Genomic DNA, 121896 nt, shown 5'->3' with positions numbered 1-121896 from the left:
ATGAATCTCAGGTCGAGCCGGGTTTGAAGGGGCCTGACCCGACCCAAGTTACATAAGTATGTACATTTTTTTCTATTGTTAGTTAAAAGTTAAAAGTGAAAACCCACGCACCACTGTTATTGTATGTGAGTGTAATTTCTGCTTCTATGAGTTGATTCAGGTGTTTGATTCAGCATTGTTTGATTGTAATTACAACATTGTTTGATTATAGCATTGTTTGATTCAAGTATAATGTGAGTATAATTACATCATTCTTTGATTCAAGTGTAATGTGAGTGTAATTTCTGCTTCTATGAGTTGAGTTGCCTTCCAAACAAGAATTTTCCTTAAAAAATTGCGTCAACGTGAAAAAACCCGACCCGAGATATTTCTCGGGTAGGGTTGGGTTCGTAGGGTTGGGTTCTCCAAAACTCGACCCGCCCGACCGGAGTTGCAGCCCTACTACAATCTAGTAACGAGGGTATTTTGATCACAAATTGATGGCTTGACCAGATTTGCAAAATTCACTCAAATGTGATAAATCTTACATCATTCTTCAACATAACAGTGGTAATTTTACTAATCATTTCATACATAACTTTGCTTTTGTTTGCTGGAAGCAAGCCTAGTGTAGAGTGAAGAATATTGGAATAATTAACCTCCCAAATAGCTCTCTGATCAGCTCAATCCTGACCGTTCACTTGAAAGACTTCGACGGCTAGGATCAATCAATCGTTGTTAGTGGGACATCACCCCTTGGTTTTGTAAGGGGTGATCATGGCCCACCCAAAATAAACCATCATAGCCGTCCAATTACCAACTCATAATCGATTACCCACAATTGCACCAAACCAACTTCTAGGATTATCCAATCACCACGATAATTTTCTTCATTTGTTACTATTGAAATAGTATTAACATGCATAGAGAAGTAGAACATGCTTAAATCTACAAGGGCTACTATTTAGTACTTACACACACCAATATCTTCAGAGAAGCTTATAGTTCATGATCCCAAGGAAAGCAACCCAAGCCAAGCAAGGCTTGACAAGATCTCCGGCGATCGGATTAGCCCGCCGGAAAGTCCGAGAACAACCAAAAAGAACGGTGAAGAGGGCCATACATATGGTAAGACCCAATCGCTTTAACCCAAGTCGAAACACGATGGGCGGCCACGATAGGCTTAGAGCGAATTGGACTAAGTATAGAAGTAGAGCTACCGGATTCCGGCGGAACCCGCCTTCGGCCCATACGAGCCAGGTGGCGAAGCTCATGAGAGAGGTGGTGGAGAGTGAGGCTAAGTATATTGCCCATGTAGGCGTGTACCATAGGGGCTTGACAAAAGTGGCTTGGTCGGAAGTGGGACCTGAGATGTAGAGGGTCAAGATGGTTAGAGTTAGTGGTACCATAAGTGCCACTGATAAGGATTTGAGACCCCTTTTTGCCATTACAAGTCTCTTAGCCTTTTTATTGTTGTTGTTTGTGGTGGTTGTCGTGGTGGTGGTGGTGGGTTCATCTTTATGACGTTGTGTAAGGTTTTGGGACTCCATGTAAGGGGGTGTTTTGGAGAATTTGGGGGTAGTGTTTTATGGAAGAAATTTTTGTTTTGGATAACTTGGAGGTGGTAGTTATGGAAGAAAAGGGTGTTTTAGGAGAATTTTTTTAATATTTTAAGGTGGGTTTTTAGAGAGGAGATTGTTTCTATTTCCTTCTGTCTGTATCTATCTCGTTTGAGACGTGGAACGAGGGTCTGATGAGAAGTGGAGGATGGTTGGATTTCTTGTCTAATTGGCCTACACGTGGAATGGGATGTTGCCAGCAATGCAAAATGAACTTGTGAAAAAAATTCCACAGAAAAAATGATGGGTCAAGTAAGTTTGCGATTTTCCATGAAAATATGGGAAATTTTCGGTTTTGGAAAAGCTTTTCCATGAAAGATAAGTTTACCAAACGCTGGAAATCATTTTCCATGGAAATAATTTTCTTGAAATTTTTTTCCTATACATCCAAACAGGATAATTTTATGTGGGCGTAACATAAATGACCTTAGCATATACTTGTGAAGAGGCACTGGTAGGCCTTTAGGACACATTAGGGCCCTGTTTGTTGTAGATTATAACAATCAATTGTCGAGTACAAAACTGATTATTGGACAGAAAATTGCACTAAATTTGAGTCCAATAATCGGTTGGGGACTCCCCAATCGGTTTTCATAATCTAAAACAACCAGGCCCTACTACATGCTTAATCTACTGTTTACCTTATACATAAATAAACCAAAAAAATAACAAAGAAGATAGTGTAGAATAACCCTTTTCAAAAGCAACCCTGCTCTTGACAAATGGAGTACATAGGCAACATAGTATTAGCAGGTGAGGTAGAGTTTTAGCTCCCAAATCCGAATGTTGGATAAAATTTGGATTCCAATTTTAACCAACCTAGAGGGTTCAAATTCAAATTTTAGAATCAATCAACTTGGGAGGTTCAAATCTGGATTATAATTTCAATCAGCTTGGAGGGTCAAATCCATATTTCAGTTTAAATCAACCCATAGGCTTCAAATTCAATTTCCAGCTCTTTAACAAAAGGTTAACCCAATGTCAAAGGTTCAGTTTCGATGAAAGGTAAACTCAATGCTAGATTTTAGTTTCACTTTCAGCCTTTGAAGGGTTCAAATCCGGATTAGATATTCAATCAAATTAGGGGATTCAAATCTGATTTCCAATACTTTGACAAATGGCAGAACGAGATGGCAAAACTTCTGTTTCGACAATGGGTCAACTTGACTCCGTGTAAATAGTTTCACTTTCAATTTGAGACAGGTGTAACACACTCCTCATGAAGATTTTCTCTTCTTGTTTAAGTATGACTAAGGAAAGAGAGAGCCTGAGTAGGTAAGCTTTTCTAGTTAGTATAGGGCTAGGTCTAGGGTAAATATCCTAGGTATTTCGACTTTAACCAAGAGACGTGAGAACAGAACAGAACACACGCAACAAAGAAAGTGGGTGACAGAGAGCACTAAAGTATGTGGGTGGGGAGAGAATTGAGAGAGTTTTCTTCTTAGGAAATTCTATGTAGTGAGAAATTGAGATGGGGTTTTATTTGTTATGTGAATGGCAAGGGTTCAGGTCTCTCTCTCTCTCTCTCTCTCTAAGCGAGGCCCTATACGGGTTGATTTAAGATATATGGGAGTCGATTTATCACTGCCCTTAAAAAACACTTGAATCTATTTTTCACTCTTTACATTACATATCAAGCAAAAGGGTTATGAATACCCCTTTTTCTTGCCCTAAGGAGTGATTATTTTAGAGAAATGTTAGCGCCAAGGTGTTTTGATAAACATGCGCTCCACTTGTCTCTCGTGTAGTATTTAAAGAGATGTCAGAGGATATTACTGTTCTCAAAAGCTCTTTAAATACTACACAAGTGGAGCGCACGTTTATCAAAACACTCTGGCGCATGTATCATTTCCCTTATTTTATTGTACCCACTCTTCTTTTCTTTTTCTTTCTTTATCCTCCTCCTTCACCCTTTACTTGGAAAGTACTCATACAATTGATGCCATCCAATTACAAATGAGTTCACATACTACTGTGTCATTATCAAAACAAGGGTTTCGGATATCATTCAAAAAAAGTAATAACTTTTTAGGTTATGAATACCCACGCTTGTGAATTCCCTCTTTTTCTTGCCTTAAAGAGGAATTATTTTATTGCACCTACCTTTCCCCCTTGTTTTCTTTTCATTCTTTCTTTATCATTCTTCTTCAACTTTTACTTGGAAAGAGGGCATCCATTTGAATTTGAATCAAACAAGCAAGAGATTCAAAATGAAAAACCATGGATTAATCAAAAGAATCACTAAAATATACCAAATACCCTTCTTATTTTTTAGACTAATCAAAATTTTCTTCACCAGCAAACTCATATAAAAAGGAAAATTTTAAGAGGAAACATCCCCACTCATTACCAAATCAATGGCTTAGACATCAACAAAAATCAAAAGAAAGCTCAAATATAGCTGAAAATTGATATTACAGTGCAACACAGATTCATGTTGATTACCAAATAACAACTCCACTTAATCAAAATTTTATCCACCATGAAACTCATATCCCAGATCCAGAAGGAAATTTTTCATAGGAACATCACCACCCATTACCAAAAACAATGGTTTGGACATCATCTATGACAAAATTTCCAAGAAACCCATCAACATAAATCAAAAGGAAAATTTTTCAGAGGAAAACATCACGACCCATTATCAAAACAATGGTTTAGACATCATCCACAACATAAAACCCATCAACAAGTATCAAATGAAAGGTCAAATATGGCTGAAAATTAATAGCTTACAGTGAAACACAGAGATTCATGTTGATTACCAAATACAACTCCAACACTCCCAAAATGAAAGAAAAAGGCAAAAACCCACCATCTAATTGAAGGTTCTAAGAGGAAAAATAAATAAAAAAAATGAATGTTTTACACAATACAACTCCAATCTATCATTCAAGGGAAAAAAAATATAACTCCAATCTCCAATAATAATTAAATTATAACTAACCCATCATCTAATTCAAGGTCCCAAGAGTAAAAAAATCAAATCTAGTCATAATAACCCATCATCTAATTCAAGGTTCCAACAGGAAAAAAAATAAAGTCTAGTCATAAAAAATGAATGTTTTACACAATACAACTCCAATCCCCAATAACAATTACCTTACATAACCAAACATCCGCATCCAAGATTTCATCAAAACAACAAAAACACCCAATCTCCTCCCATTTATAAACATCACGAACATGTAAAACAAAAACATAAATAAAAACCCATAAAAATCAGAAAAAATAGAGAGAGAGAGAGAGAGAGAGAGAGAGAGAGAGAGAGAGAGAGAGAGAGAGCTAGTTGTAAAAATGAATGTTTTACACAATACCACTCCAATCTATAATTCAAAAAACAAATACAACTCCAATCTCCAACAACAATTAAATTATAACCCATCATCTAATTCAAGTTTCCAAGAAAGAAAGAAAAAAATCACATCTAGTCATAAAAAATGAATGTTTTACACAATACAACTCCAATCTCCAATAACAATTAATTTATATTACCACACATCCATCAAAACAAGAAAAACACCCAATCTCCTCCATTTATACCAATCACCCACATGTAAAACAAAAACAGAAACACAAAATAAAAACCCATAAAAATCACAAATATATATATAGAGAGAGAGAGAACTAATTACTCCGGCATTGTGTGATGGCACTACAACCACGGCTGTACGGATTGGCCTGAGCTCCGGCCCGGCAATTGTAGTAAGAGGCGCCACGGCGAGTGCAGGGAACACTGTTTGCTCTTAGGGCTTGGTAACTTATGTATTGGGTTGTGGCCAGAATTCTACGGTTGAGTTCAGAATCCATGGCGAATTCTTCTCCGGAAAGGCAATCGGCGATCGACCCAGTACAGGTTTGAAGGGTGGGGATAAAACCCAGATGGTGGTTTCCGGCATAGACTCTGCCGGAGAAAGAGATGATGAGGAAGATGAGGATGAAAGGGAGAAACCCTAATTGAGTCGCCATGGGTTTTGTGGGGTTTTTTTTTCTTTCTTTTTTGTTGGTCTTGTGTTGTGTTTCAGAGTACAGGTGGTTGAGGGATGGAATGGGAGGTGTGAAGGATTATTTATTATAAGGTAAGCTTGGTGGGTGTGTGAAAATGGATTTTTGAGTTTTAAAAAATTACTAGAATGCCACTTGACCTTGATTTTTTTTTTTTTTTTTTAAGGACTTTGGGGCTGTCTGATTAAGATGAGTGACTTAAAAATGCTTGTGTTAACTAGTGAATAAGATAAAGAAATAGGAGAAACAAGGACATGATAGAAATGTTCAACCCCAAAATACAAACTACAGAAGAGAAACAGGAATGGTTGCATCAGTGTCAGGTTCAATCCCAGCTTACCTAAAAAAAAAGGGTGTCCATGGAACCAGATGGTCAAGATGGACAATCTGAATCTGAATCTGAACTTAAATGTACAGGATCTAGACACATTACTAGATCCATGGATACATCTTGGATCCTTACCATAGGATTCGAAATTATTTTTAATCAGATCCGGACATCTATTTGAAGCTCTAGTTTGAATTTATTATATTATTTTACGAAAATGTGCTCCAAATTTTTGTAACTTCAAGTATTATTTCATGGGTATTTAGGCAAAAATAAGCCATGTGCAATTTTTCTTTTTTTTGAACGATTCCTACTTTCAATATTTTGTCATTCATCTCCCTCAAGTGTCAAGTCACCATCTTCTTCTCCTTCTATAACCATTGATCATAAATCCCTAACCCATTGCAACACCATTGCTGTCGGCTCATCCTCAGCCTCATCTCATTCTCTTCAGAGAGTTTTAATTGTGTACAATGTAAGTAGGACATACTAGGACACTCCGATAGAATGCCTGATGGACCGTGACCTGGTCTAAATCCGATCGGACCGATAAGGGATTTGAATAGATTGTGACTTGGACACAGGCAGGTCTGATTTGAAGTGTTACACTTCAGTTGACCCTCCTAGTTTTATAAAGGGGACTGCCATTTCCACCCTCTTTCTGTGTGTTTTATATTTTGCAAAGTAAGAGTATATTTCTATCCTCTCATGCATTGAATGGGTCCTCAAACTTAATCAGGATTAGTGAATCAAAAGTCAATATTTTGTGATAGTTGTAGATGACGATGGAGATAGGATTTGTTGTCTGTTTCAAGAGGGGGCAAATTCGTGATATAGAATGAAATAGTGGGTGAGTTTGTTGGCGGCTTTATCAAGTATTTAGTTCAAAAATCAAAATGGGTGATTAATTTTTGGGAATAAAAAAATAAATAAATAAAAGAGGGCATCTTCCGTCGCCGTTATCTCACCCGACCGTTGATGAGCAGCTCAGGTGTGCCTTCAAAATCTAACTCTTTAAAATGGGATAAAATTGGGCTACTGATGTTGGGCACTAGGGTGTTTTAATAATTGCACAAACTCAGCTTGTCTTTTCTTTACTAATTGGCTTTTGGGAACTGTGATGAATTTTCACAGCTGTTTAAATAATAACAGACAGGACTGATTTAGTGAAGTTATCAAAATATGGTGGTGCTAATATTGGTAGTAGCCGAAAATAAAGGGCTTCTTGGATATATGCTTCTGGGCATTAAAAAAATTAGTGTCCATAATAAATTGTAAAAATTGCCCTCATTTTCCTAAGTATGCCCTACCCATAAATTTTTTAATGCCCACAATGCAAAAAAACAAAAAAAAAAAAAAATCATCAAATATTTTTAGGGAAATGTTATGAGCACAACCATATTTTGATATTTGCACAAACCCAGATGTCTTTTCTTATTTAATTGGCTCTTAAAGTTTTTTAGGAAATGTTATTTTTGACACGATGGTTTGTCGAAATATCAAAATATGGTTGTGCTGATATCATTTCACCATTTTTAATGGAAATCTAATTTTCCAGAATTTAGTAGCATTTTGGAAAAATTATTTTCCATGGCTTTTTTAAATAGAAGAAAGTATCACATTTTCAAGGAAAATTGCAAACCTAGTAAATCCTGAATTTTTTTTTCCGTTGAATATTTTTTCCTTGGAAAAATACTATGGATGTCACATGCATATATTTCCTTGGAAACTATGAGCAGCTACAATCATGGTTTTAAATTTCGACCGAAATCGGACCGAAACTGAAATTTTCCGAAATTCAATTTTTCGCCATTTACCAAATTTCGGACCAAAATTTCGGATTTCGGTCCGGAATTTGGAACCAAATTACCAAATTTTGACCGAAATTTAGGTTTTCCAAAAGTCCGAAACCGGAACCGAAATCAAAATTTTAAACCTTGGCTACAAGTACATGTGCAGCTCACTTGTTCAATGATTTTGTATTCAAGCTATTTAACACTAATGCTTGCTATAGATGGGCCATGGAACAAAATCCACTCTCTTTATATGATTCTAACCTTATAATTTAGGGCAAGAAAATAGACAGGAAGGGAACAAAAAAGCAATAGTCTGTATTCATAATTAGATGCTTAGAATCGTCCAATGAGAATCGATTTTGATGCAAGGCCTAATGATTTAGATCATTGAACAAATAGGCTTCACATGTATGTCTAGCTGCTAATATTATATTTGAAAAAAAGGTGGTTAGCTAAGCCGAACGAGGGAAGAAGGGAGAAGATGAGCCACGCCGGGAATTCGTAGTTAACGGCGTTAGCAAGGTCAGCAAGAGACGGACGTGACGTGCACGTCGGCTCAGTGGCGCCCACATCTCCCACACGACAAAAAATATTAAAGCCGGTGCTTACGCGTCATTTCAACAAACCTTCGTCAACCCAGCTGTCAAGCCTTTAATCCTTCCCTCTCAGTCAACACCGAAACCGAAAAGTTCCGAAACCGAAATTCCCTCCTTCTAGTTGTTGGAATTTTTTTTGGTTCCTCGGGTTTTTGTGGAACTAAAAACTTCCTGGGAGGTGGGAAAAAAAACTCCCCGGAAGAATCCCGATAAAATAAAAATTCCAAGTTTGGTTGACCCTTTGTTTAGTTGCTTGAACTGTTGGGAAGAAAAAAGTTCTTCTGGAAGGTTATTTTTGGTTCTTGGGATTATTTTGGTTCCTGGGATTATTTTTTTTCTTCCTGGGGTTTCGTGCGGGATTATTTTGGTTCCTGTGATTATTTTGGGCCCACCAACCAAACGTGGGTTTCCTGCGGAAATTCCACAAAAGTCCCAAGAACCAAGAAAATTCCGGCAACCATACCAAATTTTGGTAGAAATTGCAATTTAATGATAATCTCAGTCAACACCGAAACCAAAATTCCCTAAACATACCAAATTTCGGTCAAAATTTCAATTTAATGATAATATTTTATTCCTTTACTGAATTTCAGCCTAAAATACTGAAATTTCGGCCGAAATTTCTAGAGGAAAATCCAGGATTTTGTTGACTTGTACCAAATTTCAACCAAAATTTCAGGATTTCGGCTGAAATTTCGGTTTCGGGGAATTCCGAAATTACAGCCAAAACCGAAATTTAAAACCTTGCCTCTCAGTAGGGGTGGCAAAATTGGCCGAATCGAACCAAAACCGAACCGAAAATTCGATTTCGAAATTTCTGTCCGGTTTCGGTTCGGTAGAACCAAACCGATTCAAATTTCGGTTCGGTTCGGTTTGGGGTCAAACTAAACCAAACCAAACGGTTGCCCCCGATTTCCAATGAATATGAGTAAGGGGTGGCGAAATTGGCTGAAACCGATCCGATCCGAAAATTTGGTTTCGGTTTGGTTCTGGGGTCAAACCGAACCATTGCCACCCCTACTCTCACATATTCTCTCCCTCAAAGTAAAGAAAACATTCTCTCTCAAGGGACGAAAATGGAGAGACGAAAATGCCCCCTTCTAACTAAAAAATTCCCTAGAGAGACGAAAATGCCCCTGTTAAATTAAAAATGTCCTACCACTTCCTAGAGCGAGAGTGGGGTAAAGGCATGGTATAGATACACACCCAAAAGGCTTATCTAGGATGTGGACAACTCTTAGCCATGTGTTGGCAACCATGAAAAGTTATGGAGAGAGGGAGAGAATTGAACGGGCAAAAGTGGGGTGAGCATAAAAATCCCTAAAATTTAAACTTTTGTCATTTAAACATTACAGTGAGGGTAGAGTTGGAAAGTTTGGCTTTGAACGCAACTTTTCCTCCGTATTTTATGTGAAAGTTTTGGAGTATTAAACGGCAAACCAATAAAACCCATATAAAATGGAGTTGGAATGTGTTTTCATGGTCGGCAAACATAGCCATTGTTAGTAGGATGGAATATTCTTAATATATTTTTTATAGTACATAAATATTCTTTATATTTTTTTCTTAGGGAGAACTACTAGAAACCCCCCTGAATAAAATCGTATCTACAAGAATCACCCCAAAATTTTCTTAATTACTAATAGGGCCATAAATAGCTTTTAATTTTGTCTTTTACCCATTTCGCCGTTTCTTATATTATCCTTACAAATCTCTAGATCTATGAAGTAGCATTAAGCTCTCTCTCTCTCTCCATTACTAAAGCAACGTTAATCGTTTGAACCTATTCACTACTCATCCATAGTTGTCCTCCTTTGTCTTCATCTGTTGCTATGTGATTGTGTTCACCGAAGGGTTATGAGACTTGGGAGCTTTTATATCCTCCACCAGATAAGCAAATTATTGGGAGTCTGCTGTTGGGTATTGATCCAGATTTCTCAGCAGGGCGTCTGAGGTTCCTCGGGTGAGGAACCGAACGTAACGACTCGAATCACCTCTGAAAACATGTAGCTTTTGACAAACTTTTAATTGCGTAAAAGAGTAGAAGGATGCAGAAAAAACGAAAAATAAATTCTCGAATGATGAACAAATACGATTTGTAGCAAATGTCAAGAGAGAATGCGAGGAACAAAATCACATGGTGCAAGAAGACAAGATTTACGTGGTTCACCGGTGTGCTTGCGTCCACGGAGAAGAGTTTCGCTATTTCGGTTTAGGGTTACAGATCTCTCCTTCTCAGCCAAGAAATCATAATGAAATCAAAATAAACCAGCTTCTAGAGAGAAGGATAGCCTCTAGAAAAGCAAAACAAATAAACAATCAAACCATAATGCATTTATATGTTATATTTCCCTACAGAAGCCCATTTTTAATTAGGGGTGCAACTCGGGCCAGGTGGGTGGGGTTTTCCAAAATCCTAACCTACCCGAGAATTATCTCAGGTTGGGTCTAATTTTTTACAGGAAAATCCAAGATTCATAAAACACGACCCTACCCAAGATAGTTTGTCGGGTCAGGTCGGTTTTCATTTTTTAGCGTAAGATCGTGACTAATTTTAAATATTGTAGGAAAAAAAAACAAATCTTCCCACCAAAAAACTCTAAATTTATGTCATGTCATGAGTGTATAAATTTAAAGACACTATTTTCACATAACATACATGACCACCTCAATGAAAACAATTGTATCAGTATATTGGAAAATAATTTGCTATGTTTTTTCAAGAGATATTTAAGTCACAGTACCCCCATATGAGTCGGGTCGGGTTTTGGTGTTTTTTTTTTTTTCCAAACCTTGCCTACCCAAGATTGAGTCAGGTTTTCCAATTTAAAATCCGACCCTACGCAAGACCCACAATTTCCAAACCCGACCCAAGGTTATTTTTGCATCGGGTCGATGCGGGTTGGGTAAAACCTGACCCAAGTTGCAGCCCTACTTTTAATCATGTTTACCATTTCAAAATAGCTCCAAGTACTCTTAAAGAAACATCCCCAATTCCCTTCATCATTTCAAACCTACCTATTTCAAATGCTTAGATTTTGGGACTATGATATGCATTTATTGGGTTCATAAATCTATGCTATTATAGAAGACATGTTGCCCCAAGGTTATTTAAGACTTTATAATTATAAAGTTCCTTTTAGTTATTAAATACCTCAGGGAAACCAAGAGTAGGACCTAAAAGGGGACCGAACAAATTGTTTCATGCCACCACATCACTAATGACGTGAGCAATCGCCTTAACACGTGGCATATTCTCATTGTAGGTCCCATTTTAGGTGGTATTCTAGGTCTCCATATCATTTTCCATTTCTTTATGGTCATTGAGCACTTATAAGCTTGGCTCTATTTCTACTTCACAAAAATTTAACGATAAAAGCAAATATTTTTCAAATGAATGATGATCGCTTGGAGTGTGTGCTGCTTTCGTATTGGACTATAAGTTGCACTTTAATTAAAATCCCGGGAGACCGTAAAAATCAGGGTTTCAACGTATGGTGGGTGCTTAAAGCATGATGAGCAATTGTCTAAATTCGATGGGCAAAAGGTCCCTATTGGGAGATCCTAATCATCAAAATGTTGATGGACGGTTAGAACAAAATCTCCACTGCATCATATTCAATAGGCAAAAGAATGTCCCAATTCTTTTTCCATGCTATTCCACATTGCTGGGTATGTTTGGATGCTAATCATCAAAATGTTGATGGACGGTTAGAACAAAATCTCCACTGCATCATATTCAATAGGCAAAAGAATGTCCCGATTCTTTTTCCATGCTATTCCACATTGCTGGGTATGTTTGGATGCACAACATGGACTCATAGAGTAGTAGAGTGAGTCAACAAGGAGGAGACAAGCATTGGATTTGTCTGAATTACCTAGGAGAATAGTGGCAAATAGTGCACCATAAACTCGAAGAGTAGGGGAATATGTAGGGTTGCCATTACCAATAGAGAGTGGAGAGAGAGAGAGAGAGAGAGAGAGAGAGAGAGAGAGAGAGTCGTTGGGTGTTTAATGCAATATTGGCAACCAAATGAGGAATAACATCTGGAATTCCTTCAAAATTCCAACGGCTGCCGCGAGTCTGTACAACCAAACATTGTCTAAAGGGAGATTGTGGGGCAAACTGTTAACTAGGGCATGTGGTATATTTATCAATAACCACTAGGCTATTAGGAGACTTCTAACCCCAATACTCTACCCATTGACTACTTACCCACTACTCTACTTGGGACATTTTGGTGCACCCAAACATACCTAGTGGCATTCAGCCCCAACTTAAATATGATGTGCCCATAAAGTCATCCTCATTGAATGATCTTAACCCTCTATCTCTTGAGGGATGTCACATTATAGAAGAAAGCATCTTCATATTGGAGGGTTAAGTTTTCCTATGGAGATGATTTATTGAGATCAGCCTGTTTAAGCAAGAGCCCAACAAATGAATGGTTTGGGTGATCCAGACTTGTAGGCCCAATGCACTTTGGGCCTGTTCAGTTGCGCCCTTGAAACGGAAAAGGGAGGCCTTTTCCGTGGAAACGAGCTTAAATGGTCATTTTGTTGGCGAGAGACGGAAAGCGCTAGGATTTTGCACGTCTCACGTGGAATCCCACTTATCTCGCGTGACAAGGCCATTTCCACCGTTTCAAATCCGTGAAATTTAGTCAGATTTCATTTTCCTTTCCGAGACTTCCGTCGAAATTGCGCCCAAATCTAACGAAGTTGTGACTAGATAAGTCCAAGGCTTGTGCAAGTGTAGCTGCTTAGCTTAGCTTAGATAAGTCCAAAGCTGTGAGTATAGATAAGTCCAAAGTGCGTAGCTTTCATGGCCATTAAATGAATGTTGCCATCTATTTTTGTCTTTTCTGATCCCATCCCTCATCTCCAAACAGTTTCTGTGAGTAGATAAGTCCACGGCTTGTGCATGTGTAACTTGGGGATTTGGTTAGCAACCTGGCAATTGCATGTCTCCGATGGCTGCCACTTGTATAATTGTATAAAGTTGAATCGAATGCAATAAAGAGCCTCAAGTGTCTCTTTTATTGTTAACAAATTAAATGAGTTCCACTAATATCTTGAATAACAAGAACCGACTCCAAATAGATAGATGCTCAGAGATGAACATTAGAGTGGAAATCAGGATTGTGCTCAAACGACCAACATAGCCTCTTTAATTGCATTAGCATGGTTTGTTAAACAATTTGGATACAAGGTTCACAACTCCATGGCTATAGTATTTGGAATCCACAGTTCTACATACCTGCTATAGAGAATAATTTCGAGTACTCCAAGCACAGGCAAACGTTTGGATTTGGGAATTATTTTTACCAAGCCATGTGTTGAAGACCAGCCGCCACTTACATTTTGTTGAAGACCAGTTGTCACTTGTGAAGCTTGTGAACATATTCCCATAACAAGCTCCTTTTGCATACTGTTGAGGTTAGAAATTCTTCAAGGAGGTAGAGGAAATCCATAACAAGATTGACTTCTTAAAAGAGGTAGAGGAAATCTGCTTCTTTAGTTTTTTTGAGTATTTATTTCTGTTAGTGGACTATTTGGTAGGACTTAGGGGGCGTAACTTGCTTTATATCTGGTAAAGAACATATTCTGTGCTATTTCTTTTCCGTTTCCTGGCAACTAAATGCACATTCCTGCTGTTTCTTTTCCGTTTCTGTTCCGTTTCCTGGCAACTGAATGCACACTCATACTGCTTCATTAGCAGTTTCTTTTCCTTTCCATTTCTTTCTGCCACGTCATTTCCTTTTCTTTTCCATTTCCTTCACGCAACTGAACATGCCCTTTGTGAAAAATACACGCAAAGTACGAGTGGTGCAGACTTGCTTGGGCCACCCCTTCTAGTGTATTTATGACTACTCTTTTTACACTACAAGGTAGGGGTGCAACTCGGGTAGGACAGGTCGGGTTTTTCAAAACCCTACCCTACCCGAGAATTATCTCGGGTTGGGCCAGGTATAATAATTTACCGGAAAACCCGAGATTTGTAAACCCGACCCTACCCAAGATAGTTTCTCGGGTTGGGTTGGGCCGGGTTTCATTTTTGCGTGCGATAGTGATGCAGGTGCATCTCGCACGATGACGAAGATCAACGGTCAAGATAATCGACCTTAATCAGATCACTCGAGGCCTTCAGATTGGGTGATTTTGGACGGCATCTAGATCAACGGCTCACGCTAATTACAACACTTTAAGAAATTAAAGAGTTTTATTTTTATTATGATTTTTTTGAGAATTTTAGGGGACGTAGAATGAAGGAATTTTTCAATCTTTTATAGATTTAGTTTAGAGAAAATTTAGGAGTTTTACTTTTGATAGGATTTTCTTTGAGTAAAATTAGGAAGTAGTAGAGAAACTTTAGGATTTTAAAATTTGGATTTCATTGTTCAACGTCCAAGTAGAGAAGATATTCTAGGGATTTGTTTTTTTCTTAATTATAGTTGGATTATCATAGAAGTTAGAGTTTATTTAGGATTCTTCTTTATTTTGGCCATACAAAACCTATAAAAGGCCATCGTTTGACAAGCTTTTGATGAATAAAGATTTATTTTGTTGCCTCGGATTTGTCCCGTTGCCAGAAAAGTCAAGCCATCTGCTGGTTGCTCGTTGCTGCTGTCTACGAAAGCCACTTGTTGCTTGCCATCGTCGCCAAAATCCCTATTCAAAGCCACTTTGAATATCAGCCCTTAAATCCCCTAAAACCGCTATCCGCCCATTCGTTATTTGGTATCAGAGCAATCCGCTGAATTCGCCCCTGCGTTATTGGTATCAGAGCATCAATCCATTGAGTCGCCCTGCGTGAGATAGTGACTAATTTTAAAGATTTTAGAGAAAAAAATCAAATCTTCACACCAAAAATCTCTAAGGGCCCGTTTGGATACCTCATGCATTTGTATTTTGATTTGGATGCAAACTCCATCAATCATCTTCATGTTTTAAGAGAGAGAGAGAGAGGGAGGGATGTATCACTGCTGCCGGAGCAACATTGAAGAGCAGCGATAGTGAAGGAAGTTGCCACAAATATTGATTTCCAAATAATGTCTCGCAAAACATATTTAAAAATCTGAATTTTTGCACTGTCATAGCTGATTTGGAAATCTCAAGGATCTAATCCAGTTCAAAATATGAACTAAATCCAAATCTTAATCTTGTGGGTATCCAAACGTGGCCTAAATTTATGTCATCAAGTGTATAAATATAAGCAGGACACTATATTTTCACATAACAGACATGATCACTCAATGAAAACAATTGTATCAATATATTGGAAAATAATTTTCCACGTTATCCAAGAGATATTTAAGAAAGTCACAGTACACATATATGAGTCGGGTCGGATTTTGGGTTTTTGTTCTTTAAACCGGGCCTATCCAAGATTGAGTCGGTTTTTCCAATTTAAAACCCAAGCCTACCCAAGACTCGTGATTTCTAAACCCGACCCATGTTATTTTCAGGTCGGGTCAGGTAAAACCCGCCCAAGTTAGGGTTTAGAAAATGGGGGGATTAGAAAATTCCCTATCTTAACTTATACCGTAATCCTGCATGTGTAAGGAAGCCCACACGAGTTTAGGGTTTCGACTTATAAAAGCTTCTTATGTGGTTTCGTTCGCAACCTATTGCGGGCTTCTCTTGACCAGATTGTCTTCCTCCTCCTCCTCTCTGGTACTCTCCTTTTCTCAGTGTATTTTGGTTTATTTATTTATTTATATTATTTTGCTCTATTCTGTGGACTGTTGAGAAATTAGGGTTTCTTTGTCACTCTAAAAAACTCTACGGTAAGAAATTAGGGTTTTAGAATAACTAGTTCCTCGGTTAGGGTTTTATGTTTTCCGCTCTGCGAGTATTTCAATCTTGGATTCAGTGATTGCCTCTGGACTGTTTAGAAATTAGGGTTTCTTTATCACTCTCAAAAACCCTACGGTAAGAAATTAGGGTTTTAGAATAACTAGTTCCTCGGTTAGGGTTTTATGTTTTCCGCTCTGCGAGTATTTCAATCTTGGATTCAGTGATTGCCTCTGGACTGTTGAGAAATTGGGGTTTCTTTATCACTCTGAAAAACCCTACGGTAAGAAATTAGGGTTTTAGAATAACTAGTTCCTCGGTTAGAGTTTTGTGTTTTCCGCTCTGCGAGTATTTCAATCTTGGATTTAGTGATTGCCTCTGGGCTGTTGAGAAATTAGGGTTTTCTTGCCTCCACCTGATAAAAGAATTCATTCCTCGGCCTAGGGTTTCGTGTTTTCCGCCCTGTGAGTATTTCAATCTTGGATTCAGTGATTGCCTCTGGCCTGTTGAGAAAGTAGGGTTTTTTTTATCACTCTCAAAAACCCTACGGTAAGAAATTAGGGTTTTCTTGCCTCCACTTGATGGAAGAATTCGTTCCTCGGTTATGCTATGTTTGGTTGCCGGGTTTTTTTTGTTCCCGGGAGTTATGTGGGAGAAAAAAATACCCTGGGAGATAGGTGGGAAAAAAAGAGTCCTGGAAGTATCCTGGTAAAATAAAAATCCCATGTTTGGTTATGTGGGAGAAAAAAATACCCTGGGAGATATGGTGGGAGAAAAAAAAACCTTTGTTTGGTTGCTTGTTTTGTGTTTTCCTCTAATGGATTATTTTGATCTTGAATTTAGTGATTGCCTCTACCAAAATTTTTGTTATTCTCATTGAATCGCTTCTGTTGTTTAATTGTAAGAGGCACCTTTCTTCTTCTTCTTATTCTGATACTGTTTGTTTTTGCTCCTTTTGATGAGAAATGTTCATATTTTTTCAGGTAGTTTGATTTTCTTCGGTCTAAGCTTGTCTTCTAAGTGCTTGCCAAAATGCAGAACGAGGAGGGGCAGAACATGGACCTTTACATTCCCAGGAAATGGTATTATTTAGTTTTTTTTTCCTATGTTGCATTCTTTTGATTAATGCTGATGTGAGTGATGTGAGACAACCAAGTACTCCAGAAGCGTAAGTTGTTAGAGCTGATGTTTTTTAGTCATTTATACTTCAACACTGCCCTTGGCATGTGAGACCCCTCTTTTTTTGGGTTGGCTCTACACGTTGATTTTTAATATCAAGGAGTTGTTGGTTTTTTACTTTTTTTTTTTTTTTTTTGTAATTCATTCAAAAAAGGGGCAAGGCTAAGAAAGTCACCCTACAGTCCCACACAGATTCAAAGGAACAAAAACAAGATAAGAAAAAGGAAAAAAAAATACAATCACAGGGGGAGAAAGTCAAACATCTCCAAACCCGGCCTTTCCACCCCGCTACGAGCTAAACCATTTGCCACGCAATTTGCCTATTGCCTTTATGGTTGAAGGTGATTGATGATTCGCCAATTCGATCCTAGATCTCATCAAAGAAATGGGCAAATCTCCGTGGTGGAACTGTCGACCCCCTAATCCTTTGAATAACATTCATGGAGTCTCCATCCACGATCGTTGAATCCATTGATTATTTATGCATTTTAGTCCATGGGGAATGGCCCTAACTTCCTCTTCATTACCATCTGCCATCCCAATCGGTTCTGAAAAGGCCCGAATAACCTCACCCAAAGAGTCCCTCAGTACTCCTCCAATACCTACCGGTCCCGGGTTTCCAAAACTAGAACTGTCAAAGTTTAGCTGAAGAAGACCAGACGGAGGGGCTTCCCAACTTTGAGCAGGAGTGGCTCTTCTTTCATTACTAGAGCAAACCACCGACCACCTCACCCAGGACGGCCTGCTGTGAGACAATAGCTCTGATGCCATGTGAAACAACCAATTACTCCAAAAGCTTAAGCTATTAGAGTTGGTGCTTTTAAATCATTTATACTTAGCAAGCGATGTTTTTTTTGTTCCCATATTATTATTATTATTATTATTTTTTTAATTTTTTTTTTGGAAAATGAAAGTTATGGTTATATTAGGGGTCCCAGTCTTGGTTGGATTAGAGATAGAGTTTGAACAGGAGTAGTAGTTTGAGTAGAAGGATTTTATTTTTATAAATATAGACGTTTGCAGAGAATATCGGATCTTTCATTGAATAATAAAACATGTTTCGATTTTTCTCTTATTTTCCTTGTGGATTCAAGTTTTTTTATCCTTGTTTCATCATCATCATCAATTCATCATCATCATTATTATTATTATGATTTTTGCAGTTCGGCAACGAACAGGCTCATTACTTCGAAAGATCATGCATCTGTTCAGATAAATGTCGGGCATTTGGATGAGAGTGGCATGTATACTGGCCAGTTCACGACGTTTGCCCTCTGTGGCTTCGTTCGAGCTCAGGTACTTGTGCTGTTGCTCTTCTTGGTTTTATCTATTGATTAATGGATTGTTTGGTAATGCTATTCTGTCTATTACTTGTGCTTTGGGATGCATTTGAATCTTAGTTGTTTTACTATATCTGCCTGTACTATTGTTGGTGCAAAATTACTACACTCAATTGAAGATTTTCGGATGCCTTTCCAATTACCAGAGATGTAACTAAAATTTGTGAACTACAATCAAACGACTGTCTATTTGATTGTTTTCGACTGTCGGTTCGATTGTCTTATGACCAAGGACTTAACATTGTTTAATGTAAAGAGAAAGGAAATTCTCCAATGAACAAGACCAAAGAATACCTTGTTCGAGACTTTGTCCATTGATGTCTTCACTTTTCACAATCGAATTGCAGAAAGAAGAAATAAAGGGAAGAAGGGATCTAGGTTACTAACTGCTCCTAGATAAAAGAAAAAGATAAAAGTTGTATGTTGATGTTCGGAGGGAGCCGTTCTGAGAACATGGAATTTAGTTTTTCCGAGCTCAACATCATATGCTACTTCACTTGATAAGCTGATTGTGGCAATTAAGTGCTTTTTTAAAGAGACCAAGGGTTTGAGAAAATTGGGTTGCTTTAGCATCCTTGTGTCTCTAGAAAGTCTGGTTCCTTTCATTTATCCCAAAATCGAGATTTGGACTGTCCATGCATAGATTTTCCATTGTTCCAATACCATCTCGGCGATCCCAATTATTTCACTAATCTTGTGAATTCTTTGATTTCTTTCCTTTGAGGGTGCCATTATGTTTATTTAGTGGGCAGTTTGTTGGCATCCTGTAATATCCCAATTGCTGATGTCAAGTACTTGGCGATTGGGAAGCTACAAAAAAAGATGGAAAGGGCTTTCAAGGGGAATCACTGAATTGATTTGTACACTTTAGAAGTAAACACATATATCTCGTATTTCTCTTAATTGCTGGCCACAATGCCAAAATGTTGTGATTAATGTGAAACCATTATGTGATGACTGATGAGGAAAAATCACTCTCAGACTCCTTTATAGGTGATAGAATCTATGTTATCCATTTGTAGGTACAAGACACTTCAAGTTTGGTTGTTCTCAGACATTCTAATAAAGGATCCAAAAGGATTACTTTTATGTGATTATTCTTATTTGATTCTCAGATAGTCCAGTGTTTTGAAGGATATGAGTATTATTAGATGTGACCATTTAGTCAAAGGTATTATATGACGCCTAGGTAGTTGACGTCCATGCATATTTGGATGCCTGGGGGGTTGCCTAGTAGCAATATCTATGAGCACACAGCCATATAGGTGCAAACCTAGGGTTCATAGATTACTTTCTTGGGAACTTTGGAGCATAAATGGGATTTAGTTCAATAAATAGAATGACATACTTTCTCAAATCAGATTAAACAATACATAATAATCAAACTCAGCTAGGGTTTTAAGCTTTAGAAAATAGAAATCATATCATCCAGACAAGTTCCATACAATAAGTTATGAAAAACAATTAACTAATGGGAATATAATGAGATCTCAATCAACTCTGTCATAGAAATCAAACCTATAAAAATATGCTTAACTATGTCCCAAATAATATCCAGTGGAGGTAGGAGGGTGACGGTGGCTGATGTAATCAGCGTGGGGTAATAAGGGTATGAAGGTTTAATGGGAAAGGTTTCAAAGGGGAAAGGGTCTCATTTCCTTGCTTCTTTTTTTTCATCGTCATCATTAGACTTTGATTCAGAATCCATGAAGTATAATTGTGCTGATCAAACATTGATCTTTTGGTTTTTTTCAGGGAGATGCTGATGGTGCTATTGATAGACTCTGGCAGAAGAAGAGAGCCGAAGTTCGTCAGTAGTATAGCTTACCACCGCTTTGCTTTGGTTTCTGCTTTGGTGATGGATCTATCTACTTTAGTTTTTTCTAAACATCTTCATGATGTTAACATGTTGCTTCAATGATTTTATGCCTGTTGTGTGGACAGAAGTTTTTGAAATTTAAAGACCCATCTTTTTTTAGCTCTTTTGAAACCTATGAAAAAGTGTTGAAGGGAGCATTTTATCTAGCAATCTTTTGATGATGGCTCTATCTGCTTTAGTTTTCTAAATATGTTCATAATTGTAACATGTTACTTCAATGATCTTATGCCTGTTGTGTGGACGGAGGTTTTGGAAATTTATAGACCCATCTTTTTTAGCTCTTTTGAACCTTATGAAGAAGCGGTGAAGAGGCGTATTATCTACCAGTCTTTTGATTGTTACTAAGTTGATCCTTCCAACTTGGAGGTTGACCCTTTCAACTTTGAAAGTCTAGGGAATGCCATCTTGGAAATAAACAGTCCAAATTTGAAATTTAGATAGGTGGGTGGAGTTTGGTATAAATGCTAAAAGGTTTATACTAAATTACAAGTTTGAGTTGTGGATGGTAGACCTAAGGCCAATCTGAGGTTCAATTATCTAATTTATCTTGACTTAACCCTGGCTATTTGGTTTGGGTTCCAACCATACTCAAAATTGCACCGCTGCTGTAGGGTCTTGTAGATGTGGTTTTGAACCTCAAGTAGTGGAAAGGATTTGTCCAGTTTGAAGGAAATATTTGTTTTACACTGTCAGTAAGCTCTTAAAAGTGGTGTTACAATCAGAATAGTCGCTGACAATACAAGAGGTTATTTAATAAATCATGTCATCAACCTTAGTAAATACTAATATTCTAATGAAATACAGTTTAAGGCTATCAGTGCCACCTTTGTTTGTGGATTTACCAAAATTAATAAAATCATGTCATCAACTTTACTAATATTCTAAGCAAGGTTGTTTCTCTAAACAAGAAGTTTTGATGAAGATATAGAAGTTCAGTGTAAATATACATTGGGAGATGATAAATTCACACCCCCCAAGGAAAATTCGCACCAATTTTAAACGACAAAAGGTGTTAAAGTTTGCGACAATTCACGTTAAAAGGGGTGCGAATTATCCTACCCGGGGTGTGAATTTATCATCACCCTATATATTTTGTTGTGGAATGCATCAGCAAGTAAAGCCCATGTTTGGCAACCATGAATTTTTTTTCATGATAAATTAATTTCTCAAGTGGCGAGTGAGGTGTAAGGAGGAGTTGGGAGAAAGACTTGAGGGCCAAGAATGAGTAGTGTAAGAAGCAGCTAAGAAAACAAGGGAAAAAAACAATCATATTTTGGGTGAAGTATTTTGTTTACCTGTTTTTCAGGCATTTCCAACCCACTCCTCACTTAGTCCCTCTCGTGAGCTAACTTCAGGGAAAAAATTCATGGCAGCCAAACATGCCCTAACTCACACGCGTAAGGAGCTGTGTACTGAACTTGTCTTATGCATGGTTTCAAATTTCAGTTTTGGAATGCATTTCGGTCCGCACTGAATCTGAAATTTTGGATTTCGAACGAAATCTATCAAAATCAAATAAAGCAATATTTTATCTCATACAAAACTTCGGCCGAAATTCCTTCGGGAATTTTGGGAAAATATTTAAAGACGAATAAAATCCAGATTTTGGTGATCTACCTTAAATTTCGGAAATTTTTTAACATTTCGGGTTTACCCAATTTCGGTTTCGGAACCAAATTTCAGATTTCGGTTGAAATTTAAAACCATGGTCTTATGACAACCCCTCAAATGCTTAACCACATTTTGTTATTCAACTTTTACTTTCAAAAGAGACTTCAATGATCCATGTTCAATTCAATCTACTTCTATAGTTCTATTCCCATGAAATACTTCAATGGGATTTGCTAGGGACAATCGCATAAGGCATTCCATGGAATGGCTGTTGCATTGCATGGGAGGTGCAGCCAACTCAGATGAATCAAATGAAGACAAAATCATAGCCTATGTGGCTGTCCTTTCATGCAACAGCTGATCCACAAAACGCCTGCAGTGATTGTCCCTAGCAAAAACTTCATATTCTATTAACAGTTCATAGTCCCAGACAGGGGCTTCTGTTCAGAGAGCGACGGTATAGCTTTTATCAAAAGGAAAAAAACGTGTAATGGCAAAGGTACAGCTTCAAATTAATGCCCCAGAGCACGAGCTACAAAGAAAGTATCCAATCTTCTATAAAATCATTATATCCTAAAGGGGTTTGCTAGGGAATTTTGCGGAAAGGCATTTCGCGGCGGATTTTTGCATGAGAACAACCATCTCAGATGAATTAAATGAATAAGACAATCTGTTGAAAAGTGAGCCTGTGTGGCTGTTATCTCATGCAAAAGTCAGCAGCAAATTTCTGTGAAATTCCCTAGCAAATCCCTATTCTAAATTGAATACAGAATGTTGGTTTACCGTTCAATCTTACACTTAGCACCATCCAAGGTATTCTTGAGCAGCATTGCAACAGTGAGAGGACCAACACCTCCTGGAACTGGGGTCAGCCATCCAGCAACCTTCTTTGCTTCTTCAAAGTCTACATCACCCACTAGTCTATAACCTGATTTTCTAGTTGGGTCATCGACCGCATTTGTCCCCACATCAATAACAGCGGCACCTGGTTTAATCCAGTCCCCCTTAATCTGAAAAGTAATGAAGAACAACAGTTTAAGCTCCACATTGTAATCATAGTAATAACATGGAAACTGGAGAAAATATGGCAAAGATCTTTGTTAGGTGGGATAATATGGTATAGGATATTAGAGTAAAGATGCAACCAGTTGAGCTGCTCAAAACATTGCAATCTTTGTCCATTCGTTTAACAACAATGTTTTAGACTAAATGCACATTTGAGACAAAAAATAGGGAAAATAGTTAAAAATAAGTTTCAGAGCATTTAGAGTACAGTTTAACGAAGTTGAAGAAATGTGCCCCATCGAAATTCATAGTTTGTCAGTTTGGTTGCAAGTAGTTACAGCGGTGAGTGGTGAATTAAAACTTAAAGTCAACAGGGAGGAGACAAGCCAATGTCTCCTCGCAGTTACAACACACAATAGTGGTAAGTGGCGTTTGGTTGTCAACCTCGTAGAGTAGTAGCGTGTGTGTGTGTGTGTGTGTGTGTGTGTGTGTGTGAGAGAGAGAGAGAGAGAGAGAGAGAGAGAGAGAGAGAGAGAGAGATTCTATTAGGTTGACACGTGGGCAAACAAAGAGGAGACGAGGAGATTCTCCTAGGTTGACACGTGGGCAAACAAAGAGGAGACGAGGAGATTCTCCTAGGTTGACACGAGGGCAAACAAAGAGGAGACAAGATTTACCATTACTCTACGAGGATTTTACTAACAGTCTCCTTGCACTCTGAGAATTTCTTGCTTGGATTTTGCTAGTAGTTTGCCGGTATACCACGCGGGCAGACAAGAAGGAGACAAGTCAAGTGGTCCCATGGTACTTTGAACATACACATGAAAATCAATTAATAATTCCTAGTTACCATCAACGGCTGTCCAGCAGCAGCAATAACGATGTCTGCTTCCCGGATGATCTTTTCAGAATCAGGAGTATGCGAATGAACAATGGTTACAGTTGCATCTGCCTTCAAAAGTAGGAGTGATACTGGCAATCCAACTATATTGCTGCGACCCACAACGACCGCCCTTTTGCCTTTTATGCTCACACCACTCCTTGATAAAAGTTCAAGACACCCCTGTAGAGAAAATGGTATCTTTCAACAATCAAAAATAGCATACCGTCTTTAAATACTGCAGTACAAACTAGGCAAATATAAAGTTTCTGGTATAAAAGGTCAATGGTTCATCCTCTAGAGATTAACACTCTTTTAAGTTTTTAAGATTACTAATATAGTAATATGCCTGTGGAGTTCTATAACTTACTTTTGGAGTGCAAGGAAGAAACAGTGGTTCTCTGCCTTTCATTGCAAGCTTGCCAATATTCAGAGGATGAAATCCATCAACGTCTTTTTCAACACTGATTTCAGTTAAGACTTTCTCTTCATTTATATGCTTTGGCAAGGGAAGTTGAACCAATATTCCTGTCAATAGATTGAACCAAAGCTTCTATCACAACATGTTGATATCTAATATGGCAGGAATATAAAGCTGACAACAGGCACTAAAAGACATTTCTCAACTAGTTTATCAAATTGAAATATAAGTGCACTAGTATACTAAGAGATAAAGGGTTAATTTTCCATGTTAAGGAGGATAAGGAACTTCTGGCCTTCAAAAGCACTATGCCAGTACTAAGAAAGAATATGATCCAAATGAGACATAAGGCAACGGAAGAGCCATCCACATAAAGTTTTGCACTAGTCCTTTGCGACATCTACACTCATAAGCTAACTACCCTCCACACCAAGAAAGATGAATAACTTTAGCCCCAAAAGATCGTAGGGCTTTGTCCTCTCTTGCTTGTATAATTACGTTCACCCTTACATCATGCAATAAAGATGTACTTTAGACAGTTACTTTTTTTTTATTCCTTAAAAACGATAATTTGCATTAAACAAATACAAAAAAAAGGACTAGATGTCCTTACCAATCAGAACGAGAAATGCAACTGAAGAGATACCAGTTACTGTTGAATTAACTAAATAAAAAATCATACCATAATACAATAGAACTATAAAATGCATGGTTCAGAAGTGTATCATCCCCAAGATTGAACATAAAATATGCTCTTAGCTATTTTCTATAATTAGGCCTCAAAAAACATATGAAAATCTTGGTGATACCAATTTGATTTAACTTTTTCAAGTGATGAATATATCGTGTTGCATGCATAAACTGGATAGTCAAATGACATATTTGAGTCTGTTAGGTTCATCATCACCGGGAAGGATATTATTACACAGAAAGGTGGAAATGATAAAAAAATGGGATAACTTTATGTAGCAGTACTAGACGATGGCAATGACCTTAATAACTGTACTGAACCACTAAAATTAAGTTCTTAGAAGTATGAGGAGCAAGGGCTCTAACCATGGACATCAGGATTATTATTTAACTCATGAACCCTTTTTATGACCTCCCCTTCAGATACTTCCTCCGGTAGGTCCACATCAAAGGACCTAATGCCAACTTCAGCACATGCCTTTCTCTTCATATTGACATAACTTTGAGAATCTTTCCTGCTGCCTACAATGACAACAGCCAATCCAGGGACCTGAGCAGATCAATAGTGAAAAAAATATTAGAACTCTTGTTTAATTATCAGTAGACATTAGAAATTTATGAGACCCGAGCATAGCATAAATTACCACACTTTGTTTATTTTATGCAAATATAGAGGGCCAAACAAATAAAAGATGCTTGAGATAATTAGATAACCAATCATTTAAGCCTGTTAATAATCCCCATTTGATGAAAGGTATATGCAGATTTATGTTTTGTTAGAAAATATGCTTCTTAGCCTGCAGCTGTGTGAGCAGGGGAATGAAAATAAAAATTATAGCATGAAACTATATAAACATGGATTGCGTAGAATTAAGAAACCAGCATTCACCATACATGCCTAGGCCCTGTTTGTTTTAGATTATGACAACTGATTGTGGAGTCCCCAGCCGATAATTAGACCGAAAACTGCACTAAATTTGAGTCCAATGATCGGTTGGGGACTCCACAACCGGTTGTCATAATCTAAAACAAACAGGCACTTAGGAATTTAGAATCGAGCAAACTCGATTATATGATTATTGCTGGTGAAAGATAAAGGACTTCTTCCATTAAAAAAGAAACGATAGAGGACTGCTACTTGATATGAGTGAAAGCAGCTATGTACTGACAATATTCAAGAAAAAGGACTCGTAGGAAGACAATCATGCATCATGATGATCTCTTAATTTGGGCAAATGAAAGATCTTAGTTTCAAACTTCAAACAAATGCAATGTGTGACTAAGTCGAAGACCTAATACATAATTAGTGGTAACACTCATCAGCATTCTAATGGGCGGTGCATGACCAGGCTTGGCACATCTAGTATCATGAGCATAGTTTTGCTATTTCCTCTGAGATGGTAAAAAAGAAGATTCTTGGAAAGGAAGATAGGGAAAATCGATTACATATGGGGGGGAGATTGCCCACATACAACGAATTTCTATGCCCCACAAATTTAGCTAGGAAGTTGGCAATCTCATTTGCACATATAGAAATAGAAGGAAAATCATATACTATACAAATCTCTATAATTTCGTCGGAGATGCCTACTAATCTCCACAAACCCAGAGCATCATTCGTAACCCAGTAGATGACATTTGACAATTCCCCTTGGTAGTTCAAAGCACCATTGCAATTTATGTTTAAATCTGATTCCTATGTGACCTTCACTGAATTTTGCTGAAATGAAATTAATTAGTTCTAAGACATGATTCTCTTGTTTTGCTTCTTAGCAATGGGCAAGACCCTGATGGTCCCCCTTGAGGACTAATAAACTCTCAACAAAAATCCAACTAAAATCCATCAATATAAGCATATTATGTCATTTCACTTGACACAGTGCTAGTCAGTTTTCTTGAAAGCTCAAGAAGAATCAAGTGATGGGTCTTCTCTGTAAGAACTATGAAAACAGACCAACCATAGTTCTTTCTATTTACGCAATCAGATCCCACTTCTGCTTCCACTTCCAAGATCTAGTAACAGAACAGCCCATAAGCATGGTTTTAAATTTCATGTTTCAGCATAAATATTTTGATTTCAGCTGCAACCGAAACCAAATACAAGTGGATTTGGAAAGATATCAGATTTCGCCTGAAATTTCAGTTGAAATATGCGAAGCATGCAACTTTTCAGATTAAAAACAAAGTTTATGTCAAAATGTCGACAGAAACCCTAACAGAAGTCAACTCCACCTGCAGAAAATAAAAGAACAACGACATTCCTTCAAGATATTTCTAAAAAAAATTGACAAAAAAAAAGAAAAAAGAAAAACAATCTTAGTTGGATTTGGGCCGTGATTTCGTATCGATATGTTTATGTGATTTTACAAGATTTCTGCCTAAATTTAAAACCTTTGCGCATAAGTACAAACTCTATTCAACTTTGTGCCTACCATAATCCTCCATGTGATCAGTGAAATCATGAAATTAGAGTCAATCCACCGAACTCAAACTGAAACACAAAAATCAGGTTCTAAATCTAAATGGGTACCCAAAAAATAGCAAGAATTCAACATAGATTCCACTTCAGAACCAACCCCATTATCCCAAACTAGAATAAAAATAAACCCAAACGTCCCCAGTCTTTTCTCTACAGTGTGAAGCAAAAACAATCAGATTCATATCAAATTGAACACTCATTCCATAGATTTAAGCAGAAAGCTAACAAACAAAAAATTCCCAACAAAAAATCAACCCAACCGATTGAAAATGCAACCAAAAAGGAGAAAAAAAAAAGCAAAGAGAAAAATGGGTTATTACTTGGGCGTATTTGTGGGAGAGCTGAAGAACTTCGGCTGCGATTTCATTTCGGATGGTTTGGGCGATCGCCTTGCCGTCGATGATTGTAGCCATTGAATGGAAGTTGGAGGGGGTGGCACCAGGAAGAAGAGGGGGTAAAAATATATCACTTCCAAATTTGTGTAAACAAGAAATACATTGGGTAGGATTGCAGGAACACTCTAATAGTTGGAAATTGAGAACGACTATGCGGAAAGTCACTTTTATGATGAATGGTAAAAGGCAAAATTTGGGTCCCACAAAGGGACAGACTTAGGGGGGGCATATGTGAAATGGAGACCGTTGATTTTGTAGATGATCATGGGATGACTATGTGGCTTTGATCCCTTTTGAATGGCAGTTTAGCTCGTAAAAGGGACCCACACCCCCAAATCCTATTATGATCAGCTGTCCCCGCGGGGCCGACTGAACTCAAAATTTATTGTCCAATTCAAAATCAATCGAGAATGTTTGGTTGCACAGAAACCGGGATGGCTCAGGAGTTTCGATTGGCAATTGAGTGCAAAACCCCTTGTTTGGTTGCCAATACAGCATTAACATCCTATGGATGTCTCTTGGATAATAATTGTATGTCTGGTAATGTTTTACCCTGGTCCCCTCTTTTTATGATATCCAAGCCAAAATCCACTAAACAAAAGGAAAAAAAATTGCTTGGATTTCTTTGGAGGGATGTTATTTCTCCCCTTCACTCTTCTGTCTCTACATTGGTAATGACACCGCCTACCACTACTCTACAAGGTTGACAACCAAACATTAGTGCCACTATTCTCTGAAGTAATTTCCTGGCAAATCTAATGCTTGTCTCCTCCATGTTGACTACTTATTCCACTACTCCCACGATCTATGCTGTGAAACCAAACATATAGTTAGGGTTGCGACTCAGGTCAGGTGGGTCGGGTTTTCTAGAACCCTACCCTACTCAAAAAATTATCTCGGGTCGGATCGGGTTTAGTTTTCTTTGAGAAAGCCCTAGAATCATAAACCCAACCCTACCCAAGATAGTTTCTCCCGTTGGTTCAGTCAGGTTAGGGGTTTTTATTATTTGATGTAGTATAATGTATAATTTCAAAGATCGTAGAAAACAACAAATTTTCACGCCAAAACTGTCTAAATTTATATCATCAAGTGCATAAATTTAAGATGGAAACTAGGGGTGCAAGTTTGGCCCTGTCACCCCTGACCCGCCCTGAGCCCGAACAGGGTCAGGGCTGGATTTTCCAACCCTGAGGGCGGGGGTTCATATTTTTAGACCCTGACTCAGGTCAGGTCTGGTTCTAGGTTAATGCCTCGGGTACCTCGACCCGGCCCGACCTTAAGTTTTCTATTATAGAATTGAACCATCTGTGCATGTTTCTTTTGCTAATGTTTTCTATTATCTTGGATTGATGTTTTTTTAGATTATTATTATTAATTGTCTCTGTTGCCTGTCATGTTGTTGAATTCATATTGTCTTATTTTGTTCTCTTTCTCTGTTTATTGATCATTTTGTTCTATATGATAAGTGGTTGCTTTATTTTTGGCACTCTTAACAGGTATTTGCACTAGGGTCAATTAGGGCCGGCCTAATCAAGGCCAATCAGGGCGGGCCAGGGCCAGCACTGAGCCCTATAGGGCGGGCAATGGGTTGAGGTTTTTCGGCCCTGACTCAAGGTCAGGGCCGAGATAATGGGTTCTAGGGTTGGGTTAGGGTTTTGAAAAATCCGACCCAACCTGACCCTGTTGTGGCCCTAATGGAAACCATTTTTTCACATCACAAACATGATAAGCCCAATGAGAACAATTATATCAATATATTAGAAAAGAGTAATGCTAGGGAAACCAAGAGGATCACCTAAAAGGGGACCTAACCAATTAATTTTTGCCTCAACATGGCAAGTGATGCAAGCAGGCCCTTAGATTTAAGAAAATCAACAAAAAGTAATTTTTTCTGCTATCCATGGCTTATTCTCATTGCACGTCCGATGCTCGGTGGCACTCTGTCTCAATATCAATTTCCATTAGAAAATAATTTACTATGTTATTCAAGAGATATTTAAGAATGTCACATACATCTTTAACAGACGGGTCGGGTTTTAGGTTTTTTTTTTCTTTAAACCCGACCCGACCCGACCCAACCCGACCTAAGCTTGGATTGGGTTTTAAAAACTACAAGTCTACAACCCTATCCAATCCAAGACCCGATGACCCATCATGATTATTGATTTCTAAACCCAACCCGCGTTATTTTGGGGTCGGAACCTAAGAGTGGGCTGGACGGGAAGAAAAGGGGGCGAATATATCACTTCCCATGAATCAAACCCGGTGTGTATCTAGAACATCCACCCTTTGTTAGAAAAACCAATCCCAAAAGTTTCCACCCTTGATCAAATCGAGATTGTACGATGATGAAAAGTGGGCTCCACAAACTCTGACTTGGGTAGCGCCCACTTTCTTAGAATAGAACTATTGAAGGCTGGCTGGTAACGACCAACAACTAGACTGGGTGGGTATTTTCGTAATTTTGCAGCACCCTATTTAAACACCCTCCTGAAAAACGCCTTAAACTAACTGAAACTCTCCCCAAAATCATGGGAGGATTTAAACGTGACAAAGCTCTCTTACTTCGATGACATGTGGAAGCTCCAATCAACGGCCAAGATCATCTCTTACATCCAGGTAAGCTCCTTTTCTTCTTCTTCTTCTTCTTCTTCAAAACCCTAATTTCAAATGCAAAAACATTCTAGGGTTTCCGAAAACCTTCTAGTATTTTGACAATTTTGTAAAACCCTAATTTGAATCATAGACTGAGGACAATCGACATGCTCTGATCTTGGATTCCACCATCTTTCACCCGCAAGGCGGTGGGCAGCCATCTGACACGGGTTTTATCTCAAACCCTAATTTCAAGTTCCTTGTTGTAGACGTGAGATCAAAAGATGGAATTGTAAGTATTTTTACGCATTTTCAGCTTTGGAACTAATCTTTATTGTCTTATTTTTGTGCATTTCAATCTATTGAATGCTCTGTTAGTTCTTTGTACTAATTTTGGTAATTGGGTTTGTTCTATATTGTTGTTTAGCTCAAGTTTTGGAAATCTAGAGGAGTTCCTCATTTCTTTCTATATTAATACACTAGAAGGGGCCTTGCCTATGTTACATGCTTATATGGGTCCAGTTGGGCTAGAATAAATTAGTTTAGATTTTAGAGATTTGCTTTCTTTGTTTTTCTGTTATGGGTAGAATTATTAGAGATAAGGGTTATCTAGATTAGCTAGGGGTTTTAGACGAAATGGTAAGTCGCTGGGATTTTTCTATTTAACATGTAAAGTCATTTTTCAAGGAAATGAACAAAATTGTTTCAGAAAGTGTCTTTGTGCACAAGGGAGGATTGATCCTTCCCTCGAAGTGGATCAGGAGGCTGATCTTCCCACTATGAAGATCTAATCCATTACTAACAGATTCGGGTTCGTAACAGCCTACCCCAGCTTACCTACCAAAAAAAATATAGAGGAGTCATTGAAACCAGAAATGTTGAAGTATAAATGATTGAGTAACACCAACTCTAACAGCTTAAGCTTTTGGAGTAATTGGTTGTTTCACATGGTACCGGAGCTATTGCCTCGTGATAGGTCTTGGAATCAAAACCCAACAACTCCTTGATATTAATAATCTATGTGTACAGCCAACTCAAATAAGAGGGGGCCACATGTAAGGGGTAGGGTTATCAGCTGAAATGCCCACCTGTTGAAGTATAAGTGATTAAATAACACCAACACTAACAGCTTAAGCTATTGGAGTAATTGGTTGTTTCACATGGTATCAGAGTTATTGCCTCAGGCAGGTCCTGGGTTCAAAACTGAAAAACTCCTTCATATTAAAAACCCATGTTTACTGCAAACTCAAAAAAGAGAGGGGACACACGTGAGGGGTGTGTGGAAATATAAATGATTAAATAACACCAATTCTAACATCTTTAGCTTTTGAAGTAATTACTTGTTTCACAAACAAGGTGTCTGGTCCATATGTAAATCTTTGTAGAAAATTCAAATTAGTTGAATCATTTAAAGGCTGTAGAAAATGGTAAGTCATGCTTTAATTATTGATTTAAAAGCTATTTTTAGGGAAGAACAGGTCATGAACGTACTTCGAAAAATGTATCGTGTTATAATACTGCGAATAGATCGTGTTATAATACTGCGAATAGCAGTTTTGATTTTGATAATTTATTAGTAGTGGCATTTTTGTTGTTCATAGTGTTATTTATTGGCACACATAGGTAATTTTCGCTAATTGTTGCTAATTGTCATATTTTCTTTCAGTGAAAAGTATACTCCTTTATCTCTTGAATACTGTGGGTTTATCTTTTATGCAAATGACTATGATTGGGAGGAAGGTCTTCCGCCACATTTTTACTGATAAACTGTGATGGATTTTAAGTACAGTGAGTAAAATGAAGTCTGATAAAGGGGATTGAAAGAAGTTCACTGTGATGGCTAAATATTTGACTTCGTGAATCACTAAGGGCATAGTTTCCATCTGTTCACTAAAGAAGGCACTCATGCTATAATTGGAAAGTAAAGTTTTCATGCAGGCTTAGGGAAACCTTAATATTTAGATTTGAAAGTTGAAATTGCTCTTAGAAAAGCAAAGAGCAATAATAATGCTGATGGATGTATGTATGTAGGCAAATGGACTTCTTGGTTTGACTAAATTGCTTCTAATTCATGTTTTAAAGGAAAGTAATATTCCATATTCTTATTTTCTTTCTTTGAAAAACAAAAAATTGAATAAGGGCACATGTATCTTGTGGTTTTGCTGACAATTTGATAGAACTTCCTTTGCTCAATAGAATGTTGTCTTATTACTATTGGAATTGCCAGAGTTTGTTCTTCTTTTTTTCCTATTTGCCTCCTACCCCAAGACCAACCACATACGATCTTGCTTACTATATGTAAATGGCTATTTGCTAATAATTGTGGAAATCTCCATTATAATTTTAAATGGTCCCCTGATGCGGTTTTCATGAAACCCTTTCCCTGTTTTCCTTTGTTGGATCATGCCTTCGGTAAGAAGAAACTCTGAAATGTAAAAATTGTGCTCTAATATGAGAGTGTCGTATCTTTAGTAATATTTCCATCTGTATTCTTTTTTTAACGGTTTTTCCATCTGTATTCTTGTTAATTGTTATCTCTTGTACCTTTCTAGAATATCTTATAAATTTATCTGCAATGTATAAACTTTATATCATAACTATGATTTTATTGGTCACATGAGGTGAATCTGTTGTTAGTTGTAGCTTCTTTTGTATAACTCATATTAGAGTTTGATAAGGAGAGGTGAATTCTTGACTTTGAGAACCTCAAAACTAGCTACTACATGGCCTTAGTTTGGATACAGATGAACTATTTTCAAAGTCTGATAATGTGTTCAGGAACAACTTCCCCATTTTGGTTGCATACAAGGTTTTAAATTCCAGTTTCGGTTTTGGTTTCAGCCACCACCTAAATCGAAATATTTCAGTTTCGATGAAATTTCATCTGAAATTTTGTAAAATCTGGTATCTCTAAAATTTCAGTGGTGATCTTTAAAATTTCGGTGGAAATCTTGAAATATGCGTGAAAATGAAATTTCAAGAAATTTTGACGAAATTTGGTAAAAAAAAACAATTCATTGTCAATTTTGTTTCGGTCCTGGCCGAAACCAAAATATTTCATCCGAAATGACATGTTTCGGACAAATTTTACACCATGCTTGGAAATCTGGTGGATCCTTGGGATTGTATATTTTTGGGTTTTGCAAAGCTTATTTTGGGTTAGTTTGATTAATAACTCAGATCGAACTTACCCTTGGTGCCTGATTACATTTTGGAATTGAGTTGTAAAGGATGTAGAAAACCCATGCAAAATCAGGATGTCGATATAGGGTTCTTTATGTCTTCCCCTTTTACATTGTTTCTAATGTTTGATTAAATATGAAACCTGAAACAAGTTGTGGTTAATTTCTTAGTTTTAACAAAAATAGAGAAAATTGGGTGATTTCCTTTTTTTTTTCCTCCTCTAAAAGAAAATGGCAAGTTAAATGAAGTGGCTATTTCAGTTGAAAACTGGCCGCTCTTGCTGTTTCAGCTCCCAAGTAGTAATAAAACTGGTTTTGGTGCTAGATCAAATCATCAAGCCCCTCACTTCTTATCATTCTTATCATACTTGATCGAACCAATTCAAACTGGCCTGGTTTTTAAACCCTTTGAGAGAATTTATTTCCATGTGATTGGCTGTGCCCTTTCAGTGATCGGCTACATGGGTTTCTTCTGTTAATGATTGCTTTCAATACTTTGACAGGTTTTCCATTACGGTTTTTTTGAAACTTCTCAAGCAGCAAGTGCTTCTGAACTTGAGAATGGGCAGGAAGTTTGCTTGTATGTGGATGGAGAACGACGCAACCTCAATTCCAGGTATATATTCATCTAATATGAAAATCATGAAAATTGTCGTTTCTTTGCCCAAGTTCTATAATTTCTAATGTGATCGTCAAATATAATCACTTAATCGTAAAGTGTACCAAATTTTCACATATTGATATTGTGAGACCTATTGGAATTGTATCCTTACACTAACCTTCAAATTTGACTGGAGTGTGAAGAGTGGGGATTTCCATTATGAACAACTGTAGATCTCCAGTCATGTTGTTGCAGACAGAACATGTTCAGTTGTTCTACCAACCTCCTGATGTTTACAAGAGACAACTAGTACTTAAATTGAGTCTTTTCCTGATAATAGAGCAATTTAACTTGATGTGTTTGATGTTAGAGATGCTAAATATGAGGAGGGTATTACTATTTATTTTAATTTTATGAAATGAGCTTAAAAGGCTCCATTTATTTATTGGAAAATGATACCAAGGCATGCTTGTGTCACGGTTGCCCACTTGTCCCAAAATTTCACCCCATAATTACCGGATTCGCCATCCGTCCTCCGATCCGCGATCCAAGATCGCACGATCCCAAACGTGGTTCGCTAGCGACCCGGATCACCAAAAATGATGAACCGCGGCGACCCGCAGGAGAGAAAGAGAGAGATGCATATAGATTAAGAGAGAGATGGAGAGAGAGCTACAAATTTCTATATTTTGGGTTGAATTGAAACTAGAGCTTTATTTTTGAAAAGTATATGTAGGGCATACATGAGGGTTTTTTTTATTAAATGGATGTAGTATGGACTATGGAAGGATATTCATATATTCCAACTGGAACTTTCTTTTTGGAAAAATATGTATGACATACATGAGGTTTTTATATTTTGTGTATTAAATGTATGTAGTGCGTACTATGGAATGACATTCTTGTAATATATATATATATATATATATATATATATAGAGAGAGAGAGAGAGAGAGAGAGAGAGAGAGAGAGAGAAAACGGTTCCTACACATATGTGTAGAGAGTTCTCTACACACTAGCTTAAAATACAGTGGAGGCCCACATTGTTTGGGTGATCCAAGCCATCCATTTTAAATGCCCTCACATAGATAGGGTGTCTACAAAAAATCAGATCCATAGGATCATCCCAACCCTACGATTTGTGGAGGTAAAAGGATGTCTTTAAACCTTCGCAAATTAGTCCATTTTTTGCCTCCACAGTTCGAATGGTTAGGATGATCCTATGAATCTGATTTTTTGTGGACACCCAATCTATGTGAGGGCCTTAAAAATGAATGGTTTGGATCACCCAAATAATGTGGCCCCCACTGTATTTTAAGCTAGTGTGTAGATAACTTATCTACACATATGTGTAGGAACCGTTTTCTCATATATATATATATATATATATATATATATATATATATATATATATATATATATATATGTATGTATACCCTCATCGTACCGCGTACCGGGCTACCATCGTACCCCGTACCCGTTCCCGTACCACGTACCGAAACAAACCGCATTCCAGGTAATTCACCCTAATCTTGCCATGTGTGCTAAAGGGGTACTTTTATCATTTTATAAAAAAATGTACGGTTATTTTTGTCATCAGAAGGTGGTTATCAATGTAGTGTTGGGTACATGGTGAAATAGAGACGGCTGTTATGAATCTATCTGAGAAGGGTGTCTTCCTAGAAGCTCTCTTATATAATTATTGGGACAAAATTATTCTTGAAAAGTAGTTATGGTTTCACACATTAACTGAATGCATTCTAACAAAGGAAATTGCACTAATTTTTAGAATTGTAGAAATCAAGAGTGACACAAGGAATCACTCTATCCCCATGAACTACTCATTTCCATAAAGGGAGTGTTGAAAATCTTTTGGGTGGAAACTTCTTAGTCTGATTTCTTTTATGGGAAACAATATGAAGACATGCTTGTTTTATGAACCTCCTAATATTTCCACTTGTAACAAAGTAGGGAATGGCTCTTATTTTTCAACAAGGAAAGGATATCATTAATGTGATGTTGCAAGTGTGGCACAATATGACTGTTAGCGATCTCCCTGACACAGGTGTGTCTTCTTAGAAGGTCTCTTCTTTTACTTTGAACTGCATCCCTAGATGATAGCCACACAATTACTCAAACCTTTCCTTCGCATGAAGATAGTCCCCGTCATATTTTCTGTTGTTTCTATCTAGTATTAGTTCATTAATTGTCGGATGGAAGAAAATTCTTATTGAATATCCTGAAGAACATTTGCCTACCTACATCTCCTATATACTAAATTTGCTTCAGCATAAGTGATGGTTGAATAATGTTGTCCATTGAAATAATGCTGGTAGAAGCCAGCTTCTCTCAGGTTAACGATGGATCCTTGTGGTCATGAAACAATACATGTTTCAAAGAGCTGTGTTAATGCGGTGAAATCAAATCCTACAAGTCCCTAAATGTTAGGAAATGTGATTCAGAATTAAGTTCAACAAAGGAGACCAAAAGTAACATATCATTGATTTTTTCTTTCTTTCATCGTAGTCAAGTTGATTTATTCTTTCCAAGGATTCCTCTGTTTTATGGTTTTTTCGTTGTAGGGATATGAATGCTATGATGATGGGATTCATTATTCTGTTCTTGTAATTCCTTTGTTTTCCTTTGTTTTTCTTATATTGGCATTTTTGGAATGCTTTCTAACACTGCTACTTCTCGAGAGTTGATAAATCATAATATATTCTTCATTAATTTGTTTATCCTGCCAACTATTCTATATATTCTTTATTAATTTGTTTATCCTCCCAACTATTCCTTGGTTATTATGCTGACACAAACTTGAATTTCATAGCTTATATTGAACTTCTGTGACTTTTCTTGTAGGCTGCATTCAGCAGGGCATTTGTTGGATACATGCATGCGGAATGTAGGTTTGGCTTATTTAGAGCCAGGAAAAGGATACCATTTTCCTGATGGGTATGATTTCAGAGCATTTTCAAACCTTTGTTTACACTCCAACAGCTTTGTCTTTTCAAACCTAATGAATATGATTATGGATAAGCGTTATAATTCAAAGTTCATATTATTCCGCTGTTTCTAGATGGCATGTATTCCCACAGTTTAACTGGACAAATGATTCACGCTTTGGAAGGATCTGAGCTCTCATTAAATTTTATTTGAAGAAAATATACCTTTTAAGGTTATTAATTTGTGGTGAACCAGAGCATTTAGAGGGAAAAGGATTTGGTTGCCACTTCCATGATCATAAAATTTTGCTTCTATTTATCCTTAATGCTAGCAACAAGGTCAGGACAAACCGTAGTACCGTTAAACTCTAAAAAAAGTTTATTTTTGTTCTTGTAACCTCTGAGATTTGGAGTAAAGTTACAGTACAAGAATAGGTGAGAGAATAACATTATCAATCTAATTATTTTAAAAGTCCAAAAGATTGTCAGCTAAAAGAATCTTGAACAAATGCACATCAAAGAAGGTATAATGGTTTTGCTTCAAGCCCTCTTCAACAAGAAAAGGTGAAGTTCCTGATATTGTAATAGATTTTTAGCAAATTTGTAATAGATTTTTAGCAAATTTGTTAATTTCTTGAATTTCATTATATTGTTTTCTTACTTACTGGAAAATTATCCTTCTATTCATACATTGCGCTTTATTAGAATATGGCAGATACACAACTATATTTTTGGTTTGTTGATCTTCCTGTTTGGATTTGAAATTTACCAATGTCACTTCTACAGGCCATTTGTTGAGTATAAAGGCACAATCCCACAGAATGAATTAGAGAGTAAACGAAAGGAGTTGGAAGTGGAAGCAAATGTATTAATTTCTAACGGAGGGAAGGTAGGCATCAAAGCCTGTGGTGGATCAAATATTTTTTGTCACATGTTCTTTTTGCTGTTTGAATTGGAACCAGTATTGCACCATAAATAATGGACCCATTTTCAGGTGTCTGCTGCTGTGTTACCATATGAGGAAGCTTCTGAAAAGTGTGGCGGATCCCTTCCCGCTTATATTTCTAAGGTCAGTACTGGAAAATTGCAAGCCTTTTCTGTTCCAAGTTTCAAAAAGATTATTTTCCTAAGCAAAGTATCCTGATATTATAAAAACTAGGGCATTTAGATATTTTATTATCTCAATTTTGCGCATCAAGAACAACTACCGAATTATTTTCCTACATCGGTATTTTTTGGAGCAAACAATTAATTTTTGGCAGAAAACATGCTCGACTTTTTCCCCAGCAAATATCATTATATTAACATGAACATCATAGAAAGACTTTGAGGATATTTATTACCTCATGTCTAGTCTTACATGTGGCGTGTCCATATGTATTCCGTTGCTTTGCAAATCTTCACTATACTTGTGTTCCAGCATTTCATTGCTTTTGGTGTTCATGCTATCTACTGAAATATTGTTTTATTTATTTACTGTTCTAACCTCAATTTTTTTTAAAAATGGAATTATTCTTTTGGAAAACCACTAGTACTTATATTTTATGAGAAATCATGCAGAGCAGCCATCCTCGGATTGTGCAATTAGGAAATAATCCTGGATGCCCTTGCGGAGGGACTCATGTTGCTGATATTGCAGAGATCGGGATGTTGAAGGTACTGATAACTTGATCTCAAGCCTTTAACTTTCCCATGATATGAATGAATTTTATTCTAATGAGGATAACCGTAGATCTTCCATATAGTCCAGTTCCATGTCATTATATTGCATGCGAAGAGGTAGCTCACGATTCACTATAAAAGAAAAAATGAGCAATAAGGATGGTTTTTTTTATCTAATATGCCATATTATCTAGTGTAAGAGAGGCAAAGAGGTGGTAACCTTAGGTAAGCAAATGTTCCGTGAATTCTTTTTCATGGTTGCCAAACAAGTCTCAAATCTTGTTCTCTTTTAGTAACAGCCACGAAATGATCTTTTCGTTAAACGAACACTGTAATCTCACTCTATGTTATGTATTTCTTTCTCAATCAACTTCTAATTCTAAAACGTTAGCTTGTATTTTTTTCCATCTGTTTTCTACATGGTTTTGATTTTCTCTTACCCTTGTTGTTCAGGTTCCTCAGATTCGGACAAAGAAGGGACTCACAAAAGTTTTCTACACTATCGATTCTTGATCATCGGCTGTCCGGCTTCTTCAGCATGAGATTTTCCTCCCAAGTGTAAAACAATGTAGTGCCATTTTCAAAATATGATGGTGCGGATATCAGTCCCATTGCCCATAATCCTACAACCATCCTTCTTTGGAGGTTATTATAACGTTGCAAGTAGATTATGATTTTATTCTTTTTCATCTTTATTGGATCCACAAAAGGTGTTTGAAATCAGGAATTCATATGAGAATCTCTTATCTTACATAGGCTTTGGGAATAAAGCTCATTTTCCATAACAGAAACTCTGAGGCTTCCTACATTTGATGAATTGGCATGTCCAGTTGTTCAATGAGCTGGAAGCAGTAACAACCCTTCACTGGATATTCAACAGCTTTAATGAAGTGTGTGAATCTGTATCACAAATATATCTAGTAGTTAAAGCCATTCCTTCATTATTCGAACATTTTGCATCATCTCTTGCTGAATTTTTCATCCCTTGAAATGAGAAGGCATTGAGGATGAGGTTGAGCCTCATGTCTTGGTTCACACATAGGGCTTGTAATGTTAGTCCACAATTTTGTCAGTGTTGAAGTTTAAACACTAGTACCAACCTGACAAAAACTCGTAAAACTGAGTCGATTCAGGCGAGTTAATAAATTGATGCTGTGAGTTATTTATTGATTCGGGCAAGCAAAAGGAGTCTGTTTATGAATGAATGGGTTGTCAAAACCGAGTCAACTCGTCTATAATTGACTCGGGGAGTTCTTAAACAGTGGTTTTTACTTTTGATATGGCAAGATATTGCAATCTGGAAATTGACCTCAATAGCCCTTTGACTCAGGGAATTCACTTCACCCCTCTAGATCAATTGGTTAAAGCTTTGTTCTTCAACTTTGAGGTCTGAGGTTCGATCCCAGCTTACCCACCAAAAAAAAAAGTTTCTCTACCACTTCAATTGATGTTCACCGATTAGATTTGAGTATATTAGGTATCATGTTGTCATCCTTATTTTCACTATCCTCTCTACATAGGAATTGTGGCTGTGTTCATTGTTGAAATAGTCACCACTACCACCATTGCCATAACCATCATAACAGTTAAACAGAGACTTTAGCAGGAAATGTTAGAATTGCCTTTTCAAATGACTGGAATGCCATGAATATTTGGTTATATTGCCTGCATTCAAGACTGATAAATCATTTTCTTTTGTGGGTAAATCCCAGTTTGTTGATCATTACGTCCTAATCACTAGGACTCCGCCACTTGGCCGTCAAAGTATCTCGGCTTGCCTAGAAAGATAGATGCATGAAAAAAGAATCTGGTTCAAAGAAATAAGAAAAAAAAAGAAAAGAGGATTCCCACAACAATAATAAACATGTACAGCAAATGGAGATATTATTTCAATACATAAAGGATCATTCAAGGTAGATGCCTTCCAATTAAGATTCTCATCAATCATTCTCTCCCTATGACCCAATGGCTTCATACCAAATCACCCTGTCTTTTCAACTGAGATAGGTCCCCCTCCCCCAACACACACACACACACACACACACTCACTTATGCCCAACAATTCATTCTTTGTAACTGGGCAGTTAATGCTGTTGATTTCTTGCTTAATTTATGGTGATACTTGTGGTAGTGGCTCCAAGAAAACAAATCTCAAGATGGATTTAATCAATTTATACTACTTAATTATGCCCCACAATTCAGTCTTTTGTAATTGGGCACATGATGCTGTTGATTTCTTGCTTAATGTCTGGTAAGGTTTGTGGTAGTGGCTCCAAGAAGCAAAACTCAAGAAGGGTATTTCTATATTTAATCAATTTCTATTACTGATTTATGCCCCACATTTAATTTTTTGTAATTGGGTAGTTATGCTTTTGATTTCTTACATTCTGGTGAGATATGTGGTAGTGGTTCTAACAAACCAAATCTCAAGATGGGTCTCTCTCCATTTGAATCAATTTCTGGTACTGACTTATGCCCCATTATTAATTATGCCCCATTATTAAGTATAACTTTCTCTAACTTTGAAAAATTAATCTTCCAAAAATATAATGTATGCCCCACAATTCATTCTTTGTAATTGGGTAGTTGATGCTGTTGATTTCTTGTTTAATTTCTGGTGGGTTTGTGGTATTGGTTCCAAGAAACGAAATATTAAGATGGGTATCTCTCCATTTAAGCAATTTTTAGTACTGAGTTATAGGGGCCATTGCTTTTAAAAGGTGTTTCCCTTCACAGAACTTTGATGTTTGAGGGCATTAGTGACATTGGTCCCTCTGGTAAATGAAGTAGAAAGGTGGGTCTTTATAAACTTGTTCAAGAAAAGATAAACAAAAGAAAACAAGTGGGCCTTGAGGGATTCTGTCATGATACCCACACCACAAAGGTGCCAATGAGATAAAATCATTCTAAGATCCCTCCTTCCAATATAGATGTAACTTGTCAAGGGAACCACTTTATCATTTCACAATTTAATGAGATTCCTTTTGACCTTAAACTAAAAAAAATGTCAAACAGGGTCTCAGTGATCCTATCTATAATTACGAGAAATTATATGGTGTAAGGGCTTACAACAACAAGGCCTTCGTTGCGTGGTTTCCAGGTGATTGCACGCATCCGTAGGGAAATAGTCCTTCCCCCGAAAGGGGTGGGGACACCCTTAGTTACCAAAAACAAAAAAACAAAACCAATAAGGCCTTTGTAAGGTGGAAGTACCACCCTTGACATTTGATCCAACATCAGCTCCTCAAAAAAGCTCAAAAACTGAGCTGCTGTTGGATCAAATATCAAGGGTGGTACGCCTACCGTATTGTCGTAACACCATATAAAATCTCATATAAGGGAAAGGTGTGCGTACTCGGTCGAGTAGATAAGCTTATCTACTCGGTCGGGTTAAAAACAGTGGGGGCCCACATTTTTGGGGTGATCCAAACCATTCATTTGAAAGGCCCTTACCTAGATATGGTGTCCACAAAAAATCAGCCCCATAGGATCATCCTAACCCATCCAACAGTGGAGGGAAAAATGGGCAGATTTGTGGACAAGCTGTGTTTGTCCATTTTTCCCCATTTTTCCCTCCACTGTTGCATGGGTTAGGATGATCCTATGGGGCTGATTTTTTGTGGACATCCTATCTAGGTAAGGGCCTTTCAAATGAATGGTTTGGATCACCCCAAAAATGTGGGCCCCCACTGTTTTTAACCCGACCGAGTAACCGAGTAGATAAGCTTATCTACTCGACCGAGTACGCACACCTTTCCCCTCCTATAATTACTATTCTACTTTAATGCATAGAATGAAGAACAAGTACATTCTAGAATGAAAGAAGGTTTTGGTGAGTGGTTAGTTGGAGACTCGGAGCATGCATATTGATTCGGTCAATATATGGATTAGATATGTTAAATGTTCTCATTCTCTTTATAATCGTCAATCGAGAATGTTCTTTGTATTTGGGCTATACAGTGGAACTCCACAAATTGGAGGGTTTGGATAATCCTATGGAGAATATTTTTGGGGCACGGCCTATCTACGTCCGGGCCCAGCAAATGAATGGTTTAGATCATCCAATTATGTGGGCTCCACTATATTTGTTTACGAGATAAATAGTTTGGATCAGTAAAGGATGGATTTTGGTTTTCTTAACAGAGTAATTTGCATGAGTTTGCATAAAAATTCATTGATCATACTGGTCAAAGTTTGTTCAAAGTGGTCAAAATCAGTCAAGTGAGAGAGGGTGCCAATATCACTTTATACACTGATTCTGGGTGTATATGCCTACACACCTCGGGCCATCTACTTGCTGGAGTTCGAATAAAAAAAAAACTTTACGTAAGTTCCACGCGGAAAAAAGTAGACTTTCGCCGTGTCCAAGGATACACAGAAACAATGGTGTTAAAGAGACACTTAATACCCTAAAAAGTAAAAACCCTAGTGATTATCTGTCTTAGTTTTTATAATGGTGTGTGGCCGTACAGGCCAATATTTTTCAAAATGAACGGTACGGCCCACTCTACAGGATGATCTAAACCGTTCGTTTGTTGGGCCATAATGTAAATAGGTTGTGCCCCAAAAATCATTTCCATAGGATGATCCTAACCATCCCATCAATAGTGGTTTTATAATGTACATCCCTTTGTGGATCGGAGGGTTATGATCATCCAATGAAAACAATTTTTTGGGGCACAACCTATTTAGGTTATACCCAACCAAATGGACGGTTTAGATCATCATTGGAGGCTGTACAGTAGTTTCTTTTGAAAAATATTGGACTATAAGTGCACACACCATATAAGATCTCTATGTAAGGCATGCTTTTAAATTTCAACCGAAATCTGAAATTTCGGGCTATGGTCGAGACCAAAATCGAAATCTTTTTGTTGATTCTACTTATTCATATGTTGAATTTGAAAAAAAAGAGGGAAAACTACTAAAAACCCCATAAATAAGAACTTATCTACACAAATCACCCCAAAATTTTCTTAATTACCAATAGGGCCCTAAATAGTAGGGGTGCAACTCGGGTCGGGCGGGTCGGATTTTCCAAAACCCTACCCTGCCCGAGAATTATCTAGGGTCGGGTCGGGTTTAATTTTTTACAGGAAAACCCGAGATTCCTAAACCCGACCCTACCCAAGATAGTTTCTCGGGTTAGGTCGGTTCGGGTTGGGTTTTCATTTTTTAGCGTAGGATAGTGACTAATTTTAAAGATTGTAGGAAAAAAACATATCTTCACACCAAAAATTTCTAAATTTATGTCATCAAGTGTATAACTTTAAGAAGGACACTATATTTTCACATAACAGACATGATCACCTCAATCAAAATAATTGTATCAATATATTGGAAAATAATTTTCTATGTTATTCAAGAGATATTTAAGAAAATCACAGTGCACCCATATGAGTCGGGTCGGGTTTCCGGTTTTTTATCTTTAAACCCGGCCCTACCCAAGATTGAGTCGGGTTTTCCAATTTAAAACCCAACCCTACCCAAGACCCATGATTTCTAAATCCGACCCATGTTATTTTCGGGTCGGGTCGACGCGGGTTGGGTAAAACCGGACCTGAGTTGCAACCCTGCTAAATAGATTTTAATTTTTCCTTTTACCCATTTTACCCTTTTATCACCCTTACAAATGCCTAAAATCTCTCCATCCATTAATCATTTGAACTCTCTCTCTCTCTCTCTCTCTCTCTCTCTCTCTCTCTCTCTCTCTCTCTCTCTCTCTCTCAATTAGAGAGATTATATGGGACGGGCGGGCATGCACGTGCAGACCAAAAATACAGTGGGCCCACATTATTTTGGTGATCCAAGCTATTCATTTGTTGGTCCTGACGTGGATAGGATGTGCCTAGAAAATGACCTCCATAGGATGATCCTAACCCTCCGATCCCCATTTTAAACCTAAACAAATCGGAGGGTTAGGATCATCCCACGGAGGAGATATTCTGGGCACTTCCTATCCACGTTAGGGAACAACAAATGAATGGCTTAGATCACTAAAATAATGTGGGCCCACTGTATTTACTAGGGGCAGACATGGTTCAGTTCGGTTCGGTTTTGGGGTATACCCAGAACCGAACCATATATAATCGGTTCCCTGAAATTGGAGCCAGAACCGAACCATATATGTTTGGAACCGGACCGAACCGAACCAGAACCATATATAATCGGTTCGGTTCGGTTCTTGGTTTACCCAACCTTCACCAAATGTAGATATTTTGCCTAATCGTATTTATAATCGGTTCGGTCCTGTTTATATATGAACTACAAACACTAACATGCACGAATTGGAAATAACCAGGCACAAATTTGCACAAATTTGAGCAATGCAAAAATTATATATGACCTACAAAACATGCACAAATTTGGAATAATCAAGCACAAATTTGGGGGGTGAATTAAAATTTTAAAGGCAAAGCGATGAGGCATTGGGTTTTAAGGTGAGGGTTGGTTCTCGGTTCGTCTTCGGTTCCGGGATCCCAAACCCAGAACCGAACCGAATTTTCATCGGTTCCAGGATATCTGAACCGGAACCGAACCATATAAATATGGAACCGAACCGAACCGAACCGAACTGGTTCGGTTCGGTTCCTCGGTTCGAACCGGAACCATGTCCACCCTTAGTATTTACAACAATGAATGGCTTGGATCACCAAAAGAATGTGGGCCCACTGTATTTTCTTTTGCTGCACCACATGAACGGCTAAAATTTCTCAATTAAGAGAGTGAGAGAGTTCAAACGATACTTATTGAGAGAGAGAGAGAGAGAGAGAGAGAGAGATTTTAGGGATTTGCAAGGTGACATAAGAAAGGGTAAAATGGGTTGTAGGCAAAATTAAAAGCTATTTATGGGGTGATTGGTAATTAAGAAATTTTTGAGGGGATTTGTGTAGATATGTTTTTATTTATCCAGGGGGTTTCTAGTAGTTTTTCCTTGAAAAAATTCATGAATTCATTCCCGGATCTTAGGATTCTATGCTTCTAAGAAATCAGCTTTAGCCCTTTCCTCTATTCTATGATGCTTCGGCGGATGAAACATCTTCCGATTTGGCAGATTATTTCTATCCGTAATACCCGAAACGTGATATTATTTGAAACAAAATTTTGAAATTTCGGTCGAAATTTTGTCCGAAATTTAAGGAAATTCAACAAAAATTACAATTTTTTTCCATTTTTAATATTTTCCCAAAGGGCAATGGTTTTTCACCTCCTGTAGGTTTATACGCCCCCCTTTTCACGTGATTTGACATGAAAAAGCGTTAAAGTCTGCCTCCAATTCACATGACTAGGGCGGGCACATAATCCTACAGGGGGTGAAAAAAACATCTCCCTTTCCCACAATTTCGGTAATTTCGGCTGAAATTTAGTATGAGATAAAATATCATTTTTAATTGTTTCGCAGGATTTCGGCTGACATTTCGGTTTCGGTCCTAAACCGAATTTGAAACCATGGTCTAAAGCCTAATCAAATAATCAAATCCCACAAGACATTGAAATTTAAATGAAATGTTGGCCCCATGAAGAAGAGAAAATACACTAAGAAAGTTCAAAAAAAGAAGAAGAGATAATAAATACATAGAAAGCCCCAAACAAAATATATTATTTCCACTAATCTCTTACTAATCCTCTATTTGCCTTTCAATACTATCTTTACACACCTTACAAAAATAAAAACACATTAGATTCGTGTGACGTCACATCACGGAGCACCCGTTCGGGTTCTCGTCGCTAAAAACGTGGTACGAGTCCGGAGATGTGGAAGAGTAGGACTCCGAAGTGTACGCATCCGGCGCAGTATAGTAGGAGGCAGCGTAGGTCGTGCGAGGATACGCCTTGTGGTAACTCACCGAGTAGACCGGCTCAGGGTACGGGACGTGGCTGTATAACTGCTGACTTGGCTGGCTCGAACCGGTAGATTTTTGGCCAACCGGAGTTTGTACGTTGCTGTTCGTGTTATTACCTTTTTTACCTTTCTTTTTCTTCTTTTTACCACTACCACCTTTACCGGCAATCGGAGCCTGGGTCGGACTGGGTTTTGACTCTTTACTTTGACGGTTGACTGCCGGTTTTCCTTCACTATTTTCTTTGTTTTTTTTCTCAGCTTCAGAGCCACCATTTTCACTATTTTTAGTTTCCTCTTTCTCGTTGTTCTTTCCACCGGTAACTTCCTGTTCTTCCGGTTCCTTCTCCTTATTCTCAGGCCAAAGCTCAGCTTGTTTTCCATTTTTCACTAACTTTTTTATCACTGTTTCTGCATCAATATCACCATTAACAGTAACTTTGTGTTGCTTTGAATCGATCATTATCGTATAAACCCCTAAATAAAAGAAACAAAAAGGAGTGAGAAAACTTAAAAGGAAATGACAAGAGAAAATTTTAGTTGGGAGGGTGTTTTTTTTTTTTGTTGGGTACCGTCAATGGTTTGTAGAACTTTTTTGACTTTCCTCTTGCAACCTTCACAGTGGATTGAAACTTTCAAAACCCATGTCTGAAAAACAAAGAGTAATGCTTTTACAGAAAACCCAAAAGAGTAAAAAATGAGGAAAGGAGATATGTGGGTATGTAGAGGAGTAGTAGTAGCTTACCTGATATGTTAAGGCTGGTGAAGCTTCTTCAGTTGTTGCCATGAGAGAGAGAGAGAGAGAGTAGTGTAGTGTAGGTTTGGAGGGTTTTGAGAACTAGTAAAAACAAGAGAAGAGAGAAAACTAAGAGAGAGAGAGAGAGAGAGAGAGAGAGAGAGAGAGAGAGAGAGAGCAGATAACTGAGAATACAAAGAAAAGAGAGTAAAAAAGGAATGAGAAATGGTGTGTGATGACGACGAGGCATCTTGCACGTATTTTGGGACTCTTATCAAAACAAAATGACAACAATACCCTTACTCATTTTTATGTGTAAAAGATTCCCTTTTAAATGCTGAAGGACAAGAATATTATACCGTCCATTACCAACCCTAGCCCAACCTGAGATAGCATTACCTCAACCCTAACATGTCCCAACCCGAGCCTCAGGTTGAGGATGGTCAACCCTAATCCAACCCATCTAACTAGAAATCGGGTCGGGTTGAGTCAGGTTGGGTATGGTGAAGGGCTGAGTAGGGTTGGGTTCGAGTTCAACTAGGGCCAAATAGAAAAATAAGAAAAAATGTAACCCAAAGAAAATCAAGATAAAATTAGACGACAGAGGTTGGGCTCGGGTCGGGAAGGCCTCAACCCTAACCGAACCTAACCGAACCAGAAATTAAATAGGGTTTACTTTCCAGACCCAACACAAGCCAACAGCAAGTTGAACCTATCGGGAAGTTGCACCCCGACTTGCCATCGAAACAATGCTTCAAGGTTCCATCAAGAAAGGCCAAATCGTTTATCCTTGTAGTTCTTTATCTCACGTGCATCTAAAGCATATCCAAAATTGTCTTTTACCATGGATAATGAAAGTCATGATCTTTCATACAGTTAGTTATAAAAAGTAAGGGAAATGTTTTGATGAGGGAGCTCTTCACTTTATTAAAAGTAAGGTATTGCCCCCACCATAGGATGTTCTATTGAGGGTTAGGATCAACCCTCTAATATTCAGATTGGAGGGTTAGGATGAATCTATGGAAATGATTTTTGGGGAACAACCTATTTAGGCTGTGGCCCATCTAATGGACGGTTTGGATCATCCTATGGTGCAGTCCATACCGTACTTTTAATGAAGTGAGGAGTGCCCTCATCAAAATATAGTAGTGCTGATAACATTTCCCAAAAGTAATTATTAATATTGTTAAAAGAGCTCAGTTCTTGACCCCACCCAAATGACATTAGCATGATCCAAACCATTCATTAGGTGAACCCCTAGAGATAGAACAATCTTAACCATTGGTGGGCAAATGACAAATCGAGAAAAATTTGGCTATAGCCCAAATTGTAGTGTTCCAAGCACAAGGTTGCTTGGGAAATCTCATAAATTTGTAAGGGAAATTTGGTTTCTTTCTTTCTCTCTCACTGAATTTCTTCTAGAAAGCTAGAGAGCTCACCTGTTCTGGAAGAATGGAAAGATGTACCCGACCGGTTGAAGTCGTATAATCTTATTTAAATCGTCTGGTCAGTGTTTGTTGCCACAAGTTTCCTCTTTTTGTATTAAAATGTTTACAAGTAAAGGGCAACGCACAAGGGCGCAGTGATAAATTCACCCCCTTCTATTACAATATTCACCCCCTATTTTTCAAAATGAACTGGACAGCCCACACCATAGGATGATCCAAACCGTCCATTTGATGGGATACATTGTAAATAGGTTGTATCCAAAAATCATTTCCATAGGATAATCATAGCCGTCCGATCTGTAAAACCCTCTATCATTCAGTCCCTCTACAGATCGGACGGTTGGAATGAACCTATGGAAATGATTTTTGGGGCACAACCTATTTAGGCTGTGGCCCATCTAATGGACGGTTTGGATCATCCTATGGTTTGGGCCATACTGTACTTTTAATAAAGTGAGGAATGCGATCATCAAAATACAGTAGTGCTGATAGCATTTGCCAGAAAAAATAAAAAATAAATACATGCTTTTATGACTAACTGGCATTCTGTGGCCATGATATACGGGTGTAAAAGCGTGGGGCCAACCTCATGCATGGGTTTTGGTACAAATGGTGGGCCCCACTAATGGGACGGAAGAAGAAAAATTAGCAAATCCAAAAATCCAAAGCCAAATGGTGGGCCTCAAGCCCCTTAAAAATATTAGATGTAAAATTGTGGGCCCATATTACCCATGGGTTTGGGTGGAGATGATGGTTGTGCCATGTCATCAAAACATGAGTGTAAGATGGTGGGCCCCACCTAAGCTATGCATGGTGTATAAAATGTTGCACCCCTACCAAATGCACGGCTTATGCTAGAGTTGGTGGGCCCGCCCCTACAAACCCCAAGTGTAATTGGTGGGCTCCACACTACGATCTAGATGATATTTTCACTCCCCCTTGCATTAAACATGCGCCCCCACTTATAAGGTGATTTGATGTCAAAAAGCATCAAAGTTGCCCACTGTTCCCTTCAAATCAGGTTGGTTACAAGGGGGGCGCATGCCTAATGGCTGGGGGGGAGTGAAAATATCATCTCCCAATAATCATGTAAACATATGACTTCAGAGCACGCAGATGTACGTATGTATGTTTTCCAAAGACAATTGAATAGCAGGGAATGAGAAGAAAAGCAGAGGAAAAACGGGGAAAAAAAACATAAGGCTCTGTTTGGTTGCGGGCATTTAGATAAAAGACGGGAATATGTCTGGAATTTTGAAATGCCAAACCCCATTTGGTTGCCATTTGCATTTCATTGGCATGTTTGACCACCGGGCTTGTCGGGTGCTTGTCTGCCCACGTGGACACCCAACCAAAGCCAAATGGCAATCCACATATTTGGAGTTTTTTTGCTGGAATATCAAGATACCTAGCATGTAGAAATGACGGAGACGTGCTACGAGAGTTTTTTGTACACATGTTCCGAACAAATTCCGGCAACCAAACGTCCAAAGTGGATCATATGCCGCCCAAATGCCTGAGCAGAGCCTTGTAACCAAACAACCCTCCGGACGAAGTTCCAAAAATCTCCCCCTTGACTGCCGGGCTTTGGAAATGCCGTTTGACTTCTAGTCTTCTCCCATCACACCCAAGCTCCTACAACCAAACAGAGCCTAAGAGAAATTGGGAACAGAGGAGGAAAGTTTGCAAGATAGGATCAAACCATGAAACTTTGATCCACCCCTACCTCAGTAAAAAAATGATAAAATTACCAAAACACCCTTAACTCATAAAAATTATAAAAACACCCCTACCAATTAAAGTAACCAAAATGCCCTTATCTTAAAAATTACCCCTACCCAATTAAAGTAACCAAAATGCCCTTATCTTAAAAATTCACCTCGATCATGAAAACAATTGCTATCTAATAAAAGGAGAAATTATACGGTGAATGCGTATGCAGATCGGTATTGGCTGTGAGACAGAAGTACCGCCCTTGATATTTGATCCTGTGAGTTTCTTCAATCAAATAACAAGGGCAGTACCGCCAATACCGACCTACATGCGCATTCACCATATAAAATCTCCTCATAAAAGATGACAAAAATAAAATTTTCACATTGAAATGACCAAAATGCCCTTATCTTATGGAATGACCAAAATACCTTCACTCTTCAAAAATTTACCAAAACACTCATAATTCATAGAAAAAGACCAAAATATTCTTATCTGACTAAACGACATCTACCTTAAGAAACATAAGAAAAATACCCCTACCTCATAAAAAAATTACTAAAAAATGGAACTTCATAGAAATGACCAAAATACTATTTTTTTTGGGTAGGTAACCTGGGATCAATCCCTACCTTAAGGAAAATAAGAAAAAAAGAATAACTCATGAAATAGTGGCATTTGGCCATATTTCAGCTGGGGGCCGTTCACTAGTTTTCCCGGGAAAGGAAAAGAAAAGGATGCTTGAGAAACTGACGTGGCAAAAGGAAAAGAAATCCCAAGAAACTGTGGAGGAAAAGGTTTCCCGCAAACCCGTCTTTTTTTTTTCCCGTGCGAGGAAAGAAAACAAATCTCGCAGTATTGGTGGGAAATGGAATCTCGCTTTAGAGATAAAACACCATTTTCCACGTCATTTTTCCAATTCTCCACCTATGTAATGTTAGTTCCCCGGAAAAACAAGTGAACACCACTATTTTAGCTTTCTCGGGGAAAAAAAAGGTGTTTTCCCGGGATTTGATTTCCCGAGAACGCGAGTTTTTTGTTATTTTCCCAGGTAAGAGTATTTTTGTTTTTTTCGAGTTAGTGTTATTTAAGTCATTTTTATGAGATATGAGTACTTAGGTCATTTTCTTCAGGTAAACAACTTTTAAATCCCGAATTTGCTAGCGACTTTCGCAGATGGCATTTCACAGCCGTCTGTTGCATGTGAGAGTAGCCAACCAGCACACCGGCTCACTTTTCAGCAGATTTTGTCTTATTCATTTAATTCAGATGGTGTGGCTACTCTCACATACAACACACGGCCGCGAAATGCCATTCTACAAAGGTTCCTAGCAAATCCCTTAAATCTCTGTTTTTTTTTCCAAGGATTTTTTTATATTTTATTTTTTAGGACTTTTATTCATTTTCTCATATATATTTTTTAGTGGATATAATTAGACCCTATAATTAATACTTTTGGTTTAATAAAAAAATAGGTCGAAAAGAAAGATCTACTTAAAATCTTTTGAATTCTGAAAGAAGGGATTCAGCCATGTGTTTTTTTGAATTATCTGAAACATGTTTATTTTTACTACTATAAGAAAATCATGAAACTTCATAGAAGAAAAACATAATTAATCAAACTATGTTACCCGTTAAAAGTTTAAAAAAAGAAGATTCAGATTGACTTCCTACAAGAATCTTCCAAGAAAAGCACAATCTGCATAAACATTATAGAAGGCTTCAAGAATTTTGTAACTCTTGTCGATTTATATGCTCAGTCCCAAGCATATCACTCATGTGTACAGGTTTGCAAGTGATGTGAGCTTCTTGGCAAACTCCGGTTCATTCTTTCTCTACCTGTTTAGTGCTCATGCAAAAAGAAAAAAGAAAAAAAACTCTTAGGCATCATGGTCAAGACAACATAACTGAGTTGTAGAATGATTACATAATCAAGAAAAAAATTGAAAGAGAATAAAATCAACTGAAGGAGTAAAGCCAGCAGGAACCATATAAGCATTTCTCTATATTTTTTTTACAGTGATAGCATTTATGATTGGCCGTGAGATTTAGCGCATGTGTTGCGTTGCCCATGTGCTTAGCGCTTATCACTGTATACACGCTTAGCTCTTCTTTCTAGCCCATGGGTTACATTGCCCATGTGCACCCTCTTCCTTTGCAGCATCCCTGTTCCAAGAGAGCACCATGAGAGAGAGAGAGAGAGAGAGAGAGAGAGAGAGAGAGAGAGAGAACAATGATGCCCCTTTTGTAGAGGATCTTTCTAGAAAAATGACAATCAACGAATGATCCAGCATAATCTTCTATAAGGGCATTTAACAGTGCAAGACAGATCCCAAGATAACCTTGTACACCAAAGGTCAGGCTGGAAATCATATCTGAACATCCATCCAATCAATCAATGCCTATTAATCTGAATTGAATCAATGTGTTTGCCTCTAAGACCACCCCCTCAGGACAAATTTGCACTCATCAAATGTTTCTAATTCATTTCTTAGAAGAATCTTAACTTCTTTGAAATTGTGATATGTTTTGAAGCCTTGAAATCTTCAAAGGGTCAAGGCATATAATCATTACAGCATGTACCTATAAACACATTTATCAGTTCTAATTTCTTACAGAGTTGAACTGTGTCATCATTTGATTTGTATCTATCGAAGGGAAAAGTGAAGACATACATTGCTTGGTCCATCAAGAGAATCAAGAGAATTTTGCCCTCCCTGGGCATGGTAGGATATTATGACATCAAATACAGAAACTGAGAAATGAGGTAGACCTGTTAGGTGATCCTTACTCCTTACCACAATGAGTTACACCATATTGTGCTTCAAGAACATAGGCTCACACGTAGAGTAACTATTCGAACTATGATAAGGACCACCATATATGCCTACATTCCAAAATAGAAAATAAAATAATAAAGTAAGACATGAACTCTCTCACATTTGATCACAGCAGAGGAGAGGGATGGATGGAAGGAGTAATAATGTGGCAAAACAAAAGCCAAGCCTATGCCCACACAATGAAAATAAGAAACCTGTAAAGCTGCTTCCAAAACATAAATCAAACAGAAGGTAAAGTACACTGACATAGGGTCAGTTTATGATGCAGATGCAGATGCAGATGTGCTACTAATTAACAGTTTTTGTTGGACAAATAATTTAACAATAAATTAGTAGTAAAGAAGACATACAGAACGCTTTTTGTTTCACTATACTTCTGATTACATTAAACTTCTATACTCAGTACCTAAGCTCTAGGAATCAACTCCTTCCGATAAGCCGCAGGCCTCATAAACATCCATTACAACCTCCATGGATTCAGATCTTGCCATTCCTTAGTAAACCACTCTTAAGTGCATCCAGAATAAAGGAGAAATAAAACAGCCAGGTCTGTTTTACTAAGGATTCAATTGATTTTTTTGGTATCTAAATGACCACACCACCAAAACTTCCACTGGCGGACAACGTAGAACTGACTTCACTCATTGAATTTCAGGGAGTAGTAAGGAGCATTTCAGCTATCATTTTATCATCCACTCAAAAGTCTTCATATGGAGAATTCATACCCATTTTGATGTGATGGCAACATCTTCATGGCTGTCAAGAACACAAACCTTCACGAACAGGATTAGGGATCAAGGGGATTGATTATTAGGAACATGAATTACATAATGGAGGTCAAGATAGTTTATGAATTCTTGACTTAGTTTCTTGAGACATGGCTTTTTTTAAATCAAGACTTGTAATTTATTTACCAGCACCCCTTCGAGGGGACATATTTTTCAAGAGACGTATTACGAACCGTAATTGCATAATGCAGGTCAAGAGAGTGTTGGATTTATAGTTGCATGTCTAGGATAATTTATTGGGACAAATGTTTGTTGAAATCAAGACTTCCACTTTCAATAGGACACTTTTGATCCCAAGAGACATAATTTATTAATTTTTTCTTTTTCCATTCAGAAATGTTCTCCCAATCGTGCAAGGTGCTTTTGAAATGCTTATATGAGGATTTAAAAGTATTGGCCACAAAACGAAATATAGGCTAAAACATTTCTGGAGAGGAACAATAAGAAAGAAACATGGTTCTGTCTCGCCATGCCTGGCAAAATTTATCCATGTGAACACAATAGCCATTAAATAAAGAAAGCATACATCATGAATGTATCTGAACATGTTGCACAAAGAAAAAAATTCAAACAAAAGCAACCATGAATAAATCAATGAACATGGGGAGAAGAAATCCACACTACATTGTTTGACATTCACACTCTTATTTAACACTTTCTCATTGGCTATCAAAATTTGAATTTTATTTTAACCCTGGTATGGACAGTTCGAGACAAAATTTGGGACCATCATAATGATGCAAAACTGGCTTGAAAGCACCTTCTTCTGATGCCTTGCATATTTTCGAAACACGGATCCTTACCCATTATTTTTGGTAAATTCCGTGGATTAGATGTTTCGACAATGATAGAAAGGAAAATATTATAAACCATCAACCCATGATCAATTTACCTGTGCAAGAAATATTGATTCACCTTTGCACTTCTTATCTTCCCATGTAGTTGGATCTCTATTAGATCCCCCGAAAAATGGAAGCCTACAAAAATAAGGAAAATTTACCAATGGGGGGGACACCAAAATATAAGAATTGTCAACGGGGGACACAAATTTGAAAAATTGTTCAAGTGGGTTGATAACCCCCTTTTGAGAGTTTGATAACCCCATTTAGAGGGTCAATAAACCCCTTGAAGAGACTTGATAACCCCCATTTCGACCCTCTCTAACAATTTTTCAAAAGTGTGTCCCTGGTTGACAATTCTCGTATTTTGATGCCCCCCCATTGGCAATTTTTCCTTAACCAACAAGAACAGAGTTAAGTTGAGAAATGGGCCTAAGAACAGCAACAATCACTATAACTTCGGAAGGCATAGCCAGCACAAAAATGGTGTTAATGTGTCCCATCAGAAGAATAATGAACAGGAATGGCAATCATTTGTTGTAATACTTATAACAAGTGCCTTATAAAAACAATTTAATCTCAATTTTTCAAAATAATCACCAATATATAAGTAGCATTTTCATAAAAAAAGGTATCTTTATTGTCTTCTCTTTGAAAATGAGGGATCTAAAATACAGACAAAAGTCACTCAACCACTGACAAAAAACAGACATACTGAAAATTTCTCAATATCTTCAGAAAATTCTAAAAATTGTTATTTATGTCTTGTTCAAGTGGCATATAGGAAATTATTGGGAAATTTCATATTTTTAAAATATCAGAACAGAAGAGCAAGCAAACATTTTCTTTATGGACTCAAAATAACCCTACGTTTCAAGAACAACAATAATTATTAGCAATGCATTTTCAACCATACATCCTCTTCCGTGAAAATGACTGGAGCAACATAGAACAACAAGCATGATGGCCTATGATGATATCTATCCTATTGAATAAAATATTAGTAAACGAGAGCATTCTCAATCAAACTTTCTCATTCACTGATAATCACTGGAGCATTTAAGATCATGAAGAAGTTAAAAATAAACAAATAAAGACAACACAGACCTCAAATATCCCATGTAGCTGGTGAGTAGGGTAATTGTAGAGGAACAGAGGCAATCCTGGAGTTATTGTCCAGACAGAATCACGATATGTAGGTGGTAAGCCTAAAAATGAAAAATGTCAATGCACAAGTAAGAGAATGGTTTAGAGATTGGGCATGTAGCTCAATGGTTGAGGCTTTGAATCTCAACCTTGAAGTCACAGGTTTGATCCCACCTTACCAGCCCAAAAAAGTAAAAGAATGCTTTAGCATTAACACAAACAGAAGATGAAGCAATCCAACACAAACTAAAAAATCCTGGATATATTCATAAAGTGTTTCTAAGTGATTAGGTAAGGAAGCCTACATTTCAGCAGCATCCCAACCTTCTAACCAGATCCACATTTACGGAACACAGTGAAAATGGGTAAGAAGTCTACATGTGTGTGTGATGCAAATAGAAAATGGGCGGAAGGGAAGGTTAACAAAAAGTCCCCAATGAGTCCGATAATCCTCAGGTCCTGTACATGAAAACATTCAAAAACCCTACATAGAAAATTAAAGGAAAATGGAAATGAAAAACCCTTAAATTAGAACAAGTAGAAAAAAATAAGCAGAAGTGAGAGCTTGAATTAAGAGATTACCAAGAGTCCAAAGGTCAATCGTACTACATCGCCTGTTGGTGATGGAGATGGAAGCGAACTCGAGAAGAATGGCAAGCAAGTGGAGGTTTAGTTAAAACTCAAAAACATGAGAAATTTAAAACATCAAAAACATTTGAAAACCTTACAAAATCTAAAGTGTTGAGTGTTTTAAAAGCATTGGATCAAGCCAACGTAGTTCGAAATCGAACTCTCCTAATTACTACTTCTAAAACACTCAACACTTTAGATTTTTTAAGGTTTTCAAATGTTTTTGATGTTTAAAATTTCTAATGTTTTTGAGTTTTAAGTGTTTTAACATGTTTTTGGGATTTTTAAATGTTTCAAATGATTTTTAGATTTTAAAGTTTTTCCAATGCATTTGGATTTTAAATTTCTGATATCACCCTTTTGGTCAAAGACCTAAGGGAAAATGCAAAGCAACACCCTAGGGCCAAACCCTATGACTAACAGGTAAAACCCCTAAACCGAATAAACTAGTGTCAAAGACACCGGAAACAATCTAAGGTTCTGAACGAGCAATCAAAGCTCCATTAGACTGAGATAACCCCTAAAAAAGAAAAGCGACGACAATACTAAGGAGAAACTCTTAATTAAAAACACTATCAAAAGTGAAGGTAAATGGGTCAAAGACTCTCTAATAATACTACCTAAAGGACGAGTGAGTCGACGACTCTCTAACAATGCCATCCAAAGGACGAGTGAGTCAATGACTCCTTAATAAAAACCACTAAACAAGACAAATGAGCCAAAGGCTCTCTAATACTACAACTTAAAGGAGGAATGAGTCAAAGACTCTCTAATACAACCACTAAAAAGGATAAATGAGTCAAAGACTCTCTAACACTCTAAGACATAGCATGTCTTTTAGCTCAAAAGAGAGACAAACAGGGGAGGTTCTATAAATAAGGCACTGTATGCCTCCTATGGGAAAAGGCGGGCTCTAAGCAACGAGGCTTGTCCCCAAAGGAGAGCTGCCTAACCAGCTGTCAAAAAGGGGCAATGATAAATTCGCACACCCTCGGAGTACGGAGTACGCATGCCCCCCCCCCCCCCCCCTATAGCATGATTTGACATGAACAGTGCACAACTTTAACACTTTTTGACGTCAAATCACGTTATAAGGGGGGCGCATGCATACTGCAGTGGGTGCGAATTTATCATTGCCCGTCAAAAAGCTATTACAATTCCCAAAAAGCCCTTATTCCCCATAGTTTAATTGAATTTTGTAGATACATTATCATATTTTTTTTAGATAGAAATCCACACCCCTTTTCTTATAAAATATCAATCCCTTCATTTCACACTTCTAATTAGCTGTTAAAGTCTAACAATTCCCACAGAGCTGTCAACAGTTGATCAAGATGTAGAGTGCCATTATCAGCAGTCCAGATACCACAGAGTTGTCAACAATTCCCACAGCTGTGAACAGTTAATAAAGCGTGAGAGTGGCATTATCAGAAGAAATTAAAGGTGTTTGGATGTCATTTCGCTTTCTTAATTTACAGAAACAAAAGAAGAAAGAGCATTGATGAACATAACCTACAACAAGTACCTGAACACCAAAGGTGTGACATTACCAACACCTAAGGCCTTTCACTCATGACTGAATTGCTTGGTACAAATGGGTTCCACACACAACTCATCCTAAGTAAATATTTCAATCTAAATTTTATATAATCACTTTTAGTTTACAACTGCACATGATCTTAGAATAATTTATCTACAATGCATATGAAGAGAAAGTAGAACAAGAAGAAGTATGAGCCTTCTTACTAAGGGGAGCCGTCGGTGGACCCATTCTTTGCCATTTCAGAAAACTGGTTAGTGTTATGTTTGGGATCTCTCGCGAACCAGATTTCTACTTCTTTATCCTCATCATCTTTGATAATTTCGCTCCATTTGTCTTTGTAACAGTTGAAGAGGCCAGGTCATAGAACTGTACAGACATTCATTAAAAGGGTTGGGTTAGACAGCCAAGAAGTTCCAAATGTCCATTTAAGATAATCACCAAAACATACTTTAAGGTTTTCAAGAGTGACAGAAACATTACAGAGTATTTCCTAACAAATAGGGGTGCAACTTGGATCGATTTTCGGCAATTCAGGTCGAGATTTTACGTTAAAATTGGGTCGGGTTTGGGTTGATTCCAATTCATTTTTTAGAAGAAGCTCAATCTGACCCGACCCAAGTTGCACCCTTACTAACAGCAGCCATGGAGCTCGCAATCACTTAGCTTTGAAAGCAATCCAAAACATTTTAATTTTCAGTAGGAAAATGGCATTTTGGAACAAATAATGTGGGCATGGACTAGCATTCATACTCCCTAAATGAAGAAATTAACATTCTAAAACTTTTTTTTTTTTTTTTTGCACAACAGCTATTGAAAAAAGCCTGTGATCTGGCTCTCACCAATGTTTGATCCACCATGGCATAGTCAACAAATAGTCAGACTTTCTGTTTGATTGAGATGGTTCCGTGATTAAATTAGTCAATAGATTGGACAATCTTTAAAAAAAGAGTATTAAATAGAGGAAACAAAAGAGAGCTTACCTCGCAGACACCATGCAGCAATAACCGATGAAATGAGTATTGAACATGGAGCACCAGGACATCACCATCTTTACTATCCTTAATGAATGCCCATACACATTCCTAACATTAGGATCAACCCTCTAACATTCAGATCGGAGGGTTAGGATCAACCTATGGAAATGAGTTTTGGGGCACAACCTATTAAGGCTGTGGGCCATCTAACGGACGGCTTGGATCATCCTATGGTGCGGGCCATACAGTACTTTTTTAAATAAAGTGAAGAGTGCCCTCATCAAAACACAGTAGTGCTGATAACATTTCCCTAAGGGCCCATTTGGATACCTCATGCATTTGTATTTTGATTTGGATTTGAGTTTTGGATACAAACTACATCAAGCATCTTCATGATCATGTTTTAAGAGGGAGGGGTTGCTCCTGGAGCTGCGACGGTGAAGGAAGTTGGCACAAATATTGATTTCCAAATAATGTCACGCAGAACAGATTTGAAAATCGGATTTTTTTTGCACTGTCGTAGCTGATTTGGAAATCTAAAGAATCTGATCCAGTTCAAAATATGAACTAAATCCAAATCTTAATCTTGTGGGTATCCAAATGCAGCCTAAATGTTTTGGCACTAAACAAATTCCAATGGGCATGTTCCAAGTCATTTTCCTATTGAAAAAGGTGAAAATTTAAGATTTGCCTAAAAAGGTTGAACGAGGGGAGTACATGTACTTCTTTCCTATTTTCGTACGTTATATACATTACCGGGGCTGTATGGAAACATGGATTTTATAATCCTGGATTTTACAGGGTAATAAGGTATGACCCACATTGAAAATATCAAAACGGGTTTTAGCATGTAGAATCCTGGAATATAAAATCCATGTATCCAACAAATTTTGGCCATGAACTCCTTCAATGGCTAAAAGCTTTAAACAACCTCTCGTATTTTAGTAAGATATAACCAATGTGGATCATTCAAAGACCTAGCAAATTGGCCTTCTTTTGTAAATGCAACCCTCTAATTTAAACTCTCTTTGCCCTTCTTTTTTTTATGCTTCGGTAAAATACCTGTGAAATATTTTTCCCGGGATGATTAATGCAGAGCCAATACAAAACTCAAGATGTTTTCTGTTCTGATGTCGGATACAATGTCTGAGGCTTAAACTTATGATCCAATGTTTCCCACAGGGATAGGTTTGTGCTTTAGATTGCTGCCTTCATAAATCTACAAACATTCAAAACGTTTCTAAAACAACATAGATCAGAGACCAGGTATCTTGCACCAGGCTATAGGGATATGCCCCAAATGAAAATATCTAATGTTGAATTTCCTCACGATTTTCCTCCAGTTGGAGAGTTTGAGCTTCCTCGCTCTTTTCCGCCTTGGGACTTTGAGATTCATCAGCTTCTTCAGAACTGTCCTGCATCTACATGTGGCAAAAACCAACACAAAAAAGTCACAACTTCTATGAAAAAAACCAATTAAATACTCACCGTGTGCTCAGCCAGATGGTGTTGCAAGAATTATATGAAATTGTAGCATTGAGAACAGCAAATGTTAATCTCTCTTCTCATAATATGTTTTGCAAGTACAAGGATAATAGTCATTACATCAAAAATAACAATTGATCCTATTCATCTTTTAACTTCTTTTAAAACCAAGTTAGAAAGCAATAAATGTTAATCTTTCTTCGCATCGTATGTTTTGAATTTTTTTTCCTATTTATAGGTAAGGTGGAATTGAACCTCCGACCTCAAGGTTGAAGAACAAAGCCTTGACCAATTGAGCTAGAGGCTAAACCCCAGACCAAAGAATGTTGTTGGTGCTGAATGCAAAATCGAGATGTTTTGCATTTAAATTGATCGTGGCAATTGGAAACGAAAATAACATTGCCCTATTTATCTCTAAATTCTTTCAAAACAAATTCAGCAACTAATCTGTTTGAGTAAAAGAATCCAAGAATGGAATAGAAGCAATGTTTTTCACATATTCTTCATAAGAGCAAAACATTACCCAATGTTTTATAGTATTCAGGAAGCTGTGATCGATTCTTGAATACTTAGAGACATTGGCCTCTAATGTCAAAAGGCAAAAGCCAGATACAATTTAGAAGATGGAAGAAATTGGGCAGTCCAAGAATGGAAGGATGTGTTAGACAATTACCCCCAGATTCCTGAGACTAGCTGTAACGTCCTCTTGTTGCTGTTGAAGGGTGCTCCTCAGCTCTTGAAATTCCTAATGCCAAGCACGTCAAATAATGCACAAACATAAAGAAAAGTAAAGAATATAGTAAAAGCATTCATTAGACTTACTGATCTCAGTTGCTCCACTTCAACATTGAGAGACTTCTTAAGCTCAGAAAGCTCCTGCATAAAATCATTATTGACATTGTGAGTGGGGGTAAGAAAATCAAAATATTTGGCCACAAAAAGGCCACAAAAGAAACTAAAACTAAACGATGCGGGAAATAGAGAAACTACTTGCAGGATGAACAAAAGAACAAGAAGATTCAATGGATCAAAAAGACTTTGAGGAGAAAAATTCATAGAGCAACTTGAAGGATTATTCACAAATTTCTTACCAGCATTAAAATATCTAATCCTCTGTATGGCTGCAACTAATTACAGCCCCCGTGTTCGTCAGCATAGATTATGTCACAATTCAATTGAAAACTGTAACACAGAAGTTTTGCATGCCACAAATTTGATCACTTTTACGATAGCAGCAAAATGCATCCAATGTTTTCTAATTAGAAGTTCATGTGTTATAACCTTAGAAGCAGGAACCTTCTCTCAGGGTGCCACTCCCACCTCGGAACCTCGATCTGGCACTCCTTAGAAAGGAGCTTCTAGGGAGCGCGACCTCAAAGAGATGGGAACCGCTCTCATGACGCTCTCAGCATGCTTCTATTACTCTATAAGTCCCACCATCACCAACTTCTTTACATCAAACTCATCCTACTCTTCAAAGTATTTCATTAGAGCAAGCACAAAGACTTGTTTATCATCAGAAGGCACGAGGAACAAGTGCACGCAAATGAAGATGGTTAGAAATTAGCCTTTAGATGTACTTCAATTTTGAAAGATACATATGAAAATGGATAGAAACTATTATTTTTTTATATACTTAAATTTTGAAAGATATATAAAGAAAATATTACATACACGCTCCCATGGTACTCCCAAACCAAGACTCTTCTAGACCCCATGCTTCCCCGTCCCCACTCCCGCTCCCGCCTCTAGCCCTGCACCTATTTCGTGCTTCTAAGATTATAACAAACGATGTGATTAGTTTTATTAGAAGGGATTTGCTAACATCCATCGCAGAAGGCATTTCACGGCTGGTCTGTCGCAGGTCAGACCAGACACCTCGTCTTGTGAATGGATACGAGGTGTCTCTGGTCTAACCTCCATTCACGAGACGAGGTGTCTGGTCTGACCTGCGACAAACCAGCCGTGAAATGCCTTCTGCGATGGACGCTAGCAAATCCCTTATTAGAATGATCTTTCTAACATGAGTTGAATCATTAGTGCCCATCTAGACAACTATTCAAGCGGACAAGATGTCAATGACCATTTTCCTGAACTTTGGTACCATGCATAGCTTATTTATGGGAAAGAGGAAGGTCATCTTCAAGGGCATCCTAAACTAGGACTCAGTCCAATTCCACCCTACAAGTGCATGGTGGCGTGGATGTGGGTGATACCCACGATCGATAGGCAAAGGTGCATAATCGTACTAAACAGATGATCCTAACAGTGTAAGTAGTGGCATGCGTGCTAACATAAGTTAAAAACCAAAAAAAATGTCGCAAGCCATTTATATGATGGTTAGGATTTTATGATCATTGCACATTTTGTAGGTGGGTCCATCCAACGTGAGCCACCAAATGCGGACCGGATCATCAAGATTATTGTCCCTCTATGATGAACGGAACACAATTTTGGGGGTCCTTGCATGAACCATTCCTCCATCTCTAGAAGAAAATGGCTGCCAACATTCTCCAAAGGGGAACGGTATGAAAACACGTTAGGGTCAGGGTTGTCCTAAGCAGCCGTCCTAATATTGCCATGGGTACCTAAATAGGGCTATATTTGGCATTTATGAAAGATGTAGGGGTACTTTAGTACTTTTGTCGTTCAAAAATGACCATTAATGTATTGCCACGTAAGCGGTATAATAGGGAGGGCAGTGGGAAGGTAAGCAGTATAATAAGGAGGGCAGTGGGAAGCTCCATGGCATGGGCATGTCTTCCTAACAGCTATTCTTCAAATAATATGGGATTGGCAGTTGCAAAAACATGGTTTTATCACCAACAGCCCTTTTACTCTCAAACTTATGGAGGTAGCTAAGCAGAGTAGCATAGTAGCGGATTCTGATACCAAAGTTCTGATAGCGGAATGCTGTGATATGAATATAATGCGGAAGCTTTAGTATAAGGTTAAGGGTAAGGTATTGGAAGAATTAGAAGCAAATTATAAAGAAAAAAAGAAATGTTGGAAGGGTTGGAAAGGGAAGTGGGAAAAGTTGAAAGGGCATGTGAAAGTATTGGAAAAGGGATTAAAAGGCATGAAATTAATGGAGATCTTTGTTGAAAGGATATTGGTTGTGTATGGAATCCTATGAGGAATTAATGGGGACTTGTTAGAGGTGGAATGGTTGAATCTTGGTAAGTAGTTCTTGGTTTCAAGAAAAAAGGGATTAGTGCTTGGAATACAAGAAAGTTTGGTTAAAACGAAGTTCTTGGGTTGTTAAAAACTTGGTTAAAGGAAGAAATGTTTTCAATGAAAGTCAAAGCGGTTTCAAGAAAGGTATGTTACAGAATTGGGTTTGGGCTTTAAAAGAATCAAGAAGAGCATGAAGAAAGGTGGTCGATTAAAGATAGGTATATCGCTTAGCTTTAGGAAAGTCATTGCGTGGTGAATGGAGTGGCTCCAAATGTTAATAGAGTGCTGTGATTTGTGGCAAAGAAAGGGAATAAAGGAAAGTCTCAGGTGAATGGGAGACAACGGAAAAATAAAAGGGTGGTGCAAGGTGGCAGTTTAAAGACTTAAAATCGCCTACCATTCAGGGGAATTGTGCAGCTAATGGAAAAGGCAGCAAGGGTTGTTTGCATTGGGCTGGTTGTGCGATCAAAAGCTTACTAAAGTTACATGTGTTTAGGGCTAAGTTTGCAGCCAATAGTAAGAGCTATTTGTTGTTGGGTTCTTTCATAAAACCTGCAGCAAAGAACTTGGTTCTTGGTTAGAACCAGTTAGGGCTGTTGTTGCGGCTTGAGGACATAAGGAGATGGCGTTTTGGGATCGTTGTTTCGCATCAAAGTGAGCAGAAAATAAGGGAGAAAATATGGGCAAGATTGAAACAAGAAAAGTGGTTGGTTTGCGCTAATTTCTGTGGACGGGGTTTTCAATCAGAGAAGGTCTCTAAACAAATTTCAATTTTATTTCATAATCAAATCAGCCCGTTGATTTCGTTACAATGCATGGTCTTTTATAGACTTTTAGGTTGTGTTGGCAAAGTTCTTAAAACCCGTTTTAATATTTTTTCAGATCTTAAGATCATTAATTATTAAAAATCACATTTGGCATAAAAACTGGAATCATTTTTCTTGATTGTATTTTCGCTCCAGAAACTTTTAAAAAGAAACACAAAATAGTCATTTCCCACCCGGAGCAAAAATAACGAATCGTTTTATTGGGGATAGCATCTTTCTAATAACACCCTTTGTCCATCTTCCATACCTTTGAGTCCTTTTTCATCTTCTCCAAAAAAACATGAGAAACTTGCGAAGACTCCCGGTTTCCAACCGCCGAGTTCCATCGACCGCCTAAAAGGCAAGTAAGCTCTCATCATCCCTCCCCCCCCTCGTGTGCTGCCCTCCCTCCACAACATGTCTCTCTGAGCAATGGCCACAGCTCTCTTCCTTATGCAATGGCCATAGCTCGCCTCTTGTCATAACCCATCTAGCTTCTTGCGACAATTTAAAAAAGGGTCTTTCAAGTGTGTTTCTAATCTATTTTCCTATTTACAAATGTTGTCTGGCTTGGATCTTGGTAAGGTTGTTTTCAAAGCCGCCATTAAACCTGCAAGGATTTGTCTTGTATTTAGATAGGTGGATATGGCATCACATGCTTCTTTAGATAGCATTTGGTAGTCGATTTTAGAGAGCTGGGTGGTGGTGGGGTGGGTGGGTGGGTGTGTGCGGGGGGGGGGGGGGGAGTTGGGGGTTGCTACCCGAGCGTTTTATTTTTCAGTGAGAATGATTGTCATGGTTTTTCTCTTATTTGGTGTTGATGTTGGCATCTTAGGGTAGTTTTAGGCCAGAAGTTTGTGAGGCATGTCCAAAGCTAGTTGTTTTTTTTTTATTTATTTAACTTCAGGGGTTGATTTGGGGCTGAGATTGGTGGTTTCAGACGTGGGTTTCGGATTTTGGGGTGGTTTTAAGGGGAAGAGGTTTGGAGATGACCGAAAGTTGTTGTTAGATTGATTTGTTATTAGCATTTCAAGGTGTTTCTAGATTGAGATTGGTGGTATTAGAAGTGGGTTTTGTTCGTTTAGGCCAAAGTTTCTATAACCAGTAGATTGAGGTATTTCAGGGGTTGATTTTAGTGGAGAAATTTCTCATTTAGATTGAGTTTCTACCTGAGCTAATTGCTACCCTATCCCCTTGCTGAGCTCATCTCTTGATAGTTGTGAGAGCTTTAGATGCAAACCTACCTCTGTTCATGATAGTGAAAGGAAGCACAAGGTAAATCCCTTAAATGCAAGAAACTATATTGAAATGACAAGTTGGTGGAATTAAGAATTTTCCATGTCGTTTAGAGCTGGATTTTCTTTCAGCTACTCTTCAATTAAATTCCTTCGTAAGTGACGTTTAATTCTACTCAGTCATTTCTTTAGATCTGCTCCTCGTTAGAACTTTAAGGCTCTGATCTGTTCAGAGTGGAGCAACCTTCTGTGAATCAGAATTTGAAATATCACCATATAATGTACATTAGTTTCTTATTTTGAACTACAATACCTTGTGGTACAATCCTAAGAATGTAACAATAAAACCAGCAATTGCATTGGTATTTCTACAAGGATAAGTAAAAGTAGCTTGAATGAAATGAAAGAAGTTCAAATTAAGCTGTTAAATTCAAAAATATAAAGCAACTAAGTTATCAATGATAAATAACCAAAACACTATCCTTATAACAGAAGAACCCAAGAGGAACTTACAGAAACCATAACAACGATAGGTCAAAACAATGATAATAGTTATAAGCATATTATAAACAAAACCAGGAAATATAAATATTTCAAGTAACATGGGGATTAAATTAGGTTCAAAAGAATCCAGAAATGAGTCCAGGAGCAGAAATGATGACTCACATCACGATAGACCTTAACTTGAGTATCCAATTTTGACCTCCAACTTTGCAAATCCTGCAATGCAAACAAATATAAATCAAACTGCAGCTACCTACAAGAAAAGAAACTGTGAAACAGCCAATTATTCCAAAAGCTTAAGCTGTTAGAGTTGGTGTTATCTAATCATTTATCTTCAACATGTGGAGATTCAAACCCCATTTCTCCAAAATTACCTGTTTCAACCCATGAATTCTAGTAAGCAACTCCGACCTCGATTCATTCAAATCCTGCCAATAGACATCAAAAAGTAAATAAAGAAAAAAAATCGTATGAATAGAAAATTAAATAATTCTAAAACCCTAACATACCGTAATCTTCGAGCTTATCGGCGTCAAGTTCTCTTTCCTCTGCAACCATGAGAAACAGATCCTCAAGTTAGGCAGTGCAGGAAAACAGATTGATCTACGATTTTAGACATTAATCGAAATAAATCCTAAATTCAAAAACCGAGATCTTGGACTATAAAATAAAAAAGGAATCTAGAACAATTTTTTGGCGAATTGAAAAGGAATGCGGGAAAATTAGGGGAAAACAGATCCATCTACGATTTTAGAAATTAATCGAAATAAATCCTAAATTCAAAAACCTGATTTTGGAGTAGAAAATAAAAAGATTCTAGAAAAAAAAATTGGAAAATTTAAGGAATGCGGGAAAATTAAGGGAAAACAGATCGATTTATTTCGATTTTAGACATTGATCGAAATAAATCCCAAATTCAAAAACCGAGATCTTAGACTAGAAAATATAAGGATTCTAGAAACAAAATTTTGGCGAATTGAAAAGGAATGCGGGAAAGTTAGGGGAAAGCAGACAGATCTACGATTTTAGACATTGATCGAAATAAATCCTAAATTCAAAAGCCAAGATCTTAGACTAGAAAATAGAATGAATGTAGAAACAAAAAAAAATTGGTGAATTGAAAAGAAATGCGGGAAAATTAGGGTTTGGAGAAGCTCCCACCGATGAGAGAGGAGCGATAACGGGAGGATATGAAGCAGAATCTGAATCTGCCATTGTAGCTAGCTCGATCGATGGAAATAGAAGAAAATGAGAGTTCTAGGGTTAGGGTTTTGTGGCTCGATCGATCCGAAATTCCGAATAGAAGAAAATGAAGAGTTCTGGGGTTAGGGTTTCGTGGATCTAGGGTTAGGGTTTTGTGGGGTGGGGAGGAGGGGGGAAAGGTTTTTTAAATGAACGGTGGAATGTCTGGGTCCCGTTGTACGGATCCTCTGTTTTGAATCCAATCACGTTGCGACAAAAACGCATTTGATTAGTGGGGTCCCCAAGCAGTGTGCGTAGTGCGCATCCTCATTTTCTATGGATTTGCTAAGGACCATTATTGCGGGGACCGCTGTTGCATAAGAGAGCAGCCACACAAGCTCACTTTTCAACAGATTTTGTCTTATTAATGAGGTGGCTGCTCTCTCTTGCAACAGCATGCCCGCGAGAAGATAGAAAATATTATCTTAGGAAAAAAATTTCCTCCGATCCAACAGGCATCGGGCTAAGGCTTTGTTCAGTTGGGTTCCTCGGGTATGATAATATGAGGAAATGATGTAGCAAAAAGGAAATGAAAAAGTTTCTTTACAAAAAAATGTTTTCTTAGTTGTTGGTAAAAGAAAAAACCCAAAGAGAGAGACAAGAGATGGCGGTTGAGAGCGGAAATTCCATGGTGATGATTGAATAAGCCGATTCACTTGTCGGCAAAAGTCGACAGACAAATCGGCTCTTAAATTAAAAAGAACAAAACCCCATGGGAAATAATTGTCGGGTTTTTTTTTGTTCCTGGGATTTATGTGGGAGAAAAAAATTCCCAGGAGATTGGTGGGAAAAAAAGTCCTAAAAGTATCCCGGTAAAATAAAAATCCCATGTTTGGTTGACTGGACTATGGTGGGAAAAAAAAAAACCTTTGTTTGGCTGCTTGAACTGTTGGGAAGAAAAAAATTCTTCTCAAGCTTATTTTTTGTTCCTGGGTTTTTTTTTGTTCCTGTGATTATTTTGGGATGGGATGAAAAGGCAATCATTACAAAAGTGGGATTAAAAAATTCACCACACAAGCAATCATTACAAGAGTAGGATTAAAAAAAACCTAGTGCTAAAAGGCAACCAAACATGGGATGGGACCAAAATTTTACTAAAACTTTCTAGGACAAAATTTTAACTGGCAACTAAACGGAGCTGGCACATTTGGCTAACATGACTTTTTTCATGATAAATCAGTTCCTCCAAGTGAAGTTGAGGGTGAAGTGGCTAAAAATCATGAAACAAAAACCAGGAAACTAGTGTCTCCAAGTGATACGAACTAGCAAAAAATCAAGCAACAAAAAACTCAACTTAAAATAGGATTGGCTTTTTCCTAATTTTTAGCCACTTCTCAGGCTCATCTCAGGCGTCCCTCTCAAATCTCTATCCTTCTCCCTACAACTTGAAGACACCCATTTATGACGGAAAAAATCCTAGATACCAGACATGGCGTAAAAGTTCGTAAAATTAACAAAATATCACCAAAAGGGATTAACACTGTCATAGCGCTGAGGAATGGGCCGATTGGGTATGTTTCCAAAAGAAATCTCTTTGCACTTTCAACCAGGACTAAAGGGTGGAAGAGATACGGCAATAGTGGATCACCATGACAAAGGCCCCTAGATAGAATTAACGAAAGAGTTAAATGAGAATCGAAAAGAATGGACATGGAGAGAGTGGAAACATAAGCCATTATTAAATTGAACAATTTACTTTAAAATTTCATAGAGTGAATCTAAGAAAATTCCATTTAAACTTGTCATAAGTTTCTCAACCAACATGGGTGAGTCAATAATTGACAAGGAGAGTTTTTGGACAGTGGTTTAGATGAAAACATGAATTTAATAAGAATAGAGGTGGCATTTTACGCGAAATAACACCCATTGGGTCCGACTCCAAAAACTTTGAAACCATCATCTGAGCCGTTGATCAGCTAATCGACCAGCAATCCAAGTGAGAGGTCTTGATACCATGCCAAAAGGATATCTTATATCAAGACCTGTAAATATGGACAAATGGAACACTTGATTCTTTTCTTCAACCTAAAATCCATGACCAAATACTATTCTGATTTGGGGTGGAGATATGGAATCAAACACCATATTGCACAGTTGGGAGCTCAAATCATTTCTCTATAACAAAACATTAACTAAGAAAATGAAAGCCACAGATATCGCTAGAGGAAGGGCTTGAACCACCTTCGACCTTGTGGTTAACAGCCACACTCTCTAACCAACTGAGCTACTCCAGCTTCTTGAAATCCAAAATCTATAGTGTAGAATATTAAAAAGTAATAATCTCATGTCAATTACATTGTAAATCTCAATGGTGGAAGAGTAAATTTTTGGGTGTTGCTATCAACTATCAGCTTGCCCCTTGATCTGATCCTTCCATCAGGTGTTTCCCATCGCAGATTACTAACAGCCTAAAAATTGTTCTCGTCATGCAATCTTAACCGTCCGTAGCAAAATGTTGAAAGTAAAGATTAAGTAGAAACGAAAATCTATTCTTGTTTCAATCAACGGCTTGCGGGCCACCGATCGGATCTTAGATACCATCAATGTTAGTTTTACCCCTAAGAATGATCCAGATCGAGGGCCCACATCAATGAGTCTAGAGTGGATTATTCACACCATAATATAGCTTCACTTAGTGTTAGAAATTTTTCACAGAGATAATGGCTTTCTTCATCATAGGGATAGCAAGCTGGGATTTATTTTATCCTTGAAGATACTTGCTATCCCAATTTACATTGACCAATGTCCTTGGATAAATATTACCAGAACAAAATTGTCTTAATATTGAAATCTTAGGGCTAAGCTGAGATTTTATTATCCTAATAAGCGTTACAACACTTTGAATAGCTAATCCCAATGGCAGGGTATCCAGGAATAGCTAATCACATAACTCACATGTAGACAATGTTATTGCTCCCAAATGGAAAACATACTATCTTTATAATCTTAAACATAGATATCACGTATAACTCTAAATATCCCTATCTCTAGCACATTCTGGTGGGACACCAGGATACCTAGTTCTATCATTACAATAATTATAGATGGTGTATTTCTTCCGGACCCACATAAGTCTCCTATACTGTAGGCCATCTAGGTCTTGGAAAGCCTTCTGGTCCCACCACATCTTTCCACGTGTAGAGCAAACTTGCGCAGATTGAGGTGAGGAAGCATCACAAGCGTCCACGTGGAACGAAGTATAAGATGCGATGAAGGGAGCTTTGGACCAATCAGTTTTCTCTAGTCCTCCTCTAGTAGCCCAGTCATCAGCATTCCATAGGCTTGAGTATATCTTCATGGGCTGGTTGAAAGGGAACCTCACTCCAAGATCCTTGCTGTTCTTAAATATCCTAATGGGTATCTCATCGACAAAGAAGCTGATAATTTACAAAGAGAAAAGAAAAATTAGAGATAGTAAGAAACAACATTTTAGTAAAGTAAATCATGGGTCATTTTATTTTTTTATGGGTAAGCTAGGGTTTAGCGGTGCCCCTGCAGATTTATTTCATAAAGAGAAAGATGATACAATAAAAGCACAAAACCCACCCTAACTCGGAATAAGCGAGAGAGGGAGAACCAAGGCTCAGCACATATGAGCGACAAACACTAAGCCTAAGCGATAAAATGCTCAATGCTTGTGAATTACAAAATCAGCTAATCATGGCCTCATGGGTCATCTTTCATTTAACCAATGCTTATTTTTGCAACTTTTTGTTGAAGTAAATCATGGGTAATCTTCCATTAAACCAGATCTTGTTTTTGAACTGAAAGTGATTTTTTTGAAAGCCACATACTAAGGTTAGTAGCTTAGTTCTAACACTTGATGGGTTTGGTGCTAATCAAATATTACAACTATCTGATTTAAATCAAAAGGTTTTAATAATCTGTTAGGCTGAAATCTCGGCGCAAGGAATGAATAATTCTGCATGAAAATGTAGGGAAAAACACACATACACGATCTGATACATGTTCCAGAGGATTGAATAGGAATGGTAATGCTTTGAAGGATCAAACCATAGGTATGTCCTTTGTTCCCTATCTCCCTTCCCTCCTGTAAACACATTAGTTTGAAGGATGTAGGGTTGATTGGTCCTATTCCCCAAGAACTCAAAGTCTATCTCATCATGCTCAGAAGTCTCAGATGAAAGCTGCAAAAAAAAAAAAACAATAAAATAAAGTGACAATTGCCAATCAATTAATAGAAATGGTTTAAATGAAACTTCTAATTAAAATTTGGGAGGTGATTTTTCCACACCCCCCACGCCTGTAGGATCGTACACGCCCCTTTTACATGAATTGTGGGCAGACTTTAGCTCTTTTTGACGTCAAATCAGGTTAAAAGCTGGGTGTATTATTCCTTAATGAGGGTGGAAAAATCATCTCCCTTAAAATTTATGGGCATTTTATAAAGTGTAACACCAGGGAAATGATATTTTCACACCTTTCCCAACATTCCCTCTCTCCTGTCTTTTCCTGAAAATGCTTCATTTTGAGGGAAAGACAAACAAAAGGGGGTGGAAATGAAATCATTTTTAGGTATAGGCAAATAGAAAGGGGTGGAAATATCATTTCCCGTTACAGAATGCTATAATGCGTCGTATTTTAAAATAAAATAGATAAAGCATCTTATTTGAAACATGATATTTATGTTTGATTCCATCCAATTGTTCGAGGATTGTAATAAATATCGATGACTAGAATTTCTAGAGAAATTGTCTAAGAAAATCCCTTACAATTGAAACAATAGTATTGTTTGTTGAGTGCTGCAATAGTGCAATGGTATTGTTCAATGCAGCTAGATGCCACCAAGGTTTTAAATTTTGGTTTCGGAATGAGTTTCGGTCCTCACCGAAACCGAAATTTCAAGTGAAATTTCGTTCGAAATCCGTCGAAATAGGAAAAGTAATATTTTATCTCTTATGAAATTTCAGCCGAAATTTCAGTAATTTCAGTCGAAATTATGTAACGTTTCGACTTAACCCAATTTCGGACCGAAATTTCGGATTTTGGTCGAAATTTAAAACCTTGGATGCCACAACCACAAGTACAATGGGCTTCTGTGAAGAAAGATAATGATACTTAGGTGAATGATATTAGTATCTATATGAGAGGATATAATAAGGTTTGGGTGCCCTTAACATTGGTTAGCTAAGCTGGCCACCAAAAAAAAGAGAACTTGATAAGCAAATCAATTAAACTAACAAAAGATAAAGTCAAAAGTTTACTATCATATCATGATATCAAGGAGTTTGTCGGTCAAAAAAGCAAGTTAAATTGAAAATAAAGCCCTCCCTAGTCTTAGGTTGGTAAAGAAAAAGGAAACCTTCAAGAGACTAACAATCAAAGCATCACATAAACTTTAAAAAATCGTTTCTGTCAACAATCAAAGCAAATGACTTTATTTCCAGGAAAAGACAAACAAAAGAGAGTGGAAATGTTGTCATTTATCTGAAAAGACAAACAAAAGGGGTGGAAATGCTGGAAAAAGGGGGGGAAATGCTGAAGAAAGGTAAAGCAACAGTAGGAAATACAAACAGCATTTGAAATAAACAAAGACAGGAAAAAGAAATAAGAAAATGTGCTTACATAGAAAGCAGTGACAATCCCAGCTGAATCTCCTCCCACCAGCTTTATTCTCATGCTGAAATGCCCAAACAAGTAGGAGCCTCTTGACTGAAATCCGGTCCCTTCATAGTTCACAAATGCATAAATCAATAAACTAATTAAATTATCGAAGACATGCAATTTTAGGAGAAGACTCCCATTGTTAAAAACATGTATGTTGATCTATATAATCTGAGATCGGCTGTGATCCAAAACCATTCATTTGTTGGGCCCTTAAATCGGCTGTGATCCAAAAATCATCTTTATGGTATGATCCTAACCTTCACTTAAAGAGTTTTTTGTAACTTATGTACTGTCCCTCGACAGATCAAAGGGTTAGGATCATACTGTGGGGATGATTTTCGAGGCATTGCATATTTAAGTTAGGGGTCTAAAAAATGAATGATTTGTATCATCTAACTATGTGGATCCCACTATTTCTTTAGAAAAATACATGCAAGTACTAGTCGTAGGGGTGGCAACGGTTCGGTTTGACACCCAAACCGAACCAAACCGAAATTTGAATTTTCGGTTCGGTTCGGTTAGGCCAATTTCGCCACCTCTTACTCATAATCATTGGAAATCGGGGGCAACGGTTCAGTTTCGGTTCGGTTTGAAATTTGAATTGGTTTGGTAACCGAAACCGAATTTTCGGTTCGGTTTCGGTTGGATTGCCACTCCTAACTTGTGGGCAGCATATAAAAACGCACATACACGGAGCCATGTAAATCACTTTCCTCTGGATGGATTTGTTGAATCATTAGTGCAAATAAAGCAACTAAAGACGGGTAATTTTCACCCGTGAATATATTCACAAAAACATGTGATGAACCACGTAAATCTTTTGAATTCTTGATCTGTGTTTGTTTGATTTCTTCATTATTTTCCATTTTCGTCGAACCTTAGATCGACAATTTCGCAAACCAAAGTACCTGAGTATTTATCGAGCACCACTTGAGCTTCAGAACCTCCATTAATGTACTTGATATGGTCACTCGCCCAACTGGGCACATAATTCTTCTGAAATGGCACGTCTACGGGCTTCTTTGGTGATGCACCCATAATTATATCACATAATCCACATATAAACATGCTCATAAACACTGCCTTATGCACCATATTTGCAAATCCAACTACAGAAAAAGAATAAAAAATGAAATTAAACTGGAGGGTAAATTGCTAACACATGAGAAACTTAGACGGTGATACACCATAATCTAGTTGTTAAAGAGAAAAAAAGGGAAGTGATATATTCACCCCTTTTCTTACTAGGGACAGCCCCCTCTAGTGTATTTATGACCACTCTTTTACACTAGAGGGGCTGTCCCAAGTAGAAAAGGAAGGGTGGGGAGGGGAATATATCACTTCCCAAAAAAATGTGGTAAGTTAGGAACAACAAACCAGGTAGAATATGTAGAGGAGGAGGCTTGTAAGAGGAATGGGGTTTGAGAGAGAGAAGGGGGTGGAGTTTTACACATTTATATACACCAATGAAATGATATGTGGCGAAAAAAGATACGTGCTTTTTCGGTGCTTGTTGTGTAGGGACTTTAAAAATGTTAATTTTGTCGGTAGGGAGGGAAAGGTGGGGTCTCTGCACATGCATGCACGAGTGAAAAGGAAATAAAGCGTGTGTAGGTAACATGATGGCGGTTTGGTCTTTTTGTCCCCTTTACCAATTGCAGTGGAGAACGACAAGGGGCAATGTCACCGAGGTTTTAAATTTTGGTCCTCACCGAAACCGAAAATTTTAGCCAAGATGTTCCACTAGAAAGATTCTTGTTATTGCTTCGACTCATATTCCCCAAATAATGGATCCCGCTCTAATAGCTCCGAATAAATGAAATACATGCTTTAAGAATCCCAGGGCTCAACCCTGGACAGGCGGTGGAAACTACCAAGCTGGAGTACAGTAGGGGCAGAGGGAATTTCCGGTGGAGTGGTTGTACTAACACCACAGACAATACCTTTACCACGCCACGATAGGTCGGGTCCTTCTTTTCCGGAAATTCTGTCAAGTTGTTCGAAATTTAAGCTGAAATTCTGTAAAAGAATATAAAATTTAATATTTTATCAAAAATTTTGATTGAAATTTCCAAAATTTCGACCCAAATTTGGTAAATTTCGGCAATTTCAGTTTCGGTCCTCACTGAAATCAGAAATTTAAAATCTTGAATATCACTTTTAGGATCAGTGGTAAAAGACAGATTATGGGTTCTAAGGAACATAGAGGTGACTTTCTTTTTAGAACGACCATCCCCTATGGATTGGTATGGAGCAATGATGCTTAGATAGTAAAGTTCTAAACTTGATAATTAATGCATGATTTCCTAGTGGTTTAGATGATGGAACCTACTCAAAATAGGATTGTTTAGATGACGAAACCTACTTGAAAATGCATTCTGTAAAATTGATTATGGAAAGCGCTTTGAGTGCTTAGATAGTGAAGTACTAAACTTGATAATGCATGATTTCCTATTGGTTTAGATGATGAAACCTACTTTTGTTTAATTGGGGACCCACTTAACACAAAAATGTGGGCCCTATAATGTCATGGTTGGTCTCATCACTTCAACCAATATGAGCCCAAGGCCATGTTTGTTTTAGATTTTGAGAACTGATTGCGAGTCCAAAACGGACTAAATGATCCAAAATATCTGTTTAATTTTGAGCCGAATATTTTGAGTCCAATATTCAGTGAAGGCAGCTAGCAAAACGGGAATTCGTTTAAAATAAAGAAGAGACGCACACAAAAAAAAAAAAAAAAAACAAAATCGGATCTCAAAATTAGTTTTCAGAGTGCTTTCCATAATCAGATCTCAAAATCCAAAACAAACAAGGCCTAGAGGAGGTGTCCCAAGTAGAAAAAATTAAGGAGCGAATATATCATTTCCCTAGTTTTTTTTCCTTTTCTATAACTATTAAATATGCCTTACAAATTAAAAATTGTTTATAGCGTAAATAGGTTGTACAGCGTAGATAATTTCCATAGGATGATCCTAACCCTTGGATCGGTAACTCTTTTGTTGAGTTTTGCTTTAGACTTAATGGAAATTAGGATAGAAATTAGCTGTGAGCACATTATTAGAGTAGAAAATTTAAAATGATTTTGAAGATTAATTAAGAGCACATTCCTACCTCGGGGGCATGGACCATGTCAATGAGTTAGCCAATCCAACAGAAGTGCACTCTGAGCCCCATGATATGATGGAAAATTATCGGCCATGCCTGCATTGCATGAAAAATATTTCTGACAGAAAAGTTTTCCTTGAAATTTGTTTGTCCCCACAAATTAGAGGGACATGATATAATATAAGTAATTAAGTATGGTTAACAGCCTGAGTTAAAGTAATCTATTTCTGTTTGTGAAAAAAAGTGAAGAATTTTAGAGAATTTCTATTATTCTTGGATACAATACAATTAGCCCTAATGAGTGATTATATAGAACACTCAAAGGTTTACACATAGAAAGAGATAAACATAACCAAGGCAAGAGATAATTCTAGAAATCCTATCTACTAAGTTTAGCCTAACTGCTAATTTAAGCTAGCTACATAATCTAGCTAGGTTACTCATTCAACCCACTTGCGAAATCGAGCACCATGGTGATCCAATGGTGTGAATTCAACATAATCTGACTGTGAGATCTCAAATATTCTAACATGCCCCCCCCCAAACGTATGTGGATTTAAAATCAACATACGTTTGATTACAATGAAATTCTCAAATAAGAAAATAAAATTTTCTCCCCATGAAAAAATGAAATCTTTTGATTTGAAGCGCACTATCGAAGTTTGATGATGAATATGCACTGATGTTGTTGCGAATGTATATTGCCGAAAAGACGCTGCTTGCTGATTTGCTGTGAAGAAATGGATGAGAATAAATCATAGCCTCAATGGGCTAGACAAGAAGCCTCAATGGGCGAGTAGTAATGCAATGCCGGAATGGGCAAGAAATGGGTCACTAGGACCAATGCCGGAATGGGCTAGAAATGAGTCATTATGGACCAATGCCGAAATAGGTAACAAAGATGAGGAAAAAAAAACAAAGAGATGGGCGGCAATTAGCGGCAAAAACGATGACGGCAAATATTAGCAAAAAGAATTTTAGATAATTTCTATTATTCTTGGATACAATACAATTAGCCCTAATGAGTGATTATATAGAACACTCAAAGGGTTAAACATAGTAAGTGATAAAGTCATATCACCTCATCTTATGTGACATGACCCAAAAAATGATAACCACACCCCATTTTAGCTATTTGCACCCTTTTATTAATGCCCTGTCCATTTTTTTGTCGATATTTGCTTCATGGTATCAAAGCATAACGACCTAGCTTGGCTTAATCGTGAAATTTGTTTTCCGGTGGACGGCTATATTGGCCGTCCGCCCTGCCCTGTTCAATCTCTTGTTTTTTTTTTCTTCATAGTTGACTCATCTTTTGCCTTGTTTCATCTGCTAAGCTTTTTTTCAAAAGGGTAGGAAATTTTAGAAAAGTTTTTCCTCTCCAGACTTTTCTAGAAAATTCCTGGAATCCAAAACATGAAAGTGTGACCTACATCTTAAATCTCAGCAGCACTACGATTTTTCAGGAGGGAAGTGATATATTCACGCACTTTTCATCCCATCCCATCCCATCCCATCTAGGGTGCGTATGGATTGCAGGAATCAGGAATCAGGAATCGGTATTGACATCACATTCCAATTCCCCCCTGTAAATGAAATGCAATTCCAATTCTAGTGTTTGGGTGAGGACTGAAATTCAACAAGGGAATCAGTCGTGGTTCCTATTCTAGTGTTTGGTAGTAGACCTGGCAAAAGCGACCCGTGCCCGCGGGTCGACCCGACCCACCCGCAAATTTGCGGGCACGGGTCTAAGTTTTAGTGACCCGTGAAAAACTAACCTGCGGGTGACCCAACCCGCAAAAACACGGGTCGGGTCGGGTCAACCCACGGGCACCCGCATTTTTACGTATTTTTTAATTTTTCTTCAGAATGTTATGAGCACTACTGTTTTTTCCGAGGGAACTCCTCACTTTATAAAAAGTACGGTATGGCCCGCACCATAGGATTATCCAAACCGTCCATTAGATACGCCATAGCTTAAATAGGTTATGCCCCAAAATTATTTCCATTTGGTTGATTCTAACCCTCCGATCTATAGAGGGTTAGGATCAACCCTCTAACATTCAGATTGGAGGGTTAGGATCATCCTATGAAAATGATTTTTGGAGCATAACCTATTTAGGCTATGGCCCATCTAATGGACGGTTTGGATCATCCTATGGTGTGGGCCATACCATACTTTTAATAAAGTGAGAGTGCGCTTATAAGAAAACAGTATTGTGGATAACATTTCCTTCGGTTTTTTATTTTACAAGAATTTGCTACCAAACTTCTCACATGGCAACTTCTCGGCATGGGGCCATCCTCGTGCAAGATCCCCGCACATGGCAAATGTTGCTAGCAAATAAAAAAACAAAAAAAAGTAATCATTACACCCAAAAAGTAAAATAGCTAAATTATAACGTTTTAAATGAAAAATTACCTAGAAATGTTTTACAAATAAAATATAAAAGGTCATGACAATTACGGAAAATAACAGAGATGCTGTCAAATCGGATAATTATTACAATCCCATAGGTGACCCGCGGGTTGACCCGGCCCACCCGCGGGCCGCGCGGGTCACCTAAATTCTGACCCGCAAAAATGCAGGTCATTTCCTCACCAGACCCGTGGACCCACACCCGCATCACCCGCGGGTTGACCCGGCCCGACCCACCCGCGGGCCGTGTGGGTCACCTAAATTCTGACCCGCAAAAATGCGGGTCATTTCCTCATCAGACCCGTGGACCTGCACCCGCATCACCTGCGGGTTGACCCGGCCCGACCCACCCGTTTGCCAGGTCTATTTGGTAGTGTCTCGACTAACATGGGAATGCAATCAAATTTTCAATAAATTTTCATTTTATCAAAACAGATTTTAAGAACTTCTGTATGCATGATAAATACTCCAAAAGGGCCATGATGAATTTTGGTATAGTAGTTACTTCTGTATGCCGACAAAGAACTGTACGGACCACGTCATAGGTTGATCCAAACTGTCAATGTGATGGAACACAACATAAATAAGTTGTGCCCCAAAAATCATTTCCATAGGCCGATCCTAGCCCTCCAATCTATAGATGTTTCCATAATTCCTTTTATCTTAAATCGGACGGTCAAGATCACCCTATAGTTTTTTAATTAAAAAACCATAAAGGAGGGGGGTAAGATCGAAATTATACGGCTTTAATGGGTGCCTTTGTTAAAAGCATAAAGGAGAGGGTAGGATTGAAATTATATGATTTAATGGTGTCTTTGTTAAAAGCATAAAGGGGAGGGTAGGATTGAAATTATATGAGTTGAATGGGTGCATTTGTTCAAAAAAGTCAAGAAATGTGACGTGTAATTCTCACGTAATTTTCAAAAAAATCGAAAAAACTCTCCTCTTTTCATCCCGGCTTATTGTAGTAGATAAGAAATTAAGTAGACATTACATATATATAAGTTTTAATATTTTTGGCTAATCCAACACAATGTCTGATGCTCAAACAGCTTCAATGTTGATATGTATTTGAGGACTTTCTACAAACAGCTTTGAGGACTTTTTACAAACAACTTAGGTGTAGCAGCGACTTGTGCCTTTTGAGGACTCTCACCACTTCAATATTGTCGATTTGCAGATGATTCCTTCTTGGCACAGCCAAGAGATACAATTCAAGGCCTATGTCACATTCAACTTCAAATTGAACTTTAAACACCTCATTCACTCCAAAAACCAGGGATCAGCTTCGAAAGGAGCATCGTCTTCTTCCACTGCAAAAACCAGGGAACACCTCATCTTCTTCCACTACAAGAAGCCTTCTCCACCCGATTTGGTTTTCCTTCTGAAGTAGTGATTTTTTGATCGGGTTGAACAGGAAGCGAAGGATCAAATGATCAGAACCCAGGGACTGTAAAAACCTGTGGGAGATTCAGATCGAACCCTTCGATCGTTCAATTTCTCGGTTGTTTCTTTAGTTTCAGCTTAAATCTCTTTTTCCATTTTCGCTTTCGAGGGCTTTTTCGAACCAATTTTTAGCGTTGTTTTAACTGTGATTCCAGGAATCAGAATACCACCTCCTTTGCTGGGTAACAGAAGACGCCCTGTATTCCGCTTCAAATTCCACCCGAAGTTGTTTATTCCATTCACTAATCCCAACCAAACACTGGAATGACCAAATTTGGAATGGGATACCCATTCTGATAACCGATTCCGGCAATCCAAACGCGCGCCCCTAGCGTATTTATGAGTTATGATTCTTGTAGTCTTGTCACTTGTGACATTAAATGTGGTCGCCCAGGGAAAAAAGGGGCGATTATATCATTTCCAGTATTTGGAAATGGACACATGCTAGATCTGTATACAGGGGTGTCAATGGATCGTCCGAATCCGAACGTTAATGAACGGGATCTAAACATATGAATAGGATCCATGGGCATATTTCGGATCATCAAATCTGGGATCCGAAAAATTTTGGATTGTGCATGGGCACGCCACAGATGCTCATTGGATAGTCACGATCCGAAATGGTTTACAAAAATACCCTTTAAATTTTGTTAATGCTAACCCTTCTATGAAGGGTATTTTGGTCAAAACCTCTCTTATCACTTAATGAATCGGATGGGAATGCGATTTCACTCATTTCAGTCGTTTCATTTTATACTTTCACGAAGGAAAAGAGAGAGGGGTTTTGTTCTTTATGCGTCGTATTCTTTGATAATAGTTATATGTTATATTTGTGTATGTAATTTTGATTAGTTTTATTGTTTACAAGCATTATTATACACATAGATTAAACATAGATAAATTTGTAATTTAGTTGAAGAAAATGCATGGAGAGACACTAATAGTGGACTGCCATTCTATCTCTTTTAAAAAAAATTAATTGTTTACTTAGCTTAGTGGGACGTAATAGGACACTCCGATGGACGGTCCGAATTAAAATGGATCGTGATCATGACGTGGAAAGTAGGATCCGAAGAACAATCCGACTCCGACCCGACCGACAAGAAATTTGAATGGATCGTGGATCCGACCCGAAGTGGATCCGTTGACACCCCTATCTGTATTTATCATGTGTGGTGAAAGGAGTAAACAAACCATACTGTTGGCGTGCCGTTATTGGAAAATTGACATGCGTATTATACGTTTTGAAATGTCTGAAGGGCCTCAAAACCCTAAACCCTCTCTCTCTCTCTCTGACCCAGGGACTGTAAAACCCTAAACCTTCTCTGAAATCTTTCTATTCTTCGATGCCCAAACCCTTCCTCACAAATACAATTTCTCAATTGAATATCATCAAGATCAGTATTCCAAAAACTTCTGACTCAGCCACAGATCAGGTAACGATAAAGAATCCTTCTCAATTTTTAGTTTTGTTTTCTAAGGTTAGATCAGCAGAGAAAAATGCCTTTTAAAAAAAATAAAATAAATTTCATTCATTAGTTCTATGTGCCTTTCCCTGTAATTTAGTTTTCATTTGTTTTGGTTGATTAGCTTGAGAACAGTCCGATATGATCCAAATTGAATGAAGATACAGTGAGTAGGATCCGATTGGGGTCCGATATTGCTCCTAGTAATTGCACTGTAACCTAGATATCTAATCTAATTTAATTTTCATTCGTTTTGGTTGATTAGCTTGAGGACAGTCCGATCTGATCTAGATTGAATAAGATACATTGAGTAGGATCCGATTCGGATCCGATTCTAAACTTTAACCTAGACATCCTTGAAATTAGCCTGATTGAGTGAACTTGGAGAAACATTGTAGTCTGATTTCCCCTCTATTTATTAGCAAACAAAGATACTCTCTCTCTCTCTCTCTCTAATGGCTTCTTTGTTGTTAAACCCTATTTTTTCTCCAATCTCATTGTTCCATACTCACTCTGCCTCTCTCCACTTCTCCAAACCTTTTTCAATCTCTCTTTCCCAATCCCATTCCATCAAATGTTCTCTCTCTCACCGCCCTGACTACTTCCCCAATCGAATCCCCGACCCGTCCTACATCCGAATCTTCGACACTACTCTTCGTGATGGCGAGCAATCCCCCGGCGCAACAATGACGAGCAAGGAAAAGCTTGACATTGCCCGGCAACTCGCTCGCCTTGGCGTTGACATCATCGAGGCCGGATTCCCCGCTGCCTCCCATGATGATCTTGATGCTGTTAAAATGATCGCCAAAGAGGTTGGAAACTACATTTCCGAAGATGGTCACATTCCGGTCATATGTGGGCTTGCGAGGTGTAATAAGTCAGATATTGATGCTGCTTGGGAGGCTGTTAGGTTTGCGAAGAGGCCGAGGATTCACACGTTTATTGCCACGAGTGAGATTCATTTGACGCATAAGTTGAGGAAGTCGAGGGAAGAGGTCGTTGACATTGTTAGGGAGATGGTTGCTTATGCGAGGAGTCTTGGGTGCGACGATGTCGACTTCAGCCCTGAAGATGCTGGAAGGTTAGTTATTGTTTTTGAAATTTCTTTTGGAAATTGTTCTTTATTCAATTGCCACTTGTTCTGCTATTGCTCTGTCATTGAGTTTTTTTTTTCATGACCGGTCTTTATAGAATTTAGTGTTGAAGTATAAATGATTGAAAAAAAAAACACCAACTCTAACAGCTTAAGCTTTTGAAGTAATTGGTTGTTTCACATGGTATCAGATTAGAGGTTCTGGGTTCAAAACCCACAACTCCTTGATATTAAAAGTCCACGTGTAAGGCCAACACAAAAAAGAAGGGCCCACATGGAGTGTTGAAGTATAAATGAATAGAAGAAAGCATCAACTCCACCATTCAAAAAAAAAAAAAAAACGTAAGCTTTTGGAGTGATTGGTTGGCAGCTAACGATTTTTTTTCAGGACAAATTAGTGTTTCCAAGTGGTGAGAAAGGGGTAGGGAGGGTGGGAGGAGAGACTTGAGAGGGCATGAATGAGTTGAGGGTGAGAAGTGGCTAAAAAATAAGGAAAAAGTCGATCATATTTTGAGTAGATCTTTTGTTTCCTGGTTTTTTGGGTTTTTCTGTCTCTCTCTTCACTCAGTCCCTCTCGTTCTATCCCTTTCCCACCGTTCCTCAGCATTGGGTAAGCTAATATTCAGGGAAAAAAATGCATGGTAGCCAAACGTGTCCTTCATGTTGCTTCCTTACATAGAAAAGCTTTGGCAGGCTTTAGTTCATTTGTTTGTTTTACTTTCATGTTTGTTGTTGGTTTATTTTGTTATGCTTATAGAGAATTTTTGGCATTTCTCTGGCGTAGTCATTACTATTGTTATTGACTTTTAGTGGAGAATTTTGCTGTTTTCATTCATGTTGGAGTTCCATTTTTGTTGCACATTTCTTTTTGATTATTTTAAGGTTGGTTTATTTTAAATTGTGTACTAAATCATTTTTTTGTCTTCCTTTTCTTTTGTTTCTGGTTATGCATGACTGAAAATTCTTGTTTCCATTTCAGTTTTAAATAATTTTAGAATTCCTCTAAATTGGGTTCAACAATGTTGGCACAATTTATACTAGAAGGCTAATTTAATTTTATCCATTTAAAATATCCCATTTATAGTACTTTTTGTATTCTTCTTTGATTAGATATTGATTTTTCCCCTAACGGTGCTTCTTCCAAGTTTCTTTCATTAAAATTACTAATTTCTTCACTCGTCAACTTCTTCCTTTCTCATATACATGTGCTGATGCCTTTTATTTATTTATATTTAATGATTTTAGTACGCATCCACTTGTGCTATTGATTTCCATTTTTGACTGTGCTGCAAATTGTATGCATATTTTTTATCTGTTAAATTCAATTTTACAAATGGTTATCTTTTTTCTGTTGTCAACAGACTAATGCTTTCATTTCAAATGCTTTCTCGTCTGTAACCTTTTCTTGGTTGGTTGTCAGATCTGATAAAGAATTTCTTTATCTTGTTCTTGAGGAAGCTATCAAGGCTGGTGCTACAACTCTCAACATCCCCGATACCGTCGGTTTCACTTTGCCTAGTGAATTTGGACAATTAATTGCTGATATCAAATCTAACACTCATGGGATCGAAAACGTGATCATTTCAACCCACTGCCAGAATGACCTTGGACTTGCAACTGCCAACACATTGGATGTAAGTTATTTCTTTTGATCGCATGCTTCTCTAAAACATCACTCTGGACATGTTCTGATTTCTTGTCTTATTTAAATCCAGGGCGCTCTTGCAGGGGCAAGGCAGCTAGAGGTCACTATTAATGGCATTGGTGAAAGAGCTGGGAATGCTTCATTGGAGGAGGTGAGGATTTTTGTTTATTTTTTATGCATTTTTGTGATGAAGACTTGGAAGTGAGAGATGACATTTTCTCAATTAATTTATGATATATGCATGAGCTTTGATACCTGCATCCTTATGCTTACACATGTGCTTCCTGTTCGTTTGCCACTGAATTCAGCTATCTGTTTTTGATGATACACAATTACTGGCTTTCAACGAGTCTAAAATAATAGTTTAAGATTAATATACTTCATGACAATCTCATGAACCTACTTCACTCATGAAATTTTTATGCACTTTTTTTTTGAATGGTCACGAATCATAATAAAGAAAAGGAAAGGTGCAACACTGACTGAGGGGGTCAGCAAGAGAAATTTTTTATACACTATGTTGCTATATTATGGGTTCCTTGGAGGCTTGGATGACTATATGAAGTATGAACATGCCTCATGCTGCCCTATGGACTTCTCATTGTGGGGGATTTAACTATGAAAAGTCATGTACCATAATTGATGCTCCTTAGTTCAGTATGTAACTGTGGTCCTTGGTTGTAGCCTGCAACCAAAGTTTCATGTTTAGGTTTCGGTGTGCATTTTGGTTGTGATGGAAATGGAAACATGTCGGTTTTGGATAAAAATTTGGTGGAAATCGTGTAAAATTATGGAAATATATGGAAACATTTGCAAATAAATCAACACAATCACTTAAAAAGAAACTAACCTGAATTTAGTTAGTTTGAATAACATTTTATTTTTTATATTATATTATATTATATATAATATATATGGTTTGGATCACCACAGAAAATGTGGGACCCATGTGATTGGGCGCTTAAGCGCACCATAAGTTTGGTGAGCTTAAGCTCACCAACACTTTCCTCTCTCTCTCTCTCTCTCTATATATATATATATATATATATATATATATATATATATATATTTTTTTTTTATTTTTATTATACAACTTGCCAATCTTGCTTACTCTTGCTCTTGCAATTCTCAACTGCAGCTACATTTTTTGTCAACTAATGTTATGGCCTTCTCTTTTCTTTTCCATAGGTTGTCATGGCTATAAAATGCCGCGGTAAGGAGCTAATGGGAGGGCTTTATACCAGGATCAATACTAAACATATTGTTATGGCAAGCAAGATGGTATTATTATTTCTGAATCTCTATTACAACTTTTATCTTTGGTTGTCTCATGATCGTGCGCTTTTTCATGAGAGTTCCTTATTTGTATTTACACTATCTAGGTTGCAGAGTATAGTGGACTACAAGTACAACCACATAAGGCTATTGTTGGAGCCAATGCTTTTGCGCATGAAAGTGGTATCCACCAGGTAAGCATGCTTTGTTTTCTCTCTTTTCTACTCTCTTTTACTCCTCACCGTGAACTATTTGTTATTAGTTGAATATATGATTCTCACATATTTACTTTTTATAAATATATTGATACGCTTGCAACTCTCTGTTGCTGATTTAGGAGGTCAGGTCTGAAAATACAGTAGAGAAATTAGAGAAAACAATGGTAGTAGTAATTATATGATAGAAAATACAGAGCATAAGCTCTCAATTCTTGATTTCTTGAAACATATCCATAAGTCCCTCAAAGCATAGTACATTTACTCTCTACATAATCCTAAAATCTACTTTTAGAGTTCGTTTGGGTGTGAAACCCAATTGCATTTCCGTGTGCAATTTGTGTAAACTTGCAACCTGAAATCTTTCTTATGTTGATAATTTACACACAATTTGCATCTGAAAATGAAATTGTGTTGTGCACCCAAATGAACCCTTAATTTAACCTTCATTGTCATCTAATCCATGCTTGTCACTCAGATATCCTTTTCTTAGGACACATATACTTGTAAAACTGAAATTATAAATTAAAATGACAAAAACTCATGTTTTGCTAATTTTTTTGTAACTAATCCCCTCACTAAACTTTGTGCTACTATTTGACATGAAACAAGGGTATCTTGTAAAATATACAAGTATTAAATTTATATAGAATATCAAATAAATAATAAATATTTTTTTTGAATGGTCAAATTTTTATTGAAGCAAAAGACCGAGATGGTCAAAAGAGTACAAACAATAAAGAGAAAAATACAGATAGAAATGGGAATAGAGCAGGAGGGAGGCCAAGCACTACTCAAAGCGGCAGAAAATCATACTGCTCGATGGCCAATAACCGAACCCCCTCCCTGGCTGGTCTATCTGTCTCTCCATTTGCCGAACGCCTGACATGGCGGAAGGAGATACTCGAGCTACCCACAATATCTTTGATCTCCTCAAAGATCTCAGCAAATCTCCATGGAAAAATATGGGAACCGCGTAACCAACGGATAACGTATGCGGAAGGAGATGACATATTAATTATTATTATTATTATATATAAATAATAAATATATTACTTAAGCAAAAGAATAAATTAAAAAAAAAAAAAAAAAAAAAAATATATATATATATATATATATATATATATATATATATATATATATATATATATATGAGAAAAGTGTAGCTACACACACTCGTGTAGCTAACTTAGCTACACCGCCGGCTTAAAATACAGTGGGCCCCACATTGTTTGCGTGATGCAAGCCATTCATTTGATGGGCCCTCACATAGATAGGGTGTGCCCAAAAAATCAGCTCCATGGGATCATCCCAACCCTACGATTTGTGGAGGCAAAAATGGACGTGTAAAAACCTTCACAAATTTGTCCATTTTTGCCTCCACAGTTTGAAGGGTTAGGATGATCCTATGGAGCTGATTTTTTAGGCACACCCTATCAATGTGAGGGCCTATCAAATGAATGGTTTGGATCACCCAAACAATGTGGGCCCATTGTATTTTAAGCCGGCGGTGTAGCTAACTCTGTGTAGCTTCACTTTCCTATATATATATATATATATATATATATATATATATATATATATATATGTGGATGTAGACACCCAATTTTGACCACGGCTCCCACAGTGGAATGCTCATAAAAGTGAAAGAAGGCGCCAACAAGAAGATCAAAACTTGTCATATTATTGTCCATTCAAAAAAAAAAAAAAAAAACAAAAAAAACCTGGTCATACTATTTCACATACTATTAGTCTACTATATACAGCTGACACTGTACTAGTATTGATCATCATCATCATCTAGGCGATGATGATTTTACACATGATTGCATCTAGGCTCTGGATTTTTCATTCATTGTTGTCTCTTATCTACCTATGAAATCCCTTGTTTGCTGGAAATTAATGATTTGCCCAACCACAATGGATGATGGAATCTAATCAAATTCTTGGAATTTTGACCTGAACTACCCAGGCAGGGGGGATTCCTTTAGTATTAAATTATATTTAGCAAGTCTCCCATGAGAAAAGACTTTGTTGGGTAATCATTCACAGATTTCAATTTTCATTATGTAACAACCTTGTCTTCAATTGTATTAGCCTTTCCAACCAGCCCAGCAAAAGAAAAAAAAAAGATTTTTCCCTCATAATTGATTGAAGCACCCCATAACCAACTTGGCTTTGGTTCTCTTTGGTTAAGCTTTGGTGGTGCACATCAGTTCTCATGTCTCTAGCAATGATGTATTTGTGATGCAGTCAAAAGATGAGTCTTTCATATTGATACAAAATCTTTTGGATGGTACAGCCATCTGATATTTGTTTTAAGTGATTTATACCTTGTTTCAATGGATTTGTGGGATGACTCAGTTTCAGGACTCAAAATGTGGGTCAGAAATTACTGATGGAAATTATGACAAAGTTCAAATGGTGACATCAGTAGAGGCCCGCCCACACTTTGATTGCAGCCAATTCTGTAGTTATTTCACTAGATTCTTAAGAAGAGTCTAGATCAGTTTCTTGAAGAGTCCAATCGTGGACCAGCTTCTTGCCATTTTTAAAATGGATTTATATTGTATTATATTGGAAATTTGTCTGTTGCTTTTAGCAACTTGTGTTAAACTGGGAAAGATGTCCAAAGTTAGGAGGAAGATATATTAGGAGTCTTTTAGTTGGGATTTGTTAAAGTATAAAAGATAAATAACACCTTTCTCCAACACCTTAAGCTTTTGGAGAAGTTGGTAACTTAACATGGTATCAGAGCCAAAGGTCTCGAGTTCAAACCTCCCGGATGGCAAAAATCCACATGCGATGATCGGCCCAAAGTGGGACCACATGTGCCACGTGTTTGCCAAGTGGGCCACATGTGCGGGGGAGTGTTAAAGTATAAAAGATAAATAACGCCTTTCTCCAACAACTTAAGCTTTTGGAGAAGTTGGTAAGTTAACAGGATAAAAGTAATGCGTACGAGTTTCGAGATCTTTTTTTTTGAAATGGACGAGTTTCGAGATCTAGAAGTGAGTTTTATCAATTGTTTTTTTTTTTTTCTTTTTGAAATTTGTAGTATTTTTCCTCTATCTTTCTGGGCCTTGACTTTTTAACACGGAGAAGCTGGTTTTTTGTTTACCATGGAGTGGGAAAGTCTGACCACTTCAAAATAAAGACAAGTTTTAGCTCAGTCGATGCCGATCTGGCCAGGCTATGAACAGTTATACTCTACATTCTATCAATTCCTCTGTTTCTACTTGAATTATTACAATATGTTGTGAAACTCAAGTTTGGCTACATCACGTTGTGGAATTAAATTCATTGGGGCATCATTTTAGTCATTTATGTCCAAATCCCGGCAATTTTAAAAACCTTCAGATGTTGGATACTTGGATAAATGAATCGCAAGGCCAACCACGCTGTTCTCTTTCTCAAAGTGTAGAGTCTTCATGGGTTGCCCTTTTCCAGTAGACTGGCAGGAAGTATTGAAGTGTGGGCAGTTAAAGCAGATAAATGATTATTGTTTATCCAAAATAACTATATTTTAAATATTACCATAAAATATAAACATTATCATTGGAGAACTTCCTCTTTGTTCTGTATTTCTCTCTATTGCTTTATTGTTTTTTATTGGTTACTCAAATTTATGCTGTGCCTGCTTGCCTTTCTTTTTCAAGTTTGTCATGTCCATGAGTCTATACGGAGGATATACCACACGTTACATTTATATGTAGTTCTTGGCTCCTGGAGTTGTACCTAGTCACTGTTTTCTTTTTCGGTTATTTGCATTATTCGACGAAGAAGTGCTTAACCTAATTTTGTGATGTTTGACGTTTTGTAGGATGGAATGCTCAAGTTCAAGGGTACATATGAGATCATTTCTCCTGAAGATATTGGATTGAATCGATCTAATGAATCTGGTATTGTGCTTGGAAAGCTTAGGTATGGACTACTTTATGTTGATTTTCACTTAACTGATCAATCAGTGCGTGGTTGTCATTTTGATGTTGATTTACTTTCTTTTCATCATTTTATTGGTAATACTACAAGAAATAAACATCCACACGTTCCTTTAGATATTGTTTTTTGCATGGTTTCTATATGTTCAATTCGAGGGAACCATGTTCATTTGCTATGGAAGCCTTTGCCATTTATTTCTCTACCAATAAATGAACAGTATTTGCTAGAGAGATTTGGTCCTTCATTTTTGGCATGTTCGGTGTTAGTTGGGGATGCCAAATCTTATTGTGGATCTATTTGAGGCATGAGGGCCTACAAAGGAGAGATTTTCTGGAGCCTTTCTCTATCAGTAACCCTATGGTTAGTATGGAAGGAAAGGAATAAGAGGATATTTAATTATTCTAGTAGAGTCGTGCACGATATTTTGCAACAGATCTTCTCTACCTTGGTCAATTGGGCGAACATTATTTCTGATTTCAAATGCATGCCGGAGTCTTCTATTTGCTTGTCTTTCTAAATCATAGAAATGTGATCTTGTTCGCATCTCGGCACTAATTATGTTGATTATAGTCCATTTTTGGTGGTTTTATTGAAATAAGTGTGGAACTTAACTCTTGTTAGATTGCCTTTTTGCTTTCGAAACCAATGTGATTATTAAACTTTCTTTCGATGCAGTGGGCGTCATGCTTTGAGATCTCGACTTTTGGAGGTATCTATTTTTTTCTTCTACACATGCATTATCACGTGCTTTGATTTATGATGGATGCATTAATTTATTTAATTTGCTTCCTTTGGATATACATTTATATGTTCTTTGTTAATCATCTTTTCAGCTTGGTTATGAATTAGACGGTAAGGAACTGGATGATGTCTTTTGGCGTTTCAAAGCTATAGCAGAGAAGAAAAAGGTGAGACTGAAAAGAAATGATTTTCTCCTGATATTTTCAGTCTTCTCTGATTAGTTTTTTTTAATGCATTATCAGTCCTTTCCTTAATAAAAGGTACCATGGTGCATGGACAATGAAGCAAAATATGGACTCTTTCTTATACCAGAATTCACCAAAGTTACACAGCCTAGTTTGAAAACATAAAAATCTGAGTTTCTAGGGGAAATGATCAGTGTATGTGGGGTTTCTCTTAGGTCATTAAACAAACATTTTAAGGCTCAGCATGTTTAGGGTTCTTATTTCAAGTGTCTATGTCGCACAGCTCTATTTTCGTTGAATAGATTAGAAGTGGGCTATAGGATAAAAAGACAGAAGAAATAAACTTTCAACTCTATTTCATATCCGTAACCATCTCCCATAAAATTTTTGTTCATACCTGAATTTATAAGAGAAATTGCCTGCTAAATCCTAACTCTTTATTTCCAAACTTAATTTTCATTTAAAAATTAAATTTCTTATTGCAAAAGAAAATCCTCAATCCAACGAAATTAAATGGAATTTATGAGAAGTGATCCTATATAGAAATTGACTTAGAGCATCCCTTCAGAAAAAAATGCTACTGATATTGACACTACCATGTTTTGATAATGGGCCGAACTCACCCTCTCATTTATTATTTAACAACTGTCAAAAACTATCACTATTCCCAAAAAGCTCTCACCAGCCAGTTAAAAAAGAAATGACAAGGTGAGTTCGGCTCATTATCAAAACATGGTAGTGCCAATATCAGTGGCCAGGAAAAAAATTATCTTATAGATATTGTAAATGAAAACAACAAGGTACCTAGCTGTTTGTGGCAGTAGGTCCTGAATGGGTGTTCTATTATGTCAGCGTGATGTCATTATTACAACTCATTATTGCAACCTGTTTTTGGCCTGTTTCTTCGTATTTGGTGGTGATCCTGTAAGAGAATAAGAGAAGCTAATAATGGACCATGTGGAATGTGTGGGCATGTTGAATTTTCACAGAATCTCATCTTGGATGAAGGTAGTAGTAAGATGTGTGACCACCTGAGAAGCCTTCTTGTTGTGACCTCACGAATTTTGCATCAACTATCTAAATTCTGAAGTAGAGATCTTTCGAATGCTAATGCTCAAAGAAAAAGAAGAAGAGATCTTTCAAATGCTTCTTTTGTGTGTAAACATTTTGGAAATTTTTTGGTATGAACTCAATCACCTCATTTTTAGATGAGAAGGTATTTTGCCCTTCGGTAGCAAGGAAGTATACGTAAGCAGCACTTTGTTTCTTAATCTCTGCATTTTGAATTGTGGGAATCTAAATATATTCGGTGGGCAATTTTATTCTGATTGCATTGGACCAACGTATAGTAGATGGCAAAATGATTTATTATCCATTTTATGAGCTATAGTTATAATAATACTATAGATAGGCTCTTGGTTCTACTTGTGCTGCTAGATGATGTTATATGGTTCTTCTATTGCTTCAAGGATTCTTTTCTCCACATTAGGTTCTGAATTAGACTCTAGATCGGTTCCCATAGGACATTGAACTAGAACGTAGATCTTGTCCGCATGTGTAAAGCTTAAGTATTTCCAACCAGATTAAAATTCATTACCTTCGTCTTGGCAGACCTTAAAATTTCACATTGTAGGATCATATTTGGCATTATAGTTAACCAGACCGGCTTCTTGGTTTTGTTAAAATTGATGTGCTCGGCTTGTATAAAGACCATATTATCTCTTAGTTAATATATCCTTTTGTTTGTATTAAAGGAAAAAATCTCTGTCGCATTTTGAAAGGATCCCATCTAATTTTACATGTAAACTAACCATTACGGTAAGCGATCCATAAATATTTAACTTAAAGGTATGTCTTTAAACATTTTTTTTGTCAGAATCACTGACTAAAACTACTGATGTGGTAGCATCTTAGTGATCTCGACTTAGAAGCATTGATCTCAGATGAAATTTTCCAGCCGCAAGTCATTTGGTCGCTTGGTGATTTGCAGGTAAGTTTTAGATCCATTACTTCTTTATTGATTCTTACTCCAAAATAGATCATCCGTTTCATCAAGAATTGCTTATATCACATCCCAATTTATGTCAATTTACAGGTCACGTGTGGAACTCTTGGTCTTTCTACATCAACTGTTAAACTAATTGGTGTTGATGGAGTTGAGCATATTGCATGTTCAGTTGGAACAGGTCCAGTTGATGCTGCTTACAAAGCTATTGATAGCATTGTGAAGGTGTGGCTACGAAAAAAAATTAAAGCTTATGTGGCTATAAAATTGTTTTGTTCATTGCTGATTCACTCTATTTATTCAAATTATTCATGAAAGAGAAAAAAACTTCGTTACTCATTCCACTATTTTTTTTTTTCAAATAAAAGGAAAAAGAAAAAAAGCGATGTTACTCATTCCTTAGGAGACCAGATTATACACTGCATTACGGGACTAGTAGCATAAAAATATTCAATTACAACTAAATGCAATGTCTGGAAAGACTAACACAAAATAATACAAAAATGAGATACAAAACAGTTGTTTCTTTGTTTAGAATTTCCTTTAGGGGCAGCTTGGATACAGGGACAATTTTTCTTGGAATTTTTTCCTTGAAAATGAGTTTTTTGGTGGCTGGTTAACTCATTTCCATTAATTTTTTTTCCAGAATTGAAACTTTTACCTATTTTCTGATAAAGTTTCAACCCTAGTTGAGGAGATTGCCACTTAGGAGCCACCTTTGTTTTTTATTCTGTTTCCCAAATAATCGTTCTCCATTCTCTTCTTATGTCTCCGATCGAATGTGTTGCTAAGGTGAATTCATTTCTGCCCCAGGAAATAAGATCGACTTTGATTTCCGTTATTAATCTTGTGACTCTCTCTCTCTCTCTCTCAAAAAACGGGGCTGTTCCTTTCTCTCCAAATGTGCCAAATCAGAGCAAATGGCAGAGTCCTCCAAAGTATCTGGCCCACTTCTCCAAACGGGACGCTGCTCTAATGCAGTGTTGTTTTCTTTATGAAGCTATGAAAAATCCAAGACATACTGAAGCTTCTTGTGATTGCCTTACACAGTCTGAACTCTGAAGGATAATGAGCAATGGAGCAGCACATGATCCAAGATTTCTTCGTCTTATTTGCATAGGATGCACCTGTTGGCGAGTGAGGACTTTCTCCTCTTGAGCTGCGCACACATACTGATCCAAGATCTGGAATGTTGACCCCAGATATTTAAGCATCTGAACTTTTTTTTTTGTGTTGCTTCTAGTTGTTCTTTTAGTCCATATTCTGAGGACGTAGCATTTGAGATTTTATCCCTTCATTGAGATTTCGGTGTTCCGACTTTCGTATATACTCCCTGAATTTTTAGAGTTGGTTCCCCTTGAAGTCTTCAGTCTTCAGATGGAGTTCTTCATGTTCTAAGCCATCAGTAATCTGAAAATTTTGTATGATCCTGTTATTTTCAGCGGTTTAATTGTCACAGTTAAACCATGAGACTGAATGGTCTAGGCAATGAAATTGTACTTCCTGGGTGTTTCAGGCAACAAATTTACTAATTTCTGTAATTTTCAGAGCACATTGAAAGTCAGGGTTCTGAAATTGTAACATGAGTTTCCAGCTGGGTGCTGTATCTGTTGGGACTATCGTTAGGCGTCTTGTTAAGGTTTTGACTGGTTATTGCTTGGGCTGCACTAAAACTTATTTCCCTTATTCTTGTAGGATTTTCTTTCACTTCAAAAGGATATTTCTGAGGGCAGTCTAGTTTATATTTCTTGGATTAAATGTTTTTAACTGTTTTGAGTAGGCAAAGGTAGATGATCCAAGTTAATTGAACTATATTCTTATGCTCCACTTAGTTCTAAGTCAGTATTCTTCCTTTCCATTCATTTGCAGGTACCAGTAACTCTTCTTGAGTATTCTATGAACTCGGTCACAGAAGGCATTGATGCGATAGCCTCCACTCGAGTTGTCATCCGTGGAGATAACAGTCATACATCTATGCACGCTCTAACTGGAGAAACTGTCCATCGTACTTTCAGGTTTGGAATGCCTCTACACGTGATTCTTTGTTTTCTTGTATGCTTCTTTCAAACTATTGACGCATCGTTTTTTTTGTTAGTGGCACTGGAGCAGGAATGGATATTGTTGTCTCCAGCGTTAGGGCCTATGTGAGTGCACTCAACAAGATGTTGGGTTTCAAGCACACACCTGTGAAAAAGACTTCCTCTGAAACTTCCCGAGTGTCTGCTTAGAAGGTATGTTCTTGGGAAGTATACAATCGATACAAGTGATTTGGAATCACAATCTTAGTTTTAGGGAATCACCTCAGCTTCTTTGGTTAGATTCAGAGACTTGGAGTTTCTTTTTTATTTATACCTTTTTTTTACCTCAGGAAGTGCTCTCTTAGAATTTTTTTTATTCTTCTTTATTGTTCATGTATTTTTTTGTGAAGAAACTGATATTGGCTGAACCATGTGTATACTAAACTATTAGATGTGAATGAGGCTGTCAGAAATGTTTGCAAATCTTTCCGGAGGCACTATTTGATACATGGATTTTGTATTATATTCTGATCATGAAGCTTGGAAGTATGACTGAGAAACACAAGTTAAACCTATGGCACTCTAAATAAGTTAATTATTTGCAAGAGTACTAAAAATAAGGTGGATGATGCTAGATGTATTTGTTGAATTGGATGAGAGTTGATGTGTTTGGGTTTGAACTGCTTAAAAATCAGCTTGCAAAGAGACGATGATTTTGGCAAAATCATGGCTAAGATTGAGCTAGAAAATAAATATCAATTACTTGGAATGTTGTGCAGATGTCCTGTATTATTGCATCATACAGGACCCTGATGGAGTAGGTTTCGTGCTAAAGGGTATTTTCGAAATTTTTTTGATGTAGTGACATTGATATATAAGTCACATGTTAGGGTTACAGTTTGCAAGTTTTTCTCTTTTTTTTTTTTTTCCCCGCCAGGGAGAGTTTTGTAACCTCCCCCTCTCCCCCTCGCCGCCGCGCCCCCCCCCCCCCCAAAAAAAAAAAAAAAAAAAAACTGAAATAGTGAAACTCTTTTCTTTTGGATTGTGTTCTTGTGTATTGTATGATTGTGTTTCTCTCATCTTATCTTGAGTGTTAGTTTTTTAAAAAGTATTTTTCGGTCTTTTTTTTAAAGGTCGGTGCAGCTAAAACTATTGCCTTCTCCCATTTAAAAAAAAAAATCTTCTTGTGGGAGAGGTTCTATTGGTCAAGCTTGTCTCGAGATATTTCTATGTGAAGAAGTGTCAGATATGTCCAACTTTCAAAGGCATTTCTGCTAATGCTGGTTCATATACCCTTTAAGCATTCCTTCTTATCCCACCTAGATGTCTCCTCGAATTTTTATTGGTATTCCTCAAACTTCAAAGGTTGGAGAGAGTATTTTTGTTGTTCTTGACATGTTTTCAAAGTTAGATTTTCTTACATGTAAATCTATGCAGGTTTATACGTTAAGGAGGTGGTGTTTATCATGGTTTGCCGGAGACCCCAATGGGACTGTTATATTAAATTTGTTAGTACTTTTTGGAACAACTTTTGGCAAGAGCTTGGGACTTATCTGAAATTTAGGGGCCGTTTGGATACACGGATTTTAGAATCTAGGTTTTAGTTTGAAAACAGTGTAAAGGAGGGTTCATGATCAAGCTGCTGTATGCTGTCCTGATAGCGTTTTCTGGATTTAAGTAAGAAATCCAGGTTTTAGAAATCTCTCCCCCATCTTGAGATTTCTAAAACCTGGAAATATGGGACGATCTCCTACTCTCTTCACTTGCTGTTTCCCATCGGAAAGAAGGGCGAAAAATCAGAAAAGGATGGCTGGTCTCTTTCTTCTCTTGTCTCCCATCTATAATTTTGAGGAAATCCAAGATTCTAAAATCTGTGTATCCCAACGGCCCCTTAGCGATTCGAATTGAGAAGCGATTCGAATTATCCTCAAAGCACGAAAATAGTTAATCGTATGTTGGAAATTTATTTAGGTCTCAAGTAATGTTCGAGTTTAATTGCTCCAAAAACAAGATAATCCTTAAAGATAGTTTGATTTCATTCCTATTCCTGTTGTAGGGAAGACAAATAAGATCGGTGAGTTGATTGCTGATTTGGTGCCAATATAAAACAGTTCGAGCTACTACGGCACTGTCAAGAGCTTACTTCTGACGTTTTGATATAGTGTGGATGCATCTTTTCCAAAGAGAGACAACTTAATGGTGAATATCACCTGTTAAAACCTAAGAAGATTGGCCCTTACAAGATTCTAGAGAAGTTGAGATTTTGTATGATGCCTGCATGTGAATCTAGTATTTTTCAAAGGCAAATTGATGGTGGCAATACCATGTTTTGATAATTGCACTAACTCAACTTGTATTTTATTACTTAAACGGCAGTCAAAGGTTATTCCAGTTCCCCCAAAAAAGCTCTCTGAAGCCAATTAATAAAGACAAGATAAGTTTGTGCAATTAATAAAATATGGAGGTGCCAACATAAATATCCTTTTCAAAAAGAAGAATGGGGCCCACTTCATAAGATGATCCAAACCTTTCATTTGTTGGGCCACTACATGTATAGACTTGTACACCGTAAATCATCTCCAAGGGATGATCCTAACCGTCTGATTCGGATTGGTTTTGATCTGATTTACAGGGTACAACCTATATACATTGTGGCCCACTAGATGAACGGTTTAGATCATGCTATGAAGTGGGCCCTGCTGTAGTTTTGAAAAAATATTGGACTTCCCGAGCAAGGTGCGTATTAGTGACAACTTCACTGTATAAGCATTCTCATGGGGATAATGAAGCTGAGAACTCGAGAGAGTTCTTTTCAAGGTGGTCTTATTCACCTTGGGAAAACATGAGGAATGTGCATGGGAAACACTGAATGAAAACAACACAAGCATGTAGGAAACATCAACAACTTTTAGCTGGCACAGCAAATCCTAATTAAGCTAATGAGTCACACCAAGAAGCTTTGGGAGAGGGTAATTGAGCATAGACTAAGAAAAGAGAGTAAGGTGTCAGAAAATCAGTTTGGCTTCATGCCTGGACGATCGACTATGGAAGACATCTTCTTGATTAGGCGGTTAATGGAGAGATTTAGAGAAAATAAAAAGGACCTTCATATGGTTTTCATTGATTTGGAGAAAACGTATGATAGGGTTCCCAGGAGTGTTATGTGGTAGGTCCTTGAAAGAAAAAAAGTGCCTACTAAATATATTGATATGATTAAAGATATGTACGATGGAACAGTAACTAGTGTCAGAACTACGGATAGTGCGTCTAGTGAGCTTCCAATTACAATAGGATTGCACCAACAATCAGCTCTAAGCCCTTATCTTTTTACTCTAGTTATGGATGAACCTACGGAGGGTATCCAGGACGACGTGCCGTGGTGTATGTTATTTGCAGATGTCATAGTATTAATTGACGAAACCAAAGCAGGAGTTAATGCTAAGTTAGAGTTATGGAGAACTACTTTGGAATCCAAAGGTTTTAGACTGAGCAGGACTAAGACAAATATATGGAGTGCAGTATGACTGGACAAGAGGTACCTATAAGAGGGATATCTTTCGCTATCTTGGTTCAATCCTACATAAGGAAGGAGAGATTGAAGATGATGCTAACCCACATAATAAGAGCAGGTTGGTTGAAGTGGAAGCATGCTTCAGGAGTTCTGTGCGACCGTAAAATACCTAATAAGTTAAAGAGAAAGTTTTATAAGACAGTTCTGAGGCCAGCCATGCTGTACGGCTCAGAACGTTGAGCCACCAAAAAGAAGCACGTGCATAAGATGGGTATAGCGGATATGCGAATGCTTAGAAGGATGTGCGGCCACACAAGGTTAGATTGAATTAAAAATGAAGACATTCATAAAAAGGTGAGGGTGGCACCAACTGAGAAGAAGATGAGTGAGTACCGCCTTTGGATGCTCTAGTAAGAAGAATTGACTCGTGCCAAGTTGATGGAGTAAAAAGAGGTAGGGGCTGACCGAAAACAACTTGGGTAGAAACAGTAAGGAAAGACTTGAGGGATAGGAACATAACAGAGAACATGACCGCGGATAGGATAGAATGGAAGAAAATGATCAATGTAGACGAACCCAACTAGTGTCAGGATTAGATTTAGTCAATTTGAGCCACGTAGATCCTTTCACCTTCTTCATAAAAAATTTCTGAAGGATTCGTTAGCCGACCCCAACTAGCTTGGGACAAAGGCTTAGTTGAGTTGAATTTAGTTGAGCAAATCCTAATAAATCTCATGTAAACAATTCCAGAAATATGCTCCCCATTGTATTCTCTTGTTTCAGAAAATAAAAATAATTCCATGTGACTGGCCCAAAGGTCTTCTACCCCTTTTGAACTTTGGAATAGTATAGAGATTGAGAGAGAAAAAGGGTATGAAGAAGATAATAACTAAATAACATCCGTTGGTAACAGCAAGATGAGAAAAGTGATATTGAAGATAGTGGTTGTAGAAACCAAGAAGAGTAGTTTTTGAATGAATAATTATTAGGGAAAGTAAACACAAGGATTTCCATGGCCATAACTGAAGAGAATTAAAGGATGTGATAATCCAAAGTTCCATAATCAGAGCAACAAAAGAAAGCAATTCTGGGAGGAATGTTTTTAGTGCACACATCGTTGGTGACAGAATTCATGACCATCTCCCAAGCACTATTCACAATAGAACTGGAGTTTATTGCTAATACATTATATAGTGCAAACAGCTAGGTGAAATAGTGAAGCATTCTTAATGACAACTAGATTTTCAAATTCTTTGGAGGAGAAATTTCAAACCAGAACTATAATCCACTAGGAAATAGTAACATTGCATTGGGTGACATCTAGATTTTCAAATTCTTTCGAAGAGAAATTTCGAACCAGAACTATAATCCGCTACGAAATAATTAACATTGCATTGGGTTAGAAATTACTTGAAGCATAGTTTCAAAACTCCTCCATGTCATCTTCCGAATCGAATCCCTTTTACCTTGGCAAAGTTTTGTCCAATTCTGCGTTTTGCCCTACAAAGTCAATCAAAACTCACTAGATGTTCCCGACTTCTGACTGCCCACACAAGTACTCGATCGCATCACACTGAGTTGACTAGGATTTGCTTTGGTCGTGTTTTAGCCTGCATCCGCATTTTTAAACACTAACTTGAAGAATTGAAACAGTTTGATCATACTTCTGTATTAATCATGAGCTTTGGAGATATTTTATGGCATGCAAGATACTCTCAGATTTTCAGTATTTTTTGAAAGATACAAATCCATTTCGATCTTTATTTGTGTGACAAACTGTTTGATTCATTAGCTATATTGATATTAAGGTTTGACTCCCTAATTATATCCCATGTGCAGATCCCAGTTAGTATAAAGTGCCTAGAGCCAACAGAGACTTGGGGATGAGGTTTCTATTCTCCCATAGGGAACAAACTTTCTATGCACACCCCGAAACCAACAGACAGGGTTTGATTCTCTGGATGCATATCTTTCCTTTTGTTTTTCTCCCTAGCAGATGCTAATTGCTATCGGCATTTCCTTTAATGGCAACCCATCATTCACTTCCTCTAATTATCTGCTAAAGACTAAAAGTTAAGATCTATTTCTTTTTTTGAGGGGCACTTCAATGGGATAAAAAATGATGACATAGAGAAGAACCTGAGTACCTTAATTCAAATCTCCACCACTACCTACCACCCAACTACATTGCAAACATAATCCTTCACCTTTTAAACAGCTGCACCTGTACTACCCAACTCCACCGAATCCAAGCCCAAATCATGAATGGGATACATGACTGCATACAGAGAAATGGTTCACAATTGGATCTGATAATTGCGTACTTCTTTGATTGATATGTATGGAAAACATGAGAGAATTGAAAAGGGACTGAGTACTTTCGAAAGTCATGGTTGAAAAGAATGTGTTTACATGGAATTCTCTTATCATAGGGCTTGCTTTGGCAAAATATGGCGATGAGGCAGTGTCCTTAGGATGGAGCAGGAAAGCATCAAAGCTGATGAAGTGAGCTTAATTGGAGTCCAGAGTGTTTGTAGTCACTTGGGGTTGGTGCAAATGGTACAGATTTTTATTTGATGATTTAGGGGAAGTATGGATTTTCTCCAGGCATTGAACATTACTGGTGCGCAATCGATCTTTTAGAGGATGCATTTTGAGCCTAATAGTGTTGTGGAGCTAAAGGAGATCTAAAGTCAAGAGAGTTTTGCTTTCTCTGGTAATATTGGCAAGAAAGATTCTAATGAATCGAAGGTCCTGGCAATGCTTAATACAGTTCGGCTTGGTGAACACAGCAAGAGGGTAAACAAAGCTAAAAAATGAATAAAAATCATATCCTTCCACCGTTGATCTAAGACCTCATAATAAGACACCCAACTGATAGCTTTTTCGGTGAGACAATTCAAGCAGAATTTTTTCTGGTTTGAAGCTTAGAAAATTAAAGAACTGTCATCTTACAAAGAAAATCCAGAGGATGAGATTAAGAACAAGGTTGATTTAGAAGATTTTTCCTTGGAAAATATAATGTGAGCTTAGATGAAATGCAACAAAATGTCTCAGATATCACCAAGGAAGAAAGAAAATTGAACCCTAGGCTTGCAGTCTTGGACCCATAATGCTTCAGCCAGATTCCCACACCCTGGGGCTATCAAAGCTCACCAACTCAATGGTTAAGGGAACTTGGGTCCAGCAAAGGTTTGGATAGTGTTTAAGACAGAGGCAATGAGCAGGGACTGTGATGGGCATGTTAACAAGGTTTAAAGCTCCTCCTCCATCCCACTGATGTCCCTGGTGAGAGAAGATGATGAGTCTTTCAAATATAATTAGGTGAAGAATTAATTGAAGGGGAACAACCTTGTAACTCAACTACCTATATTGATGAGATAATGGAAATTGAATTGCAAGATCAGAGCACATATAGTTATAGTAAGTCAACTACCTATATTGACGAGATAATGGAAATTGTATTGCAAGATCAGAGCACATATAGTTATAGGGGGCATACATTTCATGGGTAGACTTTCTGTCAAGGGTGTTTATTTTGTCTGACTTGAGCCACTGGTAAGATGTTCTCTGGTCTGTGGGATTCACCATCAACCAGTCCATTTCTTGTTTAAGTAGATCTTCATTTCTGATAGAAAATAGTGATAATTTACATGAGATTTAACCTCAATGCTCCATTTTGCCTATTGCCTGATATAATAGTTGAGTAGGGATGAAACTCGGATCAGTTTTGGGGAATTCAGATTGAGCTTTTACCTTGAAACCAGGGAGAGTTTCTGTGGAATCCAATTCATTTTATGGCAAAATCTCAACCCAACCTGACACAAGTGACACCCCTAGGTTGAGTCCATTACAATCTGACCCACGAGAAATAGAATCACCAAGAAAAGGCCTAAAAGGAATTATCGTAACACTAATTTTAAGATTTCCATATCTATTTTCTGTCAGAAAATTAAATTATGAATCGAGTCCAAGCGATCTAATATCCCTCGGGATAATTTCCAATGGTGCAACTTTATGTAGCAGAAAATGGTCTGCAGATAACTCAATAAAATGCATTTTCAGTCAACTTAAGAAATAAGGGTTCCAATCAGAACAACCATCAGCTTTTACAGCTAAGAAGTGCAGATAATTCATTAATAAGAAGCAAGAGATCCCCAGCAAAGTCAGACTCTAATAAATTAAAATAATCTAACACCTCTCTTTAGGCTATAACAGCATATTGACATCTCCCATTCATAACAAGAAACTATCAGATATGACTGAAACTCCAAACTCATAAACAGAGTTAAAAAAAACACACAAAAATGACAATCAGGAAGCAAAAGTTGAGACGGAAATCAAACCAAGGCAACAACGCATGTATTACACATTGTCAAAACATCATATGCACAAATGTTTGATCCCATAACAAGTTCAGAACCCAAAACAAAAAGAACAGCAACATAGTGGTTACCTTACACGCTTTTACCATCTCCTCTATCTAGTTTGCAACAGGCAACTCCCCCTTCCCATCACTCTGTTGCGCCAAAAACTCCTCAAACTGCTTTTGGCGTTCTCTCAAATCCTCAATTAGCTCGTCAGCAAAATCATTAATCTGTTTTGGAAGATATCTCTCCATCCTATCAAACCACTCCCCTAGTGTGATTTTCTCCAAATCCTTTCTGCCTGCATTATCATTCGCAGGAACGAAATTCTCCATAACAGATATGGGTTTTTCATCTCCCCCAACAGAATTTTCCGGAAGCGACTTTTCTTCTAGACTAGATTTTTGCAGAGGCTTCCGAGTCTCAGAAATTGAAACCCTAGCCAAGTCCAAAGGCTCTGGTTCTTCCTCCGAAACCACAGGCTTTTTCTGAGCCTCTGCCCTTCTAGGGTTCCTCCTCAATCTGTTACCATCTAAAGCATTATTTTTCGCAGGACCCAAATCCTTTTTATCACCAATATCATTTGCAGTAACCAAATTCCCCTCGAAAGCATTATTTTTCGCAGGACCCAAATCCTCTCTATCACCAATATCATCTGTAGGAACCAAATTCCCCTCCAAAGCATTATTTTTCGCAGGACCCAAATCCTCTCTATCACCAATATCATTTGTAGGTACCAAATTCCCCTCCAAAGCATTATTTTTCACAGGACCCAAATCCTTTCTATCACCAATATCATTTGCAGTAACCAAATTCCCCTCCAAAGCATTATTTTTCGCAGGACCCAAATCCTCTCTATCACCAACATCATTTGTAGGAACCAAATTCCCCTCCAAAGAATTATTTTTCACAGGACCCAAATCATTTCCACCACCAATATCATTTCCAGAACCCAAATTCTCCACATCGGCGACACTGTTTTCACCTCCTCCACCATAATTCTCCACAAGCGACTTCTCATTAACATTCAATTTTTTAACAGCATTCTTAGCCCTAGAAATTAAAACCCTAGCCGAATCCAAACACTCTGGTTCTTCCTCTACATGCTTTTTCTGACCCCCTCCCCTCCTAGGGTTCCTCCGCAATCTATTCCCCACTAAATCATTCTTTTCCATTCCACCACAACTCTCTAACCCTAAATTCCCTTTTTCCTCAACCTGTTTTGGCTCCTCCTTTTTGGATCGTCCTCGCCGCAATGCATACCTATTCAATTGCTTCTCCTCCACAACATCAACACTGATTTTTTCTTCCAACCTCTCTAACCCTAACCCTAAATTGCCTATTTCATCAACCTCATTTGGCTCTTCCTTTATAGATCTCCCTCTCTTTTTTGGATACCTAACATTAACACTGATTTTTCCTTCAAATTTTACCATAATTGAAGTCTTTTCCCCTATTTTGATAATGTCACCCTCTTCAAGACACGAAGGTGTCATAGAAGGAATGGTAACACTGTTTAGAACAGTGCCATTCGAGGTTTCGAGATCAGTAACAGACCATTTACCTGAAATAAACTCGATCTTGAGGTGTTTTTGAGAAATTCCAGCATCTTTGATTGTGCAATTGTTGCCTTTTATGACTCTACCGATCCGAATGCTTGAATTAGGGTTGCATTCTAGGGTTTCGCCTTTTCTTGGGCCTTTTTCTATGATTAATTTCAAGATCGGAGGGTTTTGTTCGGACATGATTGCATGGAGAGAAAAAACCCTAGAATGGAGGGGGAAGAAAAAACCCTAGAATGGAGAAAGGAAAGGGAAGAAATTGGGGGGAGAAAGTACAGAGTGTGAGATTTTGAATTTTTAAGGGAAGAAAGATACAGCCAAACAGCAAGGGAGTTCGGGTAAATTCAGCCCCCTATCAATCGACATTCACCCCACTCTTTAGTTATGGTAAGCTACTCTCTCTTAAGGGCATTGTGATAAATGAGTTTTTATAATGGTGTAAGTGATTATAGTCCCGTATTTTTTTAAAAGTACTGTACGGACAGCACTATAGGACGATCCATACCGTCCATGTGATGGGCCACAATGTAAATACGTTGTGCCCAAAAAATCATTTCTATGGGATGATTCCAACCCTCCAATCCATAGAGGAACTGCATATTATGAGAGCTCTATAGATTGGAGGGCTAGGATCATCCTATGGAAACCCTTTTAAGGAATAACTTATTTACACTGTGCTCCATCACATGGACGGTTTGGATCAACCTATGATGTGCTCCGTAGAGTACTTTTTGAAAAATACTGGAGTATAAGGGCTTACACCATATAGAATGTGGTGAGAGATTGAGGGAAAAACCTCAAATAGTAATATACGATTTCAATGGCAAAGTAAAACGAAAGGATAAATACAAGCAATCACATAAGGACACAAACACAAAGATTTATGTGGTTCAGCAAAAGCCTGCTCCACCGCAGAGGCGACGAGAAAATCCACAATAAGATTCAGAGATTACAAGAGAAGATCAGTGTCTTTCACCAACAATCCACAAGAAACCCTAGCATTCCCTTTTCCCTTTTTCTGAGCTCTCAAACCCTCTAGCAAGACAAGAATCCAAAAATAGCCCTAAACCCCGTTAATATAAGGCGGGCCATTAGTTAGTGTTATCGGGCCAAAAACACATAAAACTAGCCGGGCCAAGCGGCCGGGGGCGAATAAACGGGTTTGAATTGAAGACACCCAACTCAATAGAATTTTTTTTTCTTTGTTTTTGCATGCCGTATTAGCTGAAAAGTGAAGAAAAGAGTTACGGTTTGTCAGTTTTGGATTAACCCTGTTGTTATCTTTGTTTATCTGTTTCTTATGATTGAGGATTGTGTTCTCGCCTGTGGATATAGGAATAACGGCTGAGCCGCATAAAATCTTAGGCCTGTTTGTTTGAGATTATGACAAATGATGGTAAGCGCCCAAACCGATTATTGGAATCAAATTACATTAATTTTGAGTCCAATAATCGGTTTGGAGGCTCACAATCGGTTGTCACAATCTCAAACGAACATGCCGCCCTTTGGTGTGTGCATCTTATGATTTGTTTCTTTCTATTAGTTTGTGCGCGATCAGATCAGTCTATTACACGTCATATTCCTCAACACAAGAAAGCAAAGGAAGAAGGGTGACCGATCAATTATCCCATTCCACTCATTCTAACAAACACATTTACTGAATAATCTCAATTCATAAAGGAATTATTGAGTAATCTCAATTCATAAAAGATGGGAAATGAGAACTGAACTAGAGCCACAGATTACCCAATTCAAACAAACAAGAATTTATTCGTTTAACCAAAACTATTTTATAGGAATAGGGTCAATTCTCATAATCAGAATGAGTTACTATCTTAATATTTTTAAAATGTTGGATTTATCATTGTAACTACGGTTTCATCCTAAACCAAAAAGGGCATAAAATTTTATGTGGTAAAAGGTGACCTGGATTTATATTTTGAGGAATGATAAACTAAAGGGCACCCTTGCAAAAGCCGGCTAAAGGGCGCCCCCATTGCTCCATCTCAACAAAGTTCATTTTTAAGGGCACAAAAAAAGAAAATGGCAAAAATATAAAATTAAAGGAACATTGAATGCTCTTTGTTGAGAAGGATCAATAAGAGAGCCCTTGTAGATGGTTTTTTGCAAGGGTACTCTTCAGTTTATCATTCCTCAAGTTATGCTCGAACTATTTTTGTTTGTTTGGTTGTGCACAGTAAAGTAAACTAGGATTAATGTTTCCATTTCCTGAAACCAAAGGTGACGAACTTTTGGAATGCAAAGCCTACACTCCCTATAAGATATATCGATTTTTAGGGTTTAGAGATAGCGGCTCACCTTTAGTTTCAGTGAGCTGTGCAGGCGGAGGGAATAGAAAGGTGGGGCTGAAGGCGAAACTCTTCGGCTTTGATCGCTTATTTGGAGAGGAAAGGTGCATAGTCGAGAAGAGTTGTAGCGCTGGAGATACAAAGTGGGAGGGTGGAGAGGAAAGGTGCATAGTCGAGAAGAGTTGTAGCGCTGGAGATACAAAGTGGGAGGGTCGAACGAATCTCTTTTGCATGCTTTGGACTTTGGTTTTTGTACGCTTGTTGTAAGACACTTACGGCCTCCAAGCATACAAACATTAGTGACCAGATACTTCTTAGTTGGACCGGAAGCTCATTACATAACCTAAGTTTTTGTCTATTCCCAAATTTAAGGAAGCATAACTTCTACATGGAGTGCGCTTCTTATTTATGTGAACCATTTCATAAAGGAGTTCTTTCTTTTTGTAAAATTGTGTGAGCATTTTTTTTAAATGTACGTAAAACTTTTGACTCGTCTATATGATTTTTTTTTCCCAAAATCTTTGCATTAAATCTAATTAAATAAATAAATCTTAGTACTTGTAATCTACATAAATAAAACAAGTAATATATGCTCCTCGATGAGGTTGTCTCTCATTGGGATAGCAATTTGCAATTTGGGGTTTATTTTATCCTTAGATAGGCTTGCAATTGGCGCAGCCAAACTCCAACAATCAAACAAAAGCCAAGAACAATTAAAGAAAAGAAACCGTAATATTCTTGTATCTTTCCATATTCCAAAAAATGTGTAATCTCAGAAGTTTCTAATAACCCAATCCGCCAAAAACACCTCCTTATTCATGGAAACAAATAAGTTTTCTTATTTACGGAAACGGATAGGTACTTCTCAATTTCCCCGTAATATGCATTCTCGAAATCTTAGGCAAGTTTCTGGATTGCATCAGCTATTCTCTATTCATGTTGCATACATCCCCACTCGATAGGGTATACTACAGAAGGGTACTCAATCCCAAGTGTTTATTCAAGATAAAATTATCCAATCAAGGTATCCAATCCCAGGAACAACTTTTCTGGAGATCAGCCCCAATAGGTTGCCCTCATGTTCCTTCAAATAATGAGACCTTTCATGCGTCGGGACTCGGGAGTTCCACATGAAAGCAAAAGATCCTACATCGGAAAAGTGAATGGATGTGGAAGGGCTTATAAGGACCTCAGCACCCTCCACTTAAGGGCTAGCTTTTAAGGGTGAGTTCTACCAAGGTCCCAACACTCATCAAGGCTTTTCAGTAGGATGATTTGAATGTTAGGGTGCCAATGAAAGTACTCTTTTGAAACACTTTCACCTATTCAGTAGGATGATTTGAATGTTAGGATAATTGTTGGGGTTCCACGCAAAAGCAAATAGTCTCACATCGGTAAAAACTCGTGGATGTGGATGTGTATAAGGGAATGGGCACCCTCCCTCCGACAACTAGCTTTTAGGGGTGAGTTCAACACGGTTAAATTCCCAACAAATGGTATCAGAGCTCAGGGCATGGTAACTCCGGTTTGCCTCCGAGGGCGGGATTGTCCCTCGGGGAAGAAACCCCAGTGTGATATCTCGTGGTTCCCACGTTGCCGCTGCGTGGAGGGGCATAGATGGTCCATGTTGCTTCCCCGTGGAGGGGGAGATTGTTGGGGTTCCACACAAAAGCAAATAGTCCCACATCGGAAAAAACTCATGGATGTGGATGGGTTATAAGAGAATGAGCACCCTCCCTCTGACGGCTAGCTTTTAGGGGTGAGTTCAACAATAATAATCTCGTCAAAAGGACCATTCAGATTATAGCACACACAAAGCCAAGCCAGTCATAGCTATTTATTTCATGATAGGTTCGATGTTACATGAAATTTTACAAAGGACTTTATACGTCTTCCATTGGACTATATCTACAGCAGCTAACACATGCCAATTCTACTGGACTAATGTGTTATTTCCACTCTTATTATAAGCACACTCTATCTATATCAGCTCCATTGTTCTAGGGTTCTGTCCGAGATGGGTCTGCCTTCTGGTGTTGGATTATTCTACTGAGGTCTTCCGGAGTGAAAGTGCGATGGCCATCAATGGAAGACCCAGTAGAATGGGAAGCATCATTGCTGCTAGCACTTGGAACATCATTATTGATGGAATTTGCATAATTTGTATCCATTTTTTCTCCAACGCTTTTGATGTTGATCATTTTTCGGCCGTTGATAACTCCCCCCATCTTGCGGCCAAGATTTCCACCTTCAGACTTCAATGCATCCTTCTTGTGATCTTCTTCCTTCGCATCGATCTTCGGAACAACTAAATTTGATCCCAATATAATGAAAAGTATAAGCAAGGTCTTCATGGTTGAACTCTGTTATAATTGAAAAGGAGTTAATACCAACAATTACATGAACTTACAAACAATTACATGAAATTAAAAATAAATTAGGATCATGTTAAGCGGTATCTGCAAAAAATCAAAATAATAAAATAAAATAAAATTCCTATAAGAGTTGCTTAGATTGTCAACACGATCGTAATCCAAGGAGATAGAACGGTTTGGCGGATATACCGGGGTGCATGCTTCCCTTTGGGAAATATCTAGTATAGAGCCAAGCATGGGAAATCAACTTATCATACAACAATTTATAGAGAAATTTCGCCATTTAATCGTTGTCAGTGGAAGATAAACAAGAAGCACTGAGAACCCGAGTGCGGGATCACGATCTTGCCCACGAATGAGAAAGGTTAAGTGTTTATGCTATTGACCCCACATGTAATTATGGTTCCAAGTTTTATGTATTTTGCAAGCTCTCAATATTAAGATTTGCTTATATTTTCATTTTGAAGTTTACATTGACATAACCAATCCTTAATCATTTAAGTTAAATTCAACCTTATATATAATGACAGTGGGCAATTTCTTTGACTATAGAAGTGGAATCAGCAAAGAAAAATATCTACGGATTAGTTAGTTTTACCTCACCTACATATTGGCATCATTAATAAAGAAGATGGTGAATAGTAAGTTTTACCGCACATGATAAAGAAGATGCGGTGAATAGTAAGTTTTACCTTACTATCAATTGATTCTATCGAGTATAATGACAATGTATAATTTCATTGACTATGTCGACAATATTGTCAAAGAAGAAATATTTGGTTAATGACAAGTGGAAGTTTTACCTCATAATCAATTGATTTTTCCCACTACCCAATGTTTTAATAGCCAATGAGGAAGTTCACTTGTTGTCATGTATGTTTTCATAGATGACCTCAAAGCAAGTATTGTTTCTAAAATATCAAAGATTACTATCAGGAATGGAATACCTAATTTCGTATCCAATACTTACAGGCATGGGATATGTTTGATTTTGCTAATCTATGTATCATTTGCAAGATCTGTATTTCAATAGACATAAATACAAGAGAGAGAGAGAGAGAGAGAGAGAGAGAGAGAGAGAGAGCATAGGCACACGGCCCTCCTTTGCAAAAGAGAAGTGCCACATCATAGCTGAATTTGTCTCATTTAATTCATAGGCTGTGGTACTTCTCTCTTGAAAAGAGGGGCTACAAAATTGCTTTTGCGAAAGGAAATGATATTAGCACAACCATATTTTGATATTTTCACAAGTCTTCTAGTATTTTAAGAGCAGTCAAAGGTTATTACATTTCCCAAAAAGCTCCCACAAGCTTATTAAAGAAGAAAAGATAGTTGGGTTTGTGCAAATATCAAAATATGGTTGTGCTAATAACATTTCCCTTTGCAAAATTTCCATATATCTATATCTATATCTATATCTACTACTATATAGCAGAAGAGAAAAGAAGAGAATTTTGTCCATTTAACACGTCAATGTGGATGATTTTTACCGTTTTTTGCCCTCCCCACATATCTGTACATACTATCTATGTGAAGGTAAAAAATGTATGAATGTTTGGAATTATTTGCAAAATCTGTGGCATTATTTGCAAAATCTTGATTTGCTAGCCACCTTCTCCAAACGCTTTGTCTCGCCCATCCTTTGCAATTGTATGTATTCAGAGATTTGTCTTATTAGATGTGATGAAAAACTGCACGGAAATACTATTTCTTGAGAGGTTGCTAGCAGTAATACGAAAGAAGCTAGCAATAATAATCATTACGTAGTAAAGTTTGGGAGGGAAATGAAGGACAACGGGTACTTGGATATGACAATTACGGAAAAAACTACACAGAAGAGGTATCAAGATATGACAATTTCGAAAAACTACTTTTTCCTATTAATTTTTTAGGATATTACGAATTCCACACACCTGTAAAAATATTTACAAATTCTGGGCACCTTCAGACGAACAAGAGATTATGGAAACCTCTATAGATTGGAGGGCTAGGATCAGCCTATTGAAATGATTTTATGGGCACAACCTATTGATGTTGTGTTCCATCACATGGACGGTTTGGATCAACCTATGATGTGGTCCGTACAGTTCTTTGTCGGCCCGTGCATCGAACAGGGTTTTTTTCCTAGTTATCTACTATAATAAGCTGGGAGGAAAAGCCCAGGCTTTTTTGAATTTTCTGAAAAATCTGCTTAATTAACACCTCACTTTTTTTTACTTTTTCTAACAACGGCACCCATTCAACCCACATATTTTCAATCCTACCCCCTCATTTATGTTTTTTAACAAAGGCACCCTTTAACCCACATATTTTCAATCCTACCCCCTCCTTTATGCTTTTTAACAAAGGCACCCATTAGAGCCACATAATTTCAATCCTAACCCCTCATTTGTTAAAAAGCATTAGAAAATATAAAAATCATATATTATTAGAAAAAGTATATGATACTTTTTTAATTTATTTTTAACTACTGTTTTACTTATTTTTTCTACATATTTTTTAACTAACATTTTTTATATATTATCATTTACATTTTTTTGGCCGTGTCGTGCATATTCTTATTTGTTTTACACAAAAATTAATTAGAAATTTTTGTATCATATACTTTTTTTTTGCCGTATTGTGCATCTTTTTTTTTACACAAAAAAGTAATTACAAAACTCTTTCTTTTGCATTTTTTTCATTACTTGGTACATAGTTATGCATACTTTTTTGCTTATTGTTTCTACATATTTTTAGCTAAGTTTTTTTGGGGTATTATAGTCCTTTTGGCCGTGTCGTGCATTGCACGTCGGATATTACTAGTACGATATAGTAGAAGAGAAAATGAGAGAATTATTTGAATTTCTCCCAAAATTCTATGAGAATTACACATCACTTTTTTTTGACTTTTTTTAACAAAGGCACCCATTCAACCCACATATTTTCAATCGTACCCCCTCCTTTATGCTTTTAAACAAAGGCACCCATTAAAACCACATAATTTAAATCCTAACCCCCTCCTTTATGTTTTTTTAATTATGGAAACCTCTAAATATTGGAGATCTAGGATCAACCTATTGAAATGATTTTACGGGCACAACCTATTGATGTTGTGTTCCATCACATGGACGGTTTGGATCAACCTATGATGTGGTCCGTACAGTAGCAGAAGAGAAAAGGAGAAAATTATTTGAATTTCTTCCAAAATTCTAATAGAATTACACATCACTTTTTTTTACTTTTTTTTAACAAAGGCACCCATTCAACCCACATATTTTCAATCCTACCCCCTCCTTTATGCTTTTTAACAAAGGCACCAATTAAAGCCACATAATTTCAATCCTACCCCCCTTCTTTATGCTTTTGTAATAACAAAAAGTGGACAAAGTCAACATAGTAACGTTTTTTCTTTGCAAAATTACGGATTGGGTACATATGTTAAATAATACTGTGGATTTTTGTGAACATATTACATAATACCACGGATTCAGGACACCTTTCAAAATATTTGCGAATTCCGGGCACCTTAAGAGGAACAACATATTATGGAAACCCCTATAGATTGGAGGGCTAGGATCAGCCTATCGAAATGATTTTACGGGCACAACCTATTTTTGTTGTGTTCCATCACATGGATGGTTTGGATCAACCTATGATGTGGTCCATACAGTTCTTTGTCGGCCCGTGCATCGCACGGGGTTTTTTACTAGTACTATATAGCACAAGAGAAAATGAGAGAATTATTTGAATTTCTCCCAAAATTCTATGAGAATTACACATCACTTTTTTTTGCCTTTTTTAGTAAAGGCACCCCATTCAACCCACATATTTTCAATCGTACGGCCTCCTTTATGCTTTTTAACAAAGGCACCCATTAAAGCCACATAATTTCAATCCTACTCCCTCCTTTATGCTTTTTTAATTATGGAAACCTCTATAGATTGGAGGGCTAGGATCAGCCTATGGAAATGATTTTACGAGCACAACCTATTGATGTTGTGTTCCATCACATGGACGGTTTGGATCAACCTATGATGTGGTCCATACAGTTCTTTGTCGACCCGTGCATCGCACGGGTTTTTTTACTAGTGTGTGTGTGTATATATATATATATATATATATATATATATATATAGAGAGAGAGAGAGAGAGAGAGAGAGAGAGACAGAGAGAGAGAGAGAGAGAGTAGGTACTCACTGGAGTAGATAACTTATCTACTCCCTAGTTTAAAATAACAGTTTCGGCCACATTGTTTGGGTGATCCAAAGCATTCATTTGATGCCCCCCTCCACATAGATAGGGTGTGCCCAAAAAATCAGCTCAATAGGTCATCCTAACCCAATGACATATGGAGGCAAAAATGGACATGTATAAACCAGCACAAATCTGTCCATTTTGCCTCCACAGTTCATAGGGTTAGGATGATCCTATCGAGCTGATTTTTTGGGCACACCCTATTTATGTGAGGGGCCATCAAATGAATGCTTTGGATCACCCAGACAATGTGGCCGCAACTATTATTTTAAGCTTGGGAGTAGATAAGTTTTCTTCTCCAGGGAGTACCTACTCTTTTCTCATATATATATATATATATATATATATATATATATATAGGGAAACGATTTCTGCGCGATACCTCATATAAGTTATCTGAGCAAGAGGTCAAAAAATCATGTGGGCCCACATTGTTTGGATGATCCAAAGCATTCATTTGATAGGCCCTTACATAGATAAGGTGTGCCCAAAAAATCAGCTCCATAGGATCATCCTAACCCTTCAATTTTTGGAGGTTAAAAATGGACAGATTTGTGGAGGTTTATACCCATCCACTTTAACCTCCACAAATCGAAGGGTTAAGATAATCCTGAGGAGTAGATTTTTTGTGTACACTCTATCTATCTTTGGACCATCCAAATGAATGCTTTGGATCATCCAAACAATGTGGGCCCACATGATTTTTTGAGCTCTTGCTCAGATAACTTATCTGACGTATCGCTCAGAAAATGTTTCCCCACACACACACTAGTAAGAGACCCATGCGATGCCCGGGAGACCATGAAGAACAGAAAAAAGAAGAAGAATGTTTAAAAAAACAAAAGAAATTTGGACAATTTTGTGAGCCAAATTATATCAGTCAGAATAAATAAATTTTCTCAAAAAAAAGAAAAGAAAAAAAAGAATCAACACCTATCAAAGTGCCATCACCTACGGTATTTGATACAACATAATCCATTTGATGGGTGAAAATAAAAATGAATGGTATGAGACAGTTTTGACCGCATCGTAAAATTAAAAAACAATGGAACAATCTTACGGGAAATCAACGTACTGATTTCACATAATATATCCGGGAAGAAGTAGCGCATGATGTCCTTGAAGCCTATTGTTCTGCACCTCTATTGTCGCATATGACATCGGCTGGAGCAGTGTGGGAAATATATAAGATGAAATTGGTATGATTGAGATATGTGAAGGGGTTGCATCCGTTTGGAGTACGAAAATAGAGGTAGGGATAGGAAAAGAGTTATTTGACGATTGGTAGGGCTGTTCATTATTCGGGTTTAACCGAAATAACCGACCGAACCGAATTTGTTTGGTTATTTCGGTTCGGTTGGAAGATCAATCGGTTCGGTTTCGGTTTTCATGGATGCCAAATTTCGATTTTCGGTTTCGGTTTCGGTTATCTCAAAAAACAATTCGGTTAACCGAAATAACCGAAATAATGATAAAAATCATTATTTTTTCAAAAAAAAAGTGTGATACAGGCACTCCAAAGGATGGTCAAAACTGTCCATTTGATTGATTACAACTTAATTAGGTTGTGCTCCAAAAATCATTTCGATTGGATGATCCTAGCCCTCCGATCGAAACCAAGATTTTGCATTTTCCCTCTTTTTTCCCACTATTCGGTTATTCGGTTTATTCGGTTATAACTGAATAACCGAATTTTTAATCGGTTCGGTTTCGGTTCGGTTTTGAAAATTTTCGGTTCGGTTTCGGTTACCGAAATTTGATAACCAAAATTATTTCGGTTATCAAATTTCGGTTATTTCGGTTCGGTTATAACCGAATAACCACCCCTAATGATTGGGGAAGATTGAAGGAATTTGGGGGAACTGAAAGGGATTAGCTGGATGTAATTGATTTCCTAAAATATAGGGAGGAATAGTAATAGTTTTTATGAAGATAGGTTTGAAATTTTTTGGAATAAAAGGAAATCTTTTTCCAAACCTTAACTTTCCAAACGTCAATAGAGTTAAATCTCTTCCTAAATATGTGTTATATAAAAATTAAATGATACTTATCTAACATTTCCAATTCCAAGGAAGTTCAGGGTGCGTTATTTAGCGAGGAAAACAAAAACGTAATGTTAGGAAAAAAATCAAAGGAAGTCAGCCCTACTAAAATCAAGGCTTAGAGAAGACTCCTATATTGGTTTAGGAAAAAAAATCCTAAAATCAAAGGGTTGATTAGATTCGTTTCAGCGTACGATTAATATGGGATTCCAAAAAAACCTAAAATCAAGGCTTACATATTAAATAGCCTAAATTAACTGACATCATACGTTAAAAAATGTGTAAAATCAAGGGTTTATTATATTCGTTTCACCATAAGCTTAACATATGGGTTTTCAAAAAAACCTAAAATCAAGGCTTACAGGCTATTCCTATATTGGTTTTCACTTTAACGATGTGGACCACCTCGCCCGTCCACGCGACGGCAATGTTGTGGGAACCACGGGATAACTACATCGGGGTTTCCGACATTCCCGCCCTTAGAGGCAAACCGGGGTTACCACGCCTTAGCTCTGATAGACTGATACCTTTTGTAGGGAATTTAGCCGCGTAGAACTCACCCCTAAAAGCTAGCTTTTAGGGGCGAGTTTTACCCGGTTTGATTCCCTACAAATGGTATCAGAGCTAAGGCGTGGTAACCTCGATTTGCCTCCGAGGGCAGGAATGTCGGAAACCCCGATGTAGTTATCTCGTGGTTCCCATATTGCCGCGGAGGGGCGAGATGGTCCACATCGGTAAAGTGGATTGGATGGGGATGGGTTATCATCTGTAGGAACCAAATTCCCCTCCAAATCATTATTTTTCACAGGAACCAAATCCTTTCCACCACCAATATCATTTCCAGAACCCAAATTCTCCACATCGGCGACACTGTTTTCACCTCCTCCACCATAATTCTCCACAAGCAACTTCTCATCTACATTCAAATTTTCTAACAGCATTCTTAGCCCTAGAAATTGAAACCCTAGCCGATTCCAAACACTCTGGTTGTTCCTCTACATGCTTTTTCTGACCCCCCTCCCCTCCTAGGGTTCCTCCGCACTCTATTCCCCGCCAAATCATTCTTTTCCATTCCACCACAACTCTCTAACCCTACCCCTAAATTCCCTTTTCCCTCAACCTGTTTTTGCTCCTCCTTTTTAGATCGCCCTCGCCGCAATGCATACCTACCCAATTGCTTCCCCTCCACAACATCAACACCGATTTCGCTTCCAACCTCTCTAACCCTAACCCTAACCCTAACCCTAAATTCCCAATTTCCTCAACCTCATTTGGTTCTTCCTTTATAGATCTCCCTCTCCTTCAAATTTTACCATAATTGAAGTCGATTCCCCTATTTTGATAATGTCACCCTCTTCAAGACACGAAGGTGTCATAGAAGGAATGGTAACACTGTTTAGAACAGTGCCATTCGAGGTTTCGAGATCAGTAACAGACCATTTACCTGGAATAAACTCGATCTTGAGGTGTTTTTGAGAAATTCCAGCATCTTTGATTGTGAAATTGTTGCCTTTTATGAGTCTCCCTATCCGAATGCTTGAATTAGGGTTGCATTCTAGGGTTTCGCCTTTTCTTGGGCCTTTTTCTATGACTAATTTCAAGATCGGAGGGTTTTGTTCGGACATGATTGAACGAAGATGAAGGAAAAAAAAAACCCTAGAATGGAGAAAGGGAAGGGAAGAAAATGGGGGGAGAAAGTAGAGAGACTGAGATTTTGAATTTCGAAGGGAAGAAAGATAAAGCTAAACAGCATGAGCGTCGCTATAAATTCAGCCCCCTCTCAATCGACATTCACCCCACTTTTGACCTTTTGAGTTTTTATTTGGCGTAAGCCCTTATGGTCCCGTATTTTTCAAGGGAAATGTTATCATCACTACTTTTTTTTTATGAGGGCACTCCTCACTGTATTAAAAGTACAGTATGCCCACATCATAAGATTATCCAAACCGTCCATTAGATGGGCCACAGCCTAAATAGGTCATGCCCCAAAAATTATTTCCATAGGTTGATTCTAACCCTCCGATCCATAGAGAGTTAGGATCAACCCTCTAACATTCAGATCGGAAGGTTAGGATCAACCTGTGGAAATAATTTTTGGGACACGACTTATTTAGGTTGTGGCGCATCTAATGGACAGTTTGGATCATCCTATGGTGCTGGCCATACCGTACTTTTAATAAAGTAAGAGTTTTTATATGATGCCCGACCGTCAAAATGGCACCTCCTTGATATTTGATCCACCAGCAGCGCACTTTTTAAGAGGCTACTGTCGGATCAAATATCAAGGGTGGTACTTTTGATCTACGACCTTCACGTGAATTGACGGTCGGGCATCATATAATTTCACATAAAGTGAGGAGTGCCCTCATCAAAATACAGTGGTGCTGATAACATTTCTCTGTTTCAAAAGTTACTGTACGGACAACACTATAGGACGATCCAAACCGTCCATGTGGTAGGCCACAACGAAATAGGTTGTGCCCAGAATATCATTTCTATAGGATGATTCCAACCCCTTCGATCCATAGAGGAACTGCATATTATGAAAGCTCTATAGATTGGAGGGCTAGGTCATCCTATGGAAATATTTGTTGGGGAACAACCTATTTCCGTTGTGTTCCATCACATGAATGGCTTGGATCAACCTATGGTGTGGTCCGTACAGTACTTTTTGAAAAATACGGGACTATAAGGGCTTACACCATATAAAATGTGGTGAGAAATTGAGGGGAAGATGCTTTTCTTTGTTTTTGCATGCGGTATTAGCTGAAAAGAGAAGAAAATAGTTACGGTTTGTCAGTTTTGGATTAACCCTGTTGTAATCTTTGTTTATCTGTTTCTTTTAACGTAGGATTGTGTTCTCGCCTGTGGACATAGGAATAACGGCTGAACCACCTAAAATCTTAGGTCCTTTTTGTTTGAGATTTTGACAACTGATGGTAAGCCCTCAAACCGATTATTGGACTCAAATTACATTAATTTTGAGTCAAATAATCGGTTTGGAGGCTCACAATCGGTTGTCACAATCTCAAACCAACATGCGCTTGGTGGATGCATCTTATCATTTGTTCTTTCTATTAGTTGGTGTGCGATCAGATCAGTCTATTACACGTCATATTCCTCCAAACAAGAAAGCAAAGGAAGAAGGGTGACCGATCAATTATCCCATTCCCACTCATTCTAACAAACACATTTACTAAATAATATCAATTCATAAAGGAATTATTAAGTAATCTCAATTCATAAAAGATGGGAAATGAGAACTGAAGTAGAGCCACAGATTACCCAATTCAAACAAACAAGAATTTATTCGATTAACCAAAACTATTTTATAGGAATAGAATCAATTCTCATAATCAGAATGAGTTACTATCTTAATATTTTTAAAATGTTGGATCAATCATTGTACCTAGTAGTGAAATTGTTGTCATCACAACTTGTTTAGCTTTTCTTCCCAATTGGAAAATGCCCATAGTGACGGGGACTATTGATTGAACAGTCCTAATCACCTATTAGTGCAAATTTTAATTAGCTGTTAAAGGCCATTACAATCCATAAAGAGCAATCAACAGCCAATAAAAAAATGTGGTCAATTATGTGAAAAAGTTCCATTGTCAAAACAGGCGTGAACCTCCGAGCCTATCAACATCCTTTATCTGCCTATTATATAGCAAATGTGGAACCCTCTTCATTATGAATTAACGCCATATATTTGTACCGTTTATTTCCAAATGCATGGTGTTACGCCTAAAATTGGTAACAGATACGGTAGTACCGAAAGAGCTGATTTGGCAGGTCCAAGGGACCGAGCTGAAGGAATTGAGTCCTGCACAAGAGCGTACGAAGTCAGAAGACCAACCCGGAGTTGTTGCTCCGGACGGGCCCTTCGACACTCAAGTCAGTATGAGCAGAAGTACAGGGCTAAAACTTAAGTGGTAGTTTTGGAAGTTATTAACCTTTCCTTTGAGCCTTGAGAGGCTTTTTTATAGAGGGAGACCTGGGGTGGTTGGATTACCTACCCCAGCACAGGTGTCGGCCCTTTTGTGGGTTTAGGTTCACCTGCTCTTAGGTAATTACCGGATTACCCCTGGGCAGATGCCGGATTTGTGGTGGGCCCTTCTGGGGCCACGTGTCGACAGCTAATTAGTTGTTGTTTTTTTCATACCCCATCAGTTGCCCCCCAGTTCTCCAAGTCATTGTAGTGATTTGGGGAAGTGCGAGGAGTTATGTTCCTGAACGGTAGAACGAGCCGGTGTTCGAGATGGCTCGATGAAATGAAGTAAGAGATCCGGCTGGGACTGACCGGGATAAATGGGGTGAAATTTGTCCGGCCTGGGACGGCCAGAAGTTGAAGTGTAAAGTCTGTCCGGCTTTTGCCGAGCAGATTTTTGTCTTTTAGCGGACACGTCATATTTTGTCCGGCTAGGGCCGGGCAGAGATGTTTGTCGTTTTGCGGACGCGTCATATTCTGTCTGGCTTGGGCCGGGCAGGTATTTGTCGTTTTACGAACGCGTCATATTCTGTCTGGCTTGGGCCAGGCAGATGTTTGTCGTTTAGCGGACGCGTCATATTCTGTCCGGCTTGGGCCAAGCAGATGTTTGTCGTTTAGCGGACGCGTCATATTCTGTCCGGCTTGATTTTTTAGACGGCACAGTCACTTAGAAGATATCCTGTACTCAAGCACTTCATAGATAACCCTCAATCACTTGGAAGATTTTTCTGCATCCACATTGTACGTGCGTAGTCTATACACACGCGCATTTACTCACGCCCTTACCTCGAAATGTGTGCCCTTCATTAATGAGGGACACGTGGCATCACCTAGTTCATGAATGCGAACCGCCTCAGGTCTCAGGGCTATAAATAAAGGTTTTCTCCTTTCATTTTCACTTTTCACTTTCTACTACTCCCTTTTTATTTCCCTTTTGCTCTGCTTGTTCGGCTCGTCAATCGTGGGGTTGTGGTCGTCTGCGAGTTAGGAGCCTTCCTCTTCAGACCGGTAATCTTCTTGAGCGCGTCTTTTACTCATTTCATTTCCTGCGTCCTTCATGTCCCATAGTGAATCTAGTTCTGAGTCCAGTTCCAGATCGTCCTCAGGGGAGTTCGCATCTGTGGACCTCGATCCGAGAGAGAGAGGTGGGGGACGAGCTCCCAGCGGCCTCTTGGATCATCCACACGTGAAGGAGAGCTCTACCAAGGAACTCTCAAAACAGGTGACACCCTCATAGCATAGCACGAGTAGCGATATAAAAGAGATACCTCTCGATTCGGGAACAAGTCCAGATTCGAAACGTACCTAAACAAACTCAGAGTCGCCATCCATGGTATACGGCCATGGATCCTTAAACACAATATGCTCTGTATACCATGGATAACCAGAAATGAATGAGTTCGTGCCTGATTACGAATGGAGAAGATTCGAAGAGCACCCCCAATTCGTCCGAGTGCAAGCACTTGGTCTCTTATGCCATTTATTATTAGCTCCAAAGAATTTTGGGTAAAATCATATGAAATAAAAACAAATATCCCCAAGTGAACGTCTACCTAATCATGCATGACTTGGAGATGAAATAATAAGCACACATAAAGTAAGATGAAAGATGTGTCACCTAATGACAACTAGATTGTGAGTGACATGCCTAACTGGTGTCTAAGTTCTAGTGGACATACACATGCAAGCTACAGCTAAAGGTATAGGATCAGTACAAGAAAGTAAGAAAACACATCAAAACATACAATAACAACACAACAAATCCTAATACTCTAAACAATTTGACCCGAGTCTTCGGATGGTCTGATGTTCATCCAAAGAAGCCTACGTATCCCCGCCTCCACAAGAATCAGAGTCACGTAGTTCTTCGCGCCTATTCTAAACTATGATGTCTAAGACGCTTAGACCTCTATCCTAGACTCGATCTAAAAGACCAGACTAGTTATTAAAGCTTCTTGAACGATTATTTAAATTCTAGTGAATTGTAGATTTTAGGACACCCTATATGCCCTAACTAAATGCAGATTGGCCCTAAGCTAATGCAGGTGGTTCCTACAACCTATGTGTAACTAGGCTGTATGTCCTAAGGAAAACAATGGGATCACTAACGTATCCAAGACCTAGTCATCAGTCGGCAACTGACCGGATGGAGGCGTTCCTATAACTCTAGGACAAACCCCTAACTCTAAAACAAGCACACAACAAACAAAAATTTCTACCTAGGACATACTCCTAACTCTAGAGGAAGAGATTTTTGGAAAACAAGTTTTTTTTAAAAGATTTACAAAGTTTGGCTGGACTTGGGATAAAGATCATAAGCTGCACTACGTACCTCGTGTGACAGGATCAAGCCAACGTAGTTCGAAACGAACTCTCATAATTACTG

General features: G+C 37.8%; 8 protein-coding genes, 2 long non-coding RNA genes and 1 pseudogene across 11 annotated transcripts; 3 read left to right on the top strand and 8 right to left on the bottom strand.

The window, feature by feature from the left end:
* Nucleotides 1-843: 843 nt before the first annotated feature.
* On the bottom strand, nucleotides 844-1637 carry LOC143883834 (translocator protein homolog pseudogene; annotated as a pseudogene).
* A 14214-nt stretch (nucleotides 1638-15851) lies between these two features.
* On the top strand, nucleotides 15852-20617 carry LOC143859197 (small ribosomal subunit protein eS21y-like). Its single transcript, XM_077369923.1, has 4 exons — nucleotides 15852-16000; nucleotides 17104-17202; nucleotides 18463-18595; nucleotides 20395-20617. The coding sequence occupies exons 2-4, from the start codon at nucleotides 17153-17155 to the stop codon at nucleotides 20455-20457; spliced, it is 246 nt and encodes an 81-aa protein (XP_077226038.1). The 5' UTR covers nucleotides 15852-16000; nucleotides 17104-17152; the 3' UTR covers nucleotides 20458-20617.
* A 2000-nt stretch (nucleotides 20618-22617) lies between these two features.
* On the bottom strand, nucleotides 22618-28102 carry LOC143859037 (bifunctional protein FolD 2-like). Its single transcript, XM_077369731.1, has 5 exons — nucleotides 27925-28102; nucleotides 25492-25675; nucleotides 24385-24542; nucleotides 23985-24197; nucleotides 22618-23139 (listed from the first exon to the last, which is right to left on the bottom strand). The coding sequence occupies exons 1-5, from the start codon at nucleotides 28015-28017 to the stop codon at nucleotides 22909-22911; spliced, it is 879 nt and encodes a 292-aa protein (XP_077225846.1). The 5' UTR covers nucleotides 28018-28102; the 3' UTR covers nucleotides 22618-22908.
* A 2401-nt stretch (nucleotides 28103-30503) lies between these two features.
* On the top strand, nucleotides 30504-39776 carry LOC143859114 (threonyl and alanyl tRNA synthetase second additional domain-containing protein). Its single transcript, XM_077369825.1, has 8 exons — nucleotides 30504-30618; nucleotides 30746-30886; nucleotides 34280-34392; nucleotides 37241-37333; nucleotides 38110-38212; nucleotides 38318-38392; nucleotides 38884-38979; nucleotides 39439-39776. Exons 1-8 carry the CDS (start codon nucleotides 30574-30576, stop codon nucleotides 39496-39498), a joined length of 726 nt encoding a protein of 241 aa, XP_077225940.1. The 5' UTR covers nucleotides 30504-30573; the 3' UTR covers nucleotides 39499-39776.
* A 6762-nt stretch (nucleotides 39777-46538) lies between these two features.
* Nucleotides 46539-47625, bottom strand: LOC143883832 (uncharacterized). The gene is made up of 3 exons (XM_077387137.1): nucleotides 47571-47625; nucleotides 47398-47473; nucleotides 46539-47302 (listed from the first exon to the last, which is right to left on the bottom strand). Exons 1-3 carry the CDS (start codon nucleotides 47610-47612, stop codon nucleotides 46680-46682), a joined length of 741 nt encoding a protein of 246 aa, XP_077243252.1. The 5' UTR covers nucleotides 47613-47625; the 3' UTR covers nucleotides 46539-46679.
* Nucleotides 47626-52604: 4979 nt separating this feature from the next.
* Nucleotides 52605-56863, bottom strand: LOC143883824 (uncharacterized). Of its 2 annotated transcripts, none has more exons than XR_013252564.1 (3): nucleotides 56641-56863; nucleotides 55243-56397; nucleotides 52605-52888 (listed from the first exon to the last, which is right to left on the bottom strand). It is a non-coding gene; the product is annotated as an uncharacterized LOC143883824 (long non-coding RNA). The 2 variants fall into 2 exon arrangements; XR_013252566.1 differs by having other exon boundaries at nucleotides 55243-55583; nucleotides 56297-56859.
* Nucleotides 56864-60584: 3721 nt separating this feature from the next.
* LOC143883818 (uveal autoantigen with coiled-coil/ankyrin) lies at nucleotides 60585-68076 on the bottom strand. The gene is made up of 7 exons (XM_077387113.1): nucleotides 67851-68076; nucleotides 67199-67237; nucleotides 67064-67117; nucleotides 66852-66905; nucleotides 61790-61843; nucleotides 61641-61712; nucleotides 60585-60903 (listed from the first exon to the last, which is right to left on the bottom strand). Exons 1-7 carry the CDS (start codon nucleotides 67902-67904, stop codon nucleotides 60793-60795), a joined length of 438 nt encoding a protein of 145 aa, XP_077243228.1. The 5' UTR covers nucleotides 67905-68076; the 3' UTR covers nucleotides 60585-60792.
* A 2647-nt stretch (nucleotides 68077-70723) lies between these two features.
* LOC143858967 (putative xyloglucan endotransglucosylase/hydrolase protein) lies at nucleotides 70724-75035 on the bottom strand. Its single transcript, XM_077369675.1, has 5 exons — nucleotides 74937-75035; nucleotides 74468-74668; nucleotides 73518-73618; nucleotides 71886-72079; nucleotides 70724-71308 (listed from the first exon to the last, which is right to left on the bottom strand). The coding sequence occupies exons 2-5, from the start codon at nucleotides 74652-74654 to the stop codon at nucleotides 70903-70905; spliced, it is 888 nt and encodes a 295-aa protein (XP_077225790.1). The 5' UTR covers nucleotides 74655-74668; nucleotides 74937-75035; the 3' UTR covers nucleotides 70724-70902.
* Nucleotides 75036-81735: 6700 nt separating this feature from the next.
* LOC143858891 (2-isopropylmalate synthase A-like) lies at nucleotides 81736-95724 on the top strand. The gene is made up of 13 exons (XM_077369611.1): nucleotides 81736-81968; nucleotides 82264-83079; nucleotides 84512-84725; nucleotides 84807-84887; nucleotides 85925-86017; nucleotides 86119-86205; nucleotides 90050-90150; nucleotides 90844-90877; nucleotides 91002-91076; nucleotides 93001-93084; nucleotides 93190-93324; nucleotides 94969-95114; nucleotides 95195-95724. Exons 2-13 carry the CDS (start codon nucleotides 82454-82456, stop codon nucleotides 95325-95327), a joined length of 1809 nt encoding a protein of 602 aa, XP_077225726.1. The 5' UTR covers nucleotides 81736-81968; nucleotides 82264-82453; the 3' UTR covers nucleotides 95328-95724.
* A 4179-nt stretch (nucleotides 95725-99903) lies between these two features.
* On the bottom strand, nucleotides 99904-104922 carry LOC143883807 (uncharacterized). The gene is made up of 2 exons (XM_077387105.1): nucleotides 103085-104922; nucleotides 99904-100238 (listed from the first exon to the last, which is right to left on the bottom strand). Exon 1 carries the CDS (start codon nucleotides 104738-104740, stop codon nucleotides 103112-103114), a length of 1629 nt encoding a protein of 542 aa, XP_077243220.1. The 5' UTR covers nucleotides 104741-104922; the 3' UTR covers nucleotides 99904-100238; nucleotides 103085-103111.
* A 3745-nt stretch (nucleotides 104923-108667) lies between these two features.
* On the bottom strand, nucleotides 108668-109478 carry LOC143883799 (uncharacterized). Its single transcript, XR_013252553.1, has 2 exons — nucleotides 109431-109478; nucleotides 108668-109229 (listed from the first exon to the last, which is right to left on the bottom strand). It is a non-coding gene; the product is annotated as an uncharacterized LOC143883799 (long non-coding RNA).
* Nucleotides 109479-121896: the final 12418 nt, after the last annotated feature.

This window comes from Tasmannia lanceolata, unplaced genomic scaffold (genome assembly GCF_043159265.1).
Source record: "Tasmannia lanceolata isolate RefF3 unplaced genomic scaffold, GAP_Taslan_0.1 ptg000002l, whole genome shotgun sequence".
Lineage (NCBI taxonomy): Eukaryota > Viridiplantae > Streptophyta > Magnoliopsida > Canellales > Winteraceae > Tasmannia > Tasmannia lanceolata.
The sequence above is the reverse complement of the archived record's forward strand: the minus strand, read 5'-3'. Positions and strand labels throughout refer to the sequence as shown.

Bases quoted from the DNA above. Each gene is read 5' to 3' on its own strand.
- LOC143883832 (XM_077387137.1), bottom strand. From the start codon at position 47,612: ATGGCAACAACTGAAGAAGCTTCACCAGCCTTAACATATCAG. The intron at 47,474-47,570 runs GTAAGCTACTAC...TTTGTTTTTCAG, and splicing joins CACCAGCCTTAACATATCAG to ACATGGGTTTTGAAAGTTTC. The intron at 47,303-47,397 runs GTACCCAACAAA...TCTTTTATTTAG, and splicing joins AGTTCTACAAACCATTGACG to GGGTTTATACGATAATGATC.
- LOC143883818 (XM_077387113.1), bottom strand. From the start codon at position 67,904: ATGGCAGATTCAGATTCTGCTTCATATCCTCCCGTTATCGCTCCTCTC. The intron at 61,844-66,851 runs GTGAGTCATCAT...GATTTTATGCAG, and splicing joins AAGTTAAGGTCTATCGTGAT to GAGCTTTCTGAGCTTAAGAA. The intron at 60,904-61,640 runs GTAATTGTCTAA...TGCCACATGTAG, and splicing joins CTAGTCTCAGGAATCTGGGG to ATGCAGGACAGTTCTGAAGA.
- LOC143859114 (XM_077369825.1), top strand. From the start codon at position 30,574: ATGTGGAAGCTCCAATCAACGGCCAAGATCATCTCTTACATCCAG. The intron at 34,393-37,240 runs GTATATATTCAT...CTTTTCTTGTAG, and splicing joins CGACGCAACCTCAATTCCAG to GCTGCATTCAGCAGGGCATT. The intron at 37,334-38,109 runs GTATGATTTCAG...TCACTTCTACAG, and splicing joins GGATACCATTTTCCTGATGG to GCCATTTGTTGAGTATAAAG.
- LOC143859037 (XM_077369731.1), bottom strand. From the start codon at position 28,017: ATGGCTACAATCATCGACGGCAAGGCGATCGCCCAAACCATCCGAAAT. The intron at 25,676-27,924 runs GTAATAACCCAT...TGATCTGCTCAG, and splicing joins TCTCCCACAAATACGCCCAA to GTCCCTGGATTGGCTGTTGT. The intron at 24,543-25,491 runs GTTAGAGCCCTT...ATCTATTGACAG, and splicing joins TAATAATCCTGATGTCCATG to GAATATTGGTTCAACTTCCC.
- LOC143859197 (XM_077369923.1), top strand. From the start codon at position 17,153: ATGCAGAACGAGGAGGGGCAGAACATGGACCTTTACATTCCCAGGAAA. The intron at 17,203-18,462 runs GTATTATTTAGT...TGATTTTTGCAG, and splicing joins CTTTACATTCCCAGGAAATG to TTCGGCAACGAACAGGCTCA. The intron at 18,596-20,394 runs GTACTTGTGCTG...GGTTTTTTTCAG, and splicing joins GTGGCTTCGTTCGAGCTCAG to GGAGATGCTGATGGTGCTAT.
- LOC143883807 (XM_077387105.1), bottom strand. From the start codon at position 104,740: ATGTCCGAACAAAACCCTCCGATCTTGAAATTAATCATAGAAAAAGGC.
- LOC143858967 (XM_077369675.1), bottom strand. From the start codon at position 74,654: ATGGTGCATAAGGCAGTGTTTATGAGCATGTTTATATGTGGATTATGT. The intron at 73,619-74,467 runs GTACTTTGGTTT...TGAACTATGAAG, and splicing joins GGTGCTCGATAAATACTCAG to GGACCGGATTTCAGTCAAGA. The intron at 72,080-73,517 runs GTAAGCACATTT...TTTTTTTTGCAG, and splicing joins GGATTGTCACTGCTTTCTAT to CTTTCATCTGAGACTTCTGA.
- LOC143858891 (XM_077369611.1), top strand. From the start codon at position 82,454: ATGGCTTCTTTGTTGTTAAACCCTATTTTTTCTCCAATCTCATTGTTC. The intron at 83,080-84,511 runs GTTAGTTATTGT...GTTGGTTGTCAG, and splicing joins AGCCCTGAAGATGCTGGAAG to ATCTGATAAAGAATTTCTTT. The intron at 90,878-91,001 runs GTATCTATTTTT...TCATCTTTTCAG, and splicing joins TGAGATCTCGACTTTTGGAG to CTTGGTTATGAATTAGACGG.